This window comes from Halichoeres trimaculatus, unplaced genomic scaffold (assembly GCF_033239565.1).
Source record: "Halichoeres trimaculatus isolate MK-OKI-2021-1 unplaced genomic scaffold, fHalTri1.1 fHalTri1_scaffold_23, whole genome shotgun sequence".
Taxonomy (NCBI): Eukaryota; Metazoa; Chordata; class Actinopteri; order Labriformes; family Labridae; genus Halichoeres; species Halichoeres trimaculatus.
Window position 1 is genome coordinate 9698543 of NW_027437201.1, and position 106012 is coordinate 9804554.

The following is a 106012-nucleotide window of genomic DNA, read 5'->3' on the forward strand; positions in this document are numbered from 1 at the left end:
TTAAGGGGAGTTTAGGAGGCAGTTAGGCCGCATTACAGAGCATTAAACGGCATTAGGGAGCATTAGCGACATATTATTGTTGAAATGGAAGACTACGAAACAGAGTGTTATATAAACTGTGAAATGGGTTACAGGAGCAGGGGTTAGTGTACAAAATTCAAAAACAAACCCAAAGGCAAACTGAGAGTGATGGAGTGAAGGAGAGGAAGAAAGGAGATCTATCACAAGACCTCATCCTTCCCTTCAGAATGAACAAAACCCTGAAGAGCTTCATGCTTAAATTCCTCCACATCCTTCTTCTTGTGTTGACAATCGCCCATTATTCCCAATCTATCATCCAGCCTCTGCGCCGTTCTCTTCATCCACATGCCAGAGTGCTCTCGGCGAAATGTCATCCTGGATGTGTAGAGATAAAACAGCTCGCTTTATTGTTCACCCAGGAACTGTTAGCCGCAGACAAACATGTTCCTGCTTCAGGTCTCTTTCAAATCTTATATCTCCTTCCACAGAAATCACAAGACTGGAAATAAAACGCAGTTACACACAGATTCAGGCATTTGTCACTGCTGCTTTTGTGGCTCTTTTTTGTAACAGGACTTTATTTGTGTTAGCCTAGCTCTGCGCTGACTTCAAGATGTGAAAAAAAGGGGTCTGTTATAAAGCAGGTTAGTTACATGACGGTATAAAAAGTGCATTCAAGAGAGGCTCAGACGCTCAAATGGTTAAGCTGTTCTCGAACTGAGAGAAAAACTGCAAAGAATCTGAGGATTTTGTCCCCTACAGCTCAGGACAGCATCAAATGTTGACACTGAATTAAAAAACAAATACAACTTTGAGGTGGAAATCACTGCTTGTGCTGAAAATCACTTCCACAAAGCCAGTCATAAACAACTTCTCCAGCTCCAAGCCCATTCAAGGTGAAACTCCTCTGTGGTCTGACCAATCAAAATCTGACATTCGTCTTGGAATTCATGGATGCTGCACAGAATTAGCCTCATTAGTTGGGGGGTGTTTAACAAGGGTGTTATTATTTTTTATTTATTTTTTAATTATTTGGTCTGCATCAAATGTAAAATAAAGAAAGAATTTCCATATAACAGTGAAATTTCTGTTTCAGCACCAAAGACATAACCGCTTCAGTAATTTTAATTAACCCCTTGATGCCCCTTGTCATGAGTTTGTAATATACCCTGCAGGTCTGGATGCAGCTGAGATGACCTTTGTATCCCACTAAAGCCTATTGATTCATATTCTACACATACCAAACATAATAAATGTACCACGTCTCAATATATTGGTCAAAAGACATGAATTGTATAAATATCTATATCTATATCTATATATATATATATATATATATATATATATATATATATATATATATATATATATATATATATATATATATATATATATATATATATATACAGATAGAGAGAGAGAGAGAGAGAGAGAGATCTAGCTCACACCTGAGAACCACCACATCGTCCAAACCTCCTTCTCCTCACCTTGTGGGAAGACATCAGGCCTTACACCAGTTAGCATTGACATGCTACAGGCTGCTAACAGCTGAGTTCACATGTAAACAATGTGGCCATGGTTACATGTAGGATCTCCAGACAAACACAGGAGAAAAAGTACTAAAAATATCGCTGAAGCCACAAAAAGTTTGGTGTCCATGACCAACAAAAGAGCCATACAAAGTAATGATCCACTCCAAATACAAAGATTACGAAAAAGAGACAAAAAAATACAAGAAACGGACAAAGAAGAGAGAGCTGCTGCAAAAGGCAGACGGGTCACAACAAGTTAATTTGAATGGCACGCTTTCTGAAGTGAAATATTGTAGCACAGGGTCCCACAAGGAGCTGCTAGTTCCCCTTTTTTATTTACGTTGTTTACCAATGAATGCAGAAGCCGACAACCGAATAACTTCATCATCTAATTTTCAAATAATACCATCATCTTGAGTCTTTTGCATGCTAGTGACTGCCCCTCTGTGTATTTTAATGAGATAACTTGTTGTAAGGACTGGTGTGAGAGAAACAATCTAATCTTAAATGCAACAAAAACTAAAGAGATGGTTTTTGACCCGAGGGGGGTACGAAAACATGACTCAGTGGTTATTGGAAGCAGTGTTATTGATCTGGTTGCCTCTTACAAATATCTTGGTATTTTCATGGACAATTTTTTAAAATGGAGAGATCATGTTGACTTCCTCTGCAACAAATTATCTCAAAGACTGCATTTCCTTCGCAGGCTAAGACTGTTTGGTGTCAGGCGTGAAATCATGTTGATTTTCTATAATGCTATCTTCGAAAGTCTTCTGAGATATGGATTGGCAGCTTGGTTCGGCACATTATCCATCCAGAGTAAATCAAAAATCAGTGGACTGATAATATCAGCTCTGAAGGTGATAGGTCAGAAAGACCACCCTTCTCTCCAGTCTGTCTTTGATAATGTCGTTCTTAACCAGGCACGGACAATTCTGAATGATCCTTCCCATATTCTTTCTGGTGAATATGAACTTCTGCCTTCAGGGAGACGACACAGAGCAAGCAAACACAAAACGAACTGATACAAGCTCTCGTTTCTCCCAACATCCATCTCTCTGCTTAACAAAAAATCTAATTAATTCTTTCCTTCTCTACTTGTTATCTATTTTTTTTTTACTTGTTTCTACATATTTTACTTATCATCTGCCTCTACTTGTTCTTCAGCTGTTATTATCTGACTTTTACCCATGTTTAGTTCTTATCGTCAAAACCTGGTTTTTAACTTGTTTCTGCTTAGCTTCACTGTGTATTGTGTTGGGCACTGCACTTTAACATATTTGCTCAATAACTTCCGGCCATGCTTGCTGCCGACCTCTTGCTTATGTGACTGTTTTATGTGTCTAGTACTTCGTCATTTTAAATACTGCGTCCTAGGCCAGTAGTACTGCTGTCTAAGACCAATTTCCTGCAAAGGACAATAAAGTTGATCTAATCTAATCTAATCTATTATATATATATATATATATACACACATACATAAATATATAGATGTAGCTTCCTTAAACATACTAAAACACACAAAAATATATTATTTCATGTATATTATTGTAAACAAATTAAGGCAGTAGGGGGTTCAATAGAAATTTAAATTAATATGCAAACCTCCAAATTCTGTTTATATCAACTTTTTTCACAGTGTCTCAAACAATCTTCTGCAGTTGGAATTGTAAGAGTCTATAAGGCAACGCCATATTTTAAGTCTCACAGGACTTGACCTTTGGTCTTCTTGGTAAAAGTCCTTGTTTGTCTGACCCCTCCACCACCCTCGCCTCCTCCAGCCGTCTGCTGTGTCTTTGTGCCATCTCAGCTAATTTCACTATAGATTTCTGTGCCCACCAAGAAAAAAACCCTCAACTGAGGATTTTTTTCCTCTGTGAGCCAGCAACTAATTTTATCACATTCTTTCTTCTCACCACCACACAACGCTGCATTAAAATTTCATGCTAATTCTACCTGTCTGTGTGTGAATGTCCACCTCATTCCACCTCAATCCTATTCTCAGCTTTTTTTTTCAAATCCTTCCATTACTCTCACCATCCTCCTTTCCTTCAGTGTGTCCTGCACTCTCATCTACTTTGACCCAGTGGGTGCAGGGGGGGATTTTTGAAAAATGTGTGCTTAAGCGCCCTCCTGGTTGGCTAAACACACTAAACTGGCCCCTTGGCTGGTTAAAACATGATGAACTGCCCTCTTCAGTGGTGAGAACATGCTGTATGTGCCTTTTTTTCCATTTTCACCCCTGCCCTTCAAAAAAGTCTGTGCACGCCACTGCTGTGACCTCAACCTTTCCCCGCAGATGCACTCAGAGCTTCTCGGTGCCCTAATAAAACACACTCCAGCTGCCTGAGTCATGTAGCCAAGATCAAATTAATATAGATTTTGATCCGTTGTTACGCAGAAGATGTGGGTAAGACTTCTGCAGGCGGAAAATCTCTTATCTGCCTCTGCCCGAATAAAGACGTGGGAGACTTTAAAGCCAGTCCTGTGGGAGACAGATTGTTTTGGTCCCTTTGCGTGATTGTGGTATTAATTTTTGGCCCTTTCTTGTGGGAAATGACATGAAGTTGCAAGGTCCTCATGTTCAGGGAGAAAGCACAGTGGGATGAAAGTATGAATGTTAGTCCTTAGATTTGTGCCTCAGTCCCAAGAGAGCAACACAGAAAACAAATATAGTTTGGGGGGGGGGGGAGAAAACAGACTGTGAGGTGATAATTCCTCGAAGTTAGACTTTAAAAAATGTCCACCTCTGTGTGTGCATGCACGCACAGGCCTACTGACACACTCAGAGGCATCCCCGGAGCACGGATTGGGCGAGACTCAGGGAGTGAGAGAGAGAGGACTTGTTTCCCTCCCTCCACAGCTGCACCAGTAGTCCTGTCTGTCTGTCACACTGAGAGTGTTTGAGAGCAGGGCGGCGATGATGACGGCCCACTTAGACTCCTAGACCACCTCATATAGTCTCTAAACCTCTCCGGACTGCGTCTCTCGCGCACTTCTCATTCACCAGTGGACCGGGGATGGATTCCAGGCTGCTGATTGGACCGGGGATCCCCACCTCGGACCCGACCGCTCGGGCACCCTGGAACATCAGCTCCATCAGTCCGCACCGGCTCATGGAGCTGTCTCCTGTCGCCACAGCTGTAAGTCATGCCTACCCCGTATCTGTGTGTGTGTTTGTTTGGCTCAGAGCTGCAGGAATGCCCCTCGGTGTGGCTGGTGAGCTTTTTGCGCGCAGCAGCGGTGCGTAACAGCTGCAAGATCCGATGCAGCTGAAATCCAACTCAAAGCATCAGGAAATCCGCGGCAAGAAAAACAGACTTCTGTTCGATTTATGGTTTATTCCTACACCTGATCATTCATAAACAACATCGAAGCCCAAAGACAGCGAGGTGTGAATGAGCGTGATCTGAACTCCGAGTGAATGAATGAATCCTCTGCTGCGCGTCTGCGCTCCGTTCATTCAGCACTCAAATCTGAATGAAGCGCAACAAAGGCGCACATATACTTTTCCTCTAAAGCTGTAATTTGTAGTATTTATAAAAGGGTGGTAACGAAATGAATGAAGCTGATCTGGGTGCAGGTGTGCCCCTCACCTTGACGACTTTTTGTGCCAGCGGCTGTGCGCGCGTCGGAATACAATTCTTTATAATTCATTCAGTTTGGTTCAAAGTCAGCTCTGAGCGTCTCACCTTCCTGTCAGCGTTCCTGTAACCTGTCAGAGGACTTGTGCGAGCACAGAATTCCCTTTGGGGACCAGGTGTTGCACTAAAAAGCGCTTACAGACTCGTTTGATCCAATTTGTGCCCTTCAGATCCCATCATGGCTGTTTAGGGATGAGACCTTTAACGGAATTAGCATCAAATTTTAAATTAAGTTCAATTATTCTTTAAAAAAAAAAAAAAAACTCTCTAACCTTCCTTTCCTCTCTTTCTGCCTCCACTGAGTGGATAATTTCTCTCTAATACAGCATGTCTCCATTAATGCCACCAGCATCATTACAATGCTAATTTCTTGGTTACCTGTATAATCATCTGGACTGAATTTTGAGTGTATCTGAGATTTCATAGACCACACAACAGAGTGTTTGTGTCCTTATCTTGATCAGCGTGCAGGCTGCAGTTTAACTCCAGCTCAGATCCTCACTGAAGGATTCCTCTTTGCAGAAAGCTGCCTACAACCCCTCACACAGCTGCTTTGTATGCAGATTCAGACTGTTTGTTTAAAGGTGTTTAATCATGCCGTCTCTGCAGTCTCATTTACACATTGTTACTCCTGGAAACTATGAGACCTGTGATCACCAGCAGGAAGAATGTGATCATTACCAAGTCTCAGGGATGAATCTGACTCTGTCTCTCTTTCTGTCTCCCTCTGTGTCAGACACTGGGCTTAGTTTACGTAAAGTCTTTCAGGGAAATCCTTCGTCTACACCTCGGGCTCTGTGCCTAAAATATAAAGCATGACAATGAAAGTACCACGCTTTAGCTTTGCCCCAGGAGTCCAGACACTGGCTCTGATTTTGGGGCAGATACAGCTGTTTGAGAGAGGTACTGAGAAACACATGGCTGCACGGTTACGGTGGATGTGGTTCAGAAAGTGTGAAGGGTTCAGATTGGACTTTGAAGTTGAGACCTGCAGGCTTTGGTCTCTGCAGCTTTTGGGGTCTGGTCTTCGTGGTGGGAGTGCTGGGAAAGCTGATACTGAAGTAGGGCCTGAGGGCAGCTTCTGCTCACACAGATGGGATCTTCTACTCCGTTATAAGCGTGGTTTTCATTTCAAAACTCCCAGAAACTTTCTCTGTTTCTCCCCAGATATCTTTGTTTCCTTTGCACCGTTTGTTGCTTTTTCTTTCATCATCGTCCCTTAAATCTACAATCTCTAGATCAGGATTGATAAAAGACTTAGTGAAATGTGTGTGTGTGTTAGTGTCATCGTAGCTGCTACACAAATAAGTTTTCTTGGGCTGCAGATAACCAATTACCCGGCAACTTATTGACAAACCGATTAAGGACTAGCTGGTGACATTTGGCTGACTGAGTGGGTGGGTGTTCACATGAAAAGTGTTTGTTTTTAGTGGTTGTTTGTTCTTCTTTTTAAAGCACTATTAAGCGTATTTGCCTTTACTTAGGTATTTGTAAGTGATCAAGTCAACTTGAAGTTGATTCAAACCTTTTTAAAACTCATATTGTCTGAAATTTCCCTTGAGTATGATGAAAAAAAAGAAAGAAAATCTTTTTGAAGTGGATTTCTGGGAAACAGTGACATTATGCTAGCTGAGCCTACAGGTTGCTAGCATACAACTAGCATACAGGCTACTTCCTTCAATGAAACTTCCCAATAGAAATTTTTTTGCCATCAAAAAAAAAGAAAAAATAAATAAATAAATAAAATATATATATATATATATATATATATATATATATATATATATATATATATATATATATATATATATATATATATATATAGAGAGAGAGAGAGAGAGAGAGAGAGAGAGAGAGAGAGAGAGAGAGAGAGAGAGAGAGAAAGAGAGAGAGAGAATTATTTTGTTTTTTATTTTACTTTACTTCACTTTTGCACCTCACACTGTTTTGCACTGACTGAAGGGCTTTTGCACTTTTGTTGTACTTGTTGCACTGACAAATAAAGTTCTATTATACTCTATTCTATTCTATTCAAAACATGTTTACATCTTCTGTCGTTTTAACACAGGTGTTAATGTAGACTCCTTCTTTTGGAGTCAGCCTCAAGTGGACATTCATGGAACTGCAGTAGCTTTTGCTCACCCATAATATCTTCATATCTCAACAACAGAGGAAGTGTCTTGGTTTCCATTCACTCCACCCATGGGTGTTGACTATTATAGAGTCTTTTGGAGACTTTTGATTTTCCTTCAGGATCGAAACATCTCAATTTAGCACCCCCTAGAGGTCTGGAGCACTTAGGTTGGAACTGTCTGGTTTGCAGTATTTTTATTTTGCATTTGTGTTTTTTAAATTTGTCCCATTTATTTCTTGGTATAAAATGCCATTATTTAAACTTCAAAAAAAATCAGGTGCAACATATTTCCATTGTTGTATTTGTTTGGTTTCAGTATTTGTCGTTGTGAAATCTGCTGCATGACTGAATTCAGGCTTCTGTATTTAGAGTTTAAACTTGTGTGGGAAAACTTCCACCAGATCTTTGCGCAGTACATCTCCACTCTGCCACAGCATCAAATCTCACAGGTTTTAATATGAGAGCCTCTGTTTCAGGTCCTAAACTCTCCACACTTAACATAAAAAACTCCTTTTTTGCTGGAGCACGAAGCATGAATCAGCGCAGAGCAGTCAGAGCTACAGGAAGTCAGGCCCTGAAACAGCTCTGGAACGTCCCATTGATTGCAGAAGTAAATCCTCATCGCCACTTGAACACCAGATCAGATTTTTATACTGAGCTACATCAAATTGTCTTAATCTGCAGAACGAGACTTGGAATCAACAGGTTGGAGGTTTTTTTGATGAGGACATCATGGGCGAAGAGAGGCTCATCATGGAAGCGGCAAACTGTTGATTTGATTACTGCGGGAAATCCTCAGTCTGGTGATTCCAGCCGTCTGGTGTTTCTGCTCTGTGCTGCGCTCTGAAACTGCTGATGGACAAGTGAGCGCGGAGCCAGACCTTAGCGGAGCGTTTGGTGGAAGTCCATCATTACTCACATCATTCTGAGGTTTTTGGTTTGACACCTGAGTCACTACAATCTAGTCTCTGATGAAATGTATCCCTGCTCTGTAATTGAGCCATTGCTCTGATTTTGATAATCCCGTCATTGGAAGTAGCTCAGGCATGTTGATTATAATATTACGAGGTGTTACAGTGATGTAGCTCTCTGTGAGTGTAGCAGTCTGCATGATGCAGATCGCTCAATTTAAATGCATGTGTTTGTACGTGTGTGGCTGTTTGCACTCACTCAAATGTGTCTCTAATTCTCTGAAAAAGGCGTTTAACTCCCCCTTTCATTCGATCTCACACTCTCCCTTCTCCCTAATCTTCGTCCTCTTTCAATCTCAATTTATTTGTCTTTGTGTGTTCTAAATCACCGTGTATTAGGCAGCCACAAGACCATTTACATTTATATTACTTACTTCTCCCTGACAAAGGCATTCCCAGAACTGCCAGCATCTGTGGCTTCAGAGTGTGCTCACAGAGGGAGAGTACGGACAGGTACTGCCACCCAGAATCTCCATCTTGAAATCACACAGACAGGAGAGGAGACTCTGATGCCATGCAACTCACTGTGCCCCTCTAGCTGAAGCATTAATCTCCCCCCCCGAGCTGCTAGGAGGGAGAGGAAATGAGAGAAAGAAAGAGGAAGGAAGGAAAGGAGTGTTGGAGTGATTTAGGGAGCAGACCTGGAGGAATTAATCGGGAAAGAAATGAAGCCAGGCAGACGGGGAGACCTTGAGTGTGATCCGTCCTATCACATCTGACGGCGTCAGACTGGATCCTGCTGTGTTTACATTCCACCCACACACTCACACATGCACACACACTTCACATCTGCATATTACCTTCACCACCAGCTCTTTTCTGCCGTTTCACGAACACCTCGCCGTGACCTTTTCACACATTTACTTACATAACCGCTTCATCGCTTCTCGCATTCAGGCGTCTTCCTCCCATATATGACTCTGCAGAAAAGTAGGGCTGCTGAGACAGATGCTGGAACATGTGTGTAAGCCACACACACACAGGACATGATGCTTTAATGCAGCAGACTGGATTAATAAAAGGAGATGTGTGTGTGTATGTGAGTGTGGGGCAGCTAAGGAAGATTTAGCTTAGTGAAAGTAGTCCTGGTAAGTGAGTGTGTTTCCGTGTGTGTGTGCTTGATAAAACCCAGCGAGAGACAAAGGGAAAGTGTAAATGCAGGGGAGTGTGTCATGATTTCTGAGATGAATCCTCAAGTGGAGCTGTGTGCTCTGAAGTGCAGCCACTTCTCAGAGGATAAATGCTAACGTTAAGTGAAAACATAGACTATCTGAATCTGAGAATTAAGGGTGCTAAAAAGAAACGGCCGTGTGCTTCAAAGACACTAAGCCAGATGAATGCATAAGGAGAACGAAGTAATGTGATGCACGTTTTCTAAAATGAGCCTTTTTGTATCATTACCGCTACACAGTCAACCCTGGGAAATCTGGGGCTACCTGTCTGCTAAACCTAGCTGAAATTGTTCTGTAATAGCTGGGCTGTATTTCAGCAAGAGAAAGGCTTTGTTATTTTTGAAACTAGTGAAAAAAGCACGCCAACAACATTCCAGAGACATACTGAAGTAAAAGACTTATACTGCAGAGAATACCTCTGCTGGGCTCTCCTCGGGCTCAGAGTGACAGATAGCCACAATAGCTTAAGGTAAAGTAGACGGCTGAGGAAATGGAGTTGAGCGAGGTCAAGGTAGAGGCTGCTTCTCCTGAATGCATCCTGGTACTCAGAGACATGCGAGCTTGGTTCCTTGATGTCTACTTTCTCAGCCCATATAGCACACATGGAGGAGCTGAATGCCACGTGAATCACCAATGGAGTGCAGGAAGTTATGGAGAGCAGGTTTGTTGTTTTGGAATCCACGCTATTCTCAGAAGGCCCCTTAGTCAGAGAGCCAATCAGTTAAAAAGTCAGTCAGTCAGAAAATCAGAGGGCTCATTAATCAGAAGGCCTGTAAGTTTGGGGAGCGATTTTTAAAGCCAGTTGGTCAAAAGGCTTATAAGTCAGAAAGTCAGAGGGCCCATTAGTCAGATGGCCTGTAAGTCAGAGGGCTAGTTACTAGTCTGAAAATCAGAAGGCCTGTAGGTCAGAGGAGCCATTAGTAAAGCCAGTCAATCAAAAGGCCCATCGGTCAGAAAATCAGAAGGCCCATTAGTCAGAAGGCCTATAAGTTAAAAGGCCACTACCTAGTCAGAAAATCAGAAGGCCTGTTAGTCTGAGAATCAGTAGACTTGTTAGTCAGAAAATCAGAAGGCCCATTAGTCAGAAGGCCTGTAAGTCAGAGGAGCCATTAGTGGGGCCAGTTAGTCAAAAGGTCCATCAGTCAGAAAATCAGAAGGCCCATTAGTCAGAAGGCCTATAAGTTAAAGGGCCACTACCTAGTCAGAAAATCAAAAGGCCCACTAGTCAGAAGGCCTATAAGTTAAAGGGCCACTACCTAGTCAGAAAATCAGAAGGCCCATTAGTCAGATGGCCTATAAGTTAAAGGGCCACTACCTAGTCAGAAAATCAGAAGGCCCATTATTCAGATGGCCTGTAAGTCAGAGGGCCAGTTACTAGTCTGAAAATCAGAAGGCCTGTAAGTCAGAGGAGCCATTGGTAAAGCCAGTCAATCAAAAGGCCCATCGGTCAGAAAATCAGAAGGCCCATTTGTCAGAAGGCCTATAAGTTAAAGGGCCACTTCCAAGTCATAAAAGCAGAAGACCAGTTTTTCAGAAAGCCTGTTAGAAAATCAGAAGACCCAATAGTCAGAGAGCCCATTTGTTAAAATGTTGGTTAGTCAGAAAATCAGAAGGCTTGTTAGTCTGAAAAGCAGAAGGCGTGTTTGTTGAAAGATTCAAAGGCTTGTTAGTCAGAAGGCCCGTTGGCATTAAAGCCATTGAGTTGGAATGCTTGTAAATTAGAAACTCATTATTCAATAAAGTTGTTTGCCCTAATCCTATGACAAATGGGCCCACTTGTTTTCTGACTAACTGGTCTTCTGACAATAAGTTGGGCTTCACAGTTTTCTTTTAAACAATTAAAACTTCTATTTTCATTCTGTCTTTGCTTCTTTCTGCTTTTGCAAGCCCACTGCTGCACCTCTTTACTCCTAATCAGTTTTTCCCAGCGTCCCTTGATTTCATTTCTGGAAAGACTTACTCCCCATAACGTTCAAGGTCTGCTAACTGACCCATGAAATGGCCGGTGTGGCGGCAAGTTTATTCCAACCGAGCAGTAGCACGCCTGACTCGACTCTTTCAATCACCTTAACAGTTTTCTCAGAGTTGATTTGTTGTATCAGGTGGGTCCTTGCTTGGTTGGAACATAGCCTGCCACCACCGCTGACCTTTCCGTTTTATAGTCCTTTACCTCACAGCAATGATGATTATCCCTGCAGTGAAACAAGCATCATTTATACCCGACCTTTTTTCCTGTTTCAAAGGGCTCCCTGGTTCCTAGCCACCCGTTTCCAACTGTAGACGTCCCAGACCACGCACACTACACCATTGGGGCGGTCATCCTCGCTGTTGGCATCACAGGCATGCTGGGAAACTTCCTGGTCATGTATGCTTTCTGCAGGTACGGCACTAAGATGAGATGTTTGTGATAATGATTCTGTGATTCTCAAATGCATAAACAATAACACTCTACACAGAGTAACACAACCATGTATGTTGTGTGTGTGCGCAGGAGCCGGAGTTTGCGGACACCATCTAACATTTTCATCATCAACCTGGCGGTCACAGACTTTCTCATGTGTCTTACCCAGACGCCCGTGTTCTTCCTCACCAGCATGCACAAGCGGTGGATCTTTGGAAAAAAAGGTAACATGTGCACACACAGTCTTTGTCACAATAGATTCATAACCTGTATTTCTCTTAAAAAGCTGCACAGGCTACCTTAAACAACAGACTCCAAACTGCTCGACTTGGTGTAATTTCCGGTGAGGTCTTTTTATCCCAAATCATAAAATAGTGGCTCTTTAGACTGAGCAATACTTCTGCGGCGTGCCCTACATACGTGTCCAATGATGTGCCCATGTTGCAGTTTCATACTGAAACTCCTGAAGGTGATGTGACTTTAGTATAAGTCAGATTGGCTTCTTACAGTCCAGTTACAGCTCTGGGCAAATGTTGATGATTATACAAAAGTTGTTTGAAAATAAAGGTAGAGACAAGATGTGGAGGAGAAGGGCTGTATGGGCGAAATACAATCTATGTACAGCAATTCTTGAAATATTATTAATGCATAAAAATACAATGCCACTGTGCAGACCAATCAAAGGGCTAGTGATCCATATCATTTTGTTTCATAGTTACAATCTGGAAGAGGTGCATGGCATGTTACAAGTGTAGGTCTTCGCCTGGGAAAGGGCAATGTCATAGGCTATTGTGTAGATTTCAAGATGCTGTGGGGCGATCTCTTTCAATTTGACTGCAGCTACGCCTCTTGGCCCAGAGTCTAACGCACACTGTCGTGAAGGCGTGACTCTTAACATGGCATGCATTTGTTTTGGAAATGAATGAAGATTGTATCTTGTTTTCAAAACAAATCTTCTGTATTCAAGACAACTTTTAACCAACACGACAAGGTAAGGTATTTATCAACAGTTACACTGCCCTGTTGTTTGAAAAATGATATCAAGCAAATGTAAATTTTTACAGTAGCTAAGTAGCCATGCTCTGAGACGTGTCTATAATGTGTAGCGTTAGTGAATCCTTGTCATGCCCTGCCAGTAATGTAACCTCACTCTTCATTTTATTGATAGACTCTCAAGTTTGAACAGACCACTGCAGAATAACTGCTGCATGTGGGTTGGAATCAACATTATCAAAAACAGTTAAACCCATGTTTTAGCCTTTAGCTCATGCTCTATCACTCTCCTGTCTATCTTTCTTCTGCTCTTCTGTCCTTTTTCTGTCAGACAGTTAGGCTCCAGTGTCCACCATCACTACAAAATTAATCACAGAAATCGTTCTCAACAGAGAAACACAGAGATTTCTCTTCTTACCACTAAACTTCGTCAGCCGACATGGTATTGTAATAGTGACTACGGCGTGCCGTAAATCAATCCGGTCCAGCCCGATCCAGTTGGGGAGCTCAGAAGTAGCATTCAAAGACCTATATTGGCACTCTTCAAAAAAGGATATTGTGGCTCTGTCTTTTACCATTGTACTGTTTTGAAGCCAAAGTACCCCTGTCAGAGGCACTGCCACTGTGTAGTCAGAGTTTCACAATAGACTCTGGAGCTAGGTGTCATAAACTTTTTTTTCTATTGAAAATCTAATCTCTTCTTGGCTCTCCTTACTGATCTCACTATTCCCAAAAAAAATCAGGCAAGAATGACAGCTGTCCATCACTGAATGTGACATAAAACCTCACTTTTAATGTCTTTTCTATGAAGTGAATTCAGTTTTTAAAGATGGACCACAGCCCATCTGAAATGAACAGGGGAGACAGAGTTTTTCACCAATACAGCAGCCGGTCACCAGAGGGAGCAGTTTTTGTGGCAAGCACAGGGACATCAATTTTTTTTTCCAGTCTATGGTTGTAACAAATAAAAAAAACATTAGAAAGTAAGAGCAAACCCTACAGTACTACTACAGTAACATTAAATGCATGGGCATTCCCTTGACTTTTGGAACCAGCCTCAAGTGGCCATTGTAGGAACTGCATTTTAATGCACTCTCTTTATTTATGTATCACGTCATAAAAATGTTTAAATTCACTGCCTGAGCTTTTACATTTCACATCAAAAGAAACGGGGCCCTTTGGTTGGGTCGACTGGATTAGCTAGATTTGTCTGTTAAATGTGTTAATCACAGAGGGTAGCAACTTGGCTCATACGCAAACACACCTTTAACATTTATACACACTCACTTTAAAATTCAACAGGCGAATGAACTGTGTCCCTCCCCTGCTAAGCGTGACCTACAGTTCAGTTTAGATTCTGTACACACACAAAGACCTGCCATCCTCCATCAGCCCTCTCTGCCTGGGCGTTAAAAAGCAGCGCCAAAGGCTTACTCTGCAGTATCCCAATCCCATCGATCACACAGAACAAAGCGAGGATGCATGTCGGCGGTGTGTTTTACATGAGTGCATTTGCAGGGGTGTCTTACTCTAGTGTGTTTCAAACAACCTGCCAGGAGCAGAGATAGAGGGGAGGTAAAAGGAGGCTCCACACTCCACTGATCAAACACTGATAGTCGGAGCGCCGCGTTTCCCTCCAGGAGTTGTCCTGACCTTGATGAAGACAGCCAATCGCTGTCAGATCTGGAGCTCAAACTCTCAACGGTGGTTACTGCGAGAGGCCTTCGTTCCCCCCGATCCCCCCGACCACTCAGAAAACATCTCTTTCTCCCACTGCCGCTCCTCAAAAGACAGAGAGGGTTGTTGATAATAAGGCAGAGCAAGGATGAATGGTGGAGAAAGAAGCAAGAAAGCAACATTGATTTACCTTTATTTGTTTATCCATCCTGTTTTTAAAGAAGTAACAGAAATTCCCATTGCACCTTTAAATGATGGGGCATTTTTAGCTAAAGTGTGGCTCTAGGGAGGCTAACATTAGCTGCTATGAGAGGGAAAACCATCTCACTCTGTAGAGGGAACAACCTCTGCAACTATTGCACGAAATTGGTCGTAGCACTTTTATTTTCCCCCAAAGGTCACTTATGATAAAACAGAAAGCCACATATTAAACTGTTTGATGCCTTTATTAAATGTCAGTCCAATAGAAAAGACAGAAAGATTGTCAGGAGGTACAGCTGTGTGAAAGATACAACAGTTAACTGGATGAACACATGGGGTTTGATTTGCATCGGCTAAAAGCCCTCAAACATTTCGTGACGTACCCGACAACTGTCACATCTTTTGTTAAGGCATGTATTTTCTGAATCAGTCACAAATATTGTGCATAAGTACTTTTTTTTCTGTATTCGCTCAGCTTTTTCAGTTTTCCCTCAAAAACCTCATTAATTCACCAAAGAAGGGAAAAAAAATTACATGGAAACAGATTAGCTTTGCCTTAAATTTGTGGTGAGGACATTTGAAAGATCTAGTCTTCACCAGTCTAGTATGGATCAGTAGAGTTTGGTATGGGTTGGATCGCTACAGCTAACCGTGCCCTTCTTGGTAGGCGGCGTGTAAACCTGATGCTGGTAGCCACATCAGCAGAGTAATCCCCAAAGTTGACTGGATATTTAGATATGGAAGGGTTATGTCCCACTGAGCATTTTTCGGTCAAAAGGCATCTAAAAGAGGTCTAAATGTTCCTTAGACGTCTAGTCTAAAATTGGTCTACCAGAAGTCTAAAAGTGAAAGTTTTTTAGAGGTCTAAATGTAGACTAGTTGTCTACTAGACGTCTAATGAACGTCTTTATTTAGACTTTCAGATGTTTAAGCCACGTAAAATAGACGTCTAAATTTAGATGTCTAAATTTTAGACGTTTATCTTACGTTCATGGTTATACCAAATTTAAACCCAGGTATGGACTTCGACGTTCATTAGATGTCCATTAGAGGTTTGATCTAAATTTCGATGTCAAAAAAACTTCCATTTTTAGACCTCTGGTATACCATTTTTAGACTAGATCTCTATTTAACGCCTAAAAAATGTATATGGTATACACTTAAATGTTGATAAGAAGTTCATTAGGCGTCCCTTAGACTTAAAAAAAAAAAAAAAAAAGTTAGTGGTTTCTTGTCAAAACTGTACTAAACTGACAAATAATTAATGCATATTTTCCAAAATATTTAATACATTAAAGAGAGTTTGTCAATTTATAAAAATATTCACAAAAAATTTCACTAGCCGAAAATAAATACTGCAAACCAAATTATGTACAAAATTACCAAACTCGACCTGCAATTGTTACCTTGATACATGAACTCCAAGGATGTTCCAACTATATGGCCAGTTTTGTTTCTCTTTCTGGACTTTTTACAATACATTTTTAATATTATGTTATACTTGTGTATAATTTAACACTGATCTACATTTGTCAATCATCAGTAGACTGTAATTGCAATTAGAGCACATTACTCATTCAGAATATAACCATTAAAAATAAAGAAATTGTCTGCATGTTTTAAGATTTAAAAAAATAAAATAAAAAAGAATTAAACAACCCCCACCCCTAGGACAAATTGCACCCTTGTAAGCAGCAGCCTTTAAAGATGACAAAAAGTAGTAAAAGTGTAGTAGAGCAGTTTTCTAACCTTCATGTTTATCTGAACCCAAACTGCCTCCTCTTTTAAACCATCCAAAGGGTCTGAAATGTCTCAACCTGACTTTTTTTTTCTCTTTCACAACCATAACCATGTGAGACAGGCTTCTTTTTCACCAGGTTGCATTTGGTAATATTATTAAAGGTTGTCACACAGAGCATAACCACATTACACGCCACTATGGTGCCCAAAGAGTTGGTTACATCTGTCAGTTCAGGTTAGCGGCAGATACTCGCTGGAAAGAAAGATTTCAACTCCTTCTTAAATGACTCAAACATTCCTGAGATGTTTCACACAGGCTTTCGTTATCTTGATCCTAAGAATGCCCCAGGACTTTAACGTGTAGTCCCTCTCTGGAGAACGTCTGCTGTTCCCGTAGATCCAATCTGGACTTCATTATCTTCGGACCCAGCCGTGTGATCCGTTCAACTACCTGAGCACTGTTTGTTTGGGTTTCTTCAGGCGGGCGACACACTTCAGATCTTGTCGGATGCTTGGATGTGATGACTTGGTGCTGTGATTACATGATGTGTGACAGGTCTGCGGTAATCTCACGCTCTGAGCCTGAGGGGACGGCAGCTAATAGAGGGATGATTGAGTGTTTGTATTTTGTCAGTGTGTGTAAAAGTATGTGTGAATCACATTTCTTCATACATTATGGATGAGTTAAATGTAATTATGGAATGTATGGATGTAATACAGGGTCTGTTTGAAGCCCAGTCAACAGCACGGCAGTCTCTGAGAGAAATCGAGTATAGAATCTAATAATTGGCTATTTACAATAACTTCAGCATGTATTCATTATTCAAACACAAATATCGCATTCTGTTTACACGCTTTCTCCTTCTCTTGCCGTGTTTGTGCCGTATGTTGTCTCCTATCACCTAACCATCTATGTTTTATGATGCTGCTTCTCGTCTTCACCTCACAGCCTGACTCATCCTTCACACCGTGCCTCTCTTCCCGTAAACCTGACCTCATTTCTCCTCACCTTCACCTGCAGTTGCCTCCAATCTGTACCACTCCATTTGATTCCCCCGGCTGGTCTTGTTTCTGCATCTTGCTTTTGCTTTTTATTCAACCTGCTTCCTCAAGATCTGGGCTCTTAAGTGTAATTTCTAAGAGTAAATGTTGGAAACATCATAACCTCTAATTTGCTGGTCCAACACCCTGTAATTTAAACTGTAAAGTAGTGGCATTAACACTTAGCCTATAGGCATACAGGTACTGACTTTTCAAACAGTATTTCATTCAGTAGGAATATGATGCTGGATGAACTTGAGTTCACTGATCATGAAAAAAAAATAGAAAGTAGAAATAAGATTTATTAACTTATTTCTCTGAGCTTTAAAAATTGAATTCTCAGCTCTGAGTTTCACTTGTATGCTTCCTTTTAAAATAAATCTACATTTAGCAGAATAGTGATTTGTATTAAAACAAAACATGTACACATTAACTTGATGGTCAGGAAAGATTTTAAAGTTTTGGGCTTTTCCCATTTGTTGCAGTCTATATTTGTTGAATTCTCTTTTCAGGGTTTTGTCCCGGTTCACAGCTTATGACGTAGCAGCCACAAAGAAAACTTAATGTGAATCATTTTTCAACCACCTGGAGATTTTAAGCCCAAATTTACTCCTTTTCTTTTAGCTCCCTTTCCTTTCAAGATTTTTTTTTCTTTTTCTTTTTCTTTTTTTTTTGTGGGGGGGGGGGGGGGGGGGGGGGGACTTGCAACTGCTTCGGGGTATATCTGTCTCTTTAGCAGCTAAATGCACCGTTTTCTAGCTAACTGCCGCTAACTGCCGCTAACTGCCGCTAACTGCCGCTAACTGCCGCTAACTGCCGCTAACTGCCGCTAACTGTGCATGTATGGGTTTGGTGCTTAGCTACGGTGACCACACGTCCTCTTTTTGATGGACATGTCCTCCACTTCATGGTAAAATTATGCCCGGTTGGATTGTGTAAAATTCCCTAAAATTTCTGTGTTTTGTTCAGCTTTTTTCACAGACCATAAATGTTTATAATAAAGTGCTGTACTGGGACACTGTCATTATTCTGATCTACTGATCTGTCAAGATGTTGAGCATGCCCACCGCCTGGGTAATAACCATAGACTGTATAAAGCATGGACTCTCAGCGATGTCACCCATCTGTTTCTGATACAGTGAAGCCAATCGGTGGATGTGGCCACATTGGATATGACGCAGGCTTTGAGCTTCCTTTCCAGCAGCCATAGGGCGCCCATCAGTCACGTACAGCGCGAGCCAGTAGTGAAATTCAGACAGCCTCTGACCCAAGCCATGTTCTGAACCAGGCTTTAAATATGTGTTAAAAGTCTTTCTTTTCTTTGGCTTGGTGTGTACGTGGTTTCTGTTCTGTCTGCAGCCAGCCTCTCAATGAACAGCAACTTTCACACTATCCCACTTCTGCAGAGGCTTCATTTTTCTAAAGGATGTTGCCCCTTGGTCATACCAGCAAAGACACAGGGCACTCCTTAGCTCTCTTTATTTTGGGCCATTGTTTGTATTTTCACATTAACCCAAATAACCTCTCTTAAGCTCTTTTCGTTGCATGCAACAAAAACCCTGAAGAATAACTGTATATTTCATTGAGTAAGATTTTGAAATGTTATTTATATTTTTGCAGAAGGGAAATATCTCTGAGCAATTGGCTACCTCTCCTTTCCTTTTAGCATGATGTGAGACATTATTAATGTTTACATTTAAGACATTTTTCCTTTCAGAAAGAGAAAAAAACGATTTAAGTTAAAGTATGGTTTATAAAGCTAACTTGTAATTGTTGAATATCTTTGGGTATTTTTGCTGCATCTCCAAGAGGCCGTAGACGAGGTCTTCTTTTATGGTTTCAGAAAACGGTCACCCTGTCTGAGCACATAGTGTGTTTTAAGTTTTTATTATAAACCAGCCTCCTGCTGAAGCCAGAAACAATGCTGTGCAAGCTGTGAGACTGGACCACAACTGATTTAGATATTACAATCTGTTCTGAGGAATTTGAAAGAAGGTGTGTAACAGATGTTTTTGCTAATGTGATTTACACAAGAAATACAAAAAAGTCTTTTTGAAAAATTAGAACAGAAATTGGCCATATGTGTGAGAATCTGTGGCTGAACTGCATGGGGAACGCAGTCGGCTGCAGTGTTGGAATAAAACATACACTCACCTGTTAACTAGAAACTATGTTTGTTGTTGTGTCTCCTCCAGGTTGTGAGCTGTACGCCTTCTGTGGTGCTCTGTTTGGTATCTGCAGTATGATGACACTGATGGTGATTGCAGTGGACCGGTACGTGGTGATCACTAGACCTCTGGCCTCTCTGGGGGTGATGTCCCGCAGGAAAGCCCTGAGCATTGTAGCCGCAGCCTGGGTCTACTCCATGGGCTGGAGCCTGCCCCCCTTCTTTGGCTGGAGTGAGTACCAGTTGGAGCTGAGTCTTCATTGATCAGGTTGATTCCTCTGGGGGGATTGGTGTGTTGAGTCCTCTCTAAGTACCTCCTTTTACTCTTTTTAATGTGTCAGCATGCCACCCCCTGCTTAAAGTCTTTTGTAAAGATGCCAAACACAGTAAACATAAACTCTGCTATCAGAGGGAAGATCACATTATGCCTGCCTGACATTACAGCAGCCCTGCACTGTTCATGAGGCTGCAAAGTTCCCACACACCTTCCTTTTTCCTCCATCAAACATGTACCTGAATGTCTGTTCAATCTTTATTAAAATCTAGAGGAATAATTGAGGGTATGCCCTCATTTTCAACGATAAGGTGAAGTTTATGCTAACGAGGGCAGTGCTAACCTGCTGGAATCAAGTGACAAACAAAAGTTTTCCCTACTGATCAAACAACCCGGCCTCTTCCTTACTCATATTTCTATGTAACTTATAAATGATTGAACAAGACAGCTAATCACCTTGATGAGAAATACCGTCACGCTGTTGTATCCACATCCCGTGGCACCAGATATCATCAAACCCATCGTGACGAATAATTAAAAATATAGATGAATTTCATTAATTTAGAGTTCTTCATTAAAGTTTCTGAATAAATTGACATCATCAGCTCTCATGCAGGCTTCCTCACATTCATGGGTGTAAAAAAAATAAGATGTGATAATACTTTTTTTAAATGTCTACCAGGAGGGTGGATTACATCATCCCTCTTAACTCTAATGTCCATTAAAATGCTTTTTAAAGTAGAGACATGTCTCACCTTGAATTTAGCAGAGAATTGTATGGACAAGATTTTCTGTTTTACCAGTAATAAAATTATTCATATTAATGGTTCTCCATTAGCAGAGGTGATCCAGGACTTCCTGTTCGTAATGTACTTTGCCTTGGTGAAAAAAGCTGCTTTCTTCCATATTTATCATCACTGAACACAACACCCAGTGAGACCGCTAAGTGACTCCAATCTTGCCCAAGATGTTGAACTCGTGACAGGTGCTTCATGGCTCTGGCTTTCTGCCACATGCTCACGGTAGATCACACATTTAGTGGAGGGACTGTTTTTCTTCATAGGTGGCTCAAAGTGACTCGGTTGTATGAGGAGAAAAGTTAACAGCTAGATAGGGAGGCTTGACGTACTGAGGAGGTGAATAGACTGGTTACAATGGGGTATGGAGGATAACAGAGCTGGTCATATTGGGACAGATGGGCTGGCTGAACTGCTCTAGGTTGGACCCAGAGGCTGAGTCGATTGGACATTATCTAAACTGCGAAATATGTTAAACCCACAGCAGATTGGTAAGGGCTCCCTGAATGGTGCTGAGAGAGGTAAACAACTCGCCCAGAGAGGGATAGCAACAACTATTTTGTTTCCTAGCAACATAGGTTTGGTGTGTGTGTCTGTGAGTGTGTGCGGCTGCAGCCGATGCTGAGAGTGAATTGTTTTGACATCTCTGGGTAAAAGTTACTTCCATAGTCCAGCCTTGGGGTCCTACTTACTTTTCTTTTTTTGTGGAAAATGTTTTTCAAGTGAAAAGATTAGCATGCTTGTTTGTTTTAGATTTCATTGTACTGTTGATTCTGTCTCCATTCAGCCCTTTTACAAGGTTTTCAGTTGACACAGTCAACATAAATGAGAAAAATTGGATTTCTTTAACTGCTGTCAGTGGTTTTGTGTTCCAATCAATCACTCAACTGATGCCTGGATTGCAGGACAGCTTGTTGCTCCACTTTGTCTTTGACTCCAATATGACTCTAATAGTCAAAACTTTTACATGCAGCTTAAGAAATTGGACTATGTTCTTGGTCAGCATGAGAATGGACTGAGCATAGTCCGATTGTCAAAGCCTAGATAATGCTATTGCTATTGAACTGCGGTTGGATTCAGTCGGACTCAGCAGATTTCCATGCCTCCCAAGTTTAAAGGAACCAAATTTCAGCGGGACGGGGAAGTAGATGACCATGATGAATAGAGTCCAACACAACAAACACCTTGTCAGTAATAAAAACAGTCAGAAGGAAACTAAAAGAGCTACAGCTGCAACCATCTGCTGCAACCACCATCTTCATGTATCAAAAAAGGAAAGTGGCGCCTATCAAAGAGGAGTGAAACATCTCTTTTCTTCCTTTATACCCAGACAAGACTATATCCCCTGCTGTGACTATATGATTCAGCTATGACCTTAGTCAGACCACTGCGTGCATGTAAACATAACAGATTATTAACTAGAGTTGTACTGGTTGTAATAGATTTCTGTACAAATGTTACACATTTTTAAAAATGTATGATTTCGCCTCCTCCTGTTGGCAATGTAGCAAAAGTTTTATTTTCTGATGGATTTGAATTGAAAATAGATGTGTAGAATATAATCACCCACTTACTGTATGTAGTAGTAGTAGTAGTAGTAGTAAGATTTATTCAGTCTTTATACATAATACATTATTTTTCACAAACCAAAACTTAAAAAAAAAAAACATACAAACCTAAGTTTTTGTTTTAAGTATTGACAGAAAAGGCATAGGCAGAAGCAGGATGCTAATCGTGCGTCTATTACCAACACTTAAAATTTAAGAAAATAACTTTTTCTAAAAAATATGATGTGAATTACAAATTCTTAAGATTATATTTGCGTTATTCCACAGTTTAACCCCAACAACAGAGACACATCTCCTCTTTATACCTTTCTTAGCTTTTTGAACAGAAAACTTGTGCTCCCTTACTGAATACATCCATCAAATCTCATCAGATACGTGTTTGAATGCACATGGACTGTGTTCAAACAAAATCATCCCGGACATGTTTTCATTTAACATCCTCTGAAACTCTTGTTCTACTTTCCCATTGAACTTTTACCACTGTCACAACCAAAGATTATGATTCCTTTTTTTTTTTTTTTCAAGCTTTCCATCTTAAAGATGGTGGATGGTACTTGGCAGAGGTCTGTCAGGGGGCAACCAGCAGAACTGTAGAAACAAATAACAGGAAAGCAGTGTTTGTTCTCAAAACTGGGACCATAAACTGGCTGTCCAAACAAGACATAGATCACAGGAGGACCAGCATGCACTTTGGGTTTTTGGAAATGTAAAAGGTGAAAACATGGCAGGATGTCGACGGAGATGAGGGGAAGACCAAGTATGGAGCCCTGAGGTACTCCTTTGGAAAACTGTACATTAAACAGAAAAGGTTGGATTTAAAAGAATGATACAGATATAAAACTGACCCAGTCATCTTTTGGTTGGTTTTACAACTTCTCTTGTCTTCTATTTGTATCTAGTGGTCTATTAAACAAGAGCAACCAAAGTACAGGTTTTTACACCTTTGTAATCTTGAAGTTCAGAACATTTGTTTCCACTTCCACTTTGTTTGAGAGACTAATTGTTTAAATTGTTTATACCCATGCAGAAATAATACAAGTATTGAAATCACATACTCTTGTGTCTCCCGTTGCACTTCTTTTGCCCTTGTCGACTGTTTTGCTGTGGCTGCTTTTCACTCCAAGTTCCCTTGGGATTTGTAGCCCCAACAACTCAACACAACATGCAATAAAACTGACTTATGGCTTCCTTCCGTGTCTGGAGGCAGAGACAGAGATAGTGTTTTTTAAGGTCTGCTTCTGTATGATATTTATGTGTGAGTGTGTGTGTGTGTGTGTGTGTGTGTGTGTGTGTGTGTGTGTGTGTGTGTGTGTGTGTGTGTGTGTGTGTGTGTGTGTGTGTGTGTGTGTGTTCACTCAGTAATGTCTTAATGCTTTGTTTATTTTCTTTATTGATTTCGTGTGAAATAAAGGATGCAGCATATGCAGCTTTTGAGGAGTTTTACCAGTGCCTCAGCTTTTAACTTCCACTGCAGAAACACCTGAAAGATTAATGGTTTGTTGGTCATGTTGTTGAACACTGGAGCTTGGGGTACGTAGATGTTGCATTAACAATAGTCTAGTTTGACATGTTGGAACAAACCACTTTCAGGTGTTTCCTCAATCAGTTCTCAACTCTTAACTACTGTGAACATCAGCCTGGTTTGAACAGTTGCGCATCTACATCTTTACATGTGATTGCATCCAATTGGATTTTGTTTTTCTGGCGCATAATGAACTTATAGCAAGAAGAGGCTTCGACACACAGGCACAGATTTTTCAAGTTAAGCCAACCAGCTGTCCAGGGATAAAGGGAAGCTCTGCCAACCAGCAGCTTTGAGCCTCAAAAGCCAAGACATTACATTATTTATATAAAAAAAACTACAAGGTATAATTCTACAGGAGCCTGATTGAAAACTAAAATACATATGTTGATGAGTTGCTTTGACTTTTTACGTAGGGATAGTCATATGAAGATCTGAGTTTTCTCTCTGCTGAGCTGTCTCCAAGTCTCATGTTAACATCTTCAAATGAGAAAATAGGTCGCTTGCATTTCTTTTGATGACTGACAATTACTAAAAGATCACTGTGGAAAAATGACGCCGTTAAGTGCGTTGTATAGGAACCTAAAATTTTGCCAAAATTGTAAATGTTTGTACATTCTGTCAAGTGAAAAAAGTGACAACGACCTTGGCACTATATCTACTTTGATGGCATAGAATAGAATAGAATAGAATAGAATAGAATAGAATAGAATAGAATAGAATATTCTTTATTAACCCCCCATTGGGGAAATTGTAGTATCACAGCAGTCTACAACAATAAAAATGTGAAAAATGCAATAATGAATATAGAATAAGAACTTAAGATAAGAACTGAAATTTGGAAATGTTGGAAAAACAGAAAAAAGTGGAAAAATATCACTCATATTTACACAAGAACAAAATAAGTACAACAATAAACAATGAATGCTGAGATGACGTGCAAAAAAAAGGTGTATTTTTGAAATTTAAGCCTCGCTTCCACCAAGCAGTTCAGTTCAGTTCAGTTCAGTTCAGTTCATTTTGGTACGGCTCGTGTTTAGTAGTGTTTCATTTTCATTTTCATTTTATTTTGTTTGTTTATTCGAACCAGTTAAAGACATACCAAAAAAAACAGAACAAAGATAGATAAGATGCACGATGTGTTAAACCAGAAAAAAAAATTAAAGAAAAAACTCTAATTACTTAGATCTTTAAAACTTGTTCGAAAGGGTGTAGGATGAAGTCAGAAAGTTTTCTAGTCCTATCCCTTTGTCTTCACATATTTATAGTCTAATCTGCTACAGTATGAGTAGAAACCCAAAACAGAAGAAAAAAAGTGCATTACAATAAAACAAACAAAAAGAGCACAAACAACACATTTCTTATTTGTTAAAGTTTGCTTTCATCTCACTCTTGTATTTACTTGGACTAAGATTTATATAAATCTTTTTGAACTGTTTAGGTTTTGCATGTTTTCATTTTTTCACTCCATTTGTTCCACAAATCGACTCCTTTAACTGATACACAGTGTGTTTTGGTGGCAGTATGAACTGGCTGTTTTTTGAAAAGCATAATCCTCTGAGATTGTGTTTATTTTTTTTTATTTTTTTATTTTTTGTTGTTGTTTCCATCAACTTATCCCGGGATGGGTCCCAAATTCCTGACCTGTACCGTCCCACCTTTACATACCTAAACCCCAAGCTGCCTCCTAAGAGGGGGCACAGTTGGCTGTGGGAGCACAAACAGAATCAGGCTTTATCAATCCAAACTGTACCGATCCAAACCAGACTGCCTGGTAGGAACAGGGCTTTGGATTGCATAAGGTTTAGGTCCAGACATTTATGACATTTTAATAAAATCTGTGACTGGCTGCCACTCTCAGACTGCTCAATCACAAAAACCAAGAGCTTGCACATCATTCTCCAAAGCAGGAATCCTCATTGCACTGGTTGCAGGAATGAGTCTCAACCCTGACCGACAGACAGTCCTCAATGCACCTTTTACATCCCTGTCTTTTTCAAACTGACCCACCAGTAAAATTAAAAGAACCCAAAAACTTGTCCAAAATAAGAAAAATGCCAAGAAATGTCCCCCAAAAAAGGACCAAAGCTGATCTGTCTGAAAAAATTGATATGACTGCCACATAAGTTACTGTGAAAATATTCGTTCATCAGAGGATGTTCTTCATAAAAGGCCAAAGCCAACATTGCGGCTGTGTTGGTTTTCTAACTCAGAGGTCGTTGTTGGTTTATTTAGATAACAGATGGTTGTGGGGGGTGGAGGGGCCAGTGAAACCTCGGTGGAGAAGCCGGAGTAAATCTATAATTATTGAGTGAATACAATGTGGAATGTAACAGTGCCTACAGGTTACTGAATAGATTAAGCAAACTTGGGAGAAAGTTGCAAAGGAAGACGTGTTCAGACTGCAGATGCACACAGTTCAAGGCCTCCCTGAAAGAGAGGAAGCATGAAGTGATAGAATACGGGACATGAGTGAGGGATGAGTATTCTGAATCACCGAGAAGAGACTTCTAAAGTGTGGTTTGTTTTCCCTGCAGGTGCCTACGTCCCGGAGGGTCTGATGACGTCCTGCTCCTGGGACTACATGACGTTCACCCCTTCAGTCCGCTCTTACACTATGCTGCTCTTCACCTTCGTCTTCTTCATTCCTCTTTCCATCATCATCTTCAGCTACTGCTGCATCTTCAGAGCCATTCGACACACAACACGGTCAGCACACACACACACAGTTTTATTTTAATCAGCAAACCATCTCCTTATTCACTCTTAGAACATACACGCAGGCCTGTGAGTGTTGATAGTGATGTCTTGTTGATTAATGATGTGTCTGGGTTCTTCTATTGATTTCCACTGATGTGTTACTCGACCTGAACGCTAATACAGTCTGTGTGGGCGGGCTGCCAATGCAGGTGATGGGAAAACTGTCAGCACATGACTTCAGCTCACGTCCAAGTCAATTTACCATTCGATTAATGGAAACGTATTGAAAAGAGAAAAGATAAAAAGATGAAAAGATCTTGAAATGGAAAAATATGAAACCTTCATAACTATTTGGAGCATGTTTTATTCTGACAGAGCGATAACAAAGATCAACAGTCAGGGAACCAGAGACTCAGCGAAGAGGGTCCATAAGATGAGGAGTGAGTGGAAAATGGCCAAAATCGCACTCATCGTCATCCTGCTGTTTGTCATCTCCTGGGCCCCTTACTCCTGCGCTGCCCTCACTGCATTTGCTGGGTAGGTGTGTGTGTATGTGTGTACTCTATTAAAGGCTGTTCCAAAACATTTTTTCACCATCTAGTGACGTAGAAAAATCTCTTTACAAACAGAAAACTGGCTCAGCGCTTTATTTGTGAGGGCAGCGTTCTGACAGCTCGGGGTTAAACATGTTGTTAGAGCTGCCAAAGTCCATCTATCACTCCTTTAAACCAGGCAGGGGTTAGAGAAGCAGCTGGTGCAGCAGGAGTCAGATAGAGAGGAGGATATCCAGGGATTTCAACTCCAAAGCGACACAAATATTTACTTTGTGCTCAGTCTGAACTCACCTTTAGGGATTAAAAGCTTTTCAAAAAAAGCTTGAAGACTCTGTAGGTTGGCTGTGATGCTGGCTGCCCGCAGGATGGAAAATGAAGTTTAATTTAGACACTCTGAGAACAAATAGTTAAACAGTTATGATGGGTGATAAAGTCTATGATCCTTACACACAGAGCTGTAAGAATTTTAAAGAGCAGATCCAGCGTTAACTTTGTGACCACTGCTCCTGTTTTTCTAGACTCAACTGTGACCCACACACACACACACATGCACATCTGCCCTCTTCACATGAAAGTGTCTCATTTCCTCTCCTCAATCAGCCTACTGCTGCTCACATCTGTCCCTGCTCTCCTCTTCTCTCCCTAGGTACGCCCACCTGTTGACTCCATATATGAACTCAGTTCCTGCTGTGATCGCCAAAGCATCTGCAATTTACAACCCCATCATTTACGCCATAACACATCCTAAATACAGGTAAGATGCACAACAGTGAGACAGCTTCTTTTAGTGCACTGATTTTCTGACTTTACCACCTGTTTAAAGGAGCCAAACTGACTCATGTTCAAGATTTTTTTAACTGTATGACTGGAAACTACTTGGAGCATAATAACTAAAGAAACTTAAAGAAGGGGTATTCTGCTTCCCCACATTTTACACATGGATTTAAAGTAAGAGTGTTGTATGTTCAGACTGAGCATGTGCAGTTTTTCAAACCTCTACATATTCATATGTTGTAGAAATCCCTGAATCTGTGTGTAAACTGATCAAAACACTGGTCTAAAGATACTACTAGATCTGAACGAGATCTGAACGAGATCTGAACGAGATCTTTGTGAGACTTGCTGAAGTGATGATGTCATAGCACAAGGATCTTCATGTCTTTGATTTGGGGTAGTGGGCCTCAAAACACAAAGCTTTGCCCCCCAACAGGCCACCAGGTGGCTGGCGAATCAAAAGAAAGGGGGTCTGTAGAGCAGGGAACCTTAAAGAGACAGCAGCTAAAACAAAGCTAAAATAAAAATAAAAAATAAATAAATAAAGTTTTTGTAAAACATCGGTGAGAGGAAAAAAAAGGGATTCTTTTAAAGCTGTAAATTATGTAAAGCTACCATGGGGGTACCAGGGGGAAAATAATGCCAAAAAAAGCACAACAACCCCTCTTTTAAAAAGAAAACATACATGTGAGACTATCTCAGAGAAAGCATGACTCAGATGTGAAAGTAGCTCAGTAGAGCTTCATGTGTTTTTCCTCAGGCTGTGTCATGCTCTGACATATTTTTCTGCTTCCAATGCAAACTGAGTCTTCTCCTCGACTCAGTATTGAATTTATCTTGGACTCAGACTGGGTTGCTTTCTTGGCAATGCTTTCCTTGTTCTCTACTTGTTACGGTTCATGTTTCCTTTGTGATGCCAGGTTTCTTTCTGCTTTGGTGTTTTTGTCAACACACAGTTTATCAATGTCCTCCACACGTAATCTGCCACCTGTGTTGTTAAAAGTCAACTGAACTAACATGACATACAGTTTTTGTAGCACCTGCTCGGTAGCTGCTGAGTCTTTGGCCTTTTTTATGCAGCTGAAACATTTGTGAAGCACACGTCTTATCTCGGCACTTCATGTTTGAGCTAAGGAGACAAGTTTGAGCTCGAAAACAAAACAGTGACTTAATTCTGGTTTCGGTTGTGTCTGCTGATACTGGTGCAGAAATAGATTGACGAAACAGAGATAAGAGAGTGAAACACAGCATTTGGCTCCAGTGAGGAAAATATTTATTCAATAAAAGCGTCAAAGCAGCAACAGACAGATGAAGTGGCCTTTATAATGTCTCATGTACATTCTTTCTATAGTTTTTCCCTCCTTTTGGAATCCTGGTCCAGGTCACATGGTTAGTTTAAGTTTACCCAGAAACTGAACTCCTTATTAAAACTTAGACAAACATGATGTGGTAGGTTACAACAATAACAGCACATTTACTTTCAGCATCACATGGGACTCAAACCCAGCTCCCCTCCTTGAAGGTCCAGTGTTATTTTGCCCATTAATCACCCCCAACCAGACTTTCTCAGACTCTCACCACCACCTCCAAAAGCTGTTTCTTTAAACATTCAGCATTACCATACATGGGCTAAAATTACAGCCTGTTGAAAGCCATGTGGGCCTGATGAAAACGCTGAGGGCTCCTTTTTGCATCTTATGAGATTTAGAATGTCATGTCAAGACATTGGATGCTTTGGTCGGAAAAAGTTGCTTCACTTAGACTGGTGTGAGATTACACTTTGGATATGTTGATGCTTTGTTAGAAAAAGAAAAAAAAGCAGCTAAGGTTTAAATTAAATGGTATTTAAAGACAAGAATGAGATGAGTTGAACTGGTTTAAACTAAATGAAAAGATAAGGGATTAATACACTCAGGTTAGAGCTGATTTAATGAAACAGGAAGGGATTAAAGTGAACAGGACTGATTTGAATGGAGCTGAACTCAATTAAATAAATGTGACTTCAACTAAATGGGGATGAGTCAAGTCGATTAATTAACATTGAATAAGATTTGGTTTTACCAAAAAAAAAAAAAAGTGAGCTAAAGTTGAGAATAACTCCAGGGACAGCAGTAGGATTTAACTGAAAAAAAAAAAAGAAATGAATGTTAATAAAACTGAATAAAATGACACTGAATTGAAAAAGGGGAGTTGACTTAATGGATTTAGAGTTTATTGAAAGAAAACTGAAAGAAATTATGCAGAATTAAACTGCAAGTGAAAAGAATGGAGACAAATGTACGGGTGAAATTCAAGTAATGTGAGTGGACTTTACATCAAGTTAATGATGTCATAGATAAAGAAAGAAAAGTGGTTGCTATAGTGATGTGACAAGAGGTAAAGTGATGTGATTTCAAGTGATGTAAGGACAAAATGAGAGGTTAAGTGATGTGACATTATGTCACTTGACGTGTTTGGTTACATGACATTACGTGACATAAGGTAAAAGTTTGTGACATAAAGGGCGTGATGTAAAGGGATGTGTCGTAACGTGATGTAGCATGAAATTAGGCAAAATGACATGAGAAGTGATGTGATGTAACATAAAATGAAATGTGGAAAAATGAAGTGGGGTGCCGTAAAAATTACATGTGTACTGACATGATGTGATGTGGCATGGTGAAAGCACTTGAGGTGAAGTGACGGGACATAAAGTGATGAGAGTCAGAGTTGCGCGATATAAAGTGATAGGACATAAAGTGACAGGACACAAAATGACAGTGCGTAGAGTGACAGTATGTAAAGTTACGAGACTTAACATGAAATGATGGAAAGTGATGGAAAGTAAAGTGGTTTGAAGCTAAGTGATGTAATGTCAAGTAATGGGACGTAAAGTGATGGCACATAAAGTAGTGGGACATAAAGTAACAGGATGTAGAGTGACAAGACGTAGAGTGACAGGACATAGAGTGACAGGACGTAAAGTGACATGACGTAAAGTGACAGGATGTAAAGTGACAGGATGCAAAGTAACAGGATGTAAAGTTACAGGACGTAAAGTGATGTGATGTGAAATGCTGGAAAATAAAATGATATGACACAAAGTGATGTGATGTAAAGCGATGTGAGTTAAAGTTCAGCTATGTAGAGTGACAGGTTGTAGATTGACAGGACATAGAGTGACAGGACGTAGAGTGACGGGAGACAACGTGACATAAAGTAAAGCAGTATTACTGCGATGTGATGTAGATAGATAGGACGTAAAGTGACAGGACGTGAAGTGATAGGATATAAAGTGATGGGATGTAAAGTGACAGGATGTAAAGTGATGGGATGTAAAGTGACAAAATTTTAAGTGATGAGATGTAAAGTGACAGGATGTAAAGTGATGAGATGTAAAGTGACAGGATGTAAAGTGATGGGATGTAAAGTGACGGGATGTAAAGTGACAGGATGTAAATTGATAGGATATGAAGTGATGGGATGTAAAGTGACAGGCTGTAAAGTGACAGGCTGTAAAGTGATGGGATGTAAAGTGACAAAAATTAAAGTGATGAGATGTAAAGTGACAGGATGTAAAGTGACATTCTGTAAAGTTATGGGATGTAAAGTGATGGGATATAAAGTGACAAAATGTAAAATGATGAGATGTAAAGTGACAGGATTTAAAGTGACAGGCTGTAAAGTGATGGGATGTAACGTGATGGGACATTAAGTGACATAGCTTAAAGGTATGTGCTATAAAGTGAATTGGTTGTTGTTGGTGAAAAATGCCCTTGGGCGCATACTTGATTCCAAACCATAAAAAAAGCAGCTAAAAAAATAAAATTTACATTCAATAAAGATGACACACCAAACATGATGTCATTACATTCAAAAAGAGTCACATCAACAGAAGTCTGCAGCAAATAAACAGTCAAATGTCTGCTTGTGTGGTCCTAACTGTGCCAAACCCCTCAGTGCAGAGCTATAAACCAGCTGATGAAACTGTCCTCCCTGTGTCCCCTTAGAAACACATTTTCTTGTAAAGTCAGAGCTGTTTTTCACTGGCTTTCATGCGAGCTGTTAATCTCCTCTTCTTAAAATGTATTTTAAAGGTTAATTAAAAAGGTGACATTGGTCCAATTCAGCTTGGTCGCAGTCTTTACCGTCAGTAATTAAATTCATTCATCTCAGGTCTGTATTTCTTTTTATCTGTCTGTCAGGTCAGCGATCAGCAGATATGTTCCTTATCTTGGGGTATTACTGTGCATCACTGGCAGAGATCGCTTCAGCAGCAGCAGCTTCCAGTCCACACGTCGATCAACCCTCACCAGCCAATCAGAGAGCAAAGGCATGAACAAGCCCCGTAACTCCTCCCTGTCTGAGAGCGAATCAGTGAGTGTCTCTCATATCTAATATGGTATGTCTCTGTCTTACACCTCCTTTGATAAATACCCGGGATGACAAGTCGCTGATTCCCCCTTTGTTTTATTTTCTGTGTTTTGCAGGCTCGCTTCTCAGACACAGAGGATGAGTGCTCGTCTCGGATGCCTGTCAGTCGTCAGCTGTCTGCTGATGCCAAACAGGTGCGCCGTTCCAGCCAGAGGTCAAGGGTGAAAGGTCACAGTACGGGAGAATCTGAGAGAAGTGGCCACAACCTCAGTGACCCGGGCATACGTCTCATCTCACACATCACAGTGAGTGTTGTTGCCTGGATTATGTCAACAAAGTGTCACTTACACACTTTAATATACACCAGTGTATCTCAAACTAAAGATAAAAGTGAAACATTTTCCACTTTTTCACTTAAAGTGTCAGAGATGTGTCGCCACAAGGAGATAGGGTGTCACACAGAGCTCAGTTTTCATTTTCACATCAGTTTTTGATGTAAACTTTTGCTCCTATTTTGGCATTATGTCAAAGCTGGTTTCAATTTCCCCCTCACCAATACAAGGGGTGAGGTCATGCTGTTTAGGAGGACTTTCAAAGTCAATACACACCATGTTTATATCGAGTATTCTGTGGTACATAACTACATGAGGTCATGGAGGAGGAAACCCAACTGTGAGCAGAATTTTCACGGATATACTCTCATTAGATTATGTTGCTTTGGTGTTCTATTGGTTTAATATAGCTTGGCCCTCTTTTGGTCCTCTGGCTAAAGCCCCGTTTCCACTAAGCGGTCCAGTGTGGATCAGTACAGTTTGGTACAGTTTGGATCAGTAGAGCCTAATTCTGTTGGCGTTTCCACAGCCAACCATGCCCTTCTCAGTGGGCAGCGTGTAATGGCTAAAATATGCAGCTCCAGTCCGTCTCTGGTCCGGCTCCGCTCCATCACGGCATTGGATCAGATAGATTTCCATTCAAGTCAACCCCGTCAACCTCATTGGATACACTCTGTTGCGGTCCAGTTGCAGCTATCCAATTTCTGCTGGACGCCGGAGCTGTGACCCATAAATTCAGCGTATGCAAGATCGAGTGGGACGGAAAGTCATACAAGGAAGTTACCCAAAAGACTAGTGACTTTCAAAATAAAACAAACCGTGTCAAAACCAGATCTTATTTATCTTGACTGCAACAACAAATGGTCATACATTGAGCGGACCCAGGCTGGGAGTCAACAGGTTTGAGGTTTTACAGCCCAACATTTAGCGATGGTGTGGGGAACACCTCAGTGTCGTGACTCCACGTGTCTGTCAGTCATGAATGCAGCTTGTCAGCTTGATAGCCTCGCTATGTCACTGTGATGTCATAGCAGCGTGGCACAGAGTATCCCACTAATAAATTGAACGAAGAAGAAAATCGTGACACAGTCAACAAAAACAAAGCCAAACAAAAAAAAAGTTATCTTCACGAAGTCGACTGGACATTTAAACATGGCAGGGTTATGTATTGTCACAGGAAGTGACAATTCTTTCGACCAATCAACAGGCTGCAGTGTTTTTGGCTCCACCTTTTAGGATTGGATCTGTATGTCTGGCACCTCTTCAGAAGGGTACCACTTGGTGGAAACGGGGCTTAACACACCCAAAACTTTTTTTGTGTATTTTGCAAGCCTTTGTTTTCATTTAACATGTGAGAATCCAGAAAAAAATCTCTGGCTTGCTCTCTAAAAAAGGCTTTAAAGAATTTGTGAAGGCCATTCCAGTCTTCTAGAGTATTTTTTTTAATCGGTTAAATGCTTTTATTTTGTCTTCATATCCTAAATTTTGAAGTGATCACAGCACTTGGAACTGTTTTGTGACAAAATTAAAAGTAACATTTCCTTTGCATTTAGGCACACTGCAGATTTTGAAGCTTTTATGCAAAATCATTACACAATGCTGTAATTTTATTGTAATTTTGGGGGCTTTTATGCTTTTTAATCAGAGGACATGCCACTGGATAGAGCAGGAAGCAGGGTGAGAGTGTGAGATGCAGGAAAGAGCTGAATTTTGAACCCAGACCACCCACTGAAGGGCTAACCCCATGGGGTGCAACCCAAACTGCTAAGCCAAATCTGCGCCCCAAAATGTCAGATCTTTCAGAGATTTGCAGTAGTTGTGTAGAAATGTGCAAGAATTTAGGTGTGAAGGCATGAAAAGCTAAATTAAGTTCTGGAGGACATTAAGAAAAAACAAGATGTCAAAACAGTATGAGACAGGGCAGAAGAAACACATAATGATAAGATATTAAAAAACTTTAAAAGAAGCCAATAAAAAATAAAAGTTTCACATTGCCTCAATTTGGAGATCCTGAAGACTTTCACCTTCAATCCAAAAGCCTTTTCCAATGTCATACTAAGGCTCTTCCCAGTGCGTCATGTCGTGGAAGAGGATTTCAAACTCATTTCTCTTCTGACAGATGACAGGCCAACATGTCTTTACCCTCTGAACACCGTGATAAGTTGTTTCCATGCGCCTCACGCTGCACTCGGCCAGCTGTGCAGAGGTGTCAAAAGAACCAGGCTTCCCTCCCTCGATCTCATTTTTCATTCTTTGCACGACTGTATTGGTCACTTGTCATGTGAAGGGCTACACAAAAATGTTCCCCAGAGAAGACTGTATGAAAAAAACACAGTTACTCCCACATTCAAAATCATATCACATCTTTTTCCCTCGACAATGGGTAGCTGTTTCTTTCCAGGCAGCTCATTCCCACCTGGACAGTGTGACTCTGATGACTCCCACATGCCAACCAGGTGGAGTGCAGACCCTTGTTTGACCTTTTAAGGAGTAGAGACTTTCCAGGGGTTAAAAGCCTTTGACTCTCCACCAATCAGTCAGAGTCAGAGCTGGAGAAACCTTTTGATAAGAGGTGAAATATTTTCAGGAGTAAAAGAAAAAAATCAGCGTTGACCTTCTTTTTTCAGCAGCTTCAGATGAATTTAACAGAGTAATGCTTTAGTTAAGGCTTATGATTTAAAATAAGCATCAGTTGGTTCTGTATTGTGAAGTTGATGCAGTTGGTGTAACATCCTGACACACATCATGAAAGATATCCATGCATATCAAGGCTTAGTAAGACCCAACATCCTACCAATAGATGTTTAAGTAGGGCATTGAATATGGAGCATTTCCGCTTTTCTGTAATCATCTTAGTTCATAGGGAAAAAAAAGCAATCGTCATGTACACACACATGCAAACACACATGTATAGGCATGCAGGTCAGGCTCACTAAGACTCCATTACAGAGGGTCCGAAGACTAATCCAATAATCTGGGTGTTTCAGACTTAATCTACAGTTTGCATGATGTGACTTCATGTTGTAATTGTACTTGAAGGCTAACGAAGACGGCTGGTTGTCTAGGAGTCCCCTGACCTCCCGCTGCCAGACCCTGTACTCAGAGCTGAAGACACAGGGTGTCCATAAACTCTCTAAACATTTTAAAGATATATCAAAGGCAGCTGATTAGATATCCTAATCAGATTTGTTCTATATACTCTGTAGTTACAGTTTTAGAACCGCATTGCATTTGTATATTTCAGGTATTCTGTTGATGAAAGAGGTGCTATTAAACAAACCCTACTCCTCAAAAAAGGCACAATGTGTGTCATGGTTTATTGAAACAAAATCAGATACACATATGTTTAAGTTATTGTGTGTCGAACAAAGATAAAGGACATCACTGATTTAATGCAAAAAATCCCTGATGCCTTTGCCACCACTGAAGAGGCTATGCTACAGCCAACATGGCAAGAATTTAAGTACTATATTGATGTGCTTCGTACAACTAATAGTGCCCAATTACAGGTTTATCAAATTAGTTTAAATAATAATAATAATAATAATAATAATAATAATAATAATATCTACTACTTGTTTTATAACTTATTTCCTGTTCATTTTATTTTGAAATCTTTTTTTTTTTCAGATTGTAAAGAGGCTTTATGTAGACCCTGTATACACACTTCAACACTATTTTGAAACACTAACTCCCACTATGGTTCAAGCTTTACTTGCCAGAGTGAAATTTTAATTTCTCATTTGATAAAAAATTCTCAATTTGGAAAATTTTAACACTAAAGTCATTTTGACAGTGAAGCTAACTGCTGTTATAATGATGTAAGCACCCAGCTGTAGATTTAGTAACTCAGGTAATTTCTATTATTTTTTCTGTCTTTCAACTTGCAAGTGAAAACTGGACAGAAATCAGTTTATTTTTCTAATATAAAATTAAAAACAGCATTAAACCAACAGCTAGCTAAAACTAGCGAGCAAGTGTTAGCATCTAGACGATGTTACGGTTAACTAAGAAGTGGTTATTAAGGAGTTACTTTATGGTTAGTGAAAAAGATTTACACAAATTACTTAACATTATAATTGAAATGATAAAAGTTTGGTTAAAAGAAATATTTACACTTTTCAAGTTATGTTTGCTATTTTTTAGCAAGCTAGTGCTTAGATGGTAGCCCTAACTGTTGTCTAGTCAGAGTGAAATTTGGGCGGATTTCCCATTTTTCCTTTAATGGCTGGATGATTTGCTCATATTTCTAGGAACTATGAAACTAATGTTAGATTCTCTTTATTGATATTATAACATCCCAGAGCGTGATGTCAGAGGAGCTGTGTACACATTGTAAATAACGTAATATTCTTTTATTTATGAAAGGAGTATTTTCTTGTCCAGGTTATGTCTGAGGTGCTTGAATGTGCATTTCATCATCTGGAGATGCGCTTGTTTCTTATCTAGCAGTGAGATTATGTCTGCAAGCTAAATGTGAGGCTAAAACAGATTCTGTTCAGCCTAGCTTAACAGTAAGACCAAGAAAAGGTGGAAACTGGCCTTGCCTTGTCCATAGGTAGTAAAAATTTCTGCCTGAGAAACCTCAATAATTAATGATGTTTATCTTAACGGTATCTTTGTTTCTTTGGACAGAGGCAGTGCTGATAGCTACAGTAAGCTAGCTCACTGCTGTCTGTCTTCATGACCAGTAACACTCTCCTCATTCATCTTTTAACAGGACAGCTTGGATATTGCTTCTAAACTTTTTCTTTATGGTTTAATATTAGATACCATGAGCTTCCAAACAACCACACTTAACTTGCCCTAATACTAATCCTGTTGCTGTGGGAACATAATGCTGCAACTGTTGTCAAAGCAAAGCTGCAGAAGGAAACAAACACAACACTTTTTAAATAAATGGAAGCGTCACAGTTAAATCTCAATTTGAGGTTGCTCTGTATTTGTGAGAATGTGACTGACAGACTTTGATAGAACAAAAGCTCTTTTCATCATGACAGACACTAAGAGGCTGTGTTTATGTGCACACTGTTCAGACTCTGACTGAGCCTGAAGACATCTCCATGTCGGACTTCAGTCGACAGCCAAGCAGTCATCTACCAGCTACTGTAAGAGTTCACCGATAGTCCACCTCTTATACTGTGCAGTACGTGTGCCATTTTCTGTCCTTTTTGCATCAACATTTTTTGTTCCCATTAACAATTTTGTTTTATTTTTTTGTCATAAATAAACTCCCATTAGAGCAAAAGCTCTTCATTTTCTCTTTAGACTGGCATGACTACCTTTACTTTTATCAGTGACTGTTTGACATTTTCACTCAGTGATCTTGTAGTCCCGTGCTGTAGAGTGTATTCACTGTGTTTGTGGCATAAAAGTAGGGAATCTGATGAAGTGTGATAAGTTTGCAAGAATAGGTTGAAAGATCTTCAGCCTTGTGTTTTCACTGATAGTGGCTTACTTATCAAATGTGTTTTACTTGAAACATGACACACTTGTCATTATTTCCTGCTTATCTAGCAGGAAGACTGAAATGGTAACAATTTTTCAGATTCCCAAAGTTTACACGATTAGCCAACCTTTAGCTCAGTTTTATCCACACCTAAAACTCACATGTTCACATCCTATGATATAGTTCAATTAATGTTGTTGACGTAATCAGTTTCTTAGAGAGAGTGGATGTAAGACCAAAGCTTGAATAAAAACAGTTATCCTCCAAAGATCGACTTAGCTTGTTTAGAGTACTCTGCTCTTTTTGTACGGAGCTTCTGATCTCAGGTCTTCAGGCGTGTGATACGCTCCCACTCCATCAAGGACATAGAGAGAAAACCATTCATCAATCCAACCAATCAATGCCTTTGATCAGCTGTGACTGTTTGGTGTCTTGTGCTGGCAGGTTAAGTGGAGGGGAGTTGTATCGATCCAAATCACAGCAACACTTGATAAAACTTAATTCTTCCTTCACCTCTCCAGATCGTCTTTTTTTCACACAAATGCACCGCAACGTTCACACACACACACACACACGCACACACGCATGATATGCTAGTCAAGAATAACTTAACACCTTTCTCTTTATCTTCACAGATGGATGATACGACCGAGGATTTGGGTCCGAGGACTGTGTGTAAGACGTCATCAGTCATTGTCACCTCTATATCCAGCCCGTCCATACTGCACAGTCCCCCTGGTTACCATGGCAGCCACAAATTGGCCAAATCTTATGGCCCGGTTGCCAGGGAGCCCCTTGACATAGCCAGACTCGAGACAACAGCATTACCATGAACTGTGTGGACAGAAGTGCAACACTTGTGTGTAATCTTGAGAGCGTGTTTGTGTGTGTTTGTGTTTCCCTTTGTTGGAATTTTCTGTAGCAGCATGCAGTTTTGCTAGCTATCAAAACCAGAGCATGCTCTTACAAATTTATTTGCACAAGAAAGAGAAAGAGAGAGAAATGCTCAGTAAATGTACCGTTTGTTTGGTTTTTTTTAGACATTTCATGGTTGGGGATGGTTTACCTCAGAGCTGGAGGCCACACATCAGCCTTAAAACAAAATGTGAAGAGTTCTTTCCATAGGGTTGATTTTCTTTAAGATTTTCATTTTAATTCTTAGTTCTGAGGAAATATTGTCACTATTTGTAGAAAACATTCCACGGACACTGTCTGGTTTGCTTACTTCTCTTAGAGATGTCAACCACTGTGTGCGTTGAACTCCCAAACATGTTAGGAGCAATGAGTTCACACCAAACAAGAATATATTTATTTATGCAACTGAATTATATTTGAAGTTAATGCAAAGACGCATGTGGACACAAATTCTCATTGGGAAATGCAAATTACACAGATTGAGTGGGGAAACCTGAGCAAGCTGTACGCACAAATAGTGCTAATTCATGTCACATTCAACTCTTTACTCATTTAAGGTTAGAAAATCTGATCTTCAGCTAATCATTCAAACCACATGACCTATAATTATAAAGATACACCAATAACAAAGGACCGAAAGTAAAGGTGAAGGTTTATTCATCTGGGTTTTATACTTGTACAAGAAAGTTAGCGCTGCGCCATCGTTATCGATCTTGTTTAAAGAAAACTGCACGACAGAAATATTTGGGTGAATACAGCAACAACATTATTTGATTCCTGTCTGGTGTGAACACGACCTAAAACATGTTTTTAAGAGAGCAATCTGCAGGAGTTTGCATCTCTAAGGTTAGAAGACTGTGTTTGCAAGATGTTGGAAATTTCATGTCTGTAAAAAGTGGAAACTGGAGACTTGTGCCTTAAACTAAAAACTAACCGGTTCACACCAACTAGCTAGTTATTTTACCAGTGTTCAACATTTATGTATATATATGCGTTTATGGTAACTGTGGCCAAATCAGACATAAAGAGTTTACACACACTTCCAAACACACAAGGTCTAAAAGTTAAACGCAACAGGAGCTAATCCACTGATCTGTGGTTCAGAAAATCTTGAGTGGTAATTACTGGATTGAACTCCAGTTCTATGAGCGTGTGCTGCATATTTTACCCCTTCAGTCAGCTGCGGTATGAGTAATATTGACCATGGCAGAGAGGCATCAAGTGTATGCGAAAGACAGATTTTTTTTCAACTTTTTGTCCAAGACATGTTGATACAATAGAAGCGTATTGCAGCCGTTGTATTAAATAAAAAAAAAATCTCATCAGTATCACGTTATAATGTGATGCTGTGTTGACACATTCTTTTGTGAATCTGAATTTTTACTTTTTTCATGATACTGAATTATGACATTAATGAAGTAAAAAGCAAATACTGTTCACTGCTGCTGCCTTGGCCTGGACACTTTTTAAAACAAGATTTTCTGCTGCTGTGGTCTGTTGTCCGTTCATATATTGAGCCTCCATTGTATTTCTACGCGACTAATTGAAAAAGCGGATAGTTTTAATGTGACTAGTTTTTGGCAGTTGCCGATTAATGAATCGGCTCCAGAGGGTTGGACTTACTCTTACACCTGTAGGGCCCCATGCATTTCAATATGTGTCTAAGTGTAAGCATCATTATATCATCAACAGGGCTCAATAACAGCAGAATCTGCTCATGTCTTAACCCAAGCATGAACTACAATTTAATCAGATCAATAATATAAGTTTAACAATGAAGTAATCACATTATAATGTGATGTATCATGTTACGTCATGATAATTCAGCATCAACTTATAACATTAAAGTGAATTATCATATTATAAGACGATACTAATGAGATTTTTTTTTTAATCTGGCGTGGCAGCAATACACTTCTGTATAAATTGTGTTTTTCAAATGATTTTTCTTTTAAATAAAAAAAAAAAAAGAATCAAAAGAACCCTTGATACCCAACAAGTTTTTTTTTCCACTATGAAAACAGATGTTCAAAGTTCATTCACCATATTTTGTTTTTTGTTTTGTTTTGCTTTATAACTAAATTAGATAACTTGTATCATAATTGATGTATATGAGCACTTACAATCCCACTGAGAGTCAACACCATACTTCATGGCTGTATTCAGACTTAGGCTCCTTCATGTAGTTCTTCTGATAAACAAAGTGACTTGTAGGAAATTTTGAAACCACATGTACAGCAACCTAAAAGCAAACAGGGCAATGAAGCCAAAGTTAAAAGGACGACAGAAACTTAACGCCATGGAACCCAAATAGCCAGAAAACTTGCAAAATTAAAAACTTTTTTTATTTCCCAAATGTTTTGTTTTTCTTTTTAGTCCTGTGAAATTATTCTTTTTCTTTAAACTGGGTTTGAAGTTCATGAAGTCCACTGTGAAAAAAGGTCCAAAATTTGATCAAAGTACTTTTTTCTGCAATGTTGCAGAAAAATTCAGAATTATGAAGAAGTGCAGAATCTGAAACTTTTACTTCCCCACCAAAATGCAGCTGCAGCTCCCAAAATAACTTTGGACAGAGAAAATTACAAATTTATAAGATGATGTCAGCCTGTGCTCTGTAAACGTTTGTGTTACTTCTGATATACTGACTGTTCATTCCAATGCTGCTGCCCACTACTGTGCAAAAAAATCTAATCGCAGCTTTAATTTTTTTTTATAAACTGGGTAATTAGACCCACATAGATACAGTATGCAGCTGACAGATAGCAGCATTAACTGTTTTTATCGTTGATTTTTCCATTCCTGGTGTTGTGAAGTATCACACTCGATATAAATTAGTTCACAGTTGTGTCACAGCACCATAGATCATCATGTAGTGTGTGTGTGAGTGTGTATGATTTGTGTGTATGCACTAAAGAACTGGATTCAGTACTGTACTTTGTATTTCTCTTGATGCCATTCTTTGCTGTAGTATCTTCTATTTGATATACAGGTGTCAGTTTTGTTAAATGACGTCGCTGTTAAGAGTGTGGATTCAGGATTTATATCATAGACCTCATAAGCCAACCATCTCATGACTGTTTTCACCCCTACATTTCTGTAAGTACTCCTCTGCCCTTTTGTACATTTCAACTACCTTTGCGATTCCTAAGACTGCTGCATCTTTGACTATGATTGTACTAAGTGTTCCTTTCATATTGTTGAACTATATCTGACACACACTGTCAACTTTATATCTATCAAGTGATCAAGAGTCCAACTGAGGTTTGAAATCTCTGTTCACAAAGCAACAACGTCACGCTCCCCCAGTTGCTAATTTGAACTTCAGTCCCTTTAATGAATGTAGAAAATTACCTGTTTGAACAAATGAAGGTTGGTTCAAATTTGGAATTATGACAAAACAAATATAGTGATATATATGTATATACATGGAATTTGAATTCTGCTTAACTGAAGTGATGTTTATGAAGTGATGGTTGATTTTGTTTTTCTTTGTACAAAATGTTTTGTCTTGTTATTTATTTTTATAAATAAAAATGTTCATAAAATTGACTTGTGGTCTCCATGTTTTACCTTTTTGGCATTTACAGGAGACATGTCAACCAGGTAGCTAAAGTTACAACAGATGGAAACTTCTCTATAGATAATTGTGCTGTTTATGTTTTTAATGTGAATTCTGCCAAATAAAAGACCAGAAATTGGTTAAAATATTGTTTTACATTTTTTGGTGCAGCATCTGTGAATCAGCATCAGCTGACGGATTATTTTCAGGAATCATCAGGTCAGTTTGCTCAATGACTGGATCCATTCAGATAATAACTGGAACATCCTGATCCTGACGTCATATCTGAACATCATGTCAGCCAAGCAGACATGAAAGACAATTATTGTCATGCTGTTTGACCTGAAAAAAGAAAAAAAAAAAAGGCCTCCAAGCATCTGCCAAGAGCACCCCACAGAGGCCACAATTCTGAAAATAAATAAATGAATAAATAAATAAATAAATAAATAAATAAATAATAATAACAACAACAATAATAATAATAATAATAATAATAATAATAATAATTATTATTATTATTATTATTATTATTATTATTATTATTATTATTATTATTATTATTATTATTATTATAAAAGAGAACTTCTTTGAAAAAGTCCCGTTGGGGTAAATAACTCTGGAGAGTAAAATTCTAATGTTTTCCAAAATTTTTTTTTTTTTTTTTTCATATATTAGATTTAAAAAAAAAATAGATTTTTTAAAGATGGAGTGGATAAATAAATTTGTCAATGGGAATACTCCTAGGGCTGCTTTACAGACATCCTAGAGCAAAAGAACAACTCGAAACTTCTTGGAAAACTTTTGAAAACACCAAGGCTAACCTCTTATATTTTTTTGTTTAGTTCAGTTTATTTTAGTTTTTTTTATTTTAGTTTTTTTGGTGGTTTGTTTTGTTTTGTTTTTTTTTAAAAAAGAGGGGTGACCTCTAACATTTTTTTTTCATAAATTTGACCAAAAATAACATGCTGAAAAAACATATTAGGGACACTTCTTAGATGCTCAAAAGGACAACCTAGTCTTCCAGGTAGAGCTCTTAGCATTTTTAAACATTTGGAAATACTGAAAAACAGAAACTACTGAAAAAAAAAAACTTGTGTTTTTCATAATTAAACTTCCCTTCCAAAAAAAGAAAAAGAAAAAAGTTATTAAACACATTTGGGACACTCCTTGGGTGCTCATGAAAACACCCTGGTGGGGTTTTTTTTGTTTGTTTGGTTTTTTGTTTTAAGTTCTTAGGGTACACCTTTGAGTGTTTTACAAAATAGAACAAAAAAATGGAAAAAGAAACTGGACTGAACCCTTGGATACTGTTCAGCCTTTCTAAAAGAAATTGTGGAAAAAACACAATCAGGACACCTGGAGAGCTGTTTTAAAGACACCCTAGTGTTGAATTAGTCCACAGGATACACCTTTTGGTGCAGCTTGAAATTCAGAAAATTTGGGAAAAAAAAAAAAAAAAAAATCATTTTTGAGTGAAATTCTCTGAAATTTTTGTCCCCTAGTTAAGCCAAAGAGGTAACCCTTGCATTTTAGAATTTTGAAAATTGAAAAAACAAACAATAGATTTTTAATGCATTTGGTTCTGAAGCTGCGTTGGCACAATATTTCAGAAAATTGCACTAAAATAGAGAAAGTCAGACAAAAAATAAAACAAATAGAATTTTGAAAATTAAATAACACAAATTTTCAGGCTTGATCCAGAATCCAGAGTTCCTTTCAATTTTATCACACAGGCTCTATAGTGGTTATATTTTTTAGATAATTTCATTGAGAAATACAATGTTTTTTTTTTTTTTTTTACCAAGATGGACTCTTTGCTGGAATGATTTACAGATTTAGTCTTCTTTCTGAGATCTTTATGTTTTGTTTTTTTTTTAGTTTTCATATCACCTGTTAAGATTCACCTGTGCACAACCTCTATTCTAATGTGTGTGTTTATAATATTTACAGGAGCATTAAGCCTGTGAAGACCCATGTCACCATCTTCTGTTTTTTGTTCACTTAACCTTAACAGCTGTGGTTTGCTAATTGAATTGCCACGTACGACACGTACACACATGAACACAGTTACACACAAAGTGACATGCACACACGGAGCTGGCAGCTCGAGAAGCTCGGCGGGGGTGTTTTTCGAGGATCAATGCTGAGTAATTTGTTGTTTCCTTCCCTGAGCAGAGACTGTGAGGCTGTAAAGCGACTGACATCTATGCAGAGAGGCTGATTGCAGATAATAAGGTGCTGGCAGCATGAAGTGATAGCAGTATAAAAGAGAGAAGGAGAGAGAGACACAGGGAGAGAGGGAGAATGTGTTGCAGTAAGAGGGGTCTATATTGGCCATGTGAATCGGCAGTGAAGCATTCTGGGGCTTCGTGTTACAGGCCTTATAAGGGCCAGGGCCCCTGTGTCTCAGCTCACCTCAGCTATTCTTAGGCTGTGTGTCCCTCACCCTCAGCAACTCTGCAGGCAAGAAACTCTTCTCTTTTAAAATTAACTTTAAAGTTGACTTTTTAAAGTTTGTAAAAATAACTTTTTAACTTTCTGGTTTCTGGGTAAGAAGTTTGAAAGCTGTGTCTTGCAGTGGCTCATCCAGGTCTTCTACTGTGTTCATCTAGTCATGTGTGTATTTGTGTGAACGAATGCATGCTTGTGTGTGTCACAGAGGTTCCACAGCACCTGACCCACCCACCACCACCACCCCAGGGTGTTTGTCCTGAGAGCTGGGAGCAGACGGGGAGAGGCGGTAGAGAAGCCAGGGCCGACGGAGGAGAAGCGAGCAGCAAGGCGCCGTCAGGGACAAAAAGGATAGCGGGTGGAGGACGAGGGCACGCCGAGCAAAAGGAGAAGCCACACAGCCAGCAGGAGTTGTCTGAAGGAGGAGTGTTGACGTCTAACCGAAGATGAGTACGTACACAGTGACTCTGAATGGCCCTGCTCCATGGGGCTTCAGACTACAGGGAGGAAAGGACTTCAACATGCCACTCACCATCTCCAGGGTAAGGACACAGTCGCCCTGTACCGAGGGAGATTTGTTGTGACAAAGAAAATTATAAATAAACCAAAGGGAACACACAACATGACATTGAAGCTAATAATGCACCATGACGACACAACACAGAGGCACAATGAGATGAAAACGCACAAAACATATTCAAAACTCGAGATCTCCTCAGACTTCAGTGCACTGATTGACTCTGGACGGTGAAAATCAACAAATGATGCACTCAATAATATTAAAACAGAACTCAACATCACCAGTTAATTAAAAAAAAAAATCAAAATTTTAGCAACATTTTGTTGAGCCCAGATGAAATTGTCAACAAAGATGAAAAAAAAGAACACTTACCATCAGTCTGACAAAGATTATGAAAAGTTGATGCGTAATTGAATTTACTACAGCTAGAACAAAGTGCTTAATGTGAGAAACAAACCTGAAATTTTCTTAGCAAACTAAAACAATCATAAGTTTGACGACAAAGTTTTGCATGGTTAAGTCTATGTGAATTTGCATGTGATATGTGTGTTTAGGCATATGTGTGTGTGTGTGTGTGTGCTCGAGCAGAGCTGTGGTTATGTAATGTTGCTGTACGTGATGATGACAGGGGGGGCTCAGATGTAATCTCCAGAGAGATTTCTAGAATAGAGCGGCAATGGAAAGACTGGAATAGTAGCGCTACTGCTGTCCTGAACTTTAAGAGATCAAAGGTTTAAAGTTTAAAGTTTTTCAATTTTTTTTTCAGTAAAAGCTTACTCAGAAAGCGTTAGATTTCAGGCTGATAGATTATCATTGAGTCATCAGCATAGAGGGGTAACTTTGCAGCTTTTTGGCCGTCACGTTTATCCAAACAAGTTGACTGTTTTTTTATTTGAAATCATTAATTGTCAAAAAAAGAAAACATAAAGACAGAAACATATAAAAATGTCTCGTTTAATACTCGTCACTACTTCCAACCTCTTGTTACGAAACTGAGTTACGGACTCAACATAACGAGAGCATCAATGCTTAATGTTGCTCTAAGTTCCATTTTCATCTGAATGATATTTGTAAGTCAATTTCAAGACAAATTGAGCTAAAGGAAACTCCAGCAGCAGAGACGAGGTGTCTCTGTCTCGTTCCCTGGCAGGACCGCTGGTGTATTTACAGCGTTTTCTTTAAATAGCACTGGAGGAGAGGTGGATGGAGACGGATGGAGAGGGCTTGGAAAGAGGAATGGGGCAGGGAAGACTCAAGGAGGGAGAAGAGAAGCTAATGGCAGCTTGTGTTACCTTTAGTAAGCCTTTGTTATTGCGAGTTATTCGCTTTGGGGTTCACCTTCCTGAGCCCAACCCTAAGAGGACACAGCGTGGTGAAAAACGGATGAAGGGAGGATTTAATAGATTCAGTGGCAGAGGGAGTAGAACAATGTGGAGACTAACTCTGTCCCCTCACTTTCAGCTCCTCATTCTTCAGCCCCGATTGATGCTCAGCTGGTGACCGGGCTGCTTTTTTATCGATCACAGCTTCACACGTGCTGCTTTATTGTCCTTTGATCCCCCCCCTTGTCTTGAACAACCAGTGGGGGAAGCTTTGATCCACGTCAACTGTGACATTGTATCATCGGATTTGTGTTCATCCTGTGGTCATGTTGGGCTCCGACAGGTTATCATAAAACACTTCAGCTTGACGTGACACCTTGGGGTGCAGTTACAGTTTGACGTAACGCCGCCAGGGTTTGGATTTCAGCTGGATTTTGCCAGGAACTAAGAAAGGAAAGGGGAATGAGGACAGAGGATTTCTTACATCTTGCTCCCCAGAACCATTAGTTATGTGACATGCCAAAGTTTTTGTCTTTTGTCCAATGATAAAACCTGTTATCAGCAGGGCTTTAAGAGCTAAAACACCAAAACAAGGCTAAAATAGTTGCCTGATCATGTGTCATCCCTGACACTTGAGCATATTAACAAGCTGTTTTGAGTTAAAACAAATAGAAACAGCTTTTCTCTGATAAGATGAGTGGAAACAAACACTCTAAATCCAAGCCAGTGTTGCTCTTTCATTAATATCCAATTATCACAGAATCACCCTTTTGATCCACTTCCTGTTTGACGCATATGAAAACATGCATGACAGGGTAGTTAGCAGTGCTGTGTGTCAACACATGTGTTTGATTAGACACAGGAAACAAGTGCAGAAAAACATTTCTGTGACCAATTTCACCTCCCATACTGCCACCTACTGTTACTCTGCTCTCTGCAAACACACACAAGCAACATGAATGAAATGTTAGATAGAAAAAAAGAGATCTAGGTGACAAAGGAGAGAGAAGGAGAATGAAATTTGTTGGTTAAGGGTGTCGGCACAAGTTATAAATTTAAGAGAGAAGCAGAAAGAAAGAGGAGAATTGAGGAAATGGTGTGTGAATGTCAGCAGCAGGTGTGTGGGAGTGGTTCTGTGTGTGTGTGTGTGTGTGTGTGTGTGTGTGTGTGTGTGTGTGTGTATGTGTGTGTGTGTATGTGTGCGTGTGTGTGTTTGGGAGGGGCTCGGCAGGGTCAATCACAGTAAAGAAGCCAAGCAGGCATCAACAGCGTTGCTTATTTTTAACTCTTTAACGAGTCGACTGTAAGCTTAGACCCAATACTGTATGTCCCTGCAGGCCTCTGAGCTCATTTAAAGCTCCTCTCTGTGGAGTTTAAGTCAGGCTTTGTGGGAGCTCGAGCCAGCGGGATGAGGACTCAGCTGAAGGTCAACATACGACTGACGAGTGGAACGCGTGCTATATTAACACTGCAGAGAAAAAAGGAGTTCCTGTGACGAAACTCATCTGGTTTAACACGAGATCTGACGTCTCTTCATGACCAAACCAAAGATTAAAAACCTTAAGAGCTGCTACCACAGGGGACAGTGTCAGTGATGGACCAACTTTGTGTTCAACAAACACTCATTGTGAGCCATAGATTTGCCCACACTTACATCAGAAAACACGAAAGGCTCATTTATCCTCCCTTTACATTTAAAAGGTATGCGTCCGTTTCAAACGATGTTACCATTACTGCTCACATACTTCCATGCGTCCTTTACGTTGGCATTGCTGTTAACCAATACATCCACCAGGGGGAGCAGCCCAGGGCCAAAAGTTTATGACAACAACAAACTCAAAATTATTCATGGTGACTGTGGTGGAGGTATTGCTAACAAACCTCTTGCATGAAGGATAAAAACGGGGGCAGCGTTGTAGCAGGCAGTGGTCGGCGAGACTGTTAAATGCATCACGAAAGTTCTGCCATTGTTACTTTTTCTTTGTGTCTCACTAAACCTACGTATCTGGTAGTAACAGCAACACATTTTCAATTTGGAAACGTACAGAAAAACGGATGAAATGAACACGGAGCACAGACAGGTTTGTATTTAATGTGAGCATAAATGGGCTTTTAGAACACATTTACAGGACTGAATCCATAAAGACATAAGAGACATTGCAGGCGATATGAAAATTGATGCAGAGCAAAAGATCCTCCCAGCAGTGAAAATACAAGTTAAACTGTTTAAAAAAATATGATAAAACTAACTACAATATCTTTACATTCAACCTTAAACATGGACTAAGGGAATAAAATGTTTCATGAGGCTTTGCAAACCCTCCTCTGAAAGACTTGTTTTCTTTTTTTCTTTTTTAAAGCCAATAAGCTTTTCAACATGCATTCTTCAGATTTTTCTTTTGTGTGACAGGTCAGCAATTAGTGTCCTGTCAATCACTGGAAGCCGGACTTTAATAAAATCCCTAATTTGTGTCAAAGAAACTTTTTAAAACTGTGAGGATTTTTCTGGAATTGATATTGCTTGAGATAAAAAAGAATACCATTCATCTTTTTAGTTGTTTTGAGATTTTCTCCCTCTTGAGCCGACAGGACTGTGTATAGATTAGAGATATAGAGAAAGAGTGGGGCTTGACGTGCAGTGAAGGGGTGCTACAGGTTAGAGCCAGACCAGGCTGCTGACTGTTGAAACGTAGCCTCTGTACATGGGGTGCAAAGACAAACTTTATATCAATCATTGGTTCGATTGGCGAGGTGTTGGTGTCTGAGTAAACCAATGATGCTGATACAGCCTGAAGAAACACTAATTACACATAAGACCACTCTATAGGTGGCGCCAAAATTAGCGACAACAGGAAGTTTCTTACAAGAAGTGAACAGAGCAAATTTTAACAGAATAAACATTATCCAGAGAAAAGTGGGAACTATTTCTCATCTAGTTTCATGATATTAGATTTGTTTTTGCCAGAGTTATCCCCCCTCCTGCTGGCCTTTAGATATAAAACCGGTTTAAAGCAATTAATCATTTTCTCACTGGGCATCCTCCTCTAAAAATACTGCTGCTTTCTTCATTAATCCAAGCCGAACTCTCAGATACAGAGGCTGATTATCCTCTTGGATAAAACGTGGTTTCACTTTGTTGGTCATGAAATATTCGCTGGACTCTCTAATTTTGCTTCGTCAGCTTCTTTACCTCTGAGGCTTATTTACTGATCTGCTGCGTACGCAGAATAAATTCGCATTAACTCACATGCAATGTTGTTCTGACCAGGGGTTTGAGATGGTCCAGTTAGCAAATTCTATAATTCGCATTCACAGTTTTTAACTCGCAAAGGTTCTTAGTTTCTAATTAAACACCCACCTGAAGGGAATTAACCCAGCAACCGAACATGGCATGTAGCTACAAATGTTTTTCTCTTGCCTGTTTCCCCGAGGAATCTGTGTCAGTGGTCCCAGTCTGACCTGCTCTTTGACCTCTCCATAGATAACTCCAGGCAGCAAGGCGGTGGGCGCCAACCTGGCCCAGGGGGACATCATCTCAGCCATCGACGGGGTCAGCACCGATGGGATGACACACCTGGAGGCCCAGAACAAGATCAAGTCTGCCATCCATAAACTGTCCCTCACCATGCAGAAGTAAACAACCAGCCACACGAACACACTTGGGAGTGAAAGGTGTAAAAATGGCCACATGATTCACTGACATCTTATTTTTCATGCTTTAACCTCCAGATCAAGACGTCCTGCACCAGTTCCCACAGCAACTCCAAGAATGGATTCACCCATGCCCATCATCCCACATCAGAAGGTATCAGCACACTCACAATGAGAAATTAATAATGAGCAAACAGACAAATTAACTTCTGACAAGTGTAGACACACGCTTGTCTGTGTGATATTTGCGTTGATGTCTTCTGTTGATGAGGATGTCAAAGAGTGGGCTGTAATAGTGCCAACAGATGGTGTTCTGCTGCCCTCTAGTGTTAGATATTCAAACTGCTGAAAGCCTTGTGCAGACTAAACAAAATAAACATAACGATAAAAACATAAGATGTCATTTGGGGAGCTAGAAACTGCAAAAGCAGGGGTTAAAAAAGTGCAGTAAGTTAAAACAAATGTTTATATTTCCAAGAGATGTCGTAAGCTCTAGGGTTGGGCCTGCTTTCTTCTCATATTCCCATATCATGATCCTGAAACCCTCCTCAATCGACCTCACTTTTTAATCCCTATCCCAGCATTCATCCCTCCTACACGTGGCACTATATCAGGAGCATATACACAAACATACCTGGCCTGACGCCAGGGTGCAGAATAGCAGGAGATCAGGCATCAGGGTCGCCTCAGGATCAACATTACAGGCCTGATCTGATACGACGCTAAAGGTCGAGAGGCCTCAGAGACTCCTCTGAATCTCTCAAGATAACATGAACGGGCTGTTAGTTTGTTGTGGATCCTGTGAATGGTGCTGGTTCTTTTAAACATACAATAAACATAAAAGCAGGGAGATGATGGTGCAGAAGTCCAGTGAAACTTTTTCTTTTCTGCTGCTTCAGCTGACTGACTTCCTCCTTTGATCCGGGCTAATGAAGCTCCCGCTTTTCTCAAATACTGTTACAAACTGCAATTCCTTCAAACTGAGCTTTAATGCCTCAAAACCTGCCGGTGAAGCTCAGCTTGAGGTCTTAAATTACAGGTGAGGTCATAAGAAAGTGACAGCTTGTTGCAAACACTTCACAGTAGAAAGACTCAGTTTCCCATGAGCACCTTTGCCCACAGTTAGAAAGACATCACGCTTAATGTTGAGAAGTCCTCACAAGGCCTTTAAATGACAAACAGTGGGATGTTATGTTTTGGTGGTGCATCTGTGAGTTCATGAAGACAGAAGCCTTCAGATCAGAGCCTTGACAACAGCAAGGGGCAACAGCAGGTTTCATTTTAAAGAGATTTCCATGGGCTAAATTTTAATTTTCCATCAGAACATTACTTTTAAAACCAGGTTTAGTCTTTATCCTGACTGAACGAATTTTGCAATGACACGAGATCAGTCGTGGCCACATTGAGGCATCTCTCCTCAGTGGAACGGCATGAGTTGGGTGAAGCCTGGGCCATGGAAAACTTGTGGAAGTTAATTAAGGGCGCAATCTGCCTGACATATCACATCCAGGTCTCACTGATGTGTTTCCCCTCTGGAGCCAGGCGGCTTTGCAGCTCACCATAAGTCAGGAGGCAGGAAACGTGCCTGAGGCGGAGCGCAGGACGATGACGGCAGTATCATGCCAATGGCCCCACCTCACCCAGTGCTTGGACACTCTGATTACACACACACACACAGGCACACACACACACACACACACACACAGGCACACACACACACACACACAGGAGAGAGCAGCTGTTGAACATGGTCATGGAATGTTTCCCTCTGGTTACACACCATCATCATGAATCCCCAAGATGCCGTACCTGAGATAAGCGCCCCCTCCTGAACTCATCACGCGCTGTACTGACAAATCAGCTGCTGAAGCCTTTTTGTCTCACCTCAACTCCTGTGACCTTAAAGTGATCATCTCAAAACAGATCTCAGGGATAAATATCAGAAGAAAAGATGAAAAATAGGCTCTTAAGCTAAATCCAAAAATTCTATCTCCTAAAAAATAACAGGCAGCAGAAGAAATGGCGAGCGGTAGTTCATCTTGCAATTTTAAATTTTGTGTTTATAAAAGAGGTTAAAAAATGATGATATGTATAAAGTCACAGCCAAACTTAGTGATTTCTAAACGTTGATGGGACACAGAGCTCTGACCAAAGGGGTGCCAGAATTTCAATGTTTGGTACAATAAGTGTAGTTTTTCATTTTAAGGGGTCTCACCAAAGCAGATGCCTTTAATTTTCCTCCCACAGGCTGGGTTCATTTTGAGTTCATCCTTCTTATGTTGCAGAGTTGTTCAGATCTGACATGTTTGTGAGTCTCTGCAGCAGAGACCGTCTGTCATCTCTCCAGCTCCTCCTCTGTATGAAATGACCGGCGTCCTGACATGAGTAGATCAGGTGTAGCGTGCGTGTCGCTGTGTGTGTATTTGCGTCCGTTCTGTGCTAAATGTATCCCCCCCATCCTGCGTCATGTGATCGAGACGCTCCTGCTCTTGTCAGTCACTGCTGGTGATGCAAGGGAAGCTGGGAAATATCCCAGTGATGAGAAATGACTGCTATTCTGACCTGTGAGGGATGGAGGGGTGGAGCTGCATTGTTTCCTACAAAACACACACACTGGTTATTGTTACTGTTGTAACACCTGCAGCTGATCACCTCATCTCTTGTCTCTGTGGTGTTTTAGGTCATCGCCAACACAGCTGCAAAGTCAGTACTGTCCTGTTTCCCAGCTGTTCATGTGCATGAAGTTTGAATCAGTAGAGTTTAGTTGCCGCTTGTTTTGGTGTGAAGCTAAAAGTGAATTCCTCTTTGTGTTTTCATTTAATTGCTGGCCTGAAAACACAAACTATTAACAGCATCCAGGCAGTGGAATCTACTAAAAGTTACCCATTTGTTGTATTTACACAGAGTATTGTAGAGGACACTTTGATTTTGACTGCACAACAGTTGTTTTTTTCGTAATAGATAAAGAATTTGCTAAACTTCACTTAATCATCAAACATGAACTCACTTACCTTAATAAACTTTTTGTTTTTCCAAACGTTTTTTGGCTTGTAGCTCCTCCAACAAAATCTCACAGATTTTCACTGTTAGAGTGTTAAAATGTTGAGCATTATCAGGGGATCTGTGAGTTTACTTTTCACATTTCTAACCTTTGTACTTTTAAAAATACTCAACATTTCTAACATTTTTTGGTCCATTAAAACGAATGGAGATTATTCATAGCCGTGAAAACCACACAGCTGATGATGTCGTAGAGGTTATAAATAGGACTAGTGCGGCTAAAGTTGTGGTTAGGGATCAACATTTCAACATTCCAGCATTTTCTGCCAGGATACGCTCAGAGCTAGTTTTCTTTCTAAACTTCCATATTTATGAATGTAAAAGTAGAAGATTACTTATTTTGTAAAAATGTATAAACATGTCTGCATATTAATGTTTGAAAGTAGAGTTTATGGGGTTAACAAAAGGATCAGGATCAGATTTCAGATTTATTATAAGTAAATTAGTTTAACATTCAGTTGTAACATCATGAAAATCAAGTTATTAAGTTATGAATGACTAAAAAAGTTATAACTCTACAGGAAAAAAAACATACATCAATGACACTGAAGTGTCATGTAAGTTCATTAATTTACAAGAAAAAATTTGAAAATGTACAAAATTAACTTTAAAAATGCAGACATTAAATGTTGATGTTATCTCATGGGACAATATCACACTTGCATTCTTTGATGAATCTGTAAAATAACACTAAGTATCAACTAGCTTCAAGCAGCAGGTTGAAGTTTTCTCCCACAGTGTGGCTCTGATATCATCACAAAATATTAATCTCCTGTTTTATTTTCTCATTAAAACCAAAAGACATATTATGCTGATTTGTTATTGTGGTTTTTTTCTTCAACTGCTGCATGTTTGGTTTTCTTCTGGACTGGTCTGACAGTTTGAACATTAACCCTTTGATGACGGTTGTCATGAATTTGCAACATATCCTGTCAGGTCTTGATGCAGCTGAGATAACCTTTGTATCCCACCAACGCCTATTGATTCATATCTGACACATACCAAGGATCATATGAAGTTCTGAATTTAGTCGACATGTTTTGCATTTATAAGAACTTCTCTTTTCAGTCTGATTTACACATTTTACACATTTTACAGTCTTTGCTCTAAATTTGCCTAACATTTGAGGTGTGTTTCTTCTCTGTATTGTACCACACACACACACACACACACACACACACACACACACACACACACACACACACACACACACACACACACACACACACACACACACCGTCCCTAACATTAAGTTGTACAACATGCTGACCCAGTTTCCTTCCTTCACTTTGGTGCTTTCTCTTCCTCTCTTTCCTCTCATATTCCCATCTCCCTGCCCTGACTCTTAACCTCACCTCCACCCCCTTCACCTGACACCACCCTCAACCCCCCACCTCCCCCCTACGACCCACTGACCTCTGACCCTGACACCCACAGTGTGGAATACACTCCCAGCTTCAACCCCATCGCCCTGAAAGACTCTGCCCTCTCCACCCACAAGCCCATTGAGGTGAAGGGCCCCGGAGGAAAGGCCACCATCATTCACGCCCAATACAACACACCAATCAGCATGTACTCACAGGACGCCATCATGGACGCCATTGCAGGGCAGTCGCAGGCCAAGGGACACGACAGGTGAGGTCACAAGGAAACTCTGGGAGTCTGGTCTTAAGAAGCTTCCCTCACCCCAAACACATTACATCCTCTCACTTCCAGCAGTCGAAGCAGCCCGAGTATGGTGTCAAATTAAAGGGTTAGTTCACCCAAATATAAAAAAAAATGTATAGATTCCTCACTTACTGCCAAGAGTTTATAGCTAACAAGGTGTTTAATTTTTACAGGATGACTTGAGTGGTGTTTCTTTTTCACCAGGGCTTCAGTCTGATGTTTCATCTCTTTAGATCTACTAACATTTTCTTTAAGGCGCTCTTACCTGAGGAGTATGAGTTCTGGAGTATAGGCCCTTATCAGTTTTCATAGGATGGCAAAAATAACATCTATAAGGCAAAATTTTATAGGTGGTAAAATATTTTAACAACATTTTCAGCAACATTTAAAAAAACAAAAAAAACAAACAAACTTAAATTAGTTACTGTTTGGAAAAGTGAAATTCTTACCTGTACATGTCATGAACAGGATGTAGCAAACAGAGTAAGGATATCTACATATCTTAGATCTTTTTAGTAAGTAAGAATGTGTGTTTTTTAGTGATTTGGGTGAATAAACCCTTTCCGATCCTTCTTCTGAAAAGCCCAAAAACACAAAAAGCAGCTTTCAGACACTAAAATCTGTTCAGCCTTTGCTGCAGCGACTCTGACGTCTCCTGTATGCCCGGGCTTTTCCATGTTGTCTGTGTCCGTGCCCCGAACTCCTCTGTGCCTTCACCCACTCTCCTCTCCTCATTCCATCCACAAACAAACAACCAACCACACCTGTGCTGTCCTCCACCCATCCCTCCCCATCCTCCCCTCCTGGTTGTGACCTCAGTGAGGAGGCCGGCTCTCCCTTGGCGTAAGTACAGCAGCGCTCCTTTTCCTTCCATCCCGCCTCTCCTCGTACCCGTGTCTCCTTTGTTTTATCATTTCTTTAACAGCTTGTGCACCGCTCCATGTGTCTCCTTAACATCCCATCAAACTCGTTTGGGTTTCTAAAACATTCTAAAATGTTTTTACTTTATGTTTCATCGTGTGTTTTTGAGGTTTCATGTGTCCAACTAAAGTTTTTCCTGATTCTACACTAACCACAAGGCCTTCGAGGATTTAATGATGTGTGTTGAGTAACTCGAGGTACTTTGGCACAGAGTGTGAGAGTGTCAAGGATTTTTTTCCTCCAGAGAAAAGCAGCAGAGATCAACGCGGTGTGGGAGACCTGGTGGGATTTCATGGCATGGGAATGTTCTAGAGCAGGGGTGGCCAACCAGTCAGAGACCAAGTGCCACAAAAATTACTGTGGTACTACAGAGAGCCAAGTTACACACGTGGTCTTACAAACACACTTCCTCTCACACACAAGGAAAATGACATAAAATGAAAATCAATACATTTCCAATTTTCAAAACAACTGTGTTTGTGTGTTTAAATTTGTACTAGAGAAGAGAAACTAAAACTTAAGTATCAATCCCAACTGATCCCATCGTTAGCATCCATATATATGTATATATATATATATATATATATATATATATATATATATATATATATATAGTTTAGATTGATCAGCACACCACTACTCATGACTATATATATTCTTATGAATGGATCGAAGAGCCACACACCGTAAGGCAAAGAGCCACATGCGGCTCACGAGCGACAGGTTGGCCACCCCTGTTCTAGAGGTTTTTAAAGGAATAGTGCCAAATCATTGGTTGATAGGGCAGCTGTTTCTACTTCCTGTAAAATCTACAGACAACATTTATGAGCACCCTGAATGCGATCAGTGATCATACTGACCACATTCTGAACATGGATTTCATTTGGGGTCCCCATGTGGGGTATACACTCAGAGCTCTGACTGACCTGTCTGTCCCACAGTGGAGCTCTGCCTGTCAAGGATCCTGTGGTGGACTGTGCGTCTCCAGTGTACCAGGCAGTGATCCGGCCAGGAGGTGCACCCCAGGATATGTCTGAATGGGCTCGCCGTGCTGCCAACCTGCAGTCCAAGAGCTTCAGGATCCTGGCCCACATCACTGGCACTGAATACCGTCAGTACACTGATTTATCCTCCGCTTCTTTGGTCTCTTCTTACCTCTTCATCTTTCTGATAATCATCACCGCTGATCCTCCTTGTTCAGACTCAGTGATCATATCGTACCAAATCCTCTTCTTCTTCTTTTATCTCCATGCAGTGCAAGACCCAGATGAGGAGGCCCTGCAGAAGTCTAGGTGAGGAGGGACCATGAGATGGTAGCTCTTCATTAAGTCTAAAAAACTCACACAAACTCATTTGTCTTCTGTAAAAAGAGCTATGGGGGGATTAATGTTTGTGCAGAAACTTTTTGTAGGCTGGACACGGTGATTTAAGACATGAAGAAAAACAAAAACAAATTAAATAGAAAACCAAATTGTTTCAGTTATCATGCTTTATGAATGCTGATAGTTGTTTTTTTTTCACCTTTAGATACAGTGAGGCTGGTGGTTTTCTCTTGTTTATCTTTCTTTGTATTTGTTAATCCAAGCTATCCTACACCAACCAAAATAAAAAATTGAGTACATAAAGTTAAAAGTTTACATTCAAACACCAACAGATGTAATTTAAAGTTCAAGAAACATTGGGAAAAAATCCAACTATTTTATAAAAGTAAAAAGTTAAAAAATATATATACATTTTTAAAAGTATTTCGATCTTTTTAGGAATATAAGACAAAACATCAGCAAATAAATTTTGATTCACTCTTTTGCTTGAAAATAGTTTGTGGTTGGAGTGAGTGGGCGGGGTTTGGCATTAACCTGGAAAACTGAGTGCATAAAGTAGCCAGTTTTCACCAACAGCAGAAATACATTTGTTTGTAAGCAGGGCTTGACATTAACACCGGCCAACTGGCCAAATGCGGGTGGATTTCGGCAGTGGTTGGTAACACCACCGCTCCCACTGGCCACTTTGGCGGGTTGAATTTTATCTCAAACATGGAGCAGAGAGACAAACAAAAAGATGACTCTGATGATGAAAGCTCTGAGGAAATTTAGTTAACCTCTCTTCATTGTCATTCTCATGAAAAAAGAAATGATTTTCTGATTACAATTGTTAATAAATATTTAAGCAGACAGTGTCTCTTGCTGAGTTTTTATCAGTTCCCCTTTACCATTTTATTATAGGCAATAACAAACTAAAATTTTAATTACTGTGTCTTAATAGACTGCATATTTTCATATGAAAGGAGCACAGTGTTACACACAACTTTATCAGAGCTGAATACCTGATTAAGGACCTGTGGATCTTAACATTGATCTAGTCTTGTTTTGAGTGTGCATAGGGGTCATTTACATTTAAAGAGGTTGTAAATCTTTTTTTAAGTAAACTTTAGCATGTCACATCGGCTTAAATCATATTGAACATAATTATCCAACAGCAAATTGTGGCCACTGAAAATACTGAGTGGCTAGTAACTCAGGGATACCACTAGCCACAGTGGCTGGTGAGCAAAAAAAGTTAATGTCAAGCCCTGTTTGTAAGTAAAAAAAAAAAAAGTAAAAGTAATTTTCTTAGTGCATTGAATTAAAGTTGTCAGTGTTGCTCAACAGGTATTGTTTCTGTTTCCTTAATTTCAGCTGTTATGATAAACTGAATTATTAAATTGTGTTTTACGTACCAACTTTTATTGACAAATACAAGTGTATTTTTAAAAATTACTTACTTTATTTTCCTTCACACCATCAGGGAGAGGTTTGAGTCCGAGGTGAAAGGGCCCCGCTTCGCTAAGCTGAAGAACTGGCACCACGGACTGTCCGCACAGATCCTCAACGTGACGGAGTAAAGAGGAGCCGGAGGATAAAAGCGATAGAGGGGACATTTAAAGGAGAAAAATGGACAAAAGCACTGGAGTTAACAGGAGAAGGGGTAAATTATGGAGGGAAAAAGGAGCAGGAGGAGCTGAAGGAGACTCCTCATAAATGTGAGATAGTGTTTAGTCGACATTAGTAGGATGTGAGATACTAACTGTTAGCGTGAGGATGCTAGTGTTCATTAGCTCAGAGTTACCTGTCAAATGTATCTGTCTGCTGCTGAGACCTGATAAAGCCCTGGGGTATTTCTTTCTTTCTTTTTTTTTTTCGTTTGTTTGGGTTCTGTCTCTCTTAAATTCAAGAGAAATTGTACAAAAATGTTAATTATTCAAGTCGGGATGCAGAGCGGACGACGTTTCTTCTTCGCCCTACGTGTAGTATAGCACATACTTTGAAAACATGGCGTTTGACATTACACGCATGCTTGTGAGAAGGACGTGCAAACAGCCAGATTCACCTTCATGCACAAACACAGTATGTACAAAAAATGCACTCAAAATGTACTGATATCAATGTGAATAAATGTTTTCTTTAAACCAGACGGCTGAGTGGAATTAAATGGAGTTTTACTTCTGTCATTTTTTATGTTTTTGACGTGGAAGAAGTGGAGTTTAGACTTTTTGAGGAACAAAAACGTTTGGGGAGGGAATCTTGTTGCTTTTTCTTTATCAATATCTACTCACAGTTACACATATTAACATAAGCATTCATTAAAACCACAGTAACAGCAACTAGGAAAACATTCCTTCATTTCCATGAATAGAAATAAAAATAAGCTTTACCTCCTGAGACTCTCTCTCATATGAGGACATTACATTTCTGCCTCTAAGACCCATGATACTTCATTCTTTATCCTTTAAAACTTTGATCTATTGGCCACTTCTAGGGACACTGTCTACTTCAATTTTTGGTGATAACACAACATTACAACCCAGCAGCGGCTGGTCCATAGGGGGCGCTGGGGCTCCGCCCCACCAGTTGTGGAGAAGGGAATATTTTTTTTTATAATTTTTTGCATTTTTTTAAATCAATGTCAGTTTTACTTAATGGTGTGTATGTGTGTGCCTACGTGCAACTGCGTCATTAAAACAACATTTCCACCAGCTGACACTCATTAAACAGTGAATTTACACTGACAGACAGTGTATCATTCTCTCATGGGGCGCTCGGCAAAGTGCCCGTGACTTGCAGCTAAATAGCCAATCCGGTTATGGTTACTAGGGGAAAATGATGAATAATTGGCCAATCAACGTCGCTAAATTCTATGCCTGAGGGGCGCTAGAAAAAGAGCCCCTACGGCTACGTAAAATACGTGACGGTTTATGAATGATAGAGCTACGTGAGGAGCTAGCGAACGTTTTTTTCGTAGTGCGACTCCCAGACTCTATACGGAGGGAAAAACATACGGCGACGAGGAAGAGAGATGATGGCGGTGACGATGGCGGTAGTTCAAGCACAGCTTCGACCAAATTCGGTGAGATCCTTATTAATGTACCCTTTTGAGAGACGGACGACGGAGGAAAAACTGCTCGTTAAGGCGCTAGGACCCGACACGCCTGAAATCCAAATTTCCCAGCAATCCAAAGAAAAAGACAAGACGTACAAACGGAGTTTTTGCCGAAGCTGGTTCAACCGTAAGACTTGGCTGACAGGTTGTGGCGCAGGCAATGCACTTTTCTGTTTCCCCTGTATCCTCTTCAAAAGCGACCGATGTGATTCAACTTGGACAAGGACTGGACTGACGGACTTAAAGCACCTCTCCGAACGGATCAAGAAGCATGAGAGATCCAAAATTCACATGGAAAACTGCGTAAAGCTGGCTGTTTTTGGAAAGATTAGCATAGCAACGCAGCTTGATGACGGGCACCGCATTGCTGTAAGAAGACACAATGAAGAGGTAGATAAAAACCGTAATATTTTATCCAAAATCATCGATTGTGTCAAATTTTGTGGTGCTTTTGAATTAGCAATGCGGGGACATGATGAAAGGGATTCCTCAGACAACGCGGGAATATTTAGAGGTTTAGTTGATCTGATGGCATCCATTGATCGGGAGCTGAAGGAGCACCTTGAAAATGCGACCGTATTTAAAGGCACCTCGAAAACGGTTCAGAACGAGCTCCTGGACTGTATGCTGGCAGTTCTGAGAGAAAAAATCTTAGATGAAGTGAAGATGGCGAAGTTTTTAGCTATCCAAGCGGATGAAACTACTGACATTTCCACACACTGTCAGCTCGTCCTGGTACTGAGATACATCGATGGGCGCAACAATATACAGGAGCGGTTCTATGAGTTCATCAAGCTACCCAACAGCTGTGCGGATTCAATAGCTGGTGCCTTATTGGAGAGGCTGCACAGCATCCTTCCCGAGGGACAAGAAAAAAAGTTGATCGCCCAGGCATATGATGGGGCAGCAGTAATGAGGGGTGCCACTGGAGGAGTGCAGAGAAAGGTACAGGACATCTATGCAAACGCTCACTACATTCACTGTTATGCCCATCAGCTAAACCTGGTAATGCAGCAGGCAACCTCCCACATCTCCCAGATCGGTCACTTTTTTAATGACATCGGGGGATTTGCTTCTTTTTTCTCAAAATCGAGCAAGAGAACTGCAGTGCTAGATGAGATGGTGGCACACAGACTTCCAAGTGCATCATCAACACGTTGGAACTTCAACAGTCGTGCAGTCAACACAGTCTATGAGCACAAGAATGATCTGGTCAAGTGTTTTCAGACCATCCGGAACAGTGAAGACTTTGATGGCCCTACAAAGAGAGAGGCTGGAGGCTTTGTGAGATTGTTGGAGGATGAAGCTTTCTGTTTTTTCCTAACCTTGTTCCATAAGATCATGCCACATGTAGACATGCTGTATAATCAGCTCCAGAAGAGGAACATCGATGCTGTCTACATCGCAGGAATCACCCAGACATTCTTGAACAGCATACAGGCTATCAGGTATGTTAAATGCATTATTATGACAATTAACCTAGCCTAATTGTTGATTCTCTGCCTAAATTTTATGTAGCCTAAGATACTTATATGTCATTTTATTCTAATAATCAATGTATCTGTTAAGTTTAGATGAAATAAAATTGCCAGTAATTATAATAAGCTTGGGTTTGGTTAATACATCCCTAACCAGTTTTCACAACTGACTCATAAAACTTTTGTTTTGGATCAGGGAGGCTGTTCTTCATCAGGAGTACAGGGGACCTGTTCAGGAGCCACCCACAAAGAAACGGAAAGCACTGGGAGAAGACACACAGCAACATTTGGCACTGGAGGTAAGCACTTTCTTACACACACACACACACACACACACACACACACACACAAACACACACACACAGACACACACAAACAGAGACATCAAATAATCAAATAAATAATATAAAATCAAATGAAGATACTCACCACTCAAGTTACTGATTAGGTTCATCTTGTCTTCATAAAACAAACATATGTGTTTTCGTGTTCTTTTTTAAAGACAAAAAGGTATGGTTACCTTGACATGTTTCAACGTACTCTGTCGTCTTCTTCAGAAGCTGTCATCCTGACAGCTGTGGCGTGTCTTTTTATCAGCTGTTTCCGGTAGTAGCTGGCGGGACAGATTGATCACGTGATCTGTCCCGCCAGCTACGTCCCACGTTGCCTGGCGGCCTCTGGAGAAGTATGTCCCAGATGTGCGAGAGCTGGAAGGCTCCTTCATCCCTGTTGATGGTGCACGAGTCAATAGAGATCAGGAAACGGGGAAAGGACACCATCAACAGGGGTGAAGGAGCCTTCCAGCTCTCGCAAACATGGGATTCACTTCTCCAGAGGCCATCAGGCAACGGGGGACGTAGCTGGCGGGACAGATCACGTGATCAATCTGTCCCACCAGCTACTACCGGAAACAGCTGATAAAAAGACACGCCACAGCTGTCAGGATGACAGCTTGTGAAGCAGACGACAGAGTACGTCGAAACATGTCAAGGTAACCATACCTTTTTGTCTTTAAAAAGAACACTAAAACACTTGTGCTCACCACTCGATATAGTAGTCCAGATTCAGTTGTTTATTGCTATATGATATATATGAATGATTACAGTTAACAATTTTGGTTTATCACCCAATATAGGCTAGCTATCCAGAACAATGATTGTAGTGAGACATGTGAAGACCTAATTTTTTTCTCTTCTTTAAATTTGTATGTTTTTGCATAGGTATGCGACACCATCATGAGCCATGCCAAGCAGAGGTTTTCTTTCACCAAGCACCTCATCAGTGCCACTCTCTTGGAAGGAGACTTGTTCCAACAACACAGCAGAAAGTTCCCAGATTCAGCACTGGAAACCACGGTGGAAGCCTATCCCTCATTGGACAAGGCCAGACTTAAAACAGAACTGTCCTTGATCCACGAGAATGAGGAGTTCCGGAGTTGCAAAGGTGCTCTGGCTCTCTATCAGGTTTTGATGGAAAACAACCTTGGAGAAACATTTACTGAAACTGTAAGTCTTCTCAATATCATTATCACTACACCAATGACAACATCAGAGTCTGAGAGGTGCTTCTCTACCTTAAAGAGGATAAAAACATTTCTTAGGAACACTATGCTACAAGATCGGCTAAATGCTCTAGCTATGCTCTCCATTGAGAAGAAAATGACAAAAGACATTCCTGATTTCAACAGCAAAGTCATTGAAAAATTTGCCTCTCAAAAAGAAAGGCGAGCAAAATTCTTGTACAAATAACTCCTGGAATGAGAGAGGGACAAACAGAGAAACAGAAAGAAAAAACACTGAGAAACAGAGACAGACTAAGGAGCAGACACACTGAGAAACCGAGACACTAAGGAACAGAGACACTAAGGAACAGAGACACTGAGGAACAGAGACACTGAGAAACAAGGACACTGAGGAACAGAGACACTGAGGAACAGAGACACTGAGAAACAAGGACACTGAGGAACAGAGACACTGAGTAACAAACACACTGAATAACAGAGACACTGAGGAACAGAGACACTGAGGAACAGAGACACTGAGGAACAGAGACACTGAGGAACAGAGACACTGAGGAACAGAGACACTAAGGAACAGAGACACTGAGGAACAGAGACACTGAGAAACAGAGACACTGAGGAACAGAGACACTGAGAAACAGAGACACTGAGGAACAGAGACACTGAGGAACAGAGACACTGAGTAACAAACACACTGAATAACAGAGACACTGAGTAACAGAGACACTGAGGAACAGAGACACTGAGGAACAGAGACACTGAGTAACAAACACACTGAGGAACAGAGACACTGAGGAACAGAGACACTGAGTAACAGAGACACTGAGTAACAAACACACTGAGGAACAGAGACACTGAGTAACAAACACACTGAGGAACAGAGACACTGAGTAACAAACACACTGAGGAACAGAGACACTGAGGAACAGATACACACTGAGAAACAAACACACTGAGGAACAGATACACACTGAGTAACAAACACACTGAGGAACAGAGACACTGAGGAACAAACACACTGAGTAACAGAGACACTGAGTAACAAACACACTGAGGAACAGAGACACTGAGGAACAGATACACACTGAGTTACAGACACACTGAGTAACAGAGACACTGAGGAACAGAGACACTGAGGAACAGAGACACTGAGGAACAGATACACACTGAGTTACAGACACACTGAGGAACAGAGACACTGAGGAACAGAGACACTGAGGAACAGAGACACTGAGGAACAGAGACACTGAGGAACAGAGACACTGAGGAACAGAGACACTGAGGAACAGAGACACTGAGGAACAGAGACACTGAGGAACAGATTCACACTGAGAAACAGAGACACTGAGAAACAGACATACTCAGGAGCAGACACACTTTGGAGCAGACACACTATGGAGCAGACACACTATGGAGCAGACACACTATGGAGCAGACACACTATGGAGCAGACACACTATGGAGCAGACACACTATGGAGCAGACACACTATGGAGCAGACACACTATGGAGCAGACACACTATGGAGCAGACACACTAAGGAGCAGACACACTTAGGAGCAGACACTGAGGAGCAGACATACTAAGGAGCAGACAATTTTTTTTTATGCAGTCATTATTTAGTTTCAGAGACTGCTTTGTGTTACTCTCTGGCTTTTAATTATTATGCAATTATAATTTTTGATGCTCCCATGGCACTGTTGCTGTTCTTTTCAATTAAATGTTGCACTTTTTGCTTGATTAGTTAGGGTATAAGAAAACCATTTGTTCATGTTTAACTTCTGAAGTTTGTTCTCAATTCTTCGTACATCACAATTGAATAGGAAATGTTCTTGTTATTCTCTCTTCATAAAACTCAAACCTCCCTTATCACTCACTCACTCATTTACTGTAGATTTGTGTAGATTCAGCTAAAATAAAAACCCATGTTGTGAATTTGTCCCATGAATGTATTGTACAGTATTTTATTTTGTAAAGACTAATGCACATGTAAGTTGTTCCTTTTTCTGTGTAACTCAAAGCTATGAAATTAAATTATTTTGGAACTGCCGTCATTTTCTGACTGTTCATTTGAATACTTATGCCTGATAAGTCAGAAAAAATCTGTTGGCACATCAGCCCCACCAAAAAAAAATCTCACCAGCCGCCACTGTTACAACCATTTCAGTGAAAACAAGATGGTGGGAATATCTGCAAAAGACTTCTACAGCAGCTCCTGGAGTAAAGTAGAGAAATGTTTTTCAGTGATACCAGAGTATTTATGTAAGATAACAGTAAAAATTAACTGATAAAAAAATAGCTTCATAATAACCAGTAACTTCTCATTCAAAGACCAGGAAAGTTATTATTTCTCATTACATACTTATCCCAAATAGAAAGTAGAAGTAAAAAAATGTACAGCAGACAAAAGCTCTGGTCCCAGGAGGATAAGTATCTGTGGCAAAGTATTTCTACCAACTTTATAAAGTGCTAACTTTGCCAAAGTTTTTAAGGTAACAAGCAGCTGCCTTTCAAAGCTTCTCAGCTAAAATCAAAGCTTTATCCAGGGAGAGGTAAAAACTATAGAGCAAAAAGATTTTAAAAAATTAAGGGAAAAAAGACAATTAGAAAAGCTAATGAGTGAAGTGTTAAAAACTAGCATGTGTTAAAATAAAGTTTAAAGACTTGAAAAGGGACATACTTTCTTAAATCTTGAGTTAAGAGTTAACAGCAGTAATACCAAACTACAGTAATGATCTGGTTTTAGCTTAACCTGTTAAGCGTAATTTTTTCCTGCTTCTTCTTCATCTTCTTTTTTTTTTTTTTTTTTTTTTGCAAAATATGTGCATGCATTTTGTTTCTTAGACCTCCCCAGTACATCATATTTATGATTTTTTTCACATTTATTATTATTATTATTATTATCATTTTTATAATTATCATTATCATTATTATATTCTTTCACTTAAGAACTTAAATCAGAAAAACTTGATTAATTCCAGGAGGGAAAGTCAGTGCTACCATTGGCCTTCATATAATTTAGCTGTAGGAAATAAAATAGAACAGGGATAATAAAATAAACAATAAACTGAGCAAAACATTAGCAAAAGAAAAAGAAAGAAAGGAAAGGAAAAAGAAGCTTTTTTTCACACTTTTATTTATTTATTCATTTCTCATCCTATTGCTTAATTTATTAAATGTATTATTTCTAAACTTTAAGCTTTAGGTTTGGGTGTTGGTTAAAACCCCAAATCAAACCAACACTTCAAGAGATTCCAGAAATTTGAAGAAAAAAAAGTGCACAACCGGCTGTTGCTAGGAGGATTAAACAAGTTTAAGTATTAAAACAGTAGCAACTCCATTCCTAAAAGAAACAGGATGCTGTGTCATTCAGATGACACAAACAGAAAACAAACACCAACTTTAAGCTTGTTTGTGAAAAACTCCTCCTAAACTTGCTGCAAAAATAAATCTCTCAGAGAAATAATATTATTTATAATGTTTGATTTCACAATGCAACATAGACTCATTTATTAGAGGCTTACCATACTGCTGTGTCATGACGCTGTTCATGTCAAAGCCACCAGAGGGCAGCAGAAATCCAGACAGCCTGATTCAACATGCAACACATCCTCATTCCTGCACAGCCCTGTCAAATCATCAGCCTTTCTTTATAAAGAGAACAAACTCTTTAGACTCTGAGCAGCTTGGTGTGATTAATCATCTCTTCTTGACTGGCTCCTGTTTGTACAAAAAGTGGAGCACAGAATGAAGAGGAATGAAGCTGTTCTCAAAACTACCCACAGATTTACTGTGCTGCTGAGTCGGCATGTCTGGGAGAATTGGGACGATGAGCAAGAAAAGGAGGGAGGGGAAGCTGTGACTCATCCAGGTGGAGATGACAAAGCATTTTGTCTGCTCGGACAATAATAAAACAAGAAGCTGCAGGGACTCTGTCTGTCTGGGTTCAGTTAAAGTGAATATTCTGGTGTAAAATAGTCATGTGTGAGCTGAGAGAAGAGTGGGTGAGAAAATGAAAGAATGTGTGTATCTTTAGGACAAACTGTGTGATTACAGATAACATGTTTAAATCTCACAAGGCATATGATGTCAGAAAAAAAAAATCCTCTTTGCCTCCAGCGCTGATGCTCTGCTTGTTATGTAACACGGCTCACAAGCTCAGCATCCAGAAAGGTGTGTCCACAGCAAGCTGTCAATCAGAATATGCAAAGAGCGAGCCAGAGGCTGAGCCTGAGTGAGAATCATCTGGAGAAAGATGGATGAGAGATGGAGGCGTGGTCGAGGCGCGGGATTGCAGCATAACTTGAAAATGCTGCAGCATCCGGTCGTCTCTCCTCCTCCTCTTCTCTTCATCTCGTGCGTACCGGCTGTTTCCTCCCCCCCTCTCGCTCTCAGTCTGCGTGCTGTAGCCCTGCTGTGCGGTCCTCTCAGTCCTCTGTTGTAGCACCGAAGGGAGGAGGAGCCACCGTCTCACACACACACACACACACTCAGAGACACACGCACACACACAAACACACACTCACATACTCACATAGACAAGCACACTCTGACATCTCGCATCATCTCTCCTGCACGCTCACTGTAAGCACCAGCAAAGCCAGCCAGCCAGGCCCGTTTGGAGCAGGGGAGCCCAGCCGTCTCGTCGCCCAAAATGGATGTACTGATGAAGGGGTTCTCCATGGCCAAGGAGGGGGTGGTGGCCGCTGCAGAGAAAACCAAAGCTGGCATGGAGGAGGCAGCAGCCAAGACCAAGGAAGGGGTGATGTATGTAGGTACGTAACACATCGACTCTGTGGAGCTGAGCCGTGTTTCAGGGAGGAGGGAAAAAAAGGTTGTTTGGGGGGGAGCTGGGTTCATTTGTTTCATGTTGTCTCCGGTTAAAGTGGTTGCATCATCTGTTTTTTGAGGTGGGGTCCCATGGGTGTCCACGTCTGGGACACTTGTGAGAAGTGACAGGAGCAGAAGGAGGAGGAGGAGGAGGAGGAGGAGGAAGGATACTGCTGCAGGACTGGTGCAGGGCAGAGGGTGGGGGTGTGAAGAGTGAGAAAAGAGGATAAGATGGAAAAAGTTGTAATTTTGGTTTTGTCACAGGTGAAAATTGAATAAGGGAAAAAGAGAGAAGAGGAGTGAAGTCTGCAGAGGGATGTCCTGTGACGGACACAATTCAGTGATTTAGTCTCTATAACCACTGAAAACTACAGGCTGACCTTTACTGAGCAGACAACAAACATGTCTTTAGGGTTTTTTTAAAAAGATGCATAAATGGAGAGCAAAAAATTTTAAAAAAGACATCAAGCCTTTTTCAAACGGGCAGAAATGATGAATTTGTACTTTTTAATGATGCATAAGAGGCTTTACGGACATGCTGTTCTTTTTGTGCACTCTTACGTTAGCTGGAGCAGCTAATGCGTCACATCCCAAGGTTACCCCGAGTAGCAGGCTTTTAGGGCCGCTTAAAGAGGGGGAGGGAGGAGGGAGGATGGGTGTAAGAGCAGGAGGATGGGTGAGGAGTTAGCGGAGTGGAAGTCTGGACACGAGCAGTGATGTCGAAAAACGTATCTTTACAGGATGCAAAGAGTCAATATCACGAGCTAGGGGACGGAGAGGGGAAGGAGGGAGGGAGGGAGGGAAGGATCACTTTTGCACTGCAGCAGTTACCATCCCATCGACCCCCCCCCTTCCCTTTACTCTCACCCCATCCTTGTGCTCAGGCTGAAGCATGAACGTGCGTTGCCCGCCAGATGTGATGCTCTGATGACTAACCACCTTCCTCCCCCACAGCTCTCAAAATATCAACCCCCACCACTAACATCACCACCTATCCAAGGAGAGGATGGAGGGATGCACAGGGGGAGAGAAAGAGAAGGGGGGTGTTATGTCAGTAAAGGCTGAGCTTCTGGTCTCGTGTATGAACAGATGGAGGGACAGAAAAAGAGGGAGGAATAGAGGAGTTACTATGCAGTGATGGAGGGATGTGACTCAGGTGAAAGTAAACTGAGGAAAAAGAAGAAGGGACACAGAAGGAGGAAGAGGAGAGGAAGAGGAGGAGGGGGGGTGTGATCGTTGAGGTGAAGAGGGTCGATGGCTCGGATAAAACACTGTATCTGCCTGCAGCAGAGTGCAGACATCAGGGCGAAACTGTGGGCACACGCAGGTCTGCAGGCCGTCATCAACGGGCCAAACCCAGGCAGACGGCGTGACGTGAGCCAAGATTAAATAAGAACAAACACAGAGAATCACATATTCAATCATCATTTTCAGATTTCCAGAGCAGGATTTGTGCTGGTTGTTGTGTTTGTGGTTCTCTTCCTGACACAAAAACATATAATTCATATATTTTTTAAGGTTTTTTTAAAGGGAGACATCTTTACTTAACTTCCCCTGCACATCTTCCATCGTCCATGCACATAAATGTTTTAGGGACATTCAGTAAATCTTTAACGTTGCTGCCAGCACGTGCCCTGAATATAAATTGTTCATTATGTAAGGGAAGTATCTGAGCTTTCATCTCTAAAGCACAAATCCTCCTCTGGAACCACTAACCAAAGCTTTAATTTTTGCACCATTAATCCATTATTCCCTGATAAGAAAAAGCATCCACACACTTCACAAATCCCTACAATCATGCTCTAGTGATGCAAGCTCAGGATCTGGATTATCATATATGATGAGGAGCATTTCAGAAATTGCTCTAAACACCCTTCGTGCATCGCCTAGAGTTGCATTTGCAGAAGCATTTTAGTGGAAGTGAAAACTAAATGAGAAGAGGGAGAACGTGTTTCTGCAGATCGAGCTGGATGGTGACAGACGGACTCACAGAAATTCACAGTGACACTTAAGGGGCTCCCTCTGCTGACTGGGAGAGAGAAGCTGTGTCATTGCAGTGTGTGTGTCTGTGTATGTGTGCTGTATGTGTGTGACGGGCTGTGCTGCAGTACTGCTCAGTACTCAGGCACGTGGCTCATGTAGCACGAGGAGCGTGCAGAGAGATGGAGGAGAGCAGGAGCCAGAGCGAGGATGGCTGGATGCAGGAGGGCAGCATCTGTGTGAATGAGCCCAAAGAGAACAGTCAGTGTGCAAAAATATCTCCACTCTTCCTTTTTTTGTTTCATCTGCTTCTACCTTTCCCTCGTCCCCTTTCATCTTTTCAGAAAATGGTACGTTTCTACTTCTGTTCCCTCATTCTGCCAGATTATGTAACCACAGTTTAATCTGCTTGGGATCATAATGAAATGAGCACAGTGCTGCTGTGCAAAGAGAGGAAACGGTGAGGTACTGCTGAAAATCTGTTCATTAAATACACTAACTGTTAACTCAGCTGACTTTACAGAGGGCTTGAACACCAGCAACCAGTTCTCAAGGTTGACAGATAAAAACAGAAGTAAACTGAGCAATCCAAGCTGAAAAAGGCTTCATTTTTTGCAGCCGGCGTGGTAACAAAGGGCTCTGAGTGTATTTTTAGGACAGATGCTGCTGATATGACACCTTAGGAAGACATGTCCTGGAGTCTCAGGGGGGACAGCAGCTTAGAAAGAAGTGGACATGATTTTCAGGACCTGTGACTCAATTTGGACTCGCTGATAACTCCAACTTGAGACTGCAGTTTGACTCAGAAGATAGAGAGGAACACTGCATGCACATTTAGCTACAGGACAAAGACAAGCTTCAGATTGAGCATTTGGCTCTTCTTGATTTCACGGTGATCGTCAGTCAAAGCAGTGCATCTCACAGGATGTGTAGAATAATCCAGGAGAAGATGGGGACAAGAACAAAAAGAACATGAGATGCTAAAGCTTCATCAGACAGTGGATTATGTGACTGTTAAGTTCGAGTGACTCAACCATATGGTCAGAGATTCTCAGGAGTCGTCTTCAAGATTCATTAGATGCTCATGTTATTCAAAGAAATGTTTTTTCTACCCACACCGTCAGCCCAGAATCAAACAGTCAGCAGATGGAGTTCACAGCTATCCTCTTTCTAATGAATGATTTTCACAAAGAAGACTCATCTTGGACTCAAACGATTTTTTTCAGGTGACTCAGATTTGACTCAGACTTGACTCAAAGTGTAGTGACTGGACTACAACACAATTGTGTATAATCACTTGAGCTGACTTAGCCATAAGTTTGAGCACCTTTGGAACTGGTTCCTGACTTTTCCAGCTCTGCAGGATGTCTACCTCTTCCTCCAACACCCTCCCTGGTTCCTGCAGAGTCCCATTATCCAGTAAATCTGTTCACTTTAGGAAAGCAGGGGTAGATAAAAGGGGAGAAGGTGGAGGAAAGTCACTGTGCAGTGGTGAAGGGGTTACACTTCTTTAATGTTGAGTCATCTTTAATCATACGATATTGTTGCATGTTGCAAATATTTTATAAAACAGCACAATGCTGGAAACATGGAGGCATATTATGTTTAAATGTGTATCACTATTTTAACTCAGTTCTTGTCAGACTATATCAAGGCATGTTCTTAGAAATCAGAAGGCTTTAAGTGACTTTGGTTTGGTTTGGCTCATGGTTGTGTAACACGGACGCTTCAAAAGTAATAACTGTGACTCTTTTCCCATAGGGCTTGTTTAAGCCCGATTTGTAACAACAACAACCCAAAATGTAATAAAAAAGAAAACGTAACAAAGCCCTTAAATGTAAGAATTTGTCACATTTTAGTTCAGTATTGTTACATTTTAGGTTCTATTACTTTTTTTAATTACTTTTTGGGCTCAGCACATTTGCTACATTATCCACCAGTTATTGCATTTCAGGCTTCATTACATTTTTTTAGACTATATTTCAGGTCGTTGTTGCATATCGGGCCCCAAAACTACTGATACAAAATGTGGATTTTTTAATTTATTTTCATAGTATATTTTCATAGGTAACATCAAAGGGTAGGCGTTATAAGCTCTGCTTCAGCCTACACCTTTTCGGTCAGTCTCTGTTTTTTGGGTTTTTTTTTTTTTTGACGGCTCGATCATTTTCTGTTTGTTTTTTTGCCTTTGTATTTTTCTACTTTCAGTATTTATTTTCCACTGTTAAATTGACCGAAATAAATCAAATCAAAAAAAATAAAAATAAAAAAAAAAATAAATAAAATCTTTAAATTCATGTTGATGTGATCTGTCTTTGATCCTCAGGCAGCAAGACAAAGGAGGGAGTTGTGTCATCAGTAAACACAGGTAAGAAAAGCTTTTGCAGCATAGACTTATGATTCTTTGGACATGAGAGGAGGGAATTAAACAGTTTTTTAAGTACTCTGAGGCAGGGGCTTGAGTCCTTTAGTTTTATAAATCTAAAATATATTCTCTGTCTGCCAAGTATGATAACATCTAATCTAGGTGTAAAGTAGCAAAGTATTTCATATTTCATATTTCATATTTCCAGCTAGCTAACATTTTAACTGCCTTTCAGCCAGAGGACTAAATAGTTCCTGTTGCTCCTTCCTTGTTTGTCCATGTTTGGACCATTAGGTCGATGACTCAGGTAAATCTTGCAAAACAGCACCAGACCAGTAGAGGGCAGTGAGTGTAAAAAGAGTAAACCATTCAGCAAAAATGACATAGAACGTGATCAGACTGTAACACTGGGAGCTGACTGAGACACATTCACTCCCTGAAGCTCAAAGAAGACCATTGTTTTGGAGTTATTAAACCAACCAAGGCCATCACAGTTGGGGTCATCTTATCATGAAAGGATGAAAAATGTTACACCCAAGAACTTATTTTAGACCCTAGTTTCATGTAGTTCCATTGGAAAGTTCCTGCAGTTGAAACACAGCTTTTGATAGCACTAGCTGTTTTGCACAACAGCTAACATTAGCAATAAACCACTTTCTTCTTTTTGCCTTTAAATGTAGTATGTAGTATGTAGTATGATCATAAAAGCTTTTTAAAAACAACAAAACATGTAGTAACTATCCACGGCCTTTGCCACAAGTCATAAAAACAACGTTACCCTTCAGCGGTTTTCTAGTCAACAGTAATGTTGGCTAGGTCGTATACAAACATAGTATGACATCACACAGGTGTGTGTTTAGTGTTTCTTAAAATGTGTGTTCAAGTGTTCAGGTATTAGCATTATCTTAACATTTCAAGTGTGTACTTGTGTCACTTACCATCCTCCACTCTGCGTGACAGTGGCCAACAGGACCGTGGATCAGGCCAACATCGTTGGAGACACAACCGTGGGAGCGGCTAACGAAGTTTCACAGGCAACCATCGAGGGGGTGGAGAACGTCGCTGCATCAACCGGGCTGGTCAACCAGGTCAGTAACCAGACTGGGAAGTGATTAAGATTATTAAGATAAATTATCTGTTTAGAGGTCCTTAGTCTGGTTAATAAGAATGATAAGAAAATTTGAAGTAAGGTGATAAAAGCTACAAAAAAAACAGTTTGTCATCAGGTGTTACAGAGCAACCTTTAAAAATATTTCTTAAAATATATCTCTGTGGCAAAATGTAGATTTTTATCTCTTAAACTTCTCACTTGAAAAAGTAGTTTCAGTCCACAGAGAAATATGAAACATAAAACAAAGTATAGAAAACATGATAACATTTCTCCCTGTTCTGCACGTCTTTACGGCACCTTCCCATTACTCGTCACTTAATACAGTTTTACAATTTATCTGGAATATTTCAACAGCTGATCAGATCTTCATCCCACTAGTAGTGGGACTCATTAGAAGCATTTGAATTTATTAATCGTGATTAATTCCAATTAATTATATTTTAACCGCAATAAATCGCATATCAATTTTTGATACAAGCTGCATTTTCAACTCAAATGGATTTCAGTAAATGACCTTTACAGAATTTTACAGAAACATTTTCTGATGTTATATCTGATTATTTTTCTGGCTGAGCTGTCCTCAAACATATTTTGATGTTAGATGACCTCTCATCTAACTTTCTGTGTCCTGCATGTTTTGTTTTGTTCTGTGTTGTTGGTGTTTGATCGTTTATTTGAACACTGTGTTTTTGTGTACTTTGCTTCTGTCTCGTGTGTGGTTCTGTGTCGCTGTCGTTCTTACGTTCTGTTTTTTTTTTGTGTTGTTTGTGTCTCATCTGTGTTTCTCTGATAGGAGGAGCCCGTATATGAGGTGCTTATTGGACAGAGCATTGTGGGGTCATAGGTCATGCTGGGGTGGGCTGGGGTTGAGGAAAGAGAGGGCATAAACCTGCATGCTGTTACGTGCACTAACTGGAGTACAAAGAAAACCTGCACGATCTGATCCAACAAACCTGCAGTGACCATGCAGACCCATCATGGTCATGGTAGGAGAGTTGGATTGGATTAAAAGTTACATGTGTAGACTATAAACCTGCAACATAGAGTCTAACTCCCAGTTAACTGAGATAAGTAGGTGAGCATCAAGAGGAGGAGGGAAATAAAATAAATCTAAATTTTCTGATCGCTTTTATAAAACTTTGATTTGAATTTTGCTTCTGTGAATGCATAAGAACCTCTTCCTCTGACCTCCTGATGCTCGCTGATTTAAGATTTAAATAACAGGGATACTAAAACTCTGCATTTCTAACCACACGGCCTCTCAGTGTAGCTTTGAAGCCACATCACCAGCACGTCAGAGAAGCTAACACGGTTACACTCATGGCATGCACAGATGCAGAGCAGAGTTTGAGCACCAGGTGAAGGATCCTGTAAATCTGTAATCCACTAACTGAGCCTGCAGGGGGAGAGTTTAAGCATGATAATAAGAGCAGAGCCAGCCGAACAGCATGTTCTTTGTAGGCTTAAGAGGTTTATTATGTCAGACGGAGGAAAACGAAAGCTAGTTGCCCATTGGTGCTTGAGGCCGTCTGCCCTGCCATTACCCCATCCTTTCATCCTCCCAGACAGCTCCACCTCTTTTTTCATGTCTGATTTGTTCCCCTCTCTTCTTGTTTCCTCCTGCAGGGAGAATACGGAGGAATGGAGGGTGGAGAGGGAGGAGAGGTAAGGAAACAGATTGGAGATAAAAGCAGAGCAGCAGCTCGGTGGAGTCAAACTTTTGTTAGGGTGCAGCAACTTTTTTAACTGTTAATTACTGAAAAGACTGTACAGTCTCAGAAGAGTCATTTCAGTCTGCAGAGGATCTTTTCTTGTTTTTAGTTTTTCCTGAGTGGAAAAAAATCTGTGATCCAGAGCATCATAGTACTCAAAACAGAATATTAGTTATTTTTACAACTCTACAATTTCATTTAGCAGACGCTGTTGTCCAAAGCAAGGCACAGCACAAGCAAGAATTTAGACTGGAGGGAAAAACCTTAGTTGGTGCGTCAAAGTGTTTTAGGTTTTTTTGGTGGCAGGTGCTGCCATCTAGTGCCAGAAGAAGTGACTCTTATTTTATTTTATCTTTATGATATAACCACATCTAATAGTTCAACATCAACAATACTGTTCAGCCCTGTTTCCACCAAGCAGTCAGGTGTGGATTAGTACAGTTTGGTACAGGTCAGACCGGTAAAGCCTGAATCTGTTTGCATTTCCACAGAAAACCATACCCTTCTTGGAAGGCGGCCTGTAATGCTGCAGCCACACCAAACACGAACTTGCGAATTTAAACGCGCGTCACGCCTGTAACTCACCGCGTGAATGCCCATGTCTGAACGCTGGAATGTTTTGACAAGCTGGGGGGTGAATTCGCGTTAGTGCGTCACTGCGCATGCGGAGTAGAGAGCCTGCTCATTTAAAAACCGAAAGCCCAAAAGAGCATCTGAAAAACAATGAGCTGTGGTTTCAAAAGTATGACAGGAGAGTGTATGAAAACTTTGGAGATCACAATCAAGGCCTGCTGCCTCTCCCTGGTAACCCACCGGCCTTGCCTGGCTGTTCCCTGCGACCTCATCCTCAACCCCCTGAACCCCCGAACCCCAGACCCATGTTCCTGGAGGTCTCCCCGGGGATAATGAAGGGGTCGAGTAAAGAGAGGACCGCAGAGAACTTCCATCTTTTCCCTGGCTCTGCCCCTGCCCCGCGCTTTCCTCCTCTCTATCAGGCTCAAAACTCCACTGAGGAAAACACAGTCGGACTCAGTGATGACTTGTTCAGGCAAATCCAGCTGGAAACAAATATTTACAGAACTTACATTCAAAACCTGTCTCCTCAGCGACTTTCACCCAAGCCTGCTCCTTTTTTTCCGGTCTCTGTAGAGTACACATCGCATAACTCATCGTATAACTCAGGATGACACCACACAGATTATTTTCTCCTCCATCTTCCTGGTGGTCCCCCCCCCAACGTCATCCAATCAATGACATTGTGGGGGAATGTCATCGCTGATTGGCTGCCGCGGCACAGCCTCACGCGAATTTGCGTTGAAAGTTAAATATTTTCAACTTGAGCGTAGAGGCGTCTGACGCCCAAATGAGCGAACGCTCCAAACGCGCAAATGCTCCAAATGCGCCAACGCTCTACATGCGCCATCCAGGGCAAATCGGCGTCCAACCCCGTCTTTGCATTGACTTTGTATGTAATTCCAACGCAAATTCGTGTTTGGTGTGGCCGTACCATAAGTCAGATGCTGATAGCTGCATCAGCTACATAGTAGTGTGACGGCATAGCAACGTAACCCAGTGTACCCTGCTAATAAATAAATCAAGAGCAACAATGGAAGACATCCAGCATTTCGTCTTCTTTGTGAATGGCCCATGGCTCTTTGTTACAAAGAACAACCAAGCTGTCACACAGGAAGTGACGATTCTTTCGACCAACCAATGGACTGCAGTGTTTCTAGCTCCACCTTCTGGGGTTGGATCAGTATGTCTGGTACCCCAACAGAAGGGTACTAACAAGTGGGATGGTATGGGTTAGTAGTTTGGGAACTTTTCCTGGTTTTAGTCACAGGAAATGCCACAAAGTGTGTGCTGTATTTAGACAAACCAAACTGAACCACTTGGTGGAAACAGGGCTTAAGTGTTCCCTGAACAGATGAGTCTTCAGACTCCTCTTGAAAGTAGAAAAGGACTCTGTGGATGGTGTGGAGTTTATTACCAATGTCAAGATATGAATGATGAAACAGAGACACTGGAGCTTGTTGTCCTCTGGCAGCTTATAGAGCATCACTAGGAGAAAATCCAAGCCTGACCAAGGCCTAACTTTGAGTTTTGTAAAAAAGGAAAGTTCTGGGGCACCTTGGCCTCACCTGCATAGCGACTCATTAGGCCATCACATTTGCTGCATGTCTTCCACCACTCTCTATTCCCAACATTTCCTGTTGCTCTTCAGCTGTCTTGTTAAATAAAGGCAATAACACCTCCAAATGATTAAAAAAGGAGAGCCTACTCTTGACATTAGAAAGGGTGTGTCTACCTCCCAAACCCTGACTGGTCAGTTTTCCCAAAGAAGAGGGCGCTGATGACTGAGAGCTCAACCTCCTGTACTATTTTTGGACTCTATAAATGAAAGATCTTGTCTTTGATCCCTCACGTGTATTTCTATCTTTTTTCTGTCCTTCCAGGGGTATTAGTCTTCTTCAGGACCACCCTTCCCGTGCTCTCCGGCGGCCCCTCGCTCCCCTTCGCCTCGCTCTACCAGACTCCAGATGTTCGACATATTTTTTTGTGACTTTACAGAACCAAAATCAACTCAAACAGACTCTTCCGGATGCCGCACCTGAGCCCCCCCCACCTCCCACTCTCCTCACACCCACTCTGCCTCACCCCGCGTGATGCCCCCTCCCCAACCCCCACCTATCTCCACCCTCCTGCAGCCTGTAGCTTTTTCTCCTCCACCGCCCGTGTCACCCTCGCCTCACCCGTGTGTTAGTGTCGTCCTGATATGAAACCTGCTGTTGTTACCGCCTCCGTCCCCCACACGCCTAACGACCTTTAGGGAAACCTCACACACAAACACACTATGCATTCACACACTCACACACACACACACACACACACAAGAGATACACCGTCATTCCACACATGCAATAAACACACACATTCAGCTCATACAGTCGATGCCAGCACAGACACACACACTGGGCAACACACAACAATGACTCACTGTGTGACTGAGGCAGGGTGTGTGAGGATGTGTTATCTTTTTCTGCCTTTCTCTCCATCATAGCTTAGATAGTTGTGTGTGTATGTGTGTGTGTGCATGTGTAGCTGCTGGCGTATCAAATAAATCTCCAGAGGCATTGAGAACAGATCTCACTCTGTTGTGTGTGTGTGCAGTAGTTAGTTAGCTACGGTAGCCTGCATGAACACGTGTGTGTAGAATGACTCGTCTCGTGTCGTAACAGTAGAGTAAAGCGGCTGTTTTGTGTGTAGCTTTGTATGGCTTTGTGTGTGTTTGGTCTTGATATTTATTAGGAACAGGGTTATCACCACATCATCGACCACCAGGAAGCAATACACAGCACCCATACGCACAAGAAGGCGCGGGCACCAAGTGTTTAACAGTCAGGGAAATCTGATTGGCAGGAGCATTTCCACCCAAACAACCGGAAGTCGTTTCTCAGGCTGTGATTGGTTCATAGAAAATTCTTCCATCTCTATCTTCAAAAATAAAATCTGCATATGTCTCCTCAGAATAACCAAAACATGACTTTGTTGGGGTTAGATAAATAAAACTTAAGGTTCAGATTTTCAAACCCTCCAGCTCAGACATGCAGAATATATCTGCCGCAAGTTGTGTTTTCTACCATATGAAGCTATGTGCATGGACATTGAAAAGGAAAACTAGGTTTAAAAATCTTACCTCAAAGGTAAGACACAAGCAGCTGATACAGATCACGTCGTTGTTGTTGTGTAGTTGCATTTTCCGTCTTTGTGTGCATGCCATAGAAAGAAACAAGCAAGTTGCCCGGCTGTCTGTGATGAGAAACTTCAGTTTTAGTAGCGTGTGGAAATGAAAATGAAGGTTTAGGTTTCAGCATATATTAGCTTTATGTGTAGTTCTTTGTCCAGCTTGAATTCTGGGATATGAAGTTCTTCTTTTAGGGTAGTTTCTTCACTCAGTGTGAAACCTTGCTTTTCTGAAGCTCTCACCCATCAGCTGTCTCAGCCAATCAGAGATCTTCCTTCTCCCCTCAGTCACCTCTCACTGCTTGTCTGCCTGGCATCAGTGTGTGTGTCTGTAAGCACTGTATGTGTGTGTTCAATATATATGTGTGTGTTAACGTAGAACCTGTTCAGCCAGCAATGTGTGTGTGTGTGTGTGTGTGTGTGTGTGTGTGTGTGAGTGTGTGTGTTTGTGAGAGTGTGTTTGTGTCTGGAGCAGGTTTGTGTGTTTTTACTTTGAGGCCAATGGAAACTGATGACTGCATGTTGCCTTATGAAGCAATCTGACATTCACACACACACACACACTCACACACACACACACACGGATGACACGCTACATCACACACACTAACACACAGCACACTCCAAACAACACTGAACCACAAACCCTACAAAAACACAAATCGCACACCACGTTTAAGTTGGCATCAAAGCAGATTCGCTGATTTTATAAACAGTACCAGTGGAATTAAAAGGTTTTGTTGAAATCCAGAAACTGTGTCAAGAATTTTTGTTGTTATCGTTATTTTCTTAAGTGGAGAGCAAACAGCATCAGATGTTTCCACCAAAAAAAACATGATGCTTAATTTAGCTCCTACTTTGTTTGTGGTACAGTACCTAGCTAGCATAACTTTGCTTTAAGAGAATAAAAAGCAACATAAAACAAAACATGCAGCTACAACAGATGCTTATGAAATACATAAAATAATTACTATTTTTTCTTATTTTTTTAATCACAAAAATAAAGAAAACAATATAGAATAATGCCAAAAACCTATTTTAGAGTACAGACTATCGCACACCTTTAAATCTATGTAAGGCAGTTTACAAGTTAGAAGTGATATAAACTAAAATGTTCAACAGAAATAAGATTTTAAAAAGTAAAAATATATAAAATGAAATAAATAAATAAGAGGGGTAAGAACGAGAGTTGAAGTTAAAAAAAAAAAACACAAAAAATACAGGGTTGCTCAGATAATTAATTAAAAAAAGACAATAAAAGATTCAGTTAAATAATAAATATTAAAGTTATAAAAATTATAAAAACCCTATATGAAAGCCAGACTGAATAGATTAGCCATTACGTTATGTTTAAAATCATTAGCGTTTGTTGCTCTTCTCAGATCCTCCGTCAGGGTGTCCCAGAGCCTAAGAGCCAGAAGACCAAAGAGGCCGCTCTGGTTATTAACTTAAAATCCCCTCTGAGACGAAGTCTGGAGCCAGGCCTCGTAATGCTTTAAAATCCAATAAAAGAATTATAAAATCAAATCTAAAGCTAATAGGCAGCCAGTGTAAAGACTTAAACACAGTTGTGATGTGTGCTCTCTTTCTGGTCTTTGGAAGGACTCATGCTGCTGAAGAGTATTCAGCATTTTGTGGAAGACCAGAAAGGAGAGTATTATAAAGTCCAGACTGCTGGTTATAAAAGAGTGTATCTGTCTCACTGTGCTGCTCGAAGAGGAAATAACAGCCTCACCCTAAAATGTTCTTCACATGATAGAATTCTTCAGTTAGTTTCATTCTGACACTATCTCAAGCTGCAACAAGTACCTGGCAGACTCTATCAAACCAGGGCGTAGACCTCACAGGCTGGTTTTTGAGACCATACAGGCTCTGTAAGCTTTGGAGTGATGGGGAGGGGGACTCAACCCGGCTTTTAGTTGTGTTAGGTGAGGCAAAGAGGGAAAGATGAGGTTGGCTTGTAGCCTAAACAGTTACAGTGCTCCCGCCTGGGCGGCTGTGGCTCAGCAGCAGAGTCATCCTCTCATGATTTTTGGAGACAGAAAGATCACTTATCATCTAGAAGTCACTAAAAGGGTCTAAACTACATATTGGAGGGATATTGATCATTTTTTTGTTGAGAAGGTCGATAAAAAGCTTCATTTAAAAGACAAAATTTACAGGTTCCAGTTAAAACGTAATAAACAGCAACTGGTTACCAGGCTTGGGGAGTAGTGGATTACATGTTACGGTTTTCCCTTAGTAGGATACAAAAAAAAAAAAAAAAATACAACTGTAATCTGTCACAGTACAGAAAAAAATATGTCATCAGATTACTGGTATATTTGATAAAAACAGAGATTATTTAGCAGGATTATATTTTAAAATCAAACAGGATATACTACAATACAGAAGACAACTGTCAGCTTTGTAAACAATACTGTTGTATAGGCAAACACTTGGGTAATTTGGGATCAGTACTGCCTGAATTTGCTTTAAAGTTTTAATTTTATCTTTTCCTTTTTTTAAAATTCAGCATTTGGACACCTGATTTTCTAAAAGTGTATAAGAAGATTTCATAGTTGTATGTTTCTCTAAAACAAACACTGAGCAGATGACACATCTTTTATACTTACTCTCTTGCCTTTGTGTGCATGCTAGCTACTGAAGTAATCCAAAAGTAATTCAAAGTAATAGGGTACGTTACTTTAATATTGTGATACCTAGAGTAAATTACTGAGTGACAGGGTGAACAACACAGCTAGGAGCCAACATTAGGCTAACTTTGGCTATAGTTTGCTAACGTTAGGCTACTGTTAAGCTAACATTAGCTAATGTTAGCAAAATTACAATATGTTGCCTCAAATATGATGTCATCTTACCTTAGAACAGACGTAGACATCCGTGTTCATTTCATTCACGTTGAGTTGATGTTGATGTCGCAAACTTAACCCAAAGGGGAAATTTTCCAATGAAAATACACCCAGTCATCCTGCCTCTCAGGACACCTTGTGTTGGAGTTTTATGTACCCCATATTAGCCATAGGTCAATTCTAGCTCCTGCAGTCATATGCCTAAGTGTCCTTAAGTTATATTAAAATGCAAACATGGAAAGTTTTGCTGTCAGATGGAATCATATTACCTGGCAGCACCTTTACAAGTCTTCATTTTATTTTGTCTGTTAGCATTAAAAACTAAAAACACTGACACATAGCCTTCTTGTCAAGCCAAGCTAACTGCTAACTAATTTAACCTCTGGGCCACATGAGCTGGTTGTCTGTATTATTTTGTGTTTATTTTGTCACATGAATGATATTCAGCGTACTATCAAGATGAACAGCTCAATTTTTAACACAGAACAACTCAGGAACAGATTTGACACAGACTAAAGAGCAAAATAATTAATAAATTAATAGAAAAATGCATAACTCTATATACCATCAAGGATATGGGTCTTTGTCCAGATGAAAATCCATGTTCAGGGTTTCAAACCTCCCCGTTTAAGTGTTTTCATGATTAGAACTTGAAAAAACAGAAAGGACACAGTTTTGCCACTTTTTCTTGACATTTTATTGGTTTTTCAAAATATGAATAAAATAAAAATAAAAATTTCCTCCAAAACAATTTCAATGTTGAGGAAGTGGACGATTAAAACTGAGCTAAATTTTGCAAACAGGGACAGGTTGTCATGGAGACACACCACGCCCCCTCCCTGCTCCCCTGTCTTGGCCAGCGGAGGAGTCGGGGAGAAGCTGCTTTTAATATTTGAGACGAAGCGATGGGAAAGCTGGAAAGACGAGAGGGGATGTGGATGGTCCTAAATAGAAAAAACACTAGAACAAGAAAATTATTTTGCGGGAGTTCTAAACCTTGGCAACTTCCCTATGAACTCTGAACACCTGAAGGTGAAATAAAATGTTTCTTTTATTCACAAAGTTAAAACTAAATCCCTTTAAATCAAAGTAAATTCAAGAGAGCGTCTCATTTGAGAGCAGAGCTCTGACTGAAATAAGGCATCTGTAGTGCTGCTCACTGAAAGAACCGCAACATTGGGGTCACACCGGCATTCAGCAATCACTAAAATGGCGCTCTGAACACGGCTGCCAAACGATGATACCATAAACGTTTACTTAAGGGCAGAGCGAGGGATGAGGTCTTTCAATCTGACAGGACGTTACTCTCTTTCTACCTCAGCGTAACCTCAGGTGAGAACAACCAAAGGCGACCTCTGAGCAGAGGTGCAGGTTCAGAGTAATGGCAGCATAGAGATCACAGGATAAACACAAGGCAAGCTGATGTTTTCGCTGTATGTGTGTGAAAAAGAGCCAAAGAGCAGCGGTAAACAGTGATATGTTCAGAAGGCTGTTTCGAAGAGGGGAGGGGGGCAGGAGAGGGAGATCAATGGCAGGAGGGTTTGGGGAGAGGACGCCATTGGCCATTTATGTGAAGGTAAGCCCAGCCTCATTGTAGACTTTGAAGACCTTCTCAATGGCGTTGACGTAGGCGGCTGTCCGAAGGTCCAGACCCAGGTTGTACTTGGCTGCTGTGCGCATGATTTGCTGTAACAGGTGGAAAAAAACACTCAGACATGTTGACTTACAGCAGCTTAACTCAGGTGATCGGATTTGATTTAGAGCAACAACTGTCAAGCGGAAGGAGGCCACACAGGCTTATTATTCTTAAAATTACATCACGTTTAGAGACGAAAAACATGAATACAAGTCTACTGCTCAGTAACGAGGACTGTATCACGGCCTGTGTGATGACTCACCCGAGCAGATCTCTCCATGGTGTAGGCCAAACCTGAGTGAACAATGTCTTTCTCAGAGGCACCCTGAAACAAAACATGAAGGTAAGCAATCATTATGAAGTCTGTGTGTGTGTGTGTGTGTGTGTGTGTGTGTGTGTGTGTGTGTGTGTGTGTGTGTGTGTAGGTGTTACTCACAGCAACTCTGGCCTGGAAGTCAGCTGTAGGAACAACAGGGATGGGTCCTCCCTGCTTGCCGAACTTCCTCTCTAAACTTTCCTGCACAGACACTGGAGAGGATCAAACAGGAAGTTAAGAGTCAGGCATGGATACGGTTTTAAGGGAGGGGGGTAGCTTTGACCCTGAAAAAATGTGCTGATTGAGAAATCTCAGATCAAATCAACTCTCAACACGCCTAATTCGGGATTATATCCACTTGGGACCTCTTGTTACTCATAATTATTATAATTACAGCAGAGCACGTCTGTGTTTTCAACCCTGTTTGTTTAACACTCCTCATCACTGGTTTAATGTCACTCACAGGATTTCAGGCTGACACAATTATGATAACAACAAGTAAAACATGCAACACTCAAGTATTTAGACCGCTCCAAAACCCAAGATGTCAAAAACATGGAGTCTAAACTATGATCTGTAGTCTCTGAAGTCTAATTGACCAGCAACTGCTAAAAATTGAAATTAAAATCTTTCTGAGAGTCACCTTCCCTGAAACTCTCCAGCTGCAGAAACTTCTTAAGCCAGCTGAAGCAGTTTGAATGTCATGAGTTGTAATTAATACATTAAACAACATGCATGCACTTTACTGATTAGATGCACAGTCAGATGCATCAGTATCTCTGCCCTGCTCAGAGAGGGGAAACAGCCCCACCTTTGAAATGTTTCTTAGATGATAGGCTTCATTCTAACTTTATTTCAAGTTACAGAAGATCTTCCTGGCACATAGACTAAAGTAAACCAGGGTGTGGACTTCACCAAGTGGTTTTTGAGGCTATGGACTCTGTAAGATTTGGATACGTGCACTTTACTGATTGGCTGAAATTGAACAAGACAGAGTATAAAAGGTGTTGAATTTGATCTCCAACATCACCATAGCTCGCTGACCTGCCACAGATTTGGTGAGAACATTTTTCTTTTTCCACTTTTATTCCTTTTGAATTCTCTCTTGTCAAATTTTCTTTGTTCTTGCAGTCATAAGAAGTCAGAAATGTGCAGTAAAAAGGAGACTCAGTTTTAAAACACAACAGTGTCATGTCGCTGATTTAGAGGTAGATTTATACATTTAAGAGGAGTTAAAGTTTTCTGAAAATGACATGTGACCAAGGTTATAATAGTTTTGAATTTGTCATTATAGTTTAGTTTTAGTTATTTTTGACATATTTTCCATTATAGTTTAGTTTTAATTAGTTTTAGAGCTGGCATTCTAGTTTTTATTTAGTTTTGATTTTTGCAACAAGGCTTAGTTTTAGTTTAGGTTTAGTTTAGTTTTAGTTTAGTTTTTCATACCTTATTAACCAGGTGCAGGATTCAAAAAGGTCAGAGTAAATATTTTGTCATACTGTTTATTTTCAAATCCAACATAGTGCTCACTGCTCAGTCAGTGCTGATACTGAACTGTTGGCTGCTGCCTTAAACACAAAAAATTATATAAACTTACTATAAAAAATATAAACATAGATTACATAAAAATAATATAAACATAGATTATATAAAACAATATAATATGAGCTTAAATAATTAGAAACTTGGACTCGTTAACAATAAAGTCAGACTCAAATACAATTGAGCTGTTACAGATGCTCTGATTCATTGCTCCTCTACGTTTCACTACTTCGCAGCACAGAGCACAGAGCACAGCCAGTCAGTGCAGTAAACAAGCACGTCCCAGTACATCGCTATGATGGTGCTGTACGGCACTGACAACTGCCGAAAACTGTCACAAAATTGGTTGGGAAAATGTGTCCGATTTAAATCCTAAAGGCTGTTAATATTGTCAAAAACGATAACTAAGGACATATTGTCTGTAATTTTAGTTAGTTTCAGTTAATTTTGTGAACACAAGATACAGTTTTAGTTTACTTACCGTTTTTGTTTTCTTTTCTAGATTTTATTAGTTTGAGTTAACTGCAATGTCTTTTAAATTTTAGTTTTCGTTTTTAGTTTAGTTTTAGTTTCATTTTAGTTAACTATTATAACCTTGCATGAGACAAATTCCTAATTTGAGGTTTCTCTCTTCTCTCTCCAGGAAGCAGCTGAAGAACCAGATCGTTGACGAGCCACTCTGTGTCATGGCCAGTAACCAGGTATACAACCACTTCAAATCTAACTATGAATGTTTATTAGCAGAATGTAAGTCTGTAAAATAAAAGTTCTTTTTTGTTTTGACGCAGGCAGCTGCAGTTCCTTTTGACTACCCAGAAGGTTCTTCCAAGACGGAAAAGAAACTTTTCAAGGCGAATGTACTAGAGGAGAATCCAGAAAAGCTCTACTATGACGTCAAAGAAAGTGGTCAAAGATCAAACCTCATCTTCAAGACTCCAAATGTACAATGGATGAATGTGCTGAAGGACAGATATTTCAGATTTAATACAACTGAACAGAAATGGATCAAATACAAGTCTCAAATGGGCACAATATGTATGTACCAGAGTGGAAAAATTGTTGTGTACGGCGAATTGATGGATATCATTGACAGAGATTTTGGCGAACTAAAATTTAGCGTGAACTGGCTTACAGAAGGATTTGGTAACATAAACTTGGATGATACATCAGAAAGTGATGAGGATGAGGGCGAAGATTAATCACGCCACACTGAGCCCACTCACCCCAGTGAGGTGATAAGAGGAAGTAGAGAGAGAAAATTCTGACAATTAGTCAGAAAAACCTGACTTTGTAGGGAAATTATGGTTTTTCCTGATTTGATATTTTTTAAATTCAGTTTGTCTTTTCTTATCTCAGTTTGGTAATTCTTTTTTTCTGTGTCAGCACTTAACCAATGATATTGGATGTTGTGTTTTCTGACTGCACCCTCTCATCAGTCTGTGGCTCATGCAGGAAGTCAGAAAACGTTTGGTACTCACTGAGCAGATGGTAGTTTGAGTCTCTCTCATACTTGAAGGTCAGTCTACCATAGCTGACATGGTTAAGATTCTTCAACCACTCAAAATAAGAAACCGTCACACCACCGGCGTTCAGGTACATGTCCTGCAAATGAAAACATCGAAAGCTCAGACTTAATCTGCATGTTGTAATTTCTGTGTGAATCCTAAACTAATCAGCCTCTGTGTGTTATAGACAACATGTCCTCAGTATGGAAAGCTTTTTAGGAAGGAAAAGATTTTAAGTAGAAGGGAAATTATTTTTCTGTGGAATAAACTTAATATGAATCACATTTGTCAGAGATGATTGAGTCCATTTATAAACTGGTGAAAGAGAAAAAAAGATCTATGAGTCATTTCTAAAAGTTGTAATTCCATCGTTTTTGGGACAGTGAAAAATCTTGAGAAGACAGAAACAAACATCTCCTGTTTGTTTTTTTTATCAGGAAAGAAAAAACTTAATACTTGAGGAACCCAGGACAAGTTTGCTTATGCTTCCAACTCTAAATGAAATCAAAAGGTACTGCTGCTTCATGTTAATGTTGTAGAAAAACAAGACACCACAGTTCAGCGTTATCATAACCAGCAGGTGTATCGTCAATAACAAAACAAAGCCACAGCAGGACCTTTGGCAGCTATTTTAGGTTAATATTCCTTAAGCTGAATAGTTAAGGTCACATTTTTGTCTTTTTGGTGTCAAATCTACAATGTCACTCTCTGAACACTTTGAATTTTTTACCTTGGCTACATAACTTAGCCTAGACAGTCGCAGGAATGTATTGCTGGAAGTTTGACAGGTAAGACTTGCAAAATATGGATTTGAATGTCTAATGATCTATAGCTAAAACTTTAAAGTCCATTGATGACGAACATTTGTCGTCTTAATTGTCCTCAATAAAATGATTGTTGCAAAAACCGAAATATATTGTGTAAAATGATCAACCTGACCTTTGAATTCAAAGTTTTTTTGCGACTAAGAAAGGACTACACCATATTAGAACACCATATTCTAATAAAGACACCACATTTCCTTAATGATTTAAACTGGAGGAAATAATAAATAATGACACAAATGTATCTGACAATGTATACGTCTGTATGTCTGAATTAGTTTAAACCAACAGGTAAATGTGTTTCTGTGGTTTCCATCAAAGCTGAGCAACACGTTTTAGTCTGCTCGCCTGTGTAAGTGTGCACGCTTACAGGAATAACCATGACGTTATTCTCCAGGAACACCTTGTCGGCATCAGGGGTGGTGGGACCGTTAGCACCCTCAGCAATGATCTGAAATACACAAAACACAAGTGTCACATGACTGACAACCAACTTGTCACAGCCTGAATGTCTCACTGAAGCAAGGCAATGTGGGTGAACCAAGGTGAGGTCTGACCTTGGCCTTGATCCTGGGGGCGTTGACACGTGTGAGCTGCTTCTCTCCGGCGGCAGGGATCAGGATGTGGCAGTCAGCTTCCAAAATGTTTCCTTCGTAGGGTTTTGCTCCAGGGAAGCCCACGATGGTGCCGTGGTTCTGCAGACAGCACACACAAATACACAGACGAAAACAACATTTTATCCTTGAAGTGAAACAAAGACAAGGGTAAGGTTGTCAGAAGTATCTTTACTTATCACAGCATGTTTTTGAAATTTAAACATTTCTGATTCTTTTTAACAGGACTGCAAAGTGCTGCAGCTACAAAGATGTTCAGAGAGCAGGAAGCAGTGGTCAGGTCTGCTTGCAAGAAAGTATTATTCATTTACCAAACTGAAGATTGTAGTTTTTTGTGGCATGTCACCCCAACTAAAATTGATGTTGTGCCATGAAGGCAAAATGTTGTCCTCGTTCTTTGAGGAAAGGAATCAAAGACACGAGAGGTGATAAAAAGATGCTCATACCAGCTTGTAGTCCTCCAGCTGTTTGGGGTCGATGCCCTCTGGATTGTAGATGGCTCCATCAATCTCAGCGATGCCCACACACTTGGCCCCGAACCTGTGCAGGTACCTCATGGAGTGGAGACCCACATTACCAAAGCCCTGTAAGAGAATCAAAGCACAGTAAGAAACACTGAAGTATAAAAGTCATTTTTTCTTTCTACTCAACTAAAAACCATGATTCAACACTGTACTCTGGTGCCACCATGTGGCTGATGTAGGTTATAACATGTTCATCATCTGCTGCATCATAGCTTGAGATCAGACCTCAGACAGGGGCCATATGTTAGACTAAAACAGAAAGTGGAACAAGAAGGATTCAGCCAGGGTACGAAAACATGTTAGAGTTTATTCAAATATCAGATAGAAAAGTTAGATCTGTAAATACATGACTGCCGTAGTCCAATCACTGGTTTACAACCATGCTGACAATGATCTGAGAGATTAAAGCACAACCTCCTCTGTATGAATGGTCTGCTTTGACCAGGCGGCTCTCTTCTCTCCTCAGCGCAGATAAATCTCCAAGAAAATCTAATCTCACTACGGCATAATCCTCAATCACACACAAAGAGATAAGCTTTTTGAACATCCACGTCATGAGTCAGCTGTCACGACCACAACTTCACCTCCTTGATGATGTTTTCCTCATCCTTTGTGTACAAACCCCCCCCCCCCCTACAAACGTCATCCCTCAGACTTCGTTTCTGTGCTGGCGCAGGAAGGGGAAATGAAAATCTGCTGTCTTTGCAAACCAAGATAAAGAAGTTGTTTTCGTGATGGCTCGAGTTAAATAGAAAATTTTTGAGTAATAGTTTTTAATGCATCCAAAAGTGATCTAAAAGGATACAAGACAGAGCTGTTGTTGTTACAAAGTGGTAAATTTAGAAAGTATTCTTGGAAAGCAGCTGAGGCCAGTGGATGGGGGTTTGACACGTGACACGTGAGGTGCTACCATGTGACTAATGGAAGTGAAACTGCTGATAAGATTAAACAGCTTTCGGACCTTTTGTCCTCAAAACTCTCAGATAACAGTTCAGAGTTTGAGTCAGACAGAAGGAAAGAATGGTCCTTACAGTAATTTCAAGTTAGATGCTACTCACTTTTTTTTCAAATGACCAAAAAATGTGTTAAAGTGCATCATATGCTGAATTTTACACCAACTGGTTTTTATGTTCTTTCTTAAGTCAGAGCTGTGTCCCATTTGTGGAGGAACCAAGCTTTATAAGCCAGTCAGTAGAGAGAGCTCTGAATGGTTGACATCATTTTTGAGGAGTTGCTGTGTCGTCCACCTTTTGTAGAAAGAATGAGGTGGTGGATATAAGCGGCTGAATGAAGGGCCGTTCACGTGACATTTCACTCAAATACACAAAAAACACTGTGAAAAATTCTGCAATACACGGAAACGCTGAGAGACAGGAAACGCTGCAGTACCAGGCCTGTAGTTGGTGATATAACTGTAGAGACACCCTACCTGACCACTACCTGTTCGTACATGGACCAGAAGAAGTCTAGTCAGCTGCTAATAAAGAAAACAGATGAGGAAGAAACAGAATATGATGTACGCTGAGACATACCAGACTTGAGAGCTTTGTTTTGAACAACGATGAAGTACAGTTTGCATACGGCAATTTAAGTTGCAACAAAGAAAGTGTAACGTGTATAGCGTAACCATGACATCAGCATTTCCACTGAAAAATCTGACTTGATGCTAAAGGTGGCCGCAGCGTTTCAGAAAAACTAAACTCTGGAGGCTAGGTTGGCTAAATGCTGTTTTGAACAAGAGGCCAAAACCCAACAATGCCTTTGCATTTTATCCTAAATCTGTTGTCGTGTCAACAGCCCCTCCAAAGGGGGGATTATATATCCTATCCTATCTGGCCTGTGAATGCCTCAGGATCTTCCAGAAGGAGCTGGAAAGCGTTTCTGAGGAGAGTGAGGTCTTTGTCAACTTCCTTGAATGGCAGCTCCCCCGACCTGACTTTAAGCCGAAAAAAATTAATGGATGGAGCTGAAAATCTATTTTTTTCCAATAAGGGTGAGCTGTCAGATATCCAAAATGCCAGATGATTGAAAACAAAAGAGGTGGATGTCTGTGAACCCTTCTCATTCAGAGATCAGATAATCTGTTTACAACAAACACCTCAGCTCCAGTTTTCATGAGGATGAGAAAAAAGCTTAGTGATAGTAGGAAGAGTCAGATTGGGTCAGAGTTTCCCCAATCACAGTATCCTCATGTCAAGCCAACATCAAAGGCACAGATTGGATGTGGAGAGTGTATCACAAGACTTTTAATTGGTCCCCCTCTCTAAGTGAATCATCATTCCTCATGACCCAAGACTGGATTCTGTGTCAGTTCCCTGCTGTCTGCTCACGATGAGGAGATCAGGGCCAGGCTGAAGCAGATGGCTCTGCTCTGATTGAGCTCTAAAACCCCTCATCATGATCTGAATGAAAGCGTAAATCCTGTGAGTCTATGAGCGAATCTGCACCTTGTCCAGAGTCTGCTCTCTGGTACCATGATCAAACCCTGTGAATGTGTGTGTGTGTGTGTACCTGGATGATAAAGGTTTTGTCCTGGAAGCCTGGCGTCAGGCCCAGCATGCTCATGTAGGACGCCTCATTAATGAAGTTCTCGATGCCGTGGAAAACTCCACGACCTGTGGCTGAGATACGCCCGTGGATTCCTCCCTGGCTGATGGGCTTTCCTGTCACACAGGCATGGGCGTTGATGTCCTGCATGAACACAAAAAAAGTTAGAGTGAGAAAAGCTTAAGATTTTTTTCTTTTTTTTTTTGAATCCCAGGTAATTCTTTAAGTCCACTCAGTCCCTAGTGTCCATTAGTGGCACTGCATCTTTCTTTTCTGCGTCAGCCACAGTGTTTACAGCTCAACACCTACAGAGTAAGAGGTCGTGTAGTGCCGCAGTACCAGGCAATGTCACAGCTGACTGCACCTCAGTACCCACAATCCTCTTCCCCCAGATACCCAGAGCAGGAATGTGTCAGACACTCCAAAGCCCTGCTGCGGGTATGTGGAGCAGAGGGCACAACACTACAGCTGGTGAGGTGAAAGGAGGACAGAAAGGAGTGCAGAATGAATATCGAGGAGAAAGCGGGCGGCAAGATGTCTTTTAACTACCATACAGGAAATACAGGTCAGATTTCTTTAGAGGACAAACTGGTAATAATGCAGTTATCTGAAAAGGACATGGTGTGTTTTGATTCTGCAGGGATCAGCTGCAAAAGTTGCACTTATCTATTTCTTTTTCTGTTTTTTTGAGATCTACATAAACAGGATCATGTTTGATACTTGCAACTGTCTAAAGATGTCTGTTTTCAAAGGGTTAGAGACCCTCAAGAGGGTAAATATTTTCCATCTCTGGTCAAATGTTTGACAGGTTTTCATCAGAGAATGATTAACTGATAACAAACACACACAGGCCTCTGTGTGGGAAGCTGTGTCTAAAGGGAGGAGTGGCTCAGTGGTCGGCGGGAAGGGAGCGCCCAGAAACCACTGCTCATGGTTTGCATATGACTCATGCTGTTTTCAAGTTAAATTAGTTAGACCCATTTGAACTGGTCCAGGATTTTCTGGAGACTCACAGTGTGTGCGATGGTGTTGGCGTATGTGTCTGCAATCCAGGACATCTCTCTTTCTCCTGTGCTCATGTCAGGGGCTGGGACATCAATGCCAGGTCCTGGAGAAGGGAACAAAGAAAGAAAGTTAGAGATGAAGAGGGGAAGGCGTGGATAAAACTACGAATATCGGTCAGAAATGACACCAACTAGATCCCTGAAGTTTGATTAAAATAATATCTAAAGCCTCATTTCCACCTGGCGGTCTGGTTTGGATCAGTGCAGTTTGGTACAGGATCGGTAAAGCCTGATCCTGTTTGTGTTTCTGCAGCCAGTCGTGCCCTTGGAGAGTAAGCTTGGGGTGTAAGCTGGATGCTGACTGCCACATCAGCTATGTTATAGCGTGACGGTATAGCAGTGCAACACAGTGTACCCTGCTAATAAATCCGATGAAGAAGAAAAACACGACATAGTAAAAAAAGAGCAACCATGGAAGACATCCAGCATTTCGTCTTCTTTGGGATTAGCATGTGGCTCTTGTTACAAAGCACAATCAAGCTTTTTTGCAGAGAAGTCTGTGTGCTGCAAGGAGAAATACAGCCGTTGTTACACAGGAAGTGACGATTTTTTTCAACCACCTTCTGCACAGCTGCAATTTCTGGGATCGGATTGGTATGTCTGGCACCCCAACAGAAGGGTACCAAAAAATAGGACGGTACGGGTCAGTAGTTTGGGGATCTGTTCCGTGTTTAGTTAAAGGAAATGTCACAAAATGCGTGACAGGATGAACTGAACTGAACCGAATGGTTGAAACTGGGCTTAAACAAATGTCTATTTAAAAAACACTTTTCTGAACAAGGTTTCTCAGTCCTTATAATTATAGTGACAGTAACCACGGTTACATGAGGAGTTTTTCATCTTTCCTAATGGAATCTTTCTGAATGACTTTCCCGAAAACAATAGTATACATGCGCCGCTATAATAAAACAGAATAGTCACATGCGCAGAAAAACAGAAACATTGCATGATTTATCAAAGAGTTTTTCTTTCACTTATTGGGATAACCCCGTATTGCAAGTTTTTCGTCTGTCCAATCTTAAAATTATGTTCAGTTCTTTCAAAGTTTGGATCAAAAACAAACTGCAGGAGTCCAGTGCAGACTGCTCACCGCCATTTTTAAAACTGAGGAGTGTCTCTAGTTGCGTCTTACGTCATATCTGAGCATGCGCTGAAAGAACGCACCCTGACAACTTTCCGTTTGAGTGGATACATGATAACTCAATCAGTTTGGGGATAGGAATATTTCACCCCTGTGAAATCGATTAAATGTCCATTCAGATTGGCACTTTTCTTACAAAATGAGGTGTATACAAAGGTTAAATTCTTTCAGTTTGAGCAAATAAACCGAATGCAAGAGGAATATTTGGGTCCATGTATACGTGGCTAGTGTTTTGCACCTATCAAGAAATGGGTGCCAGGCTTTGTGTCCTTGTCTCATACAAATATCAAAACACATCTGAGGGCTTTATACCCTCAGACAAGATTAAAAAAATGGAGCACCCAGGCAGGAAGGGGAGTTGTGGTGAGAGCAGTTTGAGTGTGTTACACTCAGCGTGACAGCAGCTTTGCCTCCAGTGATTTGAACTATCAGAGTGAAGGGTCTTGTATCAAACTGACAACCGTAGTACAGCTTACAAACATTACCAGACACTGTAAGGTCTGTGATTGCTGACTCAAGAAATTAGCACTTCAAATTCTGGTTTTCTATTCTTTCACTTGCATATTTCAGGTCAAAGCTGAATTTTGAACTCATTATCGAGTTCTTTTCCCCCAAGATTAATTGCCTTCCTTTTTATCTGACACACCCAAAGTGACTCAAACCAGAACAAACAGCGCTCTGCGACAGGAAATGTTTGCCTCTCTGGGTGGAAACATTCTTCTCTCATCAGAACCAGCTCATAGCTCCCGAAAACGACCCTTCTGACTGAAAACTCACCAATGAAACCCTTCTTGGCCAGCTCGATAGTGAATCTCCTGGTGATCTTCTCCAGCTCATTATCCTGCCACAGACAGACACAGTGAAGAGTCTCAGAGAATGATTTGTTGCTTGGTTACAGAATAATAAGACATTCATGGAAGGGAAGTTGTTAACCGCAAAAAGATGTGCGACAAGAAACACACAGCTCACTCCAAACAGCGCCTGATTTCAACAAAACAACAGTTTAAGAATAACTTTAAAAGAGGTGCTTTTTTTCCTCAAACTGTGAGTTTTTTGTCGAGGCTCAAGTTAATTCAGAGCTCAGAGGAAACAGCCAGTGGCCTTCATGTCTGTTTATATTACAGAATGCATCAATAGACAGACTAAACTTCCTGCACTAATCTAAGTAAGAGCAGCAAGGCAGACGCCAGACGTAATCGACCTCAAACTGCCCTTACATTTCTTTCTTCTGTTTTTTTCAATCCCAAGAGAGATATTTGATTTTCTTTGCAAACACTGAGTGTAATTAAACCTTCTTTATTATCATTCTGTCTTTCTATATATCATTAAAAACTAAATAAAAAGACAAAGATCCAGCAGCCCCGCCTTAAAAATCCTGTGTTGGTTTTGATGTGAAGGACTGAAACAGAGAACAACAGGATATTCTGTGCATACTCTGACATGTCTGTGTGTCTTAGGATTGGCATTAGAAGACTCACAGAGTAATTCCTGGGGTTGATCTTGACTCCAGCTTTGGCTCCTCCAAATGGCACATCTGGAAGAGAATAATGCAGTTTGAGAACAGCAGGATAAAAACTCAAGATTGGAAACTATTTGCAGGCAGTGATGCAGGACTTCAAGCCTTATAACCTGTATCTTATTCATCCTTGTCAAACATTCGCCAGTGTGTTACAAGATGGACATGTGTTAATGTGGGTGTAAAGGACAACTGGATAACCAGCAGGAGGCTAAAATCCTTACCAACGACAGCACACTTGTATGTCATCAGAGAGGCCAGGGCTTTGACTTCATCCACAGACACATCTGTACTGTAACGGATACCTGAAGGAAACACACACACACAAGACAGAGATTAAAATACAGCAACATTCAATGACTACAATCAAAAGTAAGGTGTTAATGAGCGTTGGTCAGGGAGTTGCAGAAAAAGAAATCGCCAACTCTAACTTGTCGTTGCACCTGGTCTGGTGTCTGCTCGCCTGTTGTATCTATCTTTAGAGTTACTATTTCAGACTCTGTCCTTAAAAAGGGTATTTTTGTGGGTATGTATGCATGTGACATAGCTTAGCAAGTATGTTATGGGAACTGGGTTTCTCTGGCTCTGAGCTAAAAATGGTACTGCTGCAGTGGTCAGAAGAGACTGTACAGATCATCTCTGGCAGGCCTGCAACAATTGTGAAAAGCAGAACGTTGACTACCCACTTACGAGGAAGATAACATCACCCACTCTCTTCGTTAGCAAATATGAGCTATCCAAAGTTAGCTAAGCTAACATTAACGTGGGGTCTACAAAATACTGTTAAGATGATCTTTTCAAGAAGACGGATAGACATTGGGTCCTCTTGAAGTTTTCAGACAGCTTTTCTGTTATTTTGTTATTAGCATTGTTGCTAAAAGTCAGCACCTTTTGATCTTTGTATGTTTTATTTAGATTCTGATGTCTTGAATTTTTTTCCTTTTTTTTGCATTGCAAATCTAGAATTAAAAACATTTTCTGATGCTGCCGCAAAAATGCTATAAGCTAACTGAATTATATACACAAACAAAATGACAACTCTTGAACTAATTGCATTTATAACAACAAAAAAAAAATGAAAATGTAAAATCAAGTAAGATGGATGACGCGACAGCGCTCCTAAAGTGAAACCAAAACATTACTACATCTCTAAGCTCTAGTAAGTTTATAAATATCACCTCCTTCATGTAAGCACATAGGGAATCTTTTCATTGTGAAACCTAGGAGAGCTAGAATCGCCCAGTGGTCTATGTAGCACCCTATGACGCTAGTCCTTAAGCAGGAGGCCCAAGTTTGAATCCACTTTGAGGTCTCTTACCTGCATGTCACCCTATACTCTCATCCTCTTTCTTCCTTATCCCCTGTTCTAACCTCTCTGATTAAAGGCGTAAAAAGCCTGAATAAAAATGCAAGTCAAAAAAGTTTTTCTCAAAAATATCACCAGGTACTTATTACGCTAACTTGTGCCTAGCTGCTCATTGTCTGTACAGTTTGATTCTAAGTAATTATTTGATGCTATAAAAAAAGAGAGTATACTGTTATAATAGACTCTGGCTCTAAATAAAGTCACAAGTACAAGATGTGAGTGATATTTGGCTTCACTTTTGTACAATAAGCAAGTAAAGACTCCTTGTCCACCTTTACACTAAGTCATGGGTTTGAAAGAACAAATCTGAGTTATCAAATAAAATCTTTGGTTGGAGGCTGCCACACCTTGTCTGACCGTTTGGGTCTGAGCTCAGGCAGCTTGTACTTGGCATCAGTGTTGAATGTTCAGACTGCAACATGAGGAAACCATTACTCTATGTAAAGCTCAGCCAATAATCACAGCCTGTTCTTTACAACCACACGAGACCACATGAACAGGTCAGAGATCGCTGATGGTGTCTGCCAGTCACGAAAGCAGAAACAGGGCGGGTGGAGACCACATGAACCAATCCCAGCCCTTGATTTCCCACCCCAGTCACTCCTTCCTGTTTTATGGGGTTTACTACTGTCTCCACGGCAACATGTGTGGGCAGGCCTGTGTGCTGCAGGACATGACATCATGAAACCAGTGTGCCCAAGTCGAAAAACTCTTCTGTGGCACAGTGTGTGTGTGTTTGTGTGTTTGTGTGTGTGTGTGTGTGTGTGTGTTTGTGAGGGAGACTGTCCTGCAGAACCAAATATAGCTCAGCCACAGTTAGCCTACACAGGGAAACCCAAGGGCAAACAGCACAAAGAGGCGAGAGCACACTGCTGTATGTGGATAAAAGCTCAGTGTGTCTATTTTAATGTGTTTCACTGGGAGCACAAGTAAGAGCCCACCCACTATGATGTCATCTTTAAGTGCCATTAATGGCAGGAGCCTGTGCCCTTTTTCCATTCGCATTGCTGCAGTCACAGGAGAAGACCAAACCTCTCCTGTGGGTTGATCCAGTTCTGCCCTCTGTGTGTATTTCTACTCGTCTACAAATCAAAGTGGAGCTAACTAATCGACACATAAAGAGGAAAAAAGCCAACCCATCCCCCATTCATCCAACCCACCATTGTCAACACTTCTCCACAGCAACCGGCCTGGATCCCATTTGTAAACACATTCCTCTGACTGGAGGAGCAGAATTTATGGAAACAGATTAAACTCTCTCTGAAAATGAGTCATTTCTGCCAAAGTCAGGCCTGTTTCATTTTTACAGTCAGGCCTGAAGGCCCAGCGTGATGAGACTTTCAGCTCCACAGACTCTTTTTCTCTGGTGTAAATCACCCTGCCAAGTATGCAAACTGCTAAAAGAGCACATATTTGAGTTTGGAAAAAGTTAAGGAAATGTTTTCTCAACTTAGGATTCGAATTCTCTAGTTTTTTTTCCCCTTCTTCTATTTACAGGATAAGTTCATTTTTAGAAAATGTTTTAGACACAGAATAGTTTCTTCCCTTGGGCCGTCAAATTACATATTTTTCCTCAATGTCTTTATTTAGCGCACTATTTGACTCAACTAAAATGTGTATACAATTTTTTTTTTTTTTTGTACAAAAACTTTGATTATTATGATATTTTTTCCTACTTAAGCTCTGTTTTCTTTTCGTGATATTTGGTGTTTTTTCAAACATGTTTGTTCAAAGAGGGTGTAGTTCAAACCGGAGTCAAATTCCCTTTATTTATTTTTAAAGATAATGGTTAATAAAGGCTTTTCTGATTCTGATGTGTTCAGTGCACTGATAAAACTTTGAATATTTCAAAGAGTGGGATTTTAACAGGTCAAAGAAAAAAACGAAAAAATAGATGCATCAAGAAATTTTAGGGCTTTTTTTCTGCTACTTATTTCAACCCTGATACAGCAGTAAACTTATCTTTACCACACTGCTATTATTTTAAAAAATCTTATGTTCTTGGCAAAATAAAAATGTTTACCTTCTACCAAGAACAAGCTGCCCCTCCATATCTCTATGACTCAGATGTACTGTACCAATGTGAGCATGGTTATAAGAAATATCACAAAAATTGTTTCTAGTTTGAAAGAACTCAGAGACAGAAGACTAAACAAAACCTTGAGCGGCTTGAACAGTTTACGAAAAGGGAAACCTCCGTAAACTCTCTGTCGGGGGGTTTCTTTATCCCTTACACCATACTGAGACGTAGACCCACACCTGGTAGTCAGTAGAGAGCACTGTGGGGCAGCTGTTGCTCTTCGATGGCGTGTCAGGCGTGTGTTTGAGCAGCACACGTATGCACAAAAACAGCCTTTGCACTTTGCAGTTTGATCCGAACTCAACCGAAGGGTCTGTGCACTGCATCAATGATTAAACCCACTGAAAAATAACTGCTCTTACTCCTATCCAACCCCTGTTGTTCAGAACTTTGGTATCAACTGAGTCATTACACTTGCCTTTGTCAGCAGCTACAATTAATTTGCATCAATTGTTTTCTTTGCTTGTTTTTTTGCCCCTAGTGAATATGTCACAGTTACTTCACTTTGCAGGATTGTTTTTGATGACCCTGATGTGCTGTGTGTCAGTTTCTAAGATGATGAGTAAAACTGATGGGGACTTTTGATCCAATGCTAATGATTTAGCTTGAGAATACTGTGAAGCTCTTCTCTCCTCAGGCTTTTACAGGATGCATATTGTCAGTGGAGCACTTTTAATCGTATTGATTCCACCCACAGAGCTTCTATGAGAGATCTTAAGAGCCTGGAAATCTTGCAGATTCATGCACCCTTTCATAGATTCTCTATTACAGTTTTTGGAGTCAGTATCTGTGACTGGGATTAATTAAACTGCCCTCACACTCAGTTTGATTTTGGAGTCTTTAGCGGGAATATACCTCCCAAGAATAGATCTACATTCTCCATCAAGCAGGTGCAGTGTGAATGTTTCACAGTATTAACACCAGGTCTATGTCTGCTCCACACCGTTCAGACCTGCCCTCTGAATGAATAGCATGTGTCTTTCTAATGAGAATGTCTTCTCTCCACCACCCTGCACCCTCCCCCACCTGTCACACTGCTGACAAATAGGAGAGCCTGGAAATAAAACCACCCCCTCCCCAGCTCTAACACCTCCCGTCTCCTTCCTATACATCACATCCCCTCCATTCACAAATTACCCACAGTGCACTGCAGTAGCAGCCCATAATGACTCTGTTTTGAACCTTGAACTTTGAACTTAGGAGCATATGTCACTGTGATGTGCTGTACTCAGTGCATGGCTTGTTTAAACAGTGAATGTTAAGGACTTCAAGTGAGAGCCACACTGTATTTTCCCTGCACGTGTTTATGAATCATGCAGAGGAAGAGTGCATGACTAACAGTTCTTCATTGTTTAACTGTGTGTTTTGTCAGCTCACATGGAAACAGATCAGGGACAAAATGCCCAGAAATGTACAAAACATAAATAAAAGATCATAAAAGTATAAAACACAAAGGAGCAGTTGTCTCCAACCAGTTTTGAACCAGATCACTCCAGTGGCTTATCTGATGAGGTGTTGTGTGCAGACAGATTGAGCATGGATACAATCCAGATTGATGACTGGAGGTCAACACTATGGGGTTAGTGCAGACTGACAGATAGCTTGCTGCTAGCCTACAAGCTAAACAACTACAGTAACATTATAGCTACAGGTGAGCTGCAGGAAGGTCACTGTAAACTGCACAAAAGTCGCACATGAGCAGTTGTTGCATACAGAAAACAAACAGAACAGGTAAACAGTTAATGCAATAATAAGGGCGTAGTCAGCTGTGTGATAACCTGCCAAAGTGAAGCTGTGTGTAACGGTGCAGACGCGTTAGCAGCCGTTTGGAGCATCTAGTGTTTGCAGTTTAAACTGGCTAATGTTACTGCTAACTAAAGCTAAAGCTAGCTGTCATTCAGGAGGCTTTGGGTCAGGTCTGACTTACCCCCTTTGCAGGGTGTCCTGTGTTGGCTGTGCTGGGCACGGTAGCCCTCCACCACCTCCCACTCTCCGTTATCCCTCTTGATGGGGAAAGACACGCTCAGGACGTGGTTGCACGGCTTGATGATGCGGAGGATTCCCCTCACACGGTTCCTCTTCTGCTCGGGGCTCTCCCTGGTCTTCAGGTCTTCCACCAGCTTGTCCTCAACGATGGCGGCGCCGCGGTCGAAGAAGCCCTCTACCATTTTGAAGAAGTTGGGATCGTCGGGTGTGTCCGCTGCATCAGCATAGCGGCGGACCCGCATCAGGGACGAGGACACCGGGAGAGCGGAGTCCACACACCCCGAGGCCAGGGCACTACCCGCAGAGCGGCTCAGCAGCTCCCCGAAATAACGATACATGACTGAAACTAGCTAACCGTTAACACGAAGAAAAAAAGGCAACAAAACAACAAGGACGATGGGGGTGACGACAGGAGAGGGGGTTGTATGAGCGACACAGCAGCTCCTCACTGTGTCCCGTCCTCTGGCCGAGTGGGGAATGGCATACTGTGTCAGTTTGCTTTAAAAGGCAGCACGAGCCAAGGAGGACAGTGGGGGTTCCTGGAGACACGCGGAAAGGGGAGGACCAACGGCGGCGCGTGCTACTGCAAAGCAACTGACAGCGCGCGCTCCCGATGAGGTACTGTTGTTTTCCAAACAGAAGGGACAGGAAATGAACCAAAATGAAGTAAAACTGCGAACATCTCATTTGGTTTACAATAAAAACTAAATGGTAACAGTAAAAAACATTAATCTGGTCAATAATATGTTAAAGGCAACATCTAAACAGAGTTAATTGCCACATTTTACTCTTCAAACACTTTTTTCTTTGCTGTTAATACATAGGAGGGAATAAACGCCTCAAAATTTTACGCAATCTTAAATAGTATCATGAAATATTTGTGAAAAAAAAATAGTACTAAAAACAAATTAACCAGATAAGTAAACCATCACATCATCAACATCATCATCAAACGAGTATTTGGAAGTCCTGCCATTAGCATGCAGTCGCGCTCTAATCCTGGCTGCCATGTTCCCCACCAGCCTTCCACACTGTTAAGGGATCATTGTCTCATTCTTCTTGAATTACTGCTTTTAATTCTTCCAAATTCACCGGTTTACACTTTGAAATAGACCTTTTGATAATCCACCATAGATTTTCAATATACGGCTCATGTCTGGGGATTGAGCTGGACACTCTTGGACCTTGATCCTGTGCTCCTGCAGCCAAGTTCTTTTGGTGCTGGATGTGTGGCTAGGGTCATTGTCTTGTTGAAACATCCAGTTGCAAAAACCCCTGGACACCCAGATCTTGGTTTATCTTCCAAGGTCCGTATTTCTGTAGAGTGTATCTAACTGCTGAAGGGATGCATCTGCACTTCCTGATGTCTTTTAATATTAGCATGACATTTGCTAATGGATCACTGGTACCAAATTAACCCAATATTCAACATTTCTGATTTATTTATATGTAACCAATCAATTTTAAGTTTTTAATGAATTTTTTTAGCATTTGTTCTGTATTTTTTGTATTTATTTATAGTTGCCTTTTGATATGTAAAAATTGTTGCAGTCTTCTCAGAGATTGTGAAGGGCCACACCTTGCAACATGAAAATTTTATTTTACATAAAGGAAAAACAAGGGGGACTATCTGGGTTTGTTGTTAAAGCTTGCACCCCATGTCACAGGAGTCACTGGCTTGAGGCTCACTACCTACTTCAAATAACTTAAATTGCATGCCTTAAAGATAGATTCATAAAAAAATAGACATCAAACCAAAACTTGATTTGTTAGATACCATGGAGTTAGATATCACGGAGATATGACGTGCCCCTCTATAGTGGTTCATTATCTTTTGTACAGTGTTACAGTTTCGTACTTTGTGGTTTGTTCAAAGGATCGGTGTGTGGTCTGCTGCCATCAGCAGTTCTCTGATCTGTTGAGTGAGTCGCACAGCTACGAGAGAGGAAAGAGAGTCAGGTGGGAGATGTTGTGAAAAGGCCCATTGTGCCAGCATCAGTCATTAACCATCCAGGCAGCTGGCAGCAAGAGGTAATGAGGAGGATCAGCTGGTAATGTACAGTTTGTGTATGTGAGTGTAAATAATTGACTGTTTACAGCTAACGTTTGAAAATACCCATATAGGCCCAGAGTGGAAAGATAATACACAGATCAAATTAATAAAAAACACTATGAATATTGTTGTGTAGACATCAGCCTACCTTTATGTCTCTGTGTGTTTTATTTACAAGCTAGTTTACGAGTCCAATTGACGAGCTGTAATTTAGGCCAGCAGGTCAGTCATGGTGTGCCTGCTCCTGTGAGTGAATGGGGGTATGGTGGAAAGCATTTCAGGGACAGCTGGAGTGAGGCAGGGGGATGTGTGAGTGGAGGGGGGTGGATTGTGAGGGTGAGAGTCATTCACTTTACTAAGAGGAACCAAGACTCAGCATAAGGACAAAGTAACACGGGTTTAATCTGAAGGTCAGCTCGTGCTCATAGTTCCCAGAGGATTAATCATAAAGACTGGTGATCCTCAGACTTAATATCTGACATATAAAACATTAAGAACCAAATAATTCAACTGAAAATAAAATTATCTGCTTGATGAATTGGAACTCTATTATCCCCAGAGCAAGACATCTCATGTAGCACTTCCTATTTCCATGCACTCTACATGTTTACAGCTCTGTGTTAGTGTCTATTGTCAAGACAGCATGACTCTTATGTAACACTGCATCCATCGCATGTTCCCAGTATTTCTCACAAACATGAATGAGTAGGAACATTGTCTCTAGGCATTCGCAGTACAGACAGAGAATCTTAGTGCTGAGCTTGTCTGAATGAAGGCCATGACCTGGGCTTACATCTGTGGACTCTGCACACCAGATAAGATTAGATGACACCCCCAGGAGCAGGTACAAATACACATATATGTTCTTTAACGGAGGAACAAACACATAGTTTCACAATATGAAAGGATGGTTCAGTGAAAGAGATCAAACGTGAGCTAATACGCAGGTTTGATGCAGCCTCGGTTTATGCTCAGGACATCCTGTATGACCAGTCTGATGCTGGACCAAGAAATCAATCGTAACTGTGTTTGCTGTTGCAGCTGGCATCAAGTCAAAGCCCTATTTCAGTATAACTAACACAGTAATGGTGGTGCTTATCTCCTCATTGTTCTATCAGTGTACCAAAGGGCCGCAGGGCTTTATTGTCTCTTAAAGTCGATATCCTGATTACACACTGAGGTTAATGTGCAAAATCTTACAGTCCTAATAAGACAATAAAAGAGAAGGAAGGGTTTAAGTTTTTGAATTTCAATTTACTCTAACGTTTGAACTTCCAACAACCGTCAAACTGTTCTGTATGATGTTTTTAACAGGCTTATAAACACATGCACACAAACACTCTAACATGCAAACACATACACGCAAAATCCAGTTGGAGAACTTTGATCTGTGAACTCTGCACTAAAGGTCGCTTCGTGTTGACTTTGTCTTTCACATTTCTCATTTAATAGGCATATCCTTATATTATTTTCTGTGTTTTCTGTGGATTTTTGAACTTAATATAGTTTAACTCCCGCTTTGGCTGAATTTACGTCATTTTGCCGGTAGTTTAATCCAAACTGAGACTGAGATGTTAGATTTCACAAACCCAGGTATATTAACATGAAGGAATTAACATTTCCTGCTGTTTTCTAAATAAAACTAGGATTAATGTGTGATTTTATTTATTTATTTAATCAGTTACTTATTGTGTCCAGTGTCTTTACACTGGATAAAACATTCAGCTGACATTATGGTGCAGTACTTCCTCCTGTGCTCTAGAGGGCAGCTGTTTGAGCCATTGTTATAGCTTCTTAGCCAAGTCTGTCTGTTTTTTGTTTTTGTTTTTTCACTTTTGAAGAGAATAATTTGATTTTTTTTTACGCTTCATTTGTTTAAATGTGAGGCCTTTGCATTAAGCTTGATTGGTGACACTTTTTGTCAATCCATTTCACACAGTCCCGTCACGTGTCGTCAGTATTTAAGGTCCAGGCTCACATGGACTCCCGGTTTAACTTAAACATATTAATTATATCCTTGACTGTGTGAGGAAGTCTTTTTCTTCAAAGAAACAAGGTAGCAATATCTGATTGTTATTGTTAAATCTATTTTTGGGTGAAGGATGATGGAACTGTTAAATAACAATTGGTATCACTAATGTTTCCCATAAAAAAATCTGAAACTGTCCAAAATAGTTTCTATGAATCTGATTTAAGCAGTATACTACAATATAAAAAAAATAAAATAGAATGATTTCAAACCAACTGACCCAAAACAGAGGGAAAACATTGATTTCTATGGCATACTGACTTACTTAGTACAACAAAACCATATTTTTAAGTTTATTAATGAAATATTTTAAATAAACTTTGGGAAGCTCATTTCATCAGTAAACTTGCATAACTTCTAGGAAGGAAAGACGTGCAAACTACACATCTAAATAAACATGTAACATGTTGTTTTCACAAGCTCAAAGCACGTTTTTGACACCAACCCTTGTTTGTCACTGTTCTCTCCTCTGACACATTCCATATCTACAGGCTCCCTGTTAGACACAGAAACCAGGCAGACGTGGGCCCTCAAAGCGCCCCAGAGGAACTTCACAGCCTACCTCCACTACAGTGCTCACACTTGAAGAGGAATAAACTGAACCAGTGAGTCCATGAGCACATGGGCAATAAACACCTGCACTGGGGTCATGTGGTAGTGTGTCGCAAAGAAATGTCAATGTAAACTGCCCTGTGGGGGGGTCAGACTCTGTCCTCCACGTTTAGCTTTCTAAACTTGACTTCCCAGGAGAAGCTTTGCTGTAGTTATTGATTTCACCAACTAAAGGGACAAAACCTAAAGCTAGAGGACAACACTGCTCCCTTTGATCCCCCTCAGTGTTTCCCTGTTTGTGAGCCTCCTGTTTATCTTTAATCATATCATCTCCCCCCTGCCTCCCCCTCCTTCCCTCTCTCTGTTTTGCTCCTTGTACTGACACACACTGATTTATCATGGTCCTGTTTCAAAGGCTGAGCAGCGTCCTGTCATTGGCCCACAGCCTGACAACTCCCACCCAGCCGGAGGGGTGTGACTGAGGGGGAGGAGAGGAGAGAAGTGAGGAGAGGGGCTAACAACAGCCAGATCAGTCAGGTCACATGTTGCTTTCACTGGAAAGTCATGTTTGAGAGTGGAGGAGCAGGCTCTGATGGGTTTTGTGTCTCCTCTTTTAATCTACGAAC

At 40.7% G+C, this 106012-nt stretch overlaps 5 protein-coding genes across 9 annotated transcripts; 4 read left to right on the forward strand and 1 right to left on the reverse strand.

Moving 5' to 3' along the window:
• Positions 1–4446: 4446 nt before the first annotated feature.
• On the forward strand, positions 4447–42399 carry opn4b (opsin 4b). 3 transcript variants are annotated; one of them, XM_074663528.1, is made up of 11 exons: positions 4447–4696; positions 11718–11854; positions 11966–12099; positions 19723–19926; positions 26393–26564; positions 26931–27092; positions 27756–27863; positions 32068–32239; positions 32353–32541; positions 37605–37676; positions 38653–42399. In XM_074663528.1, the coding sequence occupies exons 1-11, from the start codon at positions 4574–4576 to the stop codon at positions 38848–38850; spliced, it is 1671 nt and encodes a 556-aa protein (XP_074519629.1). In that variant the 5' UTR covers positions 4447–4573; the 3' UTR covers positions 38851–42399. The 3 variants fall into 3 exon arrangements, with proteins under 3 accessions (XP_074519629.1, XP_074519631.1, XP_074519630.1); XM_074663530.1 differs by having other exon boundaries at positions 37605–37714; positions 38653–38753; XM_074663529.1 differs by lacking the exon at positions 37605–37676.
• Positions 42400–45153: 2754 nt separating this feature from the next.
• Positions 45154–59455, forward strand: ldb3b (LIM domain binding 3b). Of its 2 annotated transcripts, XM_074663642.1 has the most exons (9): positions 45154–45484; positions 50266–50417; positions 50514–50589; positions 53116–53138; positions 54933–55130; positions 55983–56006; positions 57026–57195; positions 57340–57376; positions 58869–59455. In XM_074663642.1, the coding sequence occupies exons 1-9, from the start codon at positions 45389–45391 to the stop codon at positions 58963–58965; spliced, it is 873 nt and encodes a 290-aa protein (XP_074519743.1). In that variant the 5' UTR covers positions 45154–45388; the 3' UTR covers positions 58966–59455. The 2 variants fall into 2 exon arrangements, with proteins under 2 accessions (XP_074519743.1, XP_074519744.1); XM_074663643.1 differs by lacking the exon at positions 55983–56006.
• A 788-nt stretch (positions 59456–60243) lies between these two features.
• On the forward strand, positions 60244–65434 carry LOC141784780 (zinc finger MYM-type protein 1-like). Its single transcript, XM_074662645.1, has 3 exons — positions 60244–61948; positions 62175–62277; positions 63199–65434. Exons 1-3 carry the CDS (start codon positions 60417–60419, stop codon positions 63724–63726), a joined length of 2163 nt encoding a protein of 720 aa, XP_074518746.1. The 5' UTR covers positions 60244–60416; the 3' UTR covers positions 63727–65434.
• A 2425-nt stretch (positions 65435–67859) lies between these two features.
• On the forward strand, positions 67860–79993 carry sncgb (synuclein, gamma b (breast cancer-specific protein 1)). 2 transcript variants are annotated; one of them, XM_074662980.1, is made up of 6 exons: positions 67860–68272; positions 72634–72675; positions 73633–73760; positions 74577–74594; positions 75410–75448; positions 77952–79993. In XM_074662980.1, the coding sequence occupies exons 1-6, from the start codon at positions 68152–68154 to the stop codon at positions 77958–77960; spliced, it is 357 nt and encodes a 118-aa protein (XP_074519081.1). In that variant the 5' UTR covers positions 67860–68151; the 3' UTR covers positions 77961–79993. The 2 variants fall into 2 exon arrangements, with proteins under 2 accessions (XP_074519081.1, XP_074519082.1); XM_074662981.1 differs by lacking the exon at positions 74577–74594 and having other exon boundaries at positions 67866–68272.
• Positions 79994–82765: 2772 nt separating this feature from the next.
• Positions 82766–101310, reverse strand: glud1b (glutamate dehydrogenase 1b). The gene is made up of 13 exons (XM_074663184.1): positions 100694–101310; positions 95545–95625; positions 95283–95338; positions 94582–94645; positions 92613–92707; positions 91564–91743; positions 88975–89112; positions 88472–88609; positions 88285–88365; positions 87064–87187; positions 84164–84255; positions 83990–84052; positions 82766–83777 (listed from the first exon to the last, which is right to left on the reverse strand). Exons 1-13 carry the CDS (start codon positions 101088–101090, stop codon positions 83658–83660), a joined length of 1629 nt encoding a protein of 542 aa, XP_074519285.1. The 5' UTR covers positions 101091–101310; the 3' UTR covers positions 82766–83657.
• Between the last annotated feature and the right edge of the window lie 4702 nt (positions 101311–106012).

Excerpts from the sequence above, each read along its gene's own strand:
- opn4b (XM_074663528.1), top strand. The coding sequence starts at position 4,574 with ATGGATTCCAGGCTGCTGATTGGACCGGGGATCCCCACCTCGGACCCG. Across the intron at positions 4,697-11,717 it reads TGTCTCCTGTCGCCACAGCT|GGCTCCCTGGTTCCTAGCCA; the intron begins GTAAGTCATGCC and ends CCTGTTTCAAAG. Across the intron at positions 12,100-19,722 it reads GTGGATCTTTGGAAAAAAAG|GTTGTGAGCTGTACGCCTTC; the intron begins GTAACATGTGCA and ends TGTCTCCTCCAG.
- ldb3b (XM_074663642.1), top strand. The coding sequence starts at position 45,389 with ATGAGTACGTACACAGTGACTCTGAATGGCCCTGCTCCATGGGGCTTC. Across the intron at positions 50,418-50,513 it reads CTGTCCCTCACCATGCAGAA|ATCAAGACGTCCTGCACCAG; the intron begins GTAAACAACCAG and ends TTTAACCTCCAG. Across the intron at positions 53,139-54,932 it reads ATCGCCAACACAGCTGCAAA|TGTGGAATACACTCCCAGCT; the intron begins GTCAGTACTGTC and ends TGACACCCACAG.
- LOC141784780 (XM_074662645.1), top strand. The coding sequence starts at position 60,417 with ATGATGGCGGTGACGATGGCGGTAGTTCAAGCACAGCTTCGACCAAAT. Across the intron at positions 61,949-62,174 it reads AACAGCATACAGGCTATCAG|GGAGGCTGTTCTTCATCAGG; the intron begins GTATGTTAAATG and ends GTTTTGGATCAG. Across the intron at positions 62,278-63,198 it reads AGCAACATTTGGCACTGGAG|GTATGCGACACCATCATGAG; the intron begins GTAAGCACTTTC and ends GTTTTTGCATAG.
- sncgb (XM_074662980.1), top strand. The coding sequence starts at position 68,152 with ATGGATGTACTGATGAAGGGGTTCTCCATGGCCAAGGAGGGGGTGGTG. Across the intron at positions 68,273-72,633 it reads GGAAGGGGTGATGTATGTAG|GCAGCAAGACAAAGGAGGGA; the intron begins GTACGTAACACA and ends TTTGATCCTCAG. Across the intron at positions 72,676-73,632 it reads TGTGTCATCAGTAAACACAG|TGGCCAACAGGACCGTGGAT; the intron begins GTAAGAAAAGCT and ends TCTGCGTGACAG.
- glud1b (XM_074663184.1), bottom strand. The coding sequence starts at position 101,090 with ATGTATCGTTATTTCGGGGAGCTGCTGAGCCGCTCTGCGGGTAGTGCC. Across the intron at positions 94,646-95,282 it reads TCAACCCCAGGAATTACTCT|GATAATGAGCTGGAGAAGAT; the intron begins GTGAGTCTTCTA and ends TGTCTGTGGCAG. Across the intron at positions 92,708-94,581 it reads GGCCAAGAAGGGTTTCATTG|GACCTGGCATTGATGTCCCA; the intron begins GTGAGTTTTCAG and ends TCCCTTCTCCAG.